Source organism: Ursus americanus, chromosome 3 (assembly GCF_024610735.1).
Source record: "Ursus americanus isolate L20-20 chromosome 3, mUrsAme1.1.p, whole genome shotgun sequence".
Taxonomy (NCBI): Eukaryota; Metazoa; Chordata; class Mammalia; order Carnivora; family Ursidae; genus Ursus; species Ursus americanus.
Window position 1 is genome coordinate 79,742,331 of NC_142129.1, and position 144,179 is coordinate 79,886,509.

The 144,179-nt window shown below is 37.2% G+C and overlaps 1 protein-coding gene across 1 annotated transcript; it reads left to right on the forward strand.

The window, feature by feature from the left end:
- Positions 1-15,008: 15,008 nt before the first annotated feature.
- On the forward strand, positions 15,009-70,745 carry GNAT3 (G protein subunit alpha transducin 3). Its single transcript, XM_045793385.2, has 8 exons — positions 15,009-15,229; positions 37,580-37,622; positions 43,074-43,215; positions 49,370-49,527; positions 54,487-54,615; positions 65,117-65,246; positions 65,443-65,596; positions 68,600-70,745. Exons 1-8 carry the CDS (start codon positions 15,112-15,114, stop codon positions 68,788-68,790), a joined length of 1,065 nt encoding a protein of 354 aa, XP_045649341.1. The 5' UTR covers positions 15,009-15,111; the 3' UTR covers positions 68,791-70,745.
- The last annotated feature ends 73,434 nt before the right edge of the window (positions 70,746-144,179 follow it).

Below are 144,179 nucleotides of genomic sequence, written 5' to 3' on the forward strand. Positions count from 1 at the left end.
ACTTCTTCATACAAGATTCCTTATATGTAAAGTATATAAAATAGGTCTCTCCTCTGAATGCCTTGAATTTTTGTGTGTTTGTGTGTGCACAATCTTTTGTTTTTTTTTTTTTAAGATTTACTTGTTTTAGAGAGAAAGAGACAGAGGGAGCAGGGGGAGAGGCAAAGGGAGAGGGAGAGAATCTCAAGCAGACACCCCGCTAAGCATGGAGCCCAATGCAGGGCTCAATCTCACGACCCTGAGATCATGACCTGAGCTGAAATCAAGAGTCAGACACTTAACTGACTGAGCCACCCCGGTGCCCCTTACAATTCCTTTGACATTAACCATAAACCTCCTGTACCAGAGTTCTTTTCTTGTGCACTTGTATTAATGACTTAGCCATTTTTTTTATATTCTTTAGGAATATCATTCTGTGGTATGGCTACAATTCAAAACTTCAGTAGAAATATAAAAAGGGTTGAATAGGTAGAGAAATCATTTGAGGATTTTCTAGGGAAAAATAATTCAATGAAGACATGAAATTATTCTTTTGCTAGCACAGTGAAGGAAGAGAAAAAAATGCATAGTCATTGAAACAGATTAACTTTTCTTCTTGCTACCATCAAGCACCCAGTAATGTCTCTCTGACCCCTAAGTGCATAGGAAATAGAAACCACAATAAATAGGAATGAAAATACTGGATCATGCGCTACTGTTTGGTGAGTAATGGCTTTGTGACAGTTTTTAGGCTTTCATGTGTTTTGGGTAGCGTGGGGGAAAGGGCAAAACACTCAGAATAGGGTTAGTTAGCATGAGTCATAGAAAGAAGGCCAAAGTTGGTATGTAGTGCAGTTTTGCAATGGCTGGGTGAGATGTGAATCTTATACCAGCATCACCTCAGGAGTTTGCATGTGGTGAGATGAATGGATTGTGGCGACAGTTACACAGGAAATCTCAGTGTACACATGCCAGCCAAACGCGTAGTAACTGAAAGCCATTAGCTGCTTGTACCTATTTAAATTTAAACCCAAAATAATTAAAATTGAATCAAATTTAAAATTTAGTTTTTATTTTCACACACTTCAAGTGCTCAGTAGCCACATGCAGCTAGCGGCTAGTGTATTGGACTGAGCAAATACAGAATATTTCCGCCATTGCAGAAGATTCTATTGCAGAGTTCTGACTAAAGTACAAGTAACAAAGTATTTTTTTCAGATTTTTTTGTCTCTAGGGCCTACAGTTCATCAACTGGTGTAAATAATTGTTGGGAGAAGTCATCAAGAAGATGTGACTGCTGGCTGACTTGTGAGCTGGACCCAGCAACTGGAGATTCCTCGCCTTCTCCCCTGTCCTTGGATTATGGGGTCCAGTTGCCTTCCCTGATCCCAGAGGTTGCTCCAAGGACATAGCCTTGAGATAGTGATGTGCAGTTGAGACCATCTAGGTGGAATATGTGACCAAACCCAGGTAAGGCCTCTACATAAACTTTAAGATTTCATGGGCAGACACAGAAAACTACCCATCTTGCAGTCACCCGGGACAAGCCTCGTATGTAAGTTCCTTTCCTTCTTAAAACCACCACCAACCAATCTGGAGTGACCTCTTTCTTCAGTCTTTCTTTGCCCTCTGCGTTGGGGGACCAGTTTCAGATTATTCCTGGGAAGCCCCAAGCTACTTGCAAACCAACAAGAGATAATAAACCAGATATATCAATAATTTAAATGAGTTGTATTAAGTGCAACAACTATTATAAAAGTGATCCTGGTAAAATTTTATATTTTCAGAAAATATATAAATAGCTCCAGTTTGGGTGGAGTTGAGAGTAGCAGATGCAGTGACATTGAATTGGGCATTAATTTTTTTTTTGAGATGAGAAAGGGCACTGAGGCAACAAGAAAAACACAAGGTCAATGATGAAAGGCATGAAGGGCTAACAAAAAAAGTTATGAAAAATAGTAAGTGATTAATTTTGACCAGGATTTAGAATAAATGTAGGAGAGAAATGTAAAACTCAGGAGAAAGGTAGACTGAGATCAACTAGTAGAGGCTTAAAAGTTGTTTTTGTTGTTGTTTTTACAAGGCATTTTATTTTCTATTGTCTTCCTTCGAGCTGGAAACACGAAGTAAATATTTACAGAGGTATCTGGAAGTGGAAGGTCTTCTATAATGGGTACGTTCAACAGGCTTGCAGTTCTTTGGTTTTAGTGTACGTTTTGGTGAAGGGTGGACTTCAGTTTTATTTGAACTCATAATTCAACAATTCTTCTGGGAAAAGTATGGTCAGAAGTGGGGGGTGGAAATTGTGTTATTTCCATAAACAGCAATTACTGAGCATTTCAAGTCTTTAGGACAATGATTTCTCAAATCCTACTGTTTGTATTACTAAAAACTTAAAAACTAAAAAAACAAAACGAAACAAGGAACAAAACAAAAAAAAACCCTAGTTTCTGTTCTTTGGGCCTTCTAAAAGTTTTTAATTTGAACAATGGACATGTTATAAGGGACATTGCCATTTGTTCCTTGTGAAGATAAATCTTCTAATCCCTATGATGTCAGATCCAATAAGAGTTTAGTTAAAAGAAAAGAGGAAATAAGAATCTTTAGGGTTCTGCCCCAATAATCAGGGAGAGAGGGTGAAGTATGTACCCGGATAAGAAACAGCAAGGGAACAAAAGATTTTAAAGAACTTATGAGTGCTACAGACCTATATTAAATGCAGGAAAACGGAATGCGAAATGATTCAGACGTCAGTTTGAGGGATGAAGAGAATCATGATGTTGCACAAGGGAACAGAGGCTTACAGAGAAACATGGTGAGTTCAGTTCCAAACATGTCCATTTGGAAGTGCTATAGGACTAGCCACTAACTGGGGAGGGTCTAGGTGGAAGTAGTAAACGTTTGGGGCTTCATCTTGTAACAGCTGGATCCTAAAGAGGAAATGAGATTGCCTGAAGAAGGAGCATGGGATTTAAAGACAGAAACCGGAAAGAATCCGGCTTTAGAAAAAGCAATAGGAAAAGAATTCAGTGAAGACAGAAAACCGGGTGTGAAGCATGAAAGGTTATTAGCCAGACATGAACCCTGTGTGACAGAGGTTTCAGAAGAATGAGTTGTTAGCGATCTCCAAATTCCCGAGGAATTCAAGGACAACCCCTAAAGGAAAAAGGATTTGGTGATTTGTACAACACAATGACTGATGAGGCAACTTTGGTACATTGGATGGATGGGGTTATCTGACTGACATAAAGGACTGTTTAGACAGAACTGGTAACAAACTGGATGACTACTTCACCCTTTCTCCTTTGATATCTCCAATACATGGTCCCACTCTTGCTTTCTATTTCAATGAGAAAATAGAAGAAATCAGAAGAGAAATATCTTTTTGTTATCTTTTTACTGAAGTATGACATACGCTGTTATGTTAATTTTAGGTGTATAATATAAAGATTCAACAGTTCTATACATTTCTCATTGCTCATCAAGGTAAGTGTACTCTTAATCCCCTTTATCTATTTCACCCATACGTCCCACCCACATCCTCACCTGGCAACCACCAGTTTGTTCCCTGTGTTTAAGAGTCTGTCTTTTTGGGTGGGGGGATGAGGGGAGAGGGGGATGGGGATTAAGGAGTGCACCTGTGATGAGCCCTGGGTGTTGTACGGAAGTACTGAGTCATGATACTGTACACCTGAAACTAATATAACAATGTAGGTTAGCTGATTAAAAAACTTGTTAAAGAAAAAGAGTCTGTCTTTTGTTTTGTTTTCTTAAATTCCACATGAGTGAAATTGTATGGGATTTGTTCTTCTCTGACTTATTTCACTTAGCATTATACTCTCTAGCTCCATCCATGTTGTTGCAAAAGGCAAGATTTCATTCTTTTTTTATGGCTGAGTAATATTCCATTGTGTATATATACCACATCTTCTTTATCCATTCATCTACGGAGGAACACTTGGGTTGCTTCCATATCTTGGCATGGAATGTAAATAATGCAAATAATAATCTTACAAAGAGTAATCTTGTAAATAATGCTGCAGCAAACATAGGGGAGTACATGTATCTTTTCAAATTAGTGTTTTTTGTTTTCTTTGGATAAATACCCAATAGCGCAATTACTGGATCATATGGTTAATTCTGTTTTTACTTTTCTGAAGAACCTCCATACTGTTTTCTACTGCGACTGCAGTAATTTGCATTTCTACCAACAGTGCACTAGAGTTCCCTCTTCTCTACTTCCTCTCCAACACTTCTTATTTCTGGTGTTTTTTATTTTAACCACTCTGACAGATATAAAGTCGTATCTCATTGTGGTTTTAATGTGCATTTCCCTGATGAATAGTGATAGTTTTATGTATGTCTGTTGGCCATCTATAAGTCTCTTTTGGAAAAATGTTTATCCAGTTTCCCTGACCATTTTAATCAGATTATTTGGGGGGTTTTTGCTGTGGAATTGTTCAAGTTTTTTTATATATTTTGGATATTAACCCTTTATCAGATATATCATTTGAAAATATCTTCTCCCATTCGTTAGGTTGCCTTTTTGTTTTGTTGATGCTTTCCTACCCTGTGCAAAAGTTTTTTTTTTTAATGTAGTCCTAGTAGTTTAATTTTGTTTTTATTTCCCTTGCCTGAGTAGACATATCTAGAAAAATGCTTCTACAGCCATTGTTAAAGAAATTACTTCTATGTTTTCTTCTAGGAGTTTTATGGTTTCAGGTCTCACTGTTAGGTCTTTAATCCATTTTGACTTTATTTTTGTGTTTGGTATAAGAAGGTGGTCCAGTTTTCCCAGCCCTGTTTATTGAAAAGATCGTCTTTTACCCATTGTATATTCTTGCCTCATTTGTCATAGATTAATCAGCCATATAAGCATGGGTTTGTATATGGTACCCTGTCCTGTTCCTTTGATCTATGTGCCTGTTTTTGTGCCAGTACCATACTGTTTTGGTCACTACAGCTTTGGTAGCATATCTTGAAATTTGGGATGATACTACCACCTTTGTTCTTTTTCAAGGTGGCTTTGGCTAGTTAGGGTCTTTTGTAGCTCCATGCAAATTTTAGGATTATTCGTTCTGGTTCTATGAAAAATGTTATTGATATTTTGATAGATGTTGCATTAAACTTATAGATTGCTTTACGTAGTATGGGCATTTTAACAATACTGGTTCTTCCAATCTATGAGCATGGAATATCTTTCCATTTGTTTGTGTCATCTTTAATTTCTTTCATCAGTGTTTTACAGTTTTCAGAGCTCATGCCTTTTACCTCTTTGGTTAAGTGTGTTCCTCAATGTATCATTTTATTGGGTTCAACTGTATATGGGAACCCTTCCAGCATCATACCTAACACTTATCTGTTGCAGTATCAATTTACTTTTCCTTCTTTCTTGTTACTATAGATGAACTGTCTGGTCTTCCAGTAGAAAACTACCATCCTCTCATTCTTTCTCACCTACTCAAGAAGTTCACTTCAACAACACAGTCCCTTCTCTATTACACATTATCAAATCTTACAATTTTCCCTCTGTACTGTATCTTTCTCAGCAATATATATAAAAACATCCCCCCTGACTACCATCCCCTACCAGTTACCATGCCAGCCCTCTCCTTTCCTTTACACAAGAAAACCTGGAAAACAATGTCCTTTGCAGTCTCTAATTTCTCTTCCCATTTTTTCACTCTTAACACTGCTTTAAAACCACTGTTATCAAGGTCAACACTTAGAATTCTGTACCATCTCTATATTCAGGGAAGAGGAGACCCCTTTTGAAGCCCCACAACTTAGAAATCCCTGCTCTGGCCCTTCACTGGCTGAGCTCTTCCCTCATAAAGCAAGGAGTTCATGAGGCCGAGGGGGCATGACCACCATATGCTCTTCCTCTAGACCACACTTCAGGAAACCAGAATCCCATAATTTCCTGCCAAAGTCACTTAAATCCACTTCAGGATCTGCATGGGCTTTTTCTTGAGTCTGACCCCTCAAGAGTTGATCACAACAACTGTATACTTACTTATCCCTAGTCCAGAGAGACTGCCAATAAGCACCTGTTTGTATGGTGTTAAGAGAGCTTGGCCAGAGCTTGCCTGTGCAAGAATTCTGTAATGGCAGAGCATAGAGTTGATGGTGGGAAGAGAAGAGGGGCAGGATCCTCATTCTTTCATATTTTGGTATTGAAAAGCACTCCGTGTGCTAAATTTGAACGTCTTTTCATAGCACTATGAAGCTATTTTTTTTAAGAGGAAAGAATGCTTTTTTTTAGTTGTTAGCTTGATTTATAATAAATATTGAGATGTGTAATATATGTGCTTTGAATGATAGTCTTCCTTGAAAATGTTAGCGGTAGACCTGATTGGAATCAATGATTAATTCTCAATATATTTTACTTACCAGTAGCATTTGACAGAGTGAATCACTGCCTTCACTTTAGAACTCTACCTTTCCTTGGCTTCTAGGAGGACAGTATGTTTTCCTGAATCTTCTCTTTTCACATCAGCAACAACTTCTCAGACTTCTTTAAAGTCTTGAACACAACCTCTGAACTTTTCTATCTTTACATATTCCCTTGATCAGATCATCTACTTTTGAATGCTTTGAATACCATCATCTGCTGATGACTCCCAAATTATATTCTATCCAGAATTACACCCTAGCTAGAGTTTTATTCAAACCAGTCCTACACCCATAGACTCATGAATGAATGGCCTGCTTAAACACTTAATGTGGTTGTCTAATAATTACTCCAAATATATGGTATTCAAAATTGAGCTCCTGATCTTTCTCCTACAAATTTGTTTCATAGTATTTCCCATCTCAATACATATCAACTACACTCTTACAATTACTCAGGCTTCTCTCTTTCTCTCAAAGGCTGCATCTCTCATACCATGTCAGTTCTACCTGTAACCTGTATCCAAAATCTGACCATTTGCTACCATGGTGATAATCTAGCTTAAATCATGTTGCCTTTCACTTTCATTATTGTGAAATTTTCCTAATGAATTTTCAACATGCTATCCAGAATTCTGCTAACTCTGCAATGTTTTCCAATATTTCAGAGAAAAAGTCAAAGTTGTGAGCTAACCTAGGAGTCTCTCAACAATCTGAACCGACCATCCCCACACCGATAACTCTGCTTTACTCTTCTACTGCCATCCCTATATTCCTTCTACTCCAGCCACTCCGGTTCTCTTACAATTCTTCAACCACACTAGGCAAGTGTCTGCTTCCTGGCTTTTGCATTACCATTCCCTTTGCTCAGATCTGTCTTTCTCCAGATGACTTTGTTTTTATTCCTCAGCTCTTTGATGTCCTTGCCTAAATGTTAGTGAACATTCTGCTTCACCTCTCCGAACTCCTTTCATGACTGAGACACTCGTTCTTTCAGCTGATAGGAGTGTTGGCGGCTGAGTCCCTCTTCAGGAACTGGGCTTGACCAAAAGGAGCTGTCTTTCCCAAGGCTTTAACTCCTACCTGAGGGAATCTCCCACCCAATGATCGGACGACTTGGAGCATAGGCTTCATCTCCCTTCTCAGTTATGACTTTGAAGACTCGTTCTAGTTAAAGACCCCTTGTAAATGCATTGTAGTTCAGCCTTTGCTCCTGTCAAGCTTTGAGTCTAATTCCATAGAGGCATACCTGCCAAGGGTATTCCCCACTCCACCCTGTCATGTAAATCTGTCTCAGATTCTGTCTCCAGGAAACAATCTGAGAGAGTTGGTATGAGGAGTGTTGCTAAGAAGCACACTCTAAAATGGGATATTGGAAAAAGATTACCCACCCCTTACCTCAACCTCTAGCCAGCTGAACAACTGGACTCCATTTACTGGTGGTAGGTTTATCAGTGATAGCCCCTGGCTTCAGTAGCAGTTTAGTTTTGTAAGCTTTTCACCTGAGATGGCATACCAGGGAAAGTCAATATATAGGTGAGCAAAATCTTAGTGTTTGAGTTAAGGGAAATAGAAATTATAAGGACTGTAGTGGTGGACTACTGGTTCACTGGAGAAAGACAATGAAATGCCAAAAGTGATTAATCAACAACCAAATGCAAAGTACAAAAGCCAACAGATCTCTCGTACTTCATAGAAAGAGACTCGAATCTCTTAGTAGATATGAGAGTGGAAAAAGTGATGATCAGGCGTGGGACTTAATTATAAGGGTAGGAGAGTCCCAAAGATGATTGAATTTTCAACCTTGGCAAGACTACCACACCAAAATCAAAGTCCTCATTGGAAAGGAGTGTCTAGTCTGATGCATCAAAAAATCTTGAACCCTTAGATTTGGACCATGTGGACTAGCAAAAGTAGGATACTCTTCCTTTTTAAAGGCAAGTGCTTCCCCTTGCATGAAGACAATGCAGAGGCCTTTGTCTTATAACATTTAACCTAGTGAAGATCTATATCCACTGCTCCTAGAGATCAGGTAAATAACTATAATCTACTTTTGACATAACCTGGCCAGGGAAGCTCTGGACCTTCCATCAGAAGAAAGAGACCACATACCAAAAGAGCTACAGAAATTAACCAACATGTACAGGAGCTGGAATGCATATACATATACATGTACTTATACATATATGTATACAACTGGATCCTAAGGATGCTAGATCAAAGGAAGCTGGGACATAAACTTAGATAAAGGAGAGGTACCATACAGAAGCTTGTTCCTATGATACAGGATGCCAACACCCTGGGAGATGATATTAACATATTTTATAGGGTGGCTCTTAGAAGACTGGATATAGTGTTTTCCTATGGAAAATGGCAGAGAATGGCAACAAGAGGCTTAAAGAAGTTGGCATTCTAGATTGTAAAACCATCAGAATTTAGGAAATGACCAAATCGTTTTCTATGTATTAAAATAATAATAAATACACTAGTGAAGAAAGTTTCAGCATTCTTGAGATAGCTCTTTATAAGCAAGGGTTAATAAAAAATTCAATTACAGACCCAGGCTTCTTCAAAGCAATAAGAATAATAAGATCCCAAAGTAAGACAGACCAGTTTTCAGCACTTAATTATGAGAACAAAACTAGTGTAATATTGTAATGAGAGTCAAAATCAGAGTGGCAGCTAAGAGACCCTTATATGCAGAGATCTACAAAAAATAAGTTAATAGGACAAAATGTTCTTAAAGCCCAAATGAATGAGTAGGGAATATGACTCTTGCTCAAATTAAACAACCAAAAAGAGTGAGGCTAATCATTAGGAGGATAAGACTGGTCACTCTAAAAAAATGTTATGAACTCTTGTTCTATTTCTATACCTGAGCTATTTCTCAAAGCCAACACCCAATCACTGAAAGATCTTCATGAATGACAAAACTTCAACACCACGATATACGTTTAGGGTGAAGATTCATGTAAGATATCTTATGGGGTCTGTGATAGTTGGGGACCAGCAATAGCATCATGGCCCTCATGTTAGAATGGAGACATATGGGAAGCAGGTAATAAATGGTATCTGGGACCATATCGAGGTTACAGTGGAACCACTGGATTCACAGCTTCAGCTACTACTCATTTCTCGAGTCCCTAAATGCATAATTGGAATAAATGTACATGGCAGTTGGCAAAATCCTTGTATCCCTTTTTTGGTTTATACAGTAAGAGTTAACACAGTGAATATCAAACGTATGCCTGTGATACTGCCCCATCCAATCCCTGGCTGTTACGGTCCTTAAAAGAGGTGTACTGGTCCAGTCTTTGCGCTTCATTTCAATATAAATCTGAAGGACTATCTCAGCTTTTGATCTCGCCATAGGAATGGCTGAGTTTTCTGTTGCAACTGCACTGCAATCTAATTTCTCCTTCTGCCAATATTGCTTCCTTTACTCACTTACACGGATTGTCCCAAAAAACACTTTCTGGTAAACTTTCTGCATGTATTTTTCATATTAAAGTCAGATTTTAAACAACTTGATCCAAAATAATTACTTTTTCAGGGGCGCCTGGGTGGCACAGCGGTTAAGCGTCTGCCTTCGGCTCAGGGCGTGATCCCGGCAATCCGGGATCGAGCCCCACATCAGGCTCTTCCACTATGAGCCTGCTTCTTCCTCTCCCACTCCCCGTGCTTGTGTTCCCTCTCTCACTGGCTGTCTCTATCTCTGTCGAATAAATAAATAAAATCTTTAAAAAAAAAAAAATTACTTTTTCAGTTAGGTCTTCCCTGGACAAGTTACATAAAATTTTAATCTCTCATCCTCACCACAACTCTCACACTCCTTATTTCATTCTGTTTTATTTAACACTTCCCACCATCTATAATTCTGCACACTTTAAATATTTATGTTTATTGTCTGTGTGAACCCCAGTATATACTCACACCCTGGAATTTAAACTCTGTAAGAGGTGGTATCTAATTTGTTTACTGCTGAATCTCCCATGCCGGGTACCTAACAGTTGCTGAATGTATCAATTGTTCAATAAATTCCTGCAGTTCTAGAAGTAATATTTCACACCTGCAATCACATGGGAAGGAGAATTATTCCTAAGACAGAGCGAAGAGGGGTCAAATACCATATTTCCATCAATTATTTACTATTCACCAATTATTTTAATAAGGAAGATTCTATGTACTCTTAGTTTGGAGCTTGTAAAAAGAGAAACAGAGGGCGTGGTCACTGGAAAGTATTCTGCCTCATTCATAAGGAAGAACAAACTAACCAGTAACAAATTTCTAAATTTGGGAAGTAAAGGATCACCAGTGGGTGGTAGCAGTTGTGGGGCATAATGGAGCATATACGTACTAGGTTCTTAAAGAATGGGTACTTTGGAAGAAGTCAGCTATAGAAAGACAAGATATTCCTACCGAGGCAAGAAAGCATGTGTGAAAGCTGAGTTGGGACATCTAGTTAGGAAAAGGATCAAAGCCCAGCTGTAACGGAGAATGTGTTATGAGAAGTAACGAGAGACGTACTGGGATAGTTGGAGAGCGCTAACTAGATTACTGAGTATATGGCGACAGGAAGCAGTAACAGTGAAGGGGTTCTCTGGTTTTTCAACAAGAAAAGTATAATCATGAAACTTGGGTTTGAGGGAATTTAACGTGGCGCAATCAGACAGGTCAGAGTGAAATAGAGCAGAGACTAGAATCCGCAAACTGAAGTAAGAGGTGGCTGCAATAATCAGAACTGAAGTGACTGGGGAGTAAGATTAAGGGAGTAAGTGTAGAAATAGTGTGTTAAAGAGACATAGTAAAAAGAAAAAAAAAATCTTAAATAAGATCAGAATTTGGAACAGGAAGTGGCCCCTTGGGAGATAATTATGATTCTCTCCTTTGTCGATTAAGCTTATAGCATTGTTTTAATTTCAAATAATCATTATATATAAGCATATTCTAATCTAAAAAGAAGAACATGTAGAATAAGTAAATGTGGAAATCTGCTCCAATGAATAAAAATACATATTTGTGTTACCTCTTAAGACCTAAGAGCTGCTTAATGCTGGTATTGTAAATTTACTGCACCGCATGAATGTACTAACTTGAAACAGCAAGTTTTGCCTTATTCCCTCAAGATCAAAAGACTGCTCTCAGGAAGTCCCCAAAGATGTGAACTCTCTGGAGGAAATACCATGCACAGAGCTCCCAGAAGTGCACATTTGAGTACCATTAGCAAAGGAGAGATGGTTTGCCTCAAATCTCATGGGAATATGTAAGGATAAAGGTCATTGCTAAGGCGAACAGGACGCAAATCACCCAGGGACCCAATGTCTGAAGTCAACACCTCCTATAATATGTGGAAACAAAATAAAGAATAATACAGATGGTAGCCCATATTTATAATTTCCAGAAGGAGCTGAGCCACTGAAGCCACTTATTAAAGTCAGCCACATACCACATCCTTGGAGGAAATCCAGCTTGAAGCCCAGGTCATACTGGCAAAAGAGACATCTACAAAAACATGGTTTGAAATCTCATTCTGAAAAGCAGGTAGGGAACAATTGCATGTCATCTCAAGCTAGATGTTGAATTATAGATGTAAAATAGTGATTACTCAAACATTTTTAAAGGCTAATGTCCCCTTCTGAAGATTACACTGAAACACTGACCAAAAATACCAAGAGGAAAAATTATTCACACCATACAAAGCTTGTGGTATTTCAGTGACTTTTAGAGCTGAAGACTCTCTCTGTACTTTACCTCAAGTCAATTTCCTTTTGCACAGCCTGGTGCCAAAAAAAGATATTCTTGGTCAGGCTGATGCTGTGAAACAAGAAACAATTAAAAAGCAACAAGATTCTTAGAAGTCATTCTCAATGATTATTCTAAAAGACCACGGCATTCCAATACAACGTCTCTTGCTTTCAGGGTGTGTGTGTACGTACATAGAGCAACCTATCCCTGCAGCTGGCTAATACAGAGAACTCCAGTATTACAGTGTCTTCATAGCTTTATATTTGCTTTCGAGAACGAAATTTATGGCCACATTGTCCCCCTGAATAAAAAGCATCTAATTTAGTTGCATTTTCCCATTGTCAATTTTTATCAATTTTCTCTCATAATGAAATGAGGTTTACTCATAGAAAGGACGTATGCTAATGTTATTTTTAAGGCTGACGGGAAAAAAAGGTAAATGTTGGGCTAACAGTTGTAATTGTATATACTGACATTATTTTAGACCAAAATTGGGCTTTTTCACTGGTTTTTGGAGACACTCTAAAATTTCTAGGTTGTAGAGATAGACGCACTATGAAAATGAAACTTGGAAAGGAACCCTAACTATACTGTCACCTCAGCAGAGCATAAGAAATAAAAAGCACTCCAGGCCTCAATTTATTAGCAAGAAATAATTTTTGAACATTTCCTATGGCTAACACTGCCAAATACCATAGTACACATCCAAGCTAGGAAGATACTGTCCCCACTCTAGTGGAGTTTATTATTTTATTTTCATCATTTTCTTAGGTCCAGAAAACTATAATCCTAATTGAAGCCACAGGACTAATAGCTGTATTAACAACCCCAGCTCATTAGTGAGGCTGTAGTCCGGGTACTCAGGAGAGAGAGCTGAAAAAGGAGCCTTTCTCTTTTCCCTGGTTCTCCCCAGCCTGCCTCTCCTCTATGTAGAAACATCTTGAATTTTATATCACTCTTATTTTAATTACTGATGAAAAAAAAATCACATAATCTCCAAGTTGATGACTAAAACTTCTGGGTCACACAGAAACGTAGAAGTTTATAATTTTATACAGTGCAGAAAATTGTATACAGCCCTGAAGGAGTGGGTCATTTTAAGTTAATAACCTACTTAGGAAGGCTGAGTAAAATGCCTACCTTTTCAAAGCCCAGGTATGTCCCCACCAAAAAAACTACGGGGTATATTTACTTGAATGCAAATTATATGAAGTATCTTAGTTTATGACTGTTATGAAACATACACGAATCTTGTATATTCAAGGTCCTAAGTATATTTGATTTTGATATAAAAACAATACACGAAAACAGATTTATTTTAATGTTTGCTATTTTGCATTGCCGTCAGAGCGAACTCTGTGTTCAGGGATGGGTACAAATAAACGAAGCAGTGCAAATCTTGTTCCTCTGGGGCAGGCCTTTTGCATTGTAAAAACAATACCACACGATTTGCACGAAGCCTTGCATACCTACCTTTCCACATCTTTACGCTATCATAACATGGCTTTGGAGAGGTGAAATCCAGGAGTTTTGACTATGCTTATCTATTTGCAGCCTAATATTGTGTGTGAAAAGGTAAACAAATCAGGAATATGTATTTAATTTGGAAGCCTAAAATTTCCTTGTTTTATGAATATGCAAAACCCCACCTGTTCAAACTTTGCTAAGATCTCAAAAGAAGAACAGCACTGACATGTGGATGGACTGACTGTATTCTATCATTTCCTAACTAGGGCACATTCACAAATCTCAAAATACTCATTCAAAGAGTTGCCTGCTACGACAGGTAGCCAACCCTGTTTATAAAATTATATATATTATATATTATATATCTCAGTTATATAATTATATATTATCTCCATTGAGATATATATCTTAATTATGTAATTATTATATATAATATATAACTATATCTCAACTACCTAACAAGTGCTTTTCTATGCCTCCTATAAACAAATATTTGTACAACCTAATCTTTGTCCCCAACCTTGCAGGTCTTCAAGTTCATGATATCTATTGGGATAGTTGAAAGGCAGGGAACATATTTAAACATATTTACTGTTCTTACTTTTCAGGAAGAACCAAATTACCTACCATTTCCAAGAACACTGTTTTTTATTTCCTTGGTACCAAATCAATAAAAGTCCTTCCAGCACAGCAGCTGTTGCGTAATGGCCCCAAAGAGTGAATGCACTGCCTAAATTGAACACAGTTCAGTGTCTACACCAAGTGGGCCCTCAAGTAATGTTGATGGACTGGCTTTCTCACAAGCAGTAAAAGCTCAATTTTTAGTCTCCTATGAGACTAGAATCAATAATTTAAAAGCAGTTTGTGTTGAATTCTAGGCTTGTGGCAATACAACAATATGTATAAATATAAGAACTACATTTATATGTTTCCGTTTTAAAAACCAAAACAAAACATGTTTTTTAGTTAATACTAAGAGATTCCCAATAATTTTGAGTGATAATCTGAATATACAGGACTATCAATTTGGATGGTTCAATATAAATATTCTGATAGTGATACTGGAATGATCATGAAGAATTTGAAGACTCAAATATCTGAGATACAAGCTCGTTGATTAGTAATCAGTTTAAATCGCAGTAATTAACAGTATGTTCCAATTGAACTGTTCTCGCAGATTATCTTTAGTGTACAGATTTGGACTACATTCTACATTATTATACACTATTCTTCAAGAAAGATGGGCAAGTTTCTGAAGATGTGCCATAAGTGGTCATTTAATTTGAAAGCATAACTAACTGCCTCTTTTGCTTCCAGCCATACAACCATGGGGTTGTGTGGTTTTACCCTTTGATCAGGTGACAGCTCAGAAAGCATCCCCTTAGTCAAAGCAGAATCTCAGAGAGTGAGGGATGGGCTGTGAGGAAGCTCAGCAGAGCACTGCTTCTGCGCCCCACGGCCACGCCAGAGCTGTGCTCGACGTCTGAAAAGGTTTGGGCAAATAAACTAAGTACCTAACACCACAAGATGGGGAGCAGAATTAGTTCAGAGAGCAAGGAGTCGGCCAAAAGATCAAAAGAACTGGAGAAAAAGCTTCAGGAAGACGCCGAGCGAGATGCAAGAACTGTAAAGTTGCTGTTATTAGGTAATATTTTTTCCCCTTTTGCTTTCAAAACCCCCATTTTTTTCCAATTATGATATATTTCCTTTTCCCAAATTTTAATTTCAGGTATATTATCTTACGGGGGATTTATTATGAATATGTGCTTGGAAACTTAAGAGTTTATGTGTCCTCTATAAATGTTTACTTTTCTTGTTTAGTATTTAACTTTTTTTTTTTTTTGGTTAAGCAGAGAGACAAATATTTATGAGATGATTCCTATTTGACAATAATACAATTTACTATTATTAAAATAAAACTCATATCCATTTATTATTTTATCCCACCCTAATCATTTTCTGAATATCAGTTATTTAATACCAAAAATAATCCTTTAATTACAAGCTATAAAGTGTTACGTTATTTTGTTTGAACAGAAATATGTTGAGTTGTTTGATACCAAATTTAATATGTTATTTAATTACTTGTGCTGTGAAAACCAATTAGTCTCAAGTTATTTAGAGAGTAATGAATGATAAGTTACTTTATATTAATAACATTGTACCAGCTTTATGAGTACTGCCTGTGAAACTGTTTGTACACTTGTAAAATATTCCATTTAAGGTCTTTTAGGATATTTATATATTGATTCAGGTCAGGAATTATGTACCTTCTATCTTCTTATCCTTTCAAAACTCAGCACAATGTTTTACCACAACTCTAAATTCAACAAATGTTTAAGGAATTGAAGGAAAATCTATATGCTGCACATTTTTCTAAACATTAAAAAAATCGAACATGTAGTGGTCACAGCAAGATAAATATATTTCTGAAATAAAAATCAAGACCTATATAAAGAGATCAGAACAAGAACTTTATCGGTTGTGGGTTCCTCCTGCTTAGTTACACACAAAAGGACTTCACTTTATTTCACAATTGTGTATTGTTCACATGAAATACCCTCAATTTTTTAAGAGCCCCCTTTCCTGTGTCTAGTTCACTCCCCGTGGCAGGAGTGTCTCAGAAACCAACTGTGGGACTCCCAGCACCTGCTCCTCAGATAGAAGAAAATGCTCTCTCCCTTTTATACCCAAGTTCTGTGGCTCCCACCTGCCCACAGCACTAGCAAGTAACCAGCTAGGGGTGCGTAATTCAGAAAGACATTGGGGCCAGCTCTTATGAAAGCACTGAATATATTTTCCCTCATACTTCAGAGCATTCTGTGAGGCCTTGATCAAGAGTAAAAGTAATGTGGACATAGAAAAAGCAAATAAAAGCTGAGAGGAAAGCCAAGCACTCCTACAAATGCATTCAGTGTCCCTCTTGTACTAAGAAAACAGTGGTGTAAGAGTAATGAGAAAATAGATTTTAAAATCCCTATGTTTGAATAACATTTCAAAAGACTAGACCTATTCTCAATACACCAGTTACTTTTAGATTAGAGTGGTTGGGTTAGATCAAGAAGAGAGGGTAACTTAAAGTACCAGAAATATAAAAAGAATCATCAGTAGCACTATTTTATCTTTTACTTTTCCTGGACAGTCACGGTTTCACAAATTCAGTTCCAAAGTTACCATACAATATGCTTGGATTTATCTGGTTCTGACATTATATGCACTGAACTTATTTATAAAAGTAAATCAAATTCTCAAGTCTTCCTCTTCCAGTGTATTCCAAATATTTGTCTAAGCTTTCCCGTCTGGACTCTGAGTTCTACGTATGATTGTTCAATTGTCAAGTTTGAAACAACAAAGTCTTGTAAAAACTCTGTTTCAATCCTCATTTTTTACTTGAACTCATTCTCCAAACGGTAATTTTTTATATGCAATGTGGCCTCATGAAGACATCACGCGTTCAGTGGAACTAACCTAAACTTTCCCATCCTCCTACCCTCAAATCCCCTCACGAATGAAATCTATTTAACCTCTCCCATCATTGAAACAACGATTCCTATTCACGAGAGCAGTCTAAACAACAGTTTTTATGTTTATCAATGCGTGTATGTCATGTGGGACTGACCAGTTAGGCCTTGGCTAGTGATCAGATCTTCATTCTAACTCAATTTTTTGAAAAGATCCAAATGGAAAAATATTATTGAGAGAACTCATGCTTTATGCGGATCCTCTTATCTAATAAATTCTAGGTGCTTAAACTCATAACATAGCTTACCAAATTTAACATGTGCTGTATAGTAGATGTCCCATTTGGTATTCTTATGGGACACAAGACTTCGCTGAAGTTAAAGAGCTAGCTAATTGCTGTTTTACAAATAAGGGTCACCTTGCAGACAGGTTCCCTCTTTATTATGCCTTTCAGACATGTACAGAAGAGAGACCACATCTTTTTCGTTAGCAAAAAGCAGGCTTCTGGGAAACACTGGCGATGACTCAGACATTCCTGGCACATTTGAAAATTGCTATCAGAACAATGTCATGTGCTTTAAAAAAAAAAAAAAAACAAAACCCTGTAAAGATGCCGCAGAACGAGTACATTTTAATAAGAAGAACAAATTCTAATGAATAACATGTTCTCTTTTGGAGAATTCCTAAGTTAGTTATTTTTTAAAGACTTGATTTATAAATGTTTGATTAAACTTTATTTCTCTTCAGAAGAAATGCCTGTCATTTAATTGCAGAATCAGTGTGGATCGTTTCCATTCTTTCTATGTCTCTGCTTCTTTCTATTTTACACTAATTTCTTTTGTACTTTTGTAGATTCAGCGCTTAATGGCAAGTATAAGGAAAAATTAGCTTGTTTTCTCCATATTTGAAACACTGTCACATTCATTCTACAATTTTCAGTTATGATATTATAATTGGCTTTTAGCCAGTGATTTCCAGCACTACCCAGGACTGGTCTTCATTAATTTTTCTTTAGATCTAAACCCCCTATTCTTTATTTTTCTGTGTGCTATACTATAAATGTCACATAACTTTTTAATGGTGCCATTTGAGCTTTCTTGTTTTCAAATATTATTGCAATTATCTGACTCTTAGAAATGTGAACTTGAACATCCGAAGATACAAAACATCTACTTTAAATATGCTTATATTTTCTTAGGTAATCAACATTTTCAAATTTTTCAAATGGTCCCACTTATTCAACAAATGGATATTTTGGAAAGTGTATCATTTTTCCAGTATGACAGTGGGGGAATTATAATAATTCTGACACTGTCTAAAAGCTTATTACAGGGACGCCTGGTAGCGCAGTCATTAAGCGGTCTGCCTTTGGCTCAGGGTGTGATCCCGGTGTTCTGGGATCGAGCCCCACATCGGGCTCCTCTGCTGGGAGCCTGCTTCTTCCTCTCCCACTCTCCCTGCTTGTGTTCTCTCTCTCGCTGGCTGTCTCTCTCTGTCAAATAAATAAATAAATAATCTTTAAAAAATAAAAATAAAAATAATAAAAGCTTATTACAAAATAATTGTTAAAATCTGCACAGAATTGACTAAATAGGTTTATCAACTTGGCAGAGTGGAGAGAATATAATTCAAAACAAGTAGAGTACAATGTGTTTTTAAGTCATCTGAGATTTTTAAAAAATTGATTTAATGCTTTCATTATGTTATGCTTTTTTCACATCTCTGAGTTACCTCGGGCTAGCCACATAACCTCAGAGAAATGGTACGTGTCAAAGTATTTTATAAACTGTAAAAATCCAGACAAATGTGACTTCTTTTTGCAAAAACTGAAATAAATTGAATGTCATTAAATGTATACAATTTTTCTTCCTTTGGTTTTCCTGTTATGCATACCTAAGAGAAAAGAGGACAGAAACTCAGGTCAAATCGAAGTTCTTATTTTTATTCTTTTTTTTTTCTTAAGTAGGTCTTTATTTTTATTTTTTAAAAGTATCTCTAAATGAGTGGGAAAGTATGCGGGAGACTGGAGGTGTTCCTGAGTCACTGGCTAGATTATAAGTTCAAGTGTAAGAAACTCTATTCTGAATTTGCATTACACCAAGAGTTAATGCCTGACCATGGATGTGATCAAACAAAGAGATCCCCTAGAATAATTATTTTAGGATTAACCAATGAATTTCTTTCTGATCACTAGTGATAAGTGAACAACATGTAGGACATATTCCTAAATAATGTTTTCAATTTTTTGTTTTATGTATTCAAATTAAAGCCATCCCTCCCTTGCTCTAATAACGTACTTTTAAAATATTATAAAATAATTTCATGTTACTAAAGATATCCAATCTTATGAATACACAAATGTATTTAATGCAAAAGTTTAAAATTGCTTTTCAGTAAAGAGAAAACAGGTGGAAGAAGTCTACTTGGCGAATTTCAAATTTTCTCCAAAATACAAGGAACTATTTGCACCATAACAATTTGAAAGTTCCAAAAGCAAAGCCAAATATTTATAATGTTGTATTTATTTACCAAGAATGGCAGATGGAAGTATCAAATAGCTCTGTATAATGTCCCCTTTTCCAACAGGCAAAAAGCACTTAGACAAATGTTTTGCATATATTTGGTTGGTTGTTTTAAGTTAATCTATCTAAAATAAGCAGCACACCTCATACACAGACTCAAGCCTCTCATAGAAAAGATGCAAACTGTCTTTTAAGACATTCCATATTTAGCAAAATGACAGTATTTGCTAATGAGATTAAATACTCTAGAAAAGACTCTTGTTAACTCTAATTTAACAGAATCTCTCTAGTAGTATCACAGAACTTTTTTGTATTCACGTTTTTTCATGGAAACTCAGAACTATCGATTCAAGAGCAAGCGATACTGTCTACCTTTATATAAACACCATGAGCAGCCAACGAAGTTACTCACCCCTCCAAATCCTTCAAACCATTAGAGAGGTAGGAGGGTAGTGAACCGTTGAGAGCATAATGATCTGATAGATTTCACATAAAATATACCTCCAGATAAGATTTTAGACTCAAACTCAGAAACCACCTGCTTATCTAAGTTTTCTCCAAGTACTGATGTGTAAATACGCCAGTGTAGACTTGAACCTACAGAAGGATTGATTCAAGTGAAACTGAGGAGGAGACCCACCAAGATGTGGAAAAACGCCCATCCTGATGCTTTAAAGCAGGTGTCACAGCCCTCACTCCTGCCTCAGTATTTTATATCCAAATAGAATGAATGTGCGACTTAGAATTGTTCCTTTTTTAAGATACCTGAAAGTTTCAGTCTCTGACCAGCATTTTATACTCTCTCGTTCTTTTCGAAACTTGCTGAGTTAATTCTTCGATTTCATATACCTTCCTGACCCCTCCAATTGCAATCAGCTATTTTCACTGTATTCCTCTGACAATTCCGAAATACCCTGTCCCTTTAATCTGCTGCCTTGAGATTCATAACCTCAACCCAAGCTAATTCCTCAAAACTCTCCACTCACCATTGTTCTAATACACTAGAGCCAAACAATATCCACCAAAATGATGCTATTCAACATCTTTTCAGCCCTTAGGGATGATCCAACCCTGACCCCCAGGCATACTCCAATTTCCTTCATTTCCAGGTGTTGTAGAATGAAATGGTCTCATTTTCTGTTTCCTGGCTGGCAAATTTCTCCTTTTAACTTTAGCTGGGCCAATAATTATTTTACTGAGTCCTAGTTTTCTACTAAAATCATCCAAAGGGCAGCTGTTTCTGTATTCCCAATATCACTTTCATCTAGAACTCCTCCCCTCTGCCTCGCCCAAGATGAGCACCATGTACCAGATAGGGATCAACCACCATCTCCAAATCTCACTGAAATATTCCATTTTCAGTTTAAAGCTAATTTCCGCTGCTGTGTTATAAATTTTATCCTCTTCCATATCTTAAGCATTTTGCTTAATGAATTATTTTTTTCCTTTTTTTTTTAAAACCAATAGAAGTTTATTAAGTGAATTTTCAGATTTTTTCTCTACTGGCTCCTTCCTCTTGGTACATAGAGATATTTCTCTCCATTAGCCTAAAAACCATTCGTTGGGGGCGCCTGGGTGGCACAGCGGTTAAGCGTCTGCCTTCGGCTCAGGGCATGATCCCAGCGTTCTGGGATCGAGTCCCACATCAGGCTCCTCCGTTATGAGCCTGCTTCTTCCTCTCCCACTCCCCCTGCTTGTGTTCCCTCTCTCACTGGCTGTCTCTATCTCTGTCAAATAAATAAATAAAAAATAATAATAATAAATAAATAAATAAATAAATAAATAAAAAAAAAACCATTCGTTGACTTCATAATCTCCTTGAATTGACCTTACATAGGTATCTTTTTTTTTTTACGTTTTTGTATTCAAATACTTTTTTTTTTTTTAAGATTTTATTATTTATTCAACAGAGATAGAGACAGCCAGCGAGAGAGGGAACACAAGCAGGGGGAGTGGGAGAGGAAGAAGCAGGCTCATAGCAGAAGAGCCTGATGTGGGGCTCGATCCCATAACGCCGGGATCACGCCCTGAGCCGAAGGCAGATGCTCAACCGCTGTGCCACCCAGGCGACCCTCAAATACTTCTCACGGTGTTTGCTCACCACTTGCTTTCTTATCCTCCACATTCTCTTTGGTTAATTGCAATCTACCTGTGTATCTTCCTCTCTACTAAAACATTCTCTCTCATAGAGCCCTGATAAGCCCCAATTCACAGACCTCAGTAACTTTGCCTCTCTTGTCCTTCTTCATCCTGTAACACCGCAGTAGCCTCTGGTGTTTTATACCCCCTCACTGCTCCCTTTATTGAAACGTGCTGCTTCTCGTTGTTCTTAAGTGGCTTCACCAATCAAGATTTGTCCTTGGATCCTGTGTTTTGCAATCTGTCCTGTCTCTTGGGGACCTCACACCAGAACTTAATCTCTTCTGGAAGAACGACACTAATATCCTTCCTTTTGCCCCTGTCTTGATCCATATTTGTAAAATTCCTGTTATTTATCAGTGAATTGATTGCCCCTTAGGAGACCTCAAAATTATTTTTCAGGTTTATCTTGCTGCCTATTTATCCTTAAGCTTTGTATTTTATGAGGGTCCCCATTATATTAACTCTGTATTTCAACCTTCTTTAACTCCTTTGTGATCATTCTTTGCCCACTGCCCAAGGGCAACCTTGTGGCAAAGTTGAGTTTTATCTCTCTCTCTGATAAAATGGATCTCATTTCTCCACTGCTTGCTATTGTTTTCAATCTATGAAAACATCCCTATGAAATAAATATTATTTTCATTATACAGATAAGAATCTTAAATAAGAAATTAAGAAGATAATTCAGTTTCTAAGATTACAAATTTGTTTACAAGAAAACAAAGCCTTTTGTTTTTATCTGTCCGTTCTAAATTTTTATCTGCCTTCTAAGGTGTATGGAAACAAACATGTCAGGCTTTGTTCTTCATTGAATTCCCATGGCTTAGCACGGAATGCATGCATGCATGATGTATGTATGGAAGAATGACAGAATCGGAACCTAAAATATTTCTGTAAGCTGTTCATAGTGTCTACAGTATACACATACATTTGGTATGTGGAAACAGAGCTCGAAAAAAGCCGTATGTCTTCCCATAAAGAGCTTGTTTAATTCAGTTGGAAGATATTGATAGGTTTTCAGAATGTGAGAATGATAATATTTGGATTTGGGGGGAGGGGGTGTCAAAAATCATCCTGGCTATACTAGGAGACAAAGATTTTATAAGAATGGTTGAGGTAGGTGGGCCAACTAGGAAACTGTCAGTACTATGCAAATACTTGATGAGATTGTAAAGTAAGGTAGAAATTACAAGGTTGGAAGTAAGATTTGAGGGACATCCAGAGACAAGGTCAACAGAACTTGGTAGCTGACTGATATGGGTTTTAAGTGAGAGGAATGATTACAGGTGGAGTTGAATACGGTGATTATTTTATTCATCGGTATGCGAAAGGCAAGACAAAGTTTAGGTTGGGGAAAATATGAAAGGAGAAATGATTTAGGACATTCAAATGGGTGATGTTTATAGCACAACCAAGTGGAGATATCTATTAAATAGATGAGTATATGAGTCTGGAAATTAAGAGGGACAACTCCAGTGAGCACTAGAGATTTGATATACTCAATCCTCTGTTTTTCTTTGTCCAATTATCCAATGTCTATAAAATAACCATGTAATTAACCAAGGCCTTTTTTTTGGAAAATTATTTTAAAAAAGATGCATAGATGCCTGTTCCACAATTGATGAACACTTAGACAAATCTATCTATCATCTATGTTTCTAATGAAAATGGGCTTCTTTGGGGAAAACCACATAATTCTGTATTCTAGTTTCTTCCTTTTTCAGCCTAAAATGCATAGTAATAAGATAAGAAAGATGACATATTTTTAAAATACTTCTCAAAATCTAAAATGGCTCATAAACAAGTATAAAATCTGGAAGAGTGTTTAAATAAAATCTCATTAGAAAAGATAGTATGTAGCCCCAATATTTCTGACAACTGAAACATGCTTGGTTTGCCTGATAAGGTATTTTACGGATTTGTGATGCTTATTAGTATTCTATCACAGAAATAGGTACTCAGAGATACTAATAGTCATAGAAATATATTTGACACCATAAGTGTACTGATGTGATGTACAAAAAAAAAACAGTATTATTTACATTATATTTACGCTAAAATATTTATGTCGAATCTAACCAGATAACTATGGAATACTGGACATTATATAAAAAGTTACCTTAGACTTTATAAAACTGCTAATGTCATGAAAACAAAATAAAAACAATATGAAAATGGAAATACTCTAAGTTAAACAAATTTAAATAGAATAATAACCAGAGGGAATATATAAACCTTAACTGGATCTTGGATCCAAGAAATATAAAAGGTATGAAAAACATTTTTGGAACAATCAGATAAACTTGAATATAGAATATATCTTAGATCACATTTTGGAGTCATATAAATTTTCTCAAGTATGAAATTAGTATTGCGATTTTTATAGAAAAAAAAGACCTTATTCTTATGCATTCTGAAGTATTTATGGGTAAAGTGCTGTTTTCAAAGGTTCAGCAAAACAAAGCATATTTTATATATATATGTAAATACGTATATATTACTATATATGAAAGGAAGGAAACATGACAAAATAATAATTGGTAAAGGTTATAAAATATAGGTTTTGGGGGAGTGGAGGGAAGATGGCAGAGTAGTAGGAGGACGCTCAGCTTGCCTCGTTTCTTGGACACACAGAGATAATGGCTACATACATGCAACTAACGCTGACAATGAATGACCTGAAGCCTGGCTGAACAGACCTTTCACAGTTAATTGCTGAGAGGAGTCCACGTAGAAAAGAGCAGGAGGGGGTGGAGAGGCAGTTGTGAACCAAACCCCCGGTGAGACTAACCACAAACAGGAGGTTTGCACCACAAGTGCAGCAAAGCAAGCGGATTAAATTCCACCCCGGGCACCCCAGGAACTGGGGACGCACACTGGGAGGACAAATTTCCATAAGGTCTGGCTTTGAAAACCAGTGGGGCTTAAATCTGAGAGGTTTTACAATCAGTGGGTTTTAACTCGACTACTTTAAAAATCAGCTGGCTGAACTCTAGGAGAGTCACAAGGCAATAGGAAACAGAGTCCCTGCCCTTAAAGAGAGGCCCTCCAACCACACTGTGCAAGCAGCCCCAGCAGGGACTGGCACCGTTCCAAAATGATTCCTGTCTTGGGAAGAAGGGAAGATAACCCCCTACACCAGCACACCCACAAATTCTGCATCCCAGCTTCACAGCTGCCGCACAGGGAGCAAGCCCTGCTGCTGGGTGCGTCTGCACCCAAGGCATTGCAGCTGGCTAGGCAGGAAACAAGTGCAACTCAGTGATGACAGTAGGCACATGCAGCCACACAGGAGACACCTCTGGATCATCTGTTTCTGGTGACCGGGGGGCGGAGGGGGCACTGTGCTACAGGGCACCACAAGACCTCTGCTACACAGGGCCACTATTTCATAGACCAGGAAATGTAGCAGATCACCTTATTGCACAGAAGCAAACATAGAGTTAGACAAAATGAGACAGAGGAATATGTCTCAAATGAAAGAATAAGACAAAATCACAGCAAAAAAAGCTAACTGAAACAAAGATAAAGAGTATGTCTGGTAGAGAACTCAAAGTAATTGTCCTAAGGATACTCAATGGACTTGAGAAGAGTGGATAAACTCAGTGAGAGCTTTCACAAAGATACAAAATTTTATAAAAAAGAATCAGTCAGAGATGAAGCACTCAATAATGAAAATTTAGAAAATACTCCAGAGGGAATCAATAGCAGATTAGAGGATGCAGAATAAATCAGCAATGTGGAAGAGAGTAATGAACAGCAAAAAGAATCAAAAATGGGAATTGGTTAAGGGAACTCAGTGACATCATCAAGAGTAATCATGTCTGGGGGAGGAAACAAACATTCAGAACCAGGAATCACAGAAAGTCCTTAACAAGATTAACCCAAGGAGGTCCATGTCAAGACACATAATAATTAAAATAGCAAAAAGTAATGATAAAGAGAGAATTTTAAAAGCAGCTAGAAAAAAAGAAAACCATCATATACAGGGCAACCCCTTAAGGCTCTTGGCAGATTTTTCAGCAGAAACATTGGAGACCAGAAGAGAGAGGCATGATATATTCCAAGAAAGGTAAAAACCTGCCACCAAGAATACTATACCCAGCAAGGTTATCATTTGGAACAGAAGGAGAGATACAAAGCTTCCCAGATGAACAAAGTTGAGGAGTTCATCGCCACTAAATCAGCTTTACACGTAATGTTAAAGGAAATTCTTTGAGTGGAAAGAAAAGATCAAACTAGATGAAAATTATGAAAGAAAAAGATTTCACAGGTAAAAGTAAATACAGAGTAAAGGTAATGAATTACTTATAAAGCCAGTGTGAAGGTTAAAACATAAAAGCAGTAAAATCAATTATATCTACAAAAAATAAGTCAAGGGATAAAGAAAAGATATAAAGTATAACTTTATATACATAAAACATCAACGGGGGAGGGAAAATTTCATGTTTTTAGAATGCGTTTGGACTTAATGACTATTAGCTTAATACAGGCTGCTCTACATGTGAGATCTTATATATGAACCTAAAGGTAATCATAAATCAAAAACCTGTAACAGATACACAAAAAATAAAGAAAAAGGAATTCAAACATAACATTTAAAGAAAGCCATCAAATCACAAGGGAAGAGGGCAAGAGAAGAAAGGAACAGAGAACTACAAAAACAACCAGAAAACAATTAACAAAATGGCAATAAGTACATACCTACCAATAATTACTTTAAATGTAAATGGACTAAATGCTCCAGTCAAAAGATAGGGTGACCAAATGGATTAAAAAAACAAACAAAAGTCTGGGACCTGATGCCTTCAAAAGTAAATTCTACCGAACACTGACTGAATACCTATTCTTCTCAAGCTAGTCCAAACAATAGAAGAGGAAGGAAAACTTCCAAATGCCTTCTATGAGACCAGCATACTGTAATACCAAAACCAGACAAAGACACCACAAGAAAGAAAGAGAGAAAGAAAGAGAGAAAGAGAGAGAGAAAGAAAGAAAGAGAGAAAGAGAGAGAGAAAGAGAGAAAGAGAGAAAGAAAGAAAGAAAGAAAGAGAGAAAGAAAGAAAGAGAGCAAGAAAGAGAGAGAGAGAGAGAGAAGAAAGAAAGAAAGAAAGAAAGAAAGAAAGAAAGAAAGAAAGAAAGAAAGAAAGAAAGAAAGAAAGAAAGAAAAAAACTACAGGCCACTATCTCTGATGAACCATACCTACAAAAATCCTTAAATTGAATTCAACGATACATTAAAAGAATCATTCACCACAATCAAGTGGAATTTATTCCAGGGAGGCAAAGGTGGTTCAATATTCACAAAATCATTGTGATATATCACATTAATAAGGGAAAGGATAAAAAACATATGATCATCTGAAAAAGCTTTTGACAAAATATAATACCCATTCATGGTAAGAACTTTTAACAAAGTGGGTCTACATGAAACATACTCAATGGTGAATAACTAAAAACTTTTCCTCTAAGATCAAGAACAAGATGAAGATATCCACTTTACAACTTTTATTCAACACAGTACTGGAAGTTCTGGGCACAGCAATCAGACAAGAAAAAGAAATAAAATTGGTAAGGAAGAAGTAAAACTCACTATTTGCAGATGACATGTTACGATATGTAGAAACACCCAAAGATTCCACCAAAAATATTACTAGAATTGGTAAATGAATTCAGTAAATTTGCAGGATAAAAAATAAATATACATAATCAGTTTCATTTCTATACACTAACAATCAAGTAGCAGAGAAATTAAAAAAAAAAAAAAGCCCCATTTATAACTGCCCCCAAAAGAATAAAATAGCTAGGAATAAGTTTCACCAAGGCAGTGAAAGACCTGTACTCTGAAAACTATATGATATTGGGGAAAGAAACTGAAGACAGCACAAAGCTATGGAAAGCCATACCATGCTCATGCATTGAAAGAATTAATGCCATTAAAATGCCTATACTACCCAAAGCAATCTACAGATTCAATACAATTTCTAGCAGAATACCAGTAGTATTTTTCACAGAACTAGAATAAATTATCCTAAAATTTATATTAAATCAGACTCTGAATAATGAAAGCTATTTTGAGAAAGAACAAAGCTGGAAGCATCACAATCACAGATTTCATCATATACTATTGAGCTTTAGTATTCAAAATAGTATGGTACTGGCACAAAATAGACAAATAGATCAATGGAACAGGATAGAGAGCCAAGAAATAAATGCACACCTACATGATCAATTAATCTATGACTAAGGAGGTGAGAATATACAATGGGGAAAAGACAGCTTTTTCAATAAATGGTGCTGGGGAAAGTAGAGAGTTACATACAAAAGAATGAAACTAGACCACTTTCTTATTACACCATATACAAAAATAAACTCAAAATGGATTAAAGACTAAATGGGAGACCTGAAACCATAAAACTCCTCGAAAAAACATAGGCAATGATCTCTTGGATATTGCTCTTGGCAATTTATTTATGGAAATGTCTCCTCAGGTAAGGGGAAAAAAAGCAAAACTAAGCAACCGGGACTACAACAAAATAAAACACACACACATACATACACATACACACACACACACACACACACACACACACACACACACACACACTTGCACAGCAAAGGAAACCAACAAAAAAAGGCAACCTAGTGAATGAGAGAAGATATTTGCAGATGTTATTTCTGATAAGGGGTTAATATCCAAAATATATAAAGACCTTATATAACTCAATACCAATTCATCATCATCATCCAATTAAAAAATGGACAGAGAACCTGAATAGATGTTTTTCCCAAGACCTACAGATGGCCAACAGACACATTAAAAGATGCTCAACATCACTAATCATCATTAGCGATGCAAATCAAGACCATGGGACGTAGGGAAATGCAAACCAAAAGCATGGTGACCTATCACCTCGCACCAGTCAGAAACGCTAGTATCAAAAAAGACAAGAAATAACCAGTGTTGGCAAGAATGTGAAGAAGGGAACCTTCACGCACTATTGGTGAGAATGGAAATTGGTGCAGCCACTATGGAAGACAGCTTGGAGTTTCCTCAAAAAATTAAAAATAGAAATGTTGTATGATCCAGTAATTTCACTGCTGGATATTTACCCAAAGAAAATGAAAACACTAATTTGAAAAGACATATGCACCCGTCTATTTATTGCAACATTATTTACAATAGGCAATATATAAAAGCCATCCAAGTTGTCTATCAATTGGTAAATGGACCAAGAAGATGCGATAAATACAATGGACTCTTACTTGACCATAAAAAAGAGTGAAATCTTGCCGCCTGCAACATGAATGGACCTAGAGGTGTCATGCTAAGTGAAACAATACAGAGAAAGATGCATACCATATGATTTCACTATGTGGAATCTAAAAAACAAAACAAACGAACAAAAACCAAACAGACTCTTAAATACAGAGAAATGGTTGTTGCCAGAGAAGCAGTGGATTGGGAGGATGGACAAAACAATGAAGAGGATTACAAACTTCCAGTTACAAAATAAATAAGTCACAGAGATGAAAAGTACAGCATAGGGCATATAGGGAATATAGTCAATACTACTGTAATAACATTGTATGGTGACAGATGGTGATTACACCTATTTTGATGAGCATTTATTATATACTCAATATATGCCATTGAATAATGTACAGAATTGTTGAATCAATAGGTTGTATACCTCAAATTAATATAACATTGTGTGTTAATTATACTTCAATTTAAAAAATAAAATAGAGGTTTCCAATGTACTCTTTTCTCAAACAACTGCAATTCCCAGATTATTAGAATTAAATATCTGGGAAAAACAAGTGTACACTGAGATACTGTTTATTATCTGGCAAAAGAAAATATACAAATTTATCTACAAATTCAGTCTGACTTTACAAGTAAATCCTACCAGATATCTCATGAACAAATCATTTAAAAATTACATAAAGAAAGAAATACTTCTTAACATGTGTTATTTGATAACCTTGAAAACAAAATTTAACAGACAGTGACAGGTCAATTTCCCTCCTCAGAAACATAAAAACAAAGACCAAAGCCAGTATTAGCAAGCTGATTCTAGCAATGTATAAAATGTAAAAAAAAAAAAAAAAAAAAAAAAAAAAGTGTGTTGTGGGGGTGGTGGAGGGAGTTATCCCAAGAATACATGGTTAAAATAGTATTAGAACATTAATCTCATTCACTACATTATCGCATAAAAGAGAAAAATTATAGTTTTGTTAGAACCTGAACCCAAAACAAACAATAAACTTCTTTCATCTATTCCTGATAAAAACTCTTATCAAACAAGCTGTAAAGGCAAATCCATTAACCAGGTATGTACAAAACCCTCAGTGGATGTCATCGCTAACTACTGTTAGCCCTGTTTACTACACCGCTAGCACTGTTGACTACAAATAGTGAACAAGGGGGGCGCCTGGGTGGCACAGCGGTTAAGCGTCTGCCTTCGGCTCAGGGCGTGATCCCGGCGTTATGGGATCGAGCCCCACATCAGGCTCCTCTGCTATGATCCTGCTTCTTCCTCTCCCACTCCCCCTGCTCGTGTTCCCTCTCTCGCTGGCTGTCTCTATCTCTGTCAAATAAATAAATAAAATCTTTAAAAAAAAAAAACAAAAAACAAATAGTGAACAAGGGCTAATGATGATTCAGGGCCTTGACGCAGTTTCCTGCCCCTCACCCTTTCCTATTCAATGCTCTTATCAGGGATTTGGGTGAAGGTGGATAGGCAGCATTTCACACTCAAATAAGATCCAGAGTTTAGCAACATTTACTGACAGACGGTCAAAATTCTAACTTCAACTACCAAAAATGACTGGTCCAAATAAAAATGGAATTTAACAGAGATCTTCACCTGAGGTTTAAAAAAGATGATACATGCACAGTATGTATGTGGAAGAATCTGTTTGCTAAGAGGCAGTGTGGAATAAAAGCATAAAAATTTTAAATACTCCAAACTCAATATAGGTAAAGAATATGATAAAGCTACAGAAAAAAGAAAGAAAAGAAAGAAAGGAAAGAAAAGAGAGGAAAGAAAGGAGGAAGGAAAGGAAAGGAAAGGAAAGAAAGAAAAGAAAAGGAAAGAAAAGAAAAAAGAAAAGAGGAATGAATCATGGTCCGAATTAAGTGTTCTATTTAAAAACAAGTACCAAGAGCAAGGGCAGCCTAGGTTACATTCCTATCCTACTACATCAGAATATCAGTGCTGTTGATAACCTCCTGAAATCTACGGCACAATTTTCAGTACCAGTATTGCAGACACTGGCTTTCACACGGAGCTCAGTTCCGAGTGGAAAGGGGTCTAAATATCATGTTCCACATGAAAGGATTAAAGGAACAGAACATATTCAACTTGCAGTCTCTTTGAAAAGAGACAGAGCATGCTTCAATTAGGAGAAAATGTTGAGGACTCGCCATAAGTTAAAGTATGTCCTGGGTATTTCATATCTCTAATTTAACCTGCCCGGGCCCTAAGAGGTAGATATTAATAGCCCCATTTTATAAAAGAGAAAACGGACTCTCTGATTAAATTTGATCGAGATATCCAAAGTCAGAAATAACTGCGAGCCCACATTTGTTCAATTCTAAAATGCTTACCACATTTCCTACCCAGATTTGAAGGGCTGTCACGTGGGAAGAGTCCGGTAATTTTGTTGTTGCTCCGTAAGAAAGAGGAAGAGTCAGTGCAATAAAATTAAGTTGGTTCAAAAGAGCTACCCTAAGAACCTTCCATGCCTGCCATCTATAAATGAATGACAAGCATACCAGTATCTATGAAAAGTACACTGCTTTCATATTATTTAAAATGAAGGAATTTAAAATAATTTGTGTTGAAATCGTATTGATATTGACATTGCCAGTACTTATTTAAAAGCAACATTACAGCATTAATATGGGAGTCAGAAGACACAGTTTCTCCATTTTAAGGTAGATGTGGGACTTTGGGTGAGTATCACAATTTCTACTAGACCCATTTTTCTCACGCATAAAGAGATATGCATAGTTGGTTGATTTCTGAGGGTTTATGCTACTGCACAATTGTGTGATTTTTAAAACCACCTACAAGAGATCTTATGCAGGATAACAAGTTGAAATGCTTATTCTCATTTTGCCTCTTTTAGCAAATGAACAATCAAGCCTGGTGTTCAGCTGAAGTTCAGTTACAAGTATAGATACCATGTAGCTTTAAAATTGTTTTTAATATTTGCAAGTGAAAATGTGGAATAAAATCTCTAATTCTTAGGAATAATTTATGAGTATTACAATATGAGGCATAAACCTAAATATTTAATTATTTGAAACATTATCCACTTCCAAGAAATAAAATTCCCTTAGTACCCCTTGACCCAGAAAATATTTTAGTGATGACCAGCTTGGAAGGAAGAGATTATTTCAGGACGCCCTCAGCCTATGTGAACACGCTGTTTTGATGTCTATATTTGACTCTGTAACATGATCTCATCGTACAAGAATGGAATGGCTGCTGTGAACTATGACCCAGAATCATTGTGAGAATGGGACTTGATAATTTATTTCGGAAATAACTTTATAATAAAGTTTCAGATAATAAGTAAGATTTTAGAGTGACTTTTCTTTAGGAATTTTCCTGTTAATGCTGTAGCTGACTATACTGGACCTTCATATAGAAGACTGGAGTCACTACATAGAGCAAGAAATGTCCCAGATACTTTTTGTAAAGTCTTCCAAAGAAAATACTCTTATTTCATATGTAGTTTCATTAAAAAAAAAAAAAACCTACATACTATTTTTTAAACATGGCTGGTTATTCTGCTTACCCAAGGAAGGTCATGAAGGATAAACAAAACTAGAAAGAATCATTTTATAGTAAGATACCCTCTAGACTCAAAATAATTTTGGAAACATGCCAGATCTTAGTGTTGTATGATTACCAATATAAGTAATAGTCAGAGATGAGTTCCTTTTCTCAGTCTGATTTTCTCCAAAGTTCTTTCTCCCCAATATTTCCATTCTGATTAAACAAAATATAACACAAAATACACTTGCATAAAAAAGCAAGGGAGTTCCTACTGGGCCCACTGGCTTTCCTCCCACATCCCTATGACTCTGTCATTTTCCATATAGCAAAATCAATATAAATCAATATAAGTATAAATATGGAGAAGTGAGATAGTCTCCAAATCTGTCACCTCTAGAGGATGATGCTATAATTTCTAATGTCCACCGCATCTACTGTTAGAGAATTTAAAACAAAACTACCAGGAACAGTTTTATAATCTTGCCAGGAAACTTTTTTATTTTTCCAAAGTGATGCACAGCCTGGAGCGAAATAGCAAATTTTTGAATCCAGCAAACCAAGATATTGTACAAAGCTCATTGATTTGCTCTTACCACGGCTGCAAACAAGCAATGCTCAGCCATGCAAAATAATATAGCCGGTTGTCTTCTGATGATAGGTGAGGTGGTATTTTAATGTGATTTTTATTTGATCCCCAAAAGTTTTACTCTTGGACATAGCAGTCTCTATTAAATGAGATGGTTTTGCCCCATCGGTCAGTTCATGTTTGATTACATTTTTAAAAGTCTACAAAGAAAGATTAGCAAAGAGTTGTGGTCGATTTTGCATTTGTCAATTTTTACGCTGTGTGGTGTAGACCACACTAGTATAAAGCCGTAAGGAGAATTATGCTGGAGGCTTACCCAAGAGGAAGAATCCATTTAATCCCACCAGGCAATAAAATTTCATTTCTCACAGCTTTACCACTCTGATTATCCTTGCTATATATATGGGTGGGCAGCTGTTTCAGATAACTGCAGAACTAGACACAGTTAGGCCGAGACAATACAAATTTGCTGTGAAGTAGAATTAAATTTGGGGGTCGTATCTGTTTATCACGGCTTAAGAAAAGTGCCTATCAGGCAAAATGTTGCAATGTGAAAAATATAATACACAAGACAGGGGGCAAAATTTTATTTTTGAAGCATGAATTTAAAGAATTCATTTATTTCATTGAAATTCTACAATTAGGCACTCCTCTAGGTGCATTTAGATATATCCGGGAACAAAACAAAGACCCCCGCCCTGTGCAGTGGACCTCACAGCATTGGAAGACGAACAAGAAAAATTAAAAACAGCATGTGAGTGATTTGTAAGTTTGTAGAATAAGATAAGCGCTAGGAAAAAGTGGACCAGGGAAAATAGAATAAAGTGGGTGACAGTGGAGTTAAAAATTGAAACAGGGTAGTCAGGGTCCTCCAATTCAATATATATTTTGATACACATTTAAATAAAATTCTGAGATTCGGGGTTACCAAAAGTCGTATTACTTTTGCTTAGGTAAAAACAGAGGTAAAACAAGGCAGTTGACTGCCATGCTAGTAAGGGATGTGTATTTATTAGTTTTCCTGAATTCGGATTTTTCCTGGGAAATTTTCAAACTGCCTTAGCTGTGGTACTTTGAAATCGGTCCAAAATTAACAGGCACGCTGAGACTTCGAAGATGTCCTGTGACCCAGTTTTTGGAGCTGCCAGTAATATCAAGGCCCTTGCTTCTCTTCAAGATACAGAAATCAGGATAACAAAGCCCAAAAATCTACTCATTGGTATTTAATTTAGGTCTCTGGTCAATACTTTATTTTAATGTCCTATTTGCATGCATAAGGGTTAGTTGTAACCTGAGGATACATTCTAAAAACTATGATTTCATATCAATTACAAAATACTGACTGTCCCCCCAATACTTTCGATATTTATTGGTGATCGTATCTAAAAATTTTATGAACAAACTTGTATTATCAGGGTTTGCCCACTTTGGTGACTCTCTGCTTTTCTCCCATCTGTAAAATCAGAACATTCAAAGTTCAAGTGGTTGCCCGAATTTGCTCCTTCCTTACCTCCTCCTTCACGTGTCTGGGACTCACAGATAAATACACTAAAAAGTCTTTCTTTCTATCCCATTTTATACTCTATACAATAGGCCCTACATATTGCAGTAATTTCAACCAAATTTCCCCATCATTTTCACTCACGAGTCATACCCATTTGTAGACTCTTCATAGGGCAGCCGTCCTCACATTAGCTATTTTAATCAACAGCCTTCCATGAACATTCCTGAGTCCCACTGCATTTATCCTGTTTAAAATGTAACTATAAATATGTAATGTCCAACTTTATGTAACACACATTAATGATACTATGGTACTATTAGACCTTTAAAATCGTTGGTGTTTTATGTTCTGTCTTCTTCTGGATAATGACCTACAATGTTGTTGCTCTGAGTTGGTGACCGTGTGTTTTTTAAACAAGATTATTGAGATAAAATCTACATATAATAAACTACAAATACTGAAAGGTACGACTTGATGAGTTTTGACAGATGTACACATCCACGAAATCATTATTACCATGATTAAAGATGCTGAACATTTTCATCACCCCCAAATTTTCCTCATGTGCCTTTACAATCCTTGCCTTTCTCCTCTCCCACGAGTAGGAAGCACTGGTCTGCATTCTGTCAGTATGCTTTGGTTTGTACTTTCTAGAGTTTTATATAAATGAAACAAGTATACTACAGAATATACGGGATAAATATACTTTTGTGTGTCTTCTCTCACTCAGCATAACTAAGTTTATTAATGTTGCGTGAGTCAATAGTATGTTCCTTTTTACTGCTTGCGCATTTCATTATAAAGATATGCTACATTTTATTATCCTTATTAATGGCCCTTTGGGTATTAACTGCTCTGGACCTGTCAGAGCTTTTATGAACATTCATGTACAAATCCTTGTGAGGATGTACATTTTCATTTATTTGGAGTAAAGCCCTAAGAGTGTAATGACTGGATCGTAATAGGTTTATGTTTAACATATTAGGAGCTGCCAGCTGTTTTGGAAGTGGCTATACTATGTACTTTTCTACCAGCAATGGTAGAGCCTTCCAGCTGCTCCACATCCTTGTCAATACTTGGTATTGTGACTCTTGAATTTTAGCCAATTTTACTGCATATGTAATGCCATCTCTCTATGGAGCCATTTGCACTTCCTGGATTACTAGTGATATTGAGCCTCTTTTCATAAGATTACTGGTCATATATCTTTTTTTGAGAAGTATCAGTTCAATTTTTTTTTGCCTAATTTTTACTGGATTTTTAGGTCTTCTCATTATGAACTCTCAACCATAGTTTTTGTAAATTTGGGTACCTGTCCTTTGCCTGACATACATGCTGTGAATGTTTCCTCCTAGTCAGTGGCTTGTCATTTCATTTTCTTGATAGTGTTTGGGGAGCAAATATTTTTAACAATGAACAAGTCCAATTTATCAATTTTCAACTTTTTGTTGTTTGGGGTTTTTTTTAATGTCTTATTTAAGAATATTTTGGCTACTTCAAGTTTGGAACGATTTTTCATCTCTACATTGCTCTAGCACTTTTAGAGTCTCATTATACACACAAACACATACATGTTTATGAATCAATTCAAATTAATTTTGGCCTTGTTGTCATATAAAAGTCAGTGTTGTTGGTCCACATGAACACCCAGTTGCTTCATCACCATTCATCTAGTACATGTAGGGTATTCTTGACACTGTTCTCTTTACAAAACACTGCAGAATTTCTTTCATCCTTGGATTCTTAAGTACATTGCTTTATGTTTTATTTCGCATGGTAGTTAGAAGGTAAGTTCATGCTTATTATGTCATTATGGTCTTCTAATAATCTTTAAGGTAAATATTCTCAGTTTATAGATAAGGAAATTAAGGGGCTAACAAATTTACCAAAGATACCGCAGCTGCACCCAAACGCACATGTGTGCACACATGGGGACAGAGCCAAACCCTCAAACCTAGGTCACTTCATTTCAGTACTTCTTGGGTTTCATTTCCCAAGTCAACACTCATTAATGGCAAAGGACACTCAAGAAATATTCTCAAAAGGCCTTGAGACATAGCCAGAAACGATTAGATATTTTCATCAAAGTTTCATCTATTTTAAAAATCATGTGAATTTTGGGGCGCCTGGGTAGTTCAGTTCGTTAAGCATCTGCCTTTGGCTCAGGTCATGATCCGAGGGTCCTAGGATCAAGCCCCGCATCAGACTCCCTGCTCAACAGGGAGTCTGCTTCTCCCTTTCCCTCTGCCCTTCCTTCCTGCTCATTCTCTAATAAATAAAATCTTTAAAAAAAAAAATCATGTGAATTTTGCATCTCTTTATACAATCTTTGCCAAACATACCAAAATAAAGTTGCATATTTTGTATCATCAACTAAAATAAACATTCCAGGTAAATGCAATTGGTTTTCTATGGTATTACTGCCACCCCTTGTTCCTCCCCCTGGAGTGTATAATCCATTTTCAGATACTCCCACATCATTGTCACCTGCAGGCTCTTCAGATTTGCTTAGTGTTGTTATTGTTATTAACTTTCCTTTATTTAAGCAGAGGAAAAAACATCTATGTACTAATGTAAACACAATGATAAAGACTAGAGTCCATTCTTCAATTAGAATAGGCTTCAAACAGTTCTGGAAATAAAAAGACAATTGTCTAATGTTCTTTTTTTATTGCTATTTAATCTAATAGGATATATGAGGAGACATTCTGGGAGAGTATACATTCCTTGTTTTTGAAGATAGCCTTTACCTTGAAGCCAGACCTGTATCTGAATTTAACATCAATATAGAGGGGTTTTATTTTCTTCTGTTCTCCTAGAAAGTAGGCAGCTAATACCTTTCAAGACGTGACAGAGATTATTTTCCTTCTTTATATAGGAGAGTTGTCTGGTCAAGATTTACCCACAAGAAAGTGACAATCCCAGGTGTTATTATCTCAATGAACTTAGTGTAGTAATTGATGACACTCCCCTCTTTCTGTTGCAGGTGCAGGAGAATCCGGAAAAAGTACAATCGTTAAACAAATGAAGTACGTATTCACTCTTCTAAATGTTTGCTATTTAAAGTCTGTGTACTTGACCAGTCCGAAAAGAAATACTTTGGGAGAATCGATGTATATGCAGGTAGTAGCAAACCTGTCATATTTCCTGTGCAAGCCTCCCTCCTATCCTTTAGCAGGGAGCATAACTCATGGGTGGTATTTTAATTTCCATTTTTCTTCCAAATTTTGCCTCTCAACAAGATGAATACTCAAAGCAGGCATGTTTTAAATATATGAATCTGGGCGTAATCTAGGCTTCAGCATTGCGGGTATAAGCCATAAACATTTCAAAGTATGTCCATTGATTTCCCATTGAATTTAAAAAGAAATGGTATTTTTAACCTAATTGGCATTTTGCCTACCTGGGAATAAAGTGCTTAAAGTTATTACTATCATGGATTCCAATTTATTTTTGCACTCTTTTCTCTGCTTTTTAAAAATCTTTTTATAATGAAATAACTAGACGTGGATTTCTTAATGAGACAACAAATACAAAAGCTTTAAAATTCAAGAATATAATGTCTAAACGAATAAAATTTCAATTGGTAAGTGGAGATGATTATGTAAAACCTCATATCTCTGTCACTGCTGGAGAATTTAAAGGACAACTATTGTTATAGGAAAAGAAGATAATCATTTTTTTGGCTTATTTTTCATTCTGTGTTGGAGGATCTTGTTCTTTGGAATATGTCACATGAGGGCATCATCCCGGTCAATAATGTGATTGTCTATTTAGAATCTAAATCCCTGGTCTTTTCTTTATTTTCAGGTAATAATGTCATTCAAGTTCCATACTAACAATTATTTAAAGTCCCACTTTTGGAATTTCCTGACATATGTACTTGCAACCAAATTTTTTACTTTTCTTCTGTCTTTGAAGAACAAGACCCTCCTTTCTCTTGATCATTGCTCAGACTGCTTTTGGGTTCTCAGCTTCATCCGTGTACCCAAATCATCTCACACCGCCCCATTACACTCCCCATCACACTCCCACTGTGTTCACCTGTTCTTTTCTTTCTGGTTCTAATCATGCTCAAATCCCTCCTGTCCTTTCTACCTGTCCAGTCTCTATGAACTTAAGTGCAGTAAAACAAGACATAACCAATTATGTGGCTATCTCACAATTAAAACTTTTAAATATATTAAGCCATAAATAAAATTTAAAAAGAAAACTAGAAAAAATATCTATAATAAATATGATAAATAATTGAGTATCATAAAAAGTCATATAGATTGGTAAGAAAAATAAGCTGCCCAATATATATAAATGGGAAGAGACTATGAACAGACAATTCACACAAGACAAAATTGAAATATCTCTTTAAAGCAATAAGGAGCTATTCTTCATCTTAGTAAACTAAAAAACAAGAATTTTAAATAATATTACCCAATAAGGGTGAGGTTTTGAGACGTTAATATTTCTCTTTACTACCAGGAAAATAATTTGTTATAACAAATTTATAGAAGTAATTTTTTTGCAATCTACATAGGAAACTGGGAAAATAATACTGATCTAAATATATTTCTGAGAATTTTAGTAAAATAATTTATATTTGAAAAAGCACAAAAATAAAATAATTTAAACATGAAAATATGAACATTTATGCACCAAGAGATTTAGATTAGTCTTACTTAAAATAATGAAACATGAGATAGAATAAAGTACCCTAAATGAAAATAAAACGTAAGGAAGCAGATTGCAAAAGTATGGACAATTCACCTTTCAATTGCAGTGTTTTGCACCCATTACAAGTTGTATGTATATGAGCAAGTTTTAATAGCAGAAAATACTTCGCCAGGGCGCCTGGGTGGCACAGCGGTTAAGCGTCTGCCTTCAGCTCAGGGTGTGATCCCGGCGTTATGGGATCGAGCCCCACATCAGGCTCCTCTGCTATGAGCCTGCTTCTTCCTCTCCCACTCCCCCTGCTTGTGTTCCCTCTCCCGCTGGCTGTCTCTGTCTCTGTCGAATAAATAAATAAAATCTTTAAAAAAAAAAAAAGAAAAGAAAAGAAAAGAAAAGAAAAGAAAAGAAAAGAAAAGAAAAGAAAAGAAAAGAAAAGAAAAGAAAATACTTCGCCAGCTGAATAACTAAGATTCAAAATTGCATAAACATCTTTACCTCAATTATGACAAAATACAGGTTTTTTTTTAAATGGAAGAATATAGGCCAATGTCCAGTGATATTTATTTCTCAATACTGGGATTTGAAGTTACATTGCACCTTCATTTTGAATAGTGCTGGGCTTTTCACATTTCTCACAACGAAGAAGTATTGCTTCTGTTATTAACAAAGAGTCTCCTCGGTCTATCTCCTTCCTTCCTTTTCTCAGTAGACTCCATGAAGAATAGTCTGCACCAGCGTTCTTCACTCTTCCACCTGCCGTTTACTCTTAAATCATTTCCACTGCTCCTGCCTCGGGCCTGCCCCATCAATTGCCCTTATAAACATCAATATTATCTCCTAACTGCCATTGTGTCTGCAATGCTCATGAGTTCCTATTTTAATTCCATTCGACTCCACTGGGCTTTTCTCTTCTAAAACTTCACCCTGGCTTTTAGAATAACTCTCCGAGTTTTCTTCCTAATTGCCTGCTTTACTCTGATTCTTTGACCACATCCCAACTGCTGGTGTATCTCATGCACTTGGCCCCCTTCTCTGCTTTCTCTATACCCTCAAATGAAAACTACTAAGGTACAGTGGTTTTCATTCTCATCTTCAAGCAGACTGTCCCAGAATATTTCTTTCAAATTCACTTTATCTAAACTAGGGAAGCAGGTACAACTACCTCCACAGTCTATGGATAGGTCCAAAACAGAATGAACAACACTAAGTTGTCTCCCCATCTGGCCTCCATGTCCCTACAATGAATTACAGCAGCGGCCTCTAGAGCAATTAATCTGGGTGTAGATATGCTGACATGCATTTTCTAAGTTTTGCCACATCTACAACTTTTGTCTTCAAGGGTGTCATTTGTCCCTATTTTCACTGCCTTAGCTTAAAAACCCTGCATTTCTGAACTGGATTAATACAATACCCTGCAAAGCGCTTTTTCCCTCCCTCCTCTTTCTTCCACTGCAGTATCCACACCAACACCAACTGATTTCTTTAAAAAGAAAACTATCTCTTTCCTGAATTGTACTCGGCATGAACTATCAAGAACAGACTCCTTGAAGGATACATAAGACACTTTAGAATCCAGCTCTCATCTGTCTCTTCTTTCTAATGTCCCATGACTTTCCCCTCCCTGCTTTCTACACTGGAAATGCTGAATGCAGAGTTCCGTGGACGACCGTGGGCATACAGATTAGCGGCTAAGATCACAGGCTCCCAAATGGGACTGCGTTCCTTGCCCAACCACACCGCGTACTGAATAAGTTAGGGGTAGTTCCTTCATTTATCCGTGCCTACATTTCTTTCCTGTAAAATGTAGGTAATCATTTTACCTACTCTAAAGGACTTATTGCAAGAAATGAGAAGACGTCTATCTAAAGCACTTCACACGGCGGTTGGCACATCCTGAAAGCTTGATAATTAACCATCTATTTGGTCACACTGATCCTTCTGCCTAGAATGCTCTTCCTGTGCACTATCTGGAAGTAACTTCTTGAAAACTCAACTGATCATCACTGCTCCCAGGCAGTCTCCCGTGATCTCCTACACCTACTCCCAATAAAGTTTATCACTTTTTCTTTTCTAGTTTACTGTACCACTTGGAGATATTGTTACTATATCCTATCACACTGCACAAAAATGGATTTTATGCTCTACCTTTCTATAATCTAGTACTGTCCAACAGAACATGCTGTGATGACAGAAGATTCTCTACCTGGGCTCTCCAATATGGCAGCTCCCAGTGATATTAAGCATTTGAAATGTGGCTGTTAAGCATTTGAAATGTGGCTAGTGGGAATGAGGAATCAATTTAATTTTAATTAATATCTAGTGGCTACTATATTGGACAATGGAACTCTAGTCTATAGGTTTTTGGGGAGGAGAGAAAGTATAATTCATTCTTTTCAGCACATAATGCAGCATGTTACAGAAAATCCCCAGTGGAAGCTCATTAATTGGAACCAATTTAGGAATCAACTTGTAAAAAGCAAGTAAAAAGCAAGTAAAAAGCTCCATCTCACAGAGATGTAATTATGCAGTCCCTAGAAAAACAATGCTGCTTAAAGTCCCACTACAACTGGATTTTTTAAAGTATGCTTTTGCCACTTTGCCTTATCCTATGATGAAAAGATAGGAATCAGAACTTGTTCCAGAAAGCAACCCTAAATGCCCCCATGTTCACTGGTAACTTTCCAATTTGTTTTTGAAAAAGAACTGAGATCTCTTTAATGAATTTATTCTTGATCTATCCACAGACATTTACTGCATTTTTCTACACCTTTAGTTGTCTACTTTATTTACTTAATAATTTGTTTAATACAGCTAGACATGGCCATGGTTAATAGAAATACAGCAATAATTGGCAAGCAAATATCAAAAAACAATCAATAATGCCACAGGGGCTACCTCTACTCTTTTCACTACAGAAATTCTAGTATTTGAAAGTTTTAATATCTTGGGGAGCATCTGTATTCTTTTCCCCCTATGCTAAAGCCTCTCTGTGTGTAGATAAAACACAAATCCTTCAGAATATGACCTCCAAAATGATGCCTAATGTACACATAGCACTTCAAAAACAACAGCAAGAAACAGAAAGGAGCAAGAATATATTATACAATAAAGACGCAATCAAGTAATTAGCATATACAGAGATTTTAGCTTTTGAAGGTAAATCTATTTTAATCTATTATCGCAAAACTAGAAAACTTTGAGGTCTGAGTGAGTTGAAGGAAAAGAAGAGTTCAGCCAAATAAAGTGAGCCTTTCAACATTGAGAACTCATGGCACATACACAGATGGAAAAGTAACAAGGGATTTAACAACAGGTTAATTACCTACATTTAAAAAAAGGATGCCTTTGTTACTGCTATAAATAGAAAGCAGGCACTCCTATTTTCCAGTGTGTCTTAAGTGGTAGGAAAAGAAATGTTCTGCTAAATTACTTTGCTTCCTCTAGACATCACATTATAAAGACTAGCTTCAGAACTCTGTATGTATCTTTGTCCTGGGAATCTGGAAAATTTTCTTTTGAAAATAAATAAGATTTCTAAGTAAAATTCTCATGATTTACTCATTTTAAATGCTGGTTTACCTAGGTCCTCTTTATATTTAGCACGAGGAACTCAGAAAGAAATTATTGTATTAAGTCCCAATGATGATGATAAAAGTCCAAAGCCATAAAATTGCTCAGATTTAACCCATCCATATGGACAATATTTTTTGTAACAAATATATACTGTAATTTTCTTCAAGCAAAGTATTGTTGATGTATTTTGATATTAAAAAAAATTGCTCAACTCACAAAAGCTTTTCATGTTTAAATTATAGGATCATCCATAAGAATGGTTACAGTGAGCAAGAATGCATGGAGTTCAAAGCAGTAGTTTACAGTAACACATTGCAATCCATCCTAGCTATTGTGAAAGCCATGACTACCCTTGGGATTGATTATATAAATCCCACAAGTGCGGTAAGTATGCAAATAATGACAGTTGTAGTCCTACAATGGAGTTTGACCCATAAAACAGAACTAAATTTGTAGTACTAATCTACACCAAAAATTTAGGAATATAAAATATGAATTTGGGGAACTTTAATTCTGTTTAGTGTAAGATATCCTTTTTTTTCTTTAAATGAAATTTTCTGTGTGCCATAATCTTATTCAGCATTAACTGTTCCTTGGAATCAAACCTTTGATTACTTTACAGTGTTAATTTTTTTAAAAAGAATTCAAAATTGTGAGACTAAGTAAGATGTTTGTATAATAAATAAGCTCAAGTAGTTAAGAGTTATGTTCATAAGGTAGCATCTGAACAGTTCCATTTCATTCTATTCTATATTTTGTACTATAAGTATTTTATGTTAAAATACATTAAAAACCCACTTAGTTTCAAACAGTTTACTTGCCAACAGATTGAACAATTTTAGCTGACAAATGGAACATATAGCATTCTCCAAAGAACAATAGTTAACCACACGCAAAAAAGGAGCAATAGTGTACAATCAACAGGAAAACGCTCATTTCCATTTGTCCTGTCCTGGAGCAGCTGGTTGCCCCCGGATGATATCAACTGAACTGCTCCCAGTGTAACTTGGATGCCTTGTACACTAACAATAAGAAAGAGAGGAACAGCATGTTAAGTATGGAGAAGAGTATGACCCTTGTACTTTCCTCTTCCTACCTCTCCAGGAGTTTAGGGTTAGACCATGTAAATTACCATTTGGATGCTATTAGGATGAAAAGAAAAATACCTCTTTCATGCTGTTAATTTAAAAGGAAATGGTAAACCCTCAACTTGTTCTGCCATTTTCCAACAAAGAGCACAGAAATTCTAAGTATGTCCTTAGGGCAGATGCTTTGTAAAGCAGAGTCAGGAGTTTAGCTAGGCTCTTCCATTTTTACCTTTCCTCAAACTTGGCTCCAGTAAGTCACCTTCTTCGTTAGGTTCCAGTTTCCCTCTCACATGTAGGAGGAGAACCTGAAGAGCTCAACTCCAATATCCTTGCATTCTTTATCATTCCAGGACTTGCTGATCCCCTTTTTATTTAAGGGTACTTTGGTTATCCCTCTGACCTTGGCTGTTCCTAAGGATCTGAGACTTTAAATTGGCCCTTCAAAACAACCTGGTATAAGCCCCATATTTAAAGATGTGAAAAACAAGGGCCAAAGAGGATTAGCAAGGTGGCCTGCATTGCATAGCTAGTGTTTTGAACGAAACCCCTTTCTTCTGGTTTCCATTAGAGTGCTTTTCCTGATGCAAGGATTTTTATAAAAATACTTTTAATGATCAGAAATGATTGCTAATCCTCCACTGGTTAGTATCTTCATGATCTGGCATGCAGGTGGAGTGAAAATAATATAGACTCTGTAGATTGCTGCCACTATGCTGACTGAAAATTAAAATAAACGCAATTTATTCAAACTATACAACAAACAGTAAAAACAGAGTAATTTATGCAGCACTGAAGGACTGATATGACTTTTCAGGAGGACCTACACCCTCAAGTGTCAAACATCAGTTGGCAGGTACTACATAACTCAAATTTTGATTTCAGTTGTTGAAAACGATAGTAGTTTCAGTGACCTTCTTTAGTATTTGATTTTAAGATGAATATACTCTACGCCTGGCTTAAACTTTTTATTTAACAGACTAATTGCTAAACATCTGTGTGTGTGTGGCTTTCAGAGTTCTACTCTTCTAGAGCTTTTAATTTAGCTATTTATACAATTAATATATTTTTACATTGAAGTCCTAAAGGAAATGATAAGCTTTATTGGTTACTGGTTCTGTAATTGGACGAGTTACTTAATCTCTCTACATTTGGGTTTCTTTATCCACAAAACATTAGTGTTTTTTTCACTGAGTTTCAAGGACTATTACAGAAGCAAACAGAAATATAGCAAATCCACTTAAAAAACAAAATACTGTAAGTTTCTGGTAAATACTGAGTATTTATTTTCCAATTTTCACTCCAAATGCAAGTTCATTAAAATGTATTATGTATTAAAGTCTACACATCTAACATCATTTAAAAAATTATATTTCATTAAACTATTCATTAAACTGTAACACATTAAACTATTATTTACATGGCAGACACTTGACACTGGCGATACACTGAGGAATCAGCAGTAAATAAAATAGAAACATTATCTGCCCTCAAGAGAGGGAAGTCTGACACTGAACAAGTAATTACAAAGCATCAGCTATTTCAAAAGTGCAGCACAGCTGGATAAGGAGCTAAATCCTCATTTACCAGACGAATTACTGAAAAAGGAAGTACTATCACCTGTGGGCATGGGACAGAGCTAGTACGTTTAAGAAATGTTCTGGTTGTAAAGTCTGTAACATGTCCACACGTGTAAGTGGTTGAAAATGTGCATTTCAAGTTCAAACGAGATAATCTGATGAGGGACCAAAATCTCAGTACTACTGGCATTGCACTATGGTGTGCAATGTATATTAGGAAATGGATGGGATCAAAGACGTCAAATGCTTAGAAAGAGTAGATAAGGGCAAAAAGGAGAGTGGCGAGTTAGGTGCCCGTGTTCAAAAAGTGACATTTTTGGGGCACCTGGGTGGCTCAGTTGGTTAAGCATCTGCCTTCAGCTCAGGTCATGATCCTGGAGTCCTGGGAATCAAGCCCTGGCAGACTCCCTGCTCAGAGGGGAGTCTGCTTCTCCCTCTCCCTCTGCCCCTCCCCCTGCCCCTTCTCTCTCTTGCTCACTCACTCTCTCAAGTTAGTCAGTAAAATCTTTAAAAAAGTAACATTTTCTGGTCATTTGGGAGGAATAGGGAAGTTTGGAGGAGATGATGGGATAGTAAGAGGAAAGCCAAGTTTGTATCAAATCACGGACTTCAATACAAGGGTTCCAAAGGGAAGTTATCTAAGCCGAAAGATCTTGAGGGGTCAAGAAAGAAGTATACTTAATTTATATTTATATTTAATAATATAGATATCACTGGGGATTTTATGAGATGGGTTTTAGAAGAGTTGTGGATGCAGAATCCAATGATGTATATTGAGAAATGAGGGAAAAATATGGGAACAGAGTTTAAACATTTTGGGCAACTATAGCCGAGGAGTAGGAGAGAGAGAGGATCTGTAGCTGAAGGAGGAAAGCAGCTAACAGAGGCCTGTTCTTATTTTGGGTCAATACTTAGCAGACTAATTTCATAAATACAGAATTTGTAAAGGATAAAGTTGAAGAAACTTGAGGGGGGCATAATATAGGCATTTAGTAAATTTCAATTTATCCTCTCTGAATATTATATTTTATCTTAGAGCATCTAAAACATCCACTAGACCAACATGAAAAACTGTTGAAAGCTTTAACACTTTATCGCATGATGTGGGTGTTGTTGTGACCGTCCTTGAGACAGTGTTCTACAAAGTGAGCCCTGTACTATGAACCAATGAGCACTGATTCCACAAGATATTCTAGGATAAAAGTTCTGTGATCAAGTTTGAAAACATATATTATAACAACTTCTTGGAAATTGGCAAATGGCAGGACTCAAAGGCTCCAAAAGTCTCGTAGTAACAAAATCGGGCATTTCTTAACCTGAACATTTCCCAAGATTACAAGGTTCTGTTATCTCTTCCTTCCTTGATATATTGTTCTGTAATCTTTGGAAATATGACTCAAGGGCTAAAAATGAGTTCCACAAGTTTCTAGGATCACCGCCTAATACTGACGAGGAAAGTATGGGTAACTTGCGGAGAATGTATTTTGCCTTCTATGCAACATTGTTCCAGAGGAACATAACCTTGGAAGAATGAACTATTCCAGGACCACCGTAATTCCCAAGCTTTTCCAAATATATCACAAGGAAACAAAATTTCTTCACAATGCCACTCAGACTTCCTTGGAGCTATTTGAAAAATGTGAGAAATTACTGGAGAACCATGTAATTTAGAAACTGAGGTCTGAGCTAATCGGCATATTCATTTTATTGATTCAATGTTCTACAATATTTCTGGGACATATACCCTGTGTTAAGACTGAGAGCAGAACCTAAGGATCTAGAAATGAACAGAACAACAACAGCAAAAAAGATCGCCACCTTTGTGTGCTTGTAGTCTAACATAAAAGATACAAAATAAAGACATATGCACTATATAGGTAGTAATAAGCGCTATGAAGAAAAATCAAGGAGGGCAGGGGCTGGAAAGTAAGGGAAGAATGGGAGAAAGGGTGGCCCTGGAAGGCATTCTTGAAGGGGTGATATTTTGGAAGAAACCTAAATGAAGTAGGAGATGAGCCACGGGGAGGACATGGAAGAAGAGCCATTCAAATGCTCTCAGATGGGGGTTTGGTGAGTTGAAGGAACAGTAAGAAATCTAGCGCATCTTGAGAAAAGAGAGACAAATTGTAGGGGGAGGGAGAGATTGAGAGAAAGAAAGTTGAAAAGGAACACATGGGTAGAACCCTGTGAGCCATGGCATGGGATTTGGGTTTTGAGTGTGATGGAAAATTGCCAGAGTTTTTAAAGTATGGGAGTAAGATTATCAGTAGGAGTTCAGTTTTCCATCACTTTGACTATTTATGTAGAAGACATCTTTTCCTAATACTGGTTAATTTTGGTATTATATTTTTAAAAATTCAAATGTAATTGGGGGGCCCAATTCCTTAAACACATGAATTTTGATTCTTTAAATTACCATGTCAGACCTTTAAGAACTGTAGAAGAACTTCACAAATTAAAATACTGTATAAGATATTATTTATAGTTAAAGAAAACTGTATACTGCCAGGGATTCTCAACTCAGCTGCACATTTGAGTCACCCGCAAGATTTTTAAAAATACCTTTGTAGAACCTGACACCCCGAAGTTCTGCCTCATTTTGTTTGGGTTGAGGTCCTGGTATCAGCATTTTTAAAAATGCCCCCACGTGCTTATAATGCACAGCCTGGTTTGAAAATCCCCACCACTGGCTTTACCTATGCAAGTGATAAGCTAAAAAAAAAAAAAAAAAAAAAAAAAAAAGGCCTTGCAGGACAAAAACCAAGCTGATAGGATGTCCTGCCCCTGAGGCAAGTACTAGGACAGAAGTGGTGGTCAAAGAATACTTTATGACATTTACACATTCAAGACAAGACTATTTTCATGGTATTTACTCAAATAAACTATAAACTGAAATTGGAAAAAAAATTTTAGTGAAAGAGTGTATTGGAAATTAGCTTGGTTTGTAAAGATATGCTAATACGGAATGTCATTTTGTCCCTTTAGGGGCAAACTAGTTTGAGCAGATGTTTCATTATATCCTTTGTCCTAAATGGCACCTTAACGGTGAAAGGAGGCAAATCGGAAGATGCCAGCTAAGCTGGCGGGGTTATACGTCGCTGGATTTGCAGCCCTCTCTCACATCCACCTTATCAGGAGGAAGGACTTAAAAATTTACTCCATACCAATATATGAAAATGGGGTCAATCCTTAGATTTTGGCCATTTATAATTTTTGGTTTAATTGTCATCTGATCAATTTGGGTTAGAATAAAATCTGAATACGAAGACAGATTTAATGAGATTTTTAGCCCCTCTTTAACAATAAGACACATACCTTTCGTTTTTAATGCAAAGAACAGATTTTTAATAAAATGGTGAAATAAACCATTATTACTATTTTAAAATAATAAATTGATATCGTATCAGAAAAGCAGCAAGTTCTCATTGGCCATTCTTCACTGGGAGTCACATGACACTGCACAAAGTAGTTTGAGTTTGACTCTTCTGATGCTCATTGTCTTTCTTGGTTTGGCCAATTAACCTCCTAGTTTTAGATTCATTTGTAAAAGACACTGTATTTTCTCCTTGCATTTTGACTGAGATCTCAATGGATTTACATTAAAGTATTAATATTCAGAAGTTAATGATTTATATCAAAATATCCTATTTTCACCCTATAACACTATATATTTTTTGCAATACCGAACTCTTCACTCAGCCATTATAAGGAAATTTAAGATTCCATTGACCTTAAGATACATTGAATAGATGCTCAACAAAATTATTACCTAATAAGATAAAAATAATAAAATTGAAATACTCTATTAGAAAAAAGATATGTGATTCCAAATAACAACACATCTATATCATTGCCACAAAAACATTGCTCTAGGAAGACCAACAACAACTTTGTGCGATGGCAACCACTCTGCAAGATGGTGGCATGACACCGGAACTGGCCGAGGTAATAAAACGACTCTGGAGGGACCCTGGAGTTCAGGCCTGCTTTGAAAGAGCATCTGAGTATCACCTCAACGACTCAGCAGCTTAGTAAGTGAATGCGTTTGACGGCAGCTATAGTTGCAACATTTTATATTAAGAATTCTAATTCTTCAAACTCCGCATTTGTAATCACCAATGAGGAAAGCAAACAGCTTTACATTTTGTTAGACTAAAATAAAATGTAGTTGAAGAGAAATAAAGATCAAGGTGACATTGTGAAACTTAAAAATCTAAGCAAAAGAGCATTTAAAATAACTAACTTTGTGAAACTATCTGCCTGAGACCCCTATTTCACAAATATTTTTTCCCAGTTGAAAAGAATTCATCACTCTGCACTGTCCTCAACACCAGCACGGATCGCTGGCGTGCATACTGTGGTTTCGGGCTGTTCATGTCATTTCTAGTCCCGTTACTGAAATCATTGTCTAAAATAATTTTATTAATGATACATTCTTTGGCTTCTTCGGTTCGATGATTAGGATACAGAATTCTAGAAGAAAATAATGATTTCCAAAATATTTGTGTGTTATGGGATTCTGTTTGAGTCTCAAGAAAGATTATATAATATTCACAGCTAATATCATCCAGTAGGCAATTATCAGCCACAAAGAAATTAGGAGGTTATGACAATAGGTATAATTTCATTATCAAAATTATTTTAAATTTCTAGTTTAGTAAGCGATTTTTAACGTACACTGTGGTTTTATGCCTGCAAGCATGCGTGCACGTTTGCAAATATAATCACTTACACTATATGTCCATGCACACCAATGTCTAAAAAGGTATAAATACAGCCCTTTTGATGAACTCCCAAACAGAACGTGTTAGTAGTACTTTTAAAAAAAAGATACGGTAAAGATGAACCAAATGAAAGGCTATAGGAGGACAGAACAATGAAACTTGCTTGATACATCAGATTTCTGATCATGATGGTCAGGATTATGGAGAGGAAACAAACCATATAAATTTTAGGAAAAGCTAACAGTCTTCTGTGATTACTCACTCATGTTCATTTTAAATTCCAAAGCCCTTGGAGGAAAGTCCTGCTCTTGCCTCTTTGGTGGAGTAGAGAATGCGTATCATATGATTACGTAAACTCAAAGAATTGTTTTATGTGTCCCAGTACCTAGCCACGTTGTAATACGAACGAACAGAACTCTGTGTAGTACAGAAAACACCGCTTTTCTATATAAATCATTGATACGGGCAGTCACAATAAGCAACTGAACTGTGGGATTCGTAAGTTCTAGGGAAGAAGGGAGAGGTTAATGGTGCTGGTATACGTGCTGCCGGAGCGAGCACAAAATAGTGTTGGAGACCATGAATCCCTGTCCCCTCCAAGGTCCTTCTCGCTGGTCTAAAAATCATATTGATGTGAGACTGATTAACAGGGGAAAATCAAATCTCGTAGGTGTACATACAGGGAATCTACATGGGCATGGAAAATTCAGTCAGGTGAAATGAGGTATGCATGGTATTCCGAACTAAACAGAAGGGGGTAGTGGTCTGGGACTTGAGAGGAAAGGAATGTGTTTCACAGAGCTATAAGAGGAGCAGATGTTTGGTAATTAGATATTTGTCCTGCCATGCAGATGGGCCACTGAGATAAAACGTATCTCTGCTACATCGAGGGCAAAGACTCTCAGTTTAGATTCTTCTAGGTAGTGGAGGGAGGGGCAAGAGTTCTCTTGAGCCTGCAGAGTCTCGGCGCCTTCAGCTCAAAATAATCCACATGCCAAAGTGGCACATTCCAGGATACAGGGGGTGTGCTGTCCTGAACCCCTTCAATAGCTGTACTTAATAGATTTAGTTTGGGGTATACATTAGCAATTAAGCATTATTTTTCCACTCAAATATTCTAAGTATGTTTGCAATTGTACTATCATTATGTTTACCAGATACTTTGCTCTTCAATAGCAAAAAAAAAAAAAAAGTATTGTTAAAATGGGAAGAGGAAATAACCTTTTATTGTATTTTCTTTTCTTTCTAACCTTCAGTTTTAGTTTTCCTGTTTTGACACACAGAATATATAATTTACAATGGAACTATCACATTATAGATTCAGATTAAAAACATTTATCTGTTCAAATTAAACACAATTACACATTTGTACCCATTTTGTGAATGTTGCTCGTAATGGTTTTAAATACCCTGGTTGATTTACAGACCAGTAGAACAAGAAATCTGATCCACCCCTCCACCTTCACTCGCACCTCTGTGTCTACGAAAATGTTTATTAAAACACCCCCAAATTTAAAGATGAACATTTTCTGCCCTTAAAGGCCCTTAAAAGAAGGATTAAATAAAACACAAAGGAAAACAGCTGAATGGCCATTGCTTTCTTCCAAAAATTCACAGATTTTTTTCAAATACTGCATTACCTTCACATTTTACAACTAAATATAGTATCAGATAGGTACCACACCCATATTTATTTCATATGTATTATATGGGGCAATGGCCACTTCCCCTCTCTCCCTCCCTCCCTTTCTCTTCTCCCTCTCTCCCCCTTTTCCCCTTTTGCCTTTTTTCTTTTTTTGGTCAAAATAGGATATTTATTATTTTTTCAAACCTAGAGCCTCTTCAGGGAGCCTGGGTGGTGCAGTCGGTTGACCTTCTGCCTCTTGGTTTCGGCGCAGGTCCTGATCTCAGGGTCAGGTCAAGATCTCAGGATTGTGAGACCAGCCCAGGTCAGGCTCTGTGCTCATGAGGAGTCTGCTTAAGACTCTCTCCCCCTCTGCCTCTGCCCCTGCCCCTCCCCACGACTCCCCACCCCCATCCACCCTACCCCCACTCACGTGTGCATGCATACCTGCACTCTGTCTCTCAAATAAATCTTAAAAAAAACAAACAAACAAACCTATAGCCCCTTCAAGTTTAGGCTAACAAAGAAGTAAGTCCTAATCGGAGCAGGGAAGGCAATGTCCTTGACAACACAACACCAACCTGCCCTCAGCGGTATTAGCAAACTGATAGGAAAAGGGCATGACAGTGACAAACGGGAAAGATTTTCATTAATACTTCATGGTTTACTGATTGAGTGCTATTTAAATCTAGTGTGCTATTTAAATTCTATAAGCCATAAGATTTAACAAAGACTTTACCAGGAAAAAAAAAATACTATTTTTACATGATTAGAAAAAGAATCAGGGTTTTGTTTGATCGGGTTTTTTGTTTGTTTAACGATTTGAGCTATATGTACGTTGGGCTTCTGGCTTAAGTTCTAGACCACAAGCCTGAGCACTCCAATCTTATATTTATTAAAAGCAGGCATCTTAAATGCAAATTTGTCACTCTGCTAAAGCTTCTGCTTTGCTTGCAATCATTTGTACATGCAAATGAAAGTACATTAAATGTGTCTTTACCAAAGTATTCATTTAGCTATCATTAAAATGAATTTAATCACTATGTTGACAGGTTTGCTTTTGTTGTTGTTGTTCCTTCGTGAACCAACTGACCAACGGTAGACCAGTAGACCGTACCCATACGCAGAATTAGTCAATAGGAAATTCACAAAGGACCTGGCTTCACAAAATAGAAAACAGATAAAACGGAAAAATCTTGCAGTATTTTCTTCTGACATATCTGTATCTTGATTTGTCTTTTGCTTTTAAAAAAAATTCAGCTTTATTAGAATAAAGCATGGTGATAAATTTTCACATCGCATATACACGTGTTTCTGAACTGTGATTCCCTATTTGTCATTTGGCCAAAATCCCTTTGGGGCATTCACTCAGTTTTTTTCAGCTCAAAAGCAGAAAGATCCTGTGAGAATAAATTATCCGTATTGCTCTTAATTTTTTTTTAAAGTGATAACATAGTTTTGCTGTTTAAGGCATTGTGTGAGGTACTAACACATAATAACTCTTCAACTTAGCCCCGAAAAATTCAACTTTTGAATGGTAAGTAATATTTAGCTAGATCCTAGCCCTCGAATTCTGTCTGGATGGATGGGTGCCCACCGAGATCTTCCTATTTAGCTACGTATGTGAACTTAGTAAAAGTCTGTAAGGTTTTTATGACAAAAGTTCGCCATTATATTAAACTATCTCTATTTAGTATTTTCGCAGAAGTAGCCATTTTGCTAAGCTATTAAGTGTTAGTAATGAAAGTCTAGAATAGTGGTTGTCAACTGTTTTGAAAGCAATGAAATACTTCTAAGTTTAAAGACATGATCTGGTTTCAAAAAGGAGGCCAGGAGCAGCTTCTGTCCTCTCATCTAACAGACTCTTAGAGAGCAGTTTACTCAGACCTATTCCTCCTCCTTACGATCCCTACATCCTGTGGGCAAAGAGAGGGCGGTATTCACCTTGGTAATGGTAGGGCTTTTAAAGAAGCCCTCCAGGAAAGAGTTAAGGACACTGATACACGGGGGGAAGAGAAGAGCAGTAGGAGTGAATGCAGTGTCTAAGTCCAGCCTTCTGTCCCTTGGCTGGGTCACCAATGTCATGAGTTAGTTCCATTGTGAACCAGCAAGAAAGTCAAAAGTTTTTTTATTTTAATTGCACTAACTGTATATAATCTTGGCACTTGACACAAATGGTTTAGAGTCCTAAACTAGATAATCTGTGGAGAACAACATTATTGCAACCAATTACTCTCTTAAAATTCAAGGTGCCTAAATTCAAACTACAGCATTTTTAGGATAGTCTAGTGCCTAGTATAATAAGATAGCATTTTGGTTTTGGATGATCAAAACCTGAAAATAGAGCTTTTCTCTGAAATATGTCCATACGCCATCAATTCTGTTACATACACCTCCTAAAACACAGGCTAAGGCAGCAGCGACCTAGCAACCGTTGTAAGAGGCCTCCACGGGTTAGCTGTGGGCCACACTTAGCACTCGGCCGCATCGGGCCACCGAGCTCCGATGAGCAGAATTTAGAAAGCACCGGTCTAGAGCTCACTGATTTTAATGGGCCCTGAAGTAAAAATTCATTTGTACCGAATCCTGGTCTCTTCGAACATAAATTTGAAAACTGTACACTATTTTTGTTGTTTTATTAGCTACCTTAATGATGTCGACAGAATCACAGCTCCTGGATATGTCCCAAACGAGCAAGACGTGCTACATTCTCGAGTGAAAACAACTGGAATCATTGAAACTCAATTCTCCTTTAAAGATTTGCATTTCAGGTATGCACCCTTGTCTTTTCTAATCATCAACAGAAATATTCAATATTTTTTCACAGAAAAAGGTCTAATCCATATTCTAGTTCAGGGAGTGCTTGGGCATCCTTCCCAGACCTCGTTCGCTTTCAGTACCACCTGCTCTTACTGCCTTCCTGCGGCCCTACACCCACCCCTCATCCTGAGCCCCACCCCTTCCTTAGAAACATGCCTCATCTTGACCAGGTGGGAGCTAGATTTCAATTTCCTCTTGAAACTGATATCCTACTTTGGAAAAAAAAAAAGAGAGAGAGAGAGAGGGAGAAAATATTTAAATAAAATTTAGGTAACAGGTGGCACAGATACTATGTCCTTTGCCCTCCAGTCTCCCGTTTGCCTGAAATATTCTTATTCATTCCCTTAATTTAAAAAATGCAAATAATTGAGAGAACTATTTGAATGTGATGCTATTTACTGAAATAACAAGACCTATTTTATAAGAATGTTTTGGGTATGAAAATGAGTCCACTATTTTTATTGCTGTCACATTATCAAGACCTTTCTAGAAATGCTACTGTAAAACCACTCATTTACTATACCAAGAAATGGAAATCCAAACCGTAGTGTTATAAAATGTCACGACACTTAAGTGCCTCTCCCTGTGGATTGTGCATAAGATGGATTGTTAAACATTAAAACCAGGTTCCAGATGTACCACTTAATAAAATGAAAAAAATAATTAAAAATGCAATTAATAAATTCATTCGTGGATGCAAACTGGGAATATTTTTTCAAAGTAGAAAAACCAAACAAAAGTGACATGAATTATCTGTATCCATTTGTGAAGCAAAACTGACTTTAGTGGGATAAAAGCTTTAAAAATGTTTTTATTATTAAAATTGGCGAGACAGAATATCTAATTAGAATACATGTTATATAGATAGCCAGGATATTTTCAAGTTAATATCAAAGAAAGCTCTTCAAAATTTACACCTGAATTTCAGGTCCACAAACAGTTAATTTTCTGACAGATGAGTCAAAGATCAAACCAGGACAAAGGGACTGCCAAGACTTGGATCAACATCTACTCTTGGCAAATGTGAGCAGTTTGTCTTCAGTCCTGTCATGGCTGTCGTGCGGTTCCTCTTTGGCAACTACTTTCTCCAGATTCCTGGTTTTTGATCCAGTCTCTAAGGCTTTCCGATGGGAATCCAAGTCCAATTGCTAGGACCCTCGCCCCTCCTAAGCCTGGCAAAGCATTACACAAGCTAATGGAATTTTCTGGAGTTTAGACTGGATCACAAACCAGCTATGAAAATTATTATCACATATTGAATACTGAGAAGCTTACAACTCCAGTCAGTCTATGCAACACCAATTTAGTATCTTCTCAGAAATGGTCACTGTCATAAATTATCTGTTTTAAGTATCTGTTCTTTGAACATTCCAAACCTTAGGGCCTTTGCACTTGCTGTTCTGTTTGCCTAAAATGCTCTGACCCTGGATCTCTGCAAGGACTGACTCCTTATCATTAAGTTCCCAAACGAGCTGCTGTCTCCTCACAGAGCCTTGATAGTTCTGTCTACCATCCCTGCGTATACTTGTCACTACTATACCCAATAATGTGCTGGTAAACGTATCAATAGCTCTCTGGGACAGGGGAAGAGGAAAGCCTGATGTGTGGTGCTTGAAGATTCCCTTGGTATAAAAATACCGTAACAATGGCTAATTGCCACTTAGCAATGCGAGGTCACTAAACACAGTATTGGGAAGAAATGCAAACAGCTCTCACTTGCCCTACCAATGTGAGCCAATGCCTTTTACAACATTGAAATATCACACTATTTTGTTCTTTAAAAAAAAAAAAAAACACCTTACTAATATATGAAATCGCCTTCTTTATTTGTTTGGTCTTTTGTTTCTGTTTCTGTCTCATATGCTCTGAGCTCCGGGAGGGTAGGAGCCGTGTCTTTACAGTACCACCTCTGTGATTATCCCAGTGGCTAGCGCAGAGTAGGCCTACGGTCAGCTCTTGCCGGATGAATAAATGTGCCACACCAATCACTGTATGGACCCTATTCATACACACTCCTTGAAACATGTTGAACTGAGCATTCCTGCCCTTATGTTAGACAAAGAGTCAAAAAAAAAAAAAAAACGTAGGCTAAAATGAAATAAAAGGTTTCCCCCAGATCATACATAGAAGTGCTAGAAATGTGATTACAGAACACATCTTTCTAACTTCCAAGACCACCCTTCTTACACTACATACCTCTGTGGCTATGAAGTAAATCGGAGCAGAAATCATTCTTTCTCCCATAGATTAAGTGCTCCTTCCAATGTAGCTGATCCTTCATAACTCCCTTCAGAGACAAGAGGGAACAGGGGATAAAGTGATAGCCCCGGGGAGCTCTCTCTCAGTTGGCAGGGCTCTGGTACCTTCGCACATCTGTGCTTTTGAAACCAGGAGATACGACGACTGCCAAAGAGCACCCCAAACCTCAGAAACTCACGTTCATTTCCTGGAACATCTATTTCTCTCAGTACCAAATAATACCCATAAAATTTTTAAAATTATATTGAGTAGAATACAGCATTTGCATTAATTTTTAAAAAAATAAAACCTTATTTTAAAGATATGTGACCTCATAATAGGCCTCTTCAGATTATACCTCTAAACCCCCATCGGTGCATCATCATTTTCCCGTCCTTTCGCAGCGCCGTGGTTTGTGAGGCACTGTCTGAGCCCCACAGGTAGGTGATTGCCTCTGCTACTTTCCTATCTTGCCTAGGAAAGGGCTTGCTAACGCTCTCTGATAGCATTACTGCTGAAATGGAAGGTGTCTGGGGACTGGCTTGTAAAGCCAAGTTAGGACTTCTTTTTGACGTAACATTTTCTGCACTACACAACTACTACCTCTTTGCCATTCATGAGAACAGGTTTTTAACTCTTTTAATAGGTTTTGCTTTTCCTCCCACTAAAGAGGGTTTGTTATTAGAAGGCATCTTCAATAAGGAAATGGAGAATATTAATTACTCATTCAAATGCAGGGAATTTCTCTAAACACAAGTGTTTAAACAATGAAATTTTGGGGGCACCTGGGTGGCACAGCGGTTAAGCGCTTGCCTTCGGCTCAGGGCGTGCCCGGTGTTCTGGGATCGAGCCCCACATCGGGCTCCTCTGCTATGAGCCTGCTTCTTCCTCTCCCACTCCCCCTGCTTGTGTTCCCTCTCTCACTGGCTGTCTCTACCTCTGTCAAATAAATAAATAAAATCTTTAAAAAAAAAAAAAGAATGAAATTTTGAAAATATTTAAATTTTACTACAAAATATAAAAAAGGCAACTCTACTTTCTTAAGGAACTATTTAAAATCACTTAATCACATTTTTAAGTTTGATCACAGCAACTGAGACATACTAATCCCTTAATAAATTCCCACAGTTAAATCACTTTTCTTTTTTTTCTGAAAGGGCTGAATAGGATTATCTAAAGGTGCACAGACTTTTGTAGTGTAAAATTTGGTAGTATTTCAAAATAGAAAGTATAAAAATAAGATACCTTCCAACTTCATTTCAGTAAGTGCCCAGGTATTAAAATACATTGCGTTAGCATTGATTTGTATTCACATAGCAGGCATCATCCTATGATTATTCAAAACTAAAGATTAAATTTGCATATTAAATTAGAGAACTGTAGAATTTTAAACAGGAGCATCAAAATGAAAAATTCTCTCTGCCAATACACTGCATCATCTTCCTGTATCACCTAATTTGATGGGAATTACCTTAGAGTTCTTATCAAACCAGAACTCCAACAGTCAAACATAAAAGAAATTATCTTTACAGAATTATCTTTACAGATGTTAAAGTACTATGTAAATGGAAAATACAAGTGTGAGCTCTTTTATCGTTATAAAATAATTCCTCAGGACAAAGAACTTAAAGATTTACAAGGCTTATCAAACAATTATAGAGAAGTCACTTCCCAATTGTTCCACAAGTAAAGAAGAGGATTGAAAGGACATAAAACTATGTCAAAGAGAAGTCAGCAACTATTACAATGTAGAGCTTCAGGTTTTGTTAAGTTCAACATAACTATTTTCAATAATGTTCGAGTGGATCTGTGATAGGACATAAATTATAATTTTCTTGAATTTTAAATTGTTCATGTGCACTGTGTTCCTCTTTGTGGGGGTGTGAGTCGGCTTAAGAGTGAGTCTGCTGCTAGATCCCAAGTTAGCTTTATCGTTGTCTCCTAAATCTCACAGAGCAATAACTCATAGATAACTATTTATTTGTTTCAGGTATGTGCACGGTCAATATTATCCAAACAGTAAGCTCTATAACATGTCTAATTTATTCTAGTGATATATTTTAATGACTTTATAAATTATGTTATTCAATAATTAAGAGAATTATCTACTGGGCATTTTAATTTCCGAACAGACACCACACATTGAGTAGAAAGTACATCATGTTATTAACAACTATGAGCATTTAGAGACCTGACTTTTTTATGGTTATAAGTCCTTTTGATTCTGTTTTTCTATCGCTAGCAATTAAGGGATTTAGAATGATCTCTGTGCATAACTCTTTTGTCCACAAATATTTACCCTGATCTATTTTCAGAACTTGGCACAGTAGGGGAAGACTTGGTCAGGCCGCTTTGCTATGTCTGTATAGTGATGACACAGATGTATGTGGTTCTTTCATATGTGGCCATCTTAAGAAGTTATACCAATTCCGATACAACCAAGTATCTTAGAACGACTCCACTCAACAAAATAATTTAAAATAAATTCCAACCCAGATTAGGTCTGCTTTATCTGTGGTCAAATATATAGATGTCAGAAATGCCCTTTTTTCCAAGAGAAGTCACATACTTTATAGGAAGAGCAAAGACTTCTAACAAATTAGCTGCAGTACCACTAGCAATCTTTGGCTATCCTACATTATGTAATAATTTTGTAAGCACTACAAAGTACAGATTACTTCATTATAATCTATTCTAATATGAAGAGTGAATAATCTGGTATGGTTAAATATTTAGGCAACTGTTTGACATAAAGCCATAAAACTCAACAGTTTTCCCAATTGTTTAAAATAGTCTACACAACTCAATTGCTGAATATAAAGCCATAAAGCCCTGATGACTTGCCCTACATTAATGCCGTGGTTAGTTAAATAATCAATGTTCAGCTGTCACTTAAAAGCCTTGCCGGTGGATTTTTAGCTGTATCATACAACTCGGGCATTTAAAAGCTTTTTTTTAATTTAAGAATTCCAACTGAGCTATCAGAGTTAATAAGGAAATATGTATTACCAAACAAATAAATAAGTAAAATAAAACTTCTTCACCCAAATGAGAATTGCACATTCCATTCAATATCATTAATGCTCTGGTTACTTTCACTACTCAGGGAATCAAGGCTACTCAGTCTGTATCACATGGACATTACCTCATTGATTGTCCCTGCAGATTTGACCAATCCAAATATTCAGTCAGCGAGAATGCATGTTTTTCTCATATTTCTCCTTTTGTTTTTCACAAAATGGTCATGATAGAATATACATGTGTTCATATTCATGTATATTCTGATATATTTATATATTCACATATATTCTTACATATATTTTTAGATACGAGATATTTCTTATTCAATGAAATATTTAAGTAAAAGCTTCTACTTTGGGAATCTCTAAGCTGTTTCAATAGGTTTCAATACTTCACAACTCTAAAATAAGCACCAAATTAAAACTTAGACGAAGAGCTAAAAGTGAAGAGAGATGTATGAAAAGAAATTACTACAATAGCAGCAAAGAACACATCACTTCTTAGAGCTAACATATTATCCAATAGACTCAGTATGAAAACAAAACTCCAGCTTTTGGTCTGATTTGCTAATGAACATTTCAATTCTGTAATGGCAGGTGGCATCAGAGCAATGTCCTGTGCTCCCTGGACCTTTGTCTCTAACGTCAACCTGAGCACATGCGCATACATGTGAGTCATAAAATGAGAAGGTAATTAGCATGCAGTCTAAGACTTTCAAAAGCCATTTTTAATCAATCTGACAAAACCCTCACAGGACAAATCTTTGTCTTCCCTTCCTCAGGAGAAAGCTAAGCCTATTAAAACATGTTTAGTGAAGACTGCATGATACATTAAAAGAACAGTGGGCTAAGGGTCATATTACACATTATACCCCTCGCTAATTGTATATATTTACCCGAAGAGGAGAATAGCTACCCTTACACAAAGATGTTAATGTCAACAGTAGGCTGTGAAGAAGCTGAATGATCAGAGAAAGCCAGGAGAGCCAGCGAGATTGCTGGGCTTGCTCTGAATTTCATCTCAAAGATTTTTCCAAACATTCTATTTCTTGGGAAAGCCATTTGAGAGCATTACATTGTAGAAAAGAAAAACAGAGAAAGTACGTGAAGTTTCTGTTTCTCCCTTTTCCTGGGGAGTTTAAATTCCCTCCAGAGTTCATAAATTGGTAATACCCATATCTTGATAATTCTTATTACTGTTCTCATTGCAAGGGATTCCCTGCAAATTTTTTTCTGATTTTAAAACTATTAACATGAGAGAAATAAGGTTATCTCAAGGAGGATAACCTCCTTGAGATAAAATATTTGATCACTGTGCCAGGAATCTGAGCAGTTCCACTAATAGAATATCCTCAGATTTATAAGTTTTGAATATAATCGAATTGAAAATATAAACGTAATTTAAAAAAGAAATAATCAGATAGATGGAGATAGCTTACTTAGTTGGCCATAAAAGCAGAGAAAAAGAGGCTCAAAAAGAAACGATAGTTAGACAAACCCAAGTCCTGTTGGGTGCGGAAAACTTAACCAAGGTGTCCTGGAATCTGGTTCCTACGGCAGTATCATTTCTACTGTGGAGACTGAATATTGGACTATGTTAGCACAGACATCTATCCATCGAGCAACTTTTCTCCTCATTCCACGATTAGTTAGCTCTCCATTGTGAGATGCCCACAATGGAAGCAAACCCTGAAAAGAGGACTAGAACGAAAGAGGAAACAAGGATTATGGAGATGCTTCCATGTTCAAATCTAGTGGGTGGAGATACAATGGGTGGTTTTAGTTTGAAAAGCTTACCAGGAGTTTAAACCTACTGATGCATATTCAATCTTCAGCACACCAAAATCCACAAGTCCACGTATCTTTGTTCAACCACAGTATTACATTTCTTTGCCAACAAATGATCCACCACATATTCGTCTATGACCACAACACCTAGAATCCCGACAGTCTATACTATTACCATTAAAATCATAGAACAAAACATCTGGGAAGGGGAGTTTTACCTTTTTGTCCAGTTTGACAACACACAGAACTACTGTCTGTCCTAGGGGAAGAAGGACAGAACACAGTGAAGGCAATTCCAACCTACTGGTGGTAGTTTAAGAGTTTAAAAGCTAACCGTGGACACTAGGTATGAACCGATAAGTTTATAGTTTAAAATTTGAGTCAGTTGTTGTGGACTGCTCACACCCTGGCAAATAAACTCTCATTAGGTGTGTTACATTAATTTTAAGACATTATAATTGGTGGGAACTTATGGAGGAACTATAAGTTATGATCTAAACTATTTCCATTTGTCCTACATTTTATAATATCAATAAAGCTATAGATGAAATGTTTTCAAAGTCTGAAAAAAAGACTAAGAATAGATCAACAAAATATTTGACTAAAATTTAAAGGTCTGACTGCATATTAATTATCTTTGCTTCTATAAGAGTGTTGACTCGTTTTTAAAAATTAAATGTGTTGGTTGGTTTACACATAATATAACCTTAAAGTCAAAATTCTGTCCTCTTCCTCCATTTATATTACAAGTCTGACACTACAGACGGTTTGGTATTAGCAGCACCTACAAGTGTTTATTGACCCTGGATTTACGTTTCCAAAGCACCTAACTACTGATTTCTTCAACATTATCTTGAATATTGTGAGCATCTCCTCTTTCCATCTACTACTCAAGTCTTTTTGCTTTGGGGTGTGTGTGTGTGTGTGTGTGTGTGTGTGTGTGTGTGTGTACACACATACAGATTTGAGGAATTCAGTTCTATATGTCTATTCCCTGCCTGAAGCATAAAGTAATAGGATGTACTCTACAATGTATTCTACTTTTGGTTATCTTCAACAAGTCAGCTGATTGGCATTTATTACCGTACAGGTATTGCCTTTGAAATCTCTGTACAGCTTGCATGTTTCTCGGTAATTAACATGTTGTGGGTAAACTATTACAAAATCCGCATAATTTTTCTGCCTCTGGTCTCTTCCTTACCAAATCTATCTTCTGGACTCAGATCAAAGTGACCTAACATAACAAACAAGCAAACAATGTTAATTCTCTGCCCCCAAATCTCCCATAGCTCCCCCACCGATTGCAATATAAATGTCATCTTCTCGTGTAATACAAAAGACCCAGTTCATCTATTTCAGGACTAACATGTCAATTTACTTCCACCTGCTCAGATCCTGTGCTCTTGCTCTTTCCTCCGCTGCCTCTGCCTGGAACGTTGTCCCTGACATTCACTTGGCTCAATCCCTCATCTCCTTAAGTGTTTAAGTAGCAGTTTCCAGGTAGTTTAGTTCAAATTGTGACCCACCCCTGCACTCCCTATATTTATATCCTGTCTGTTCACACGCACATACGCACACACACACAGGCCTCACCACCACTGCCACCACCACCACCTCCACATAGATTAGAATCTTCTTTAGATTCTAATGCCTGGCATGATAAGTATTCATTGAATAAATAATTATCAGGCCGTTTATCTCAGTGGTTTTACCTAAGTTTTCACGTTCCCGAAAATATAAATTATGTGCTTTCCCCAGACATGCCGTGTTCTCTCATTCCTTGATGACTGACATATGCACTTGATATCAACCCCCCCATCCCCTTAACACCATCCTATAAAGCAATCCTTTATAGGAAAGAAAGTGATGTGAGAGAAAGTAAATGGAGATGGGGCAAGACATAATTCACATGGAGGCTCAAGGAGGCTTCCTTGTGGAGGAGACAATGACTGTAAGACCTGCGAGGTGAGAAAGAGGCAGGATCATGTCATGAAGAAAGGAGTCAAGTCACCTGGGAAGGAGACGGGCTGTACCAAAGTCCTGAAGCAGCAAAAGGTTAGGTTTATACTAAAGGACCTTCAAGAGTAGCCTTGTGATCGGACTGTATTAAAGAAGAAAGTGGTATGAACTAAGCTGGGCAAATTAAGCAGGAACCCACATCGCCGGAGCCCTAAGATCAGCCTGTGTGTGGTTCTGTGGCTGAGAAGCCTGTAGGAAGTTGCAGAACTCTGGCTGTGGCCCTACTGAGAACGGTCAGTGGCTTGTACAAGAGAAGGGGCCTTGGGAAGAAGTGGATGAATTGGGAAACGCATTTTGCACGTGTATTATATGGGGGGTAAAAGCAAAAGGAAGTTCTTAAAAATAACTCCTAGTGCCTTTACTGAGCTACAGGGTCGAGCCGCATTTTCAAACAGCTCCTCTGAGTAAGCTCCAAGATGGCTCAGGCTGACTCAGCTTTCCCTCTGGGCTCACACTTTACCTTGTGTATCCGTATACTATTATATAGTGCGGGCACCTGGGCGGCTCAGTCAGTTAAGTGTCCGACGGTTGATTTCGGCTGGGGTCAAGTTCTCAGGGTCCTGGGATTGAGCTCTCTGTCAGGTTCATGCTCAGCAAGAGTCTGCTTGAGATTCCTCCTCCCACTCCCTCTGCCCCTGCCCCTTCCCTTGCTTTCTCTCTCTCTCAAGTAAATATAATCTTTAAAATAAAATATCATTTATCGTATAATCCTATAATAACATATTGTTTTTCTCTCTCCAAGACAGCAAGCTCTTTGAAGATAGTAACAGTATCTTTTCATCTTTGTGTTGGAAGGCCTAACACAGTGTCTCGCACAAAAAATGCGAACAATAATGAATGAATGAATGAATGAATGTAGGAAGAACTAAGAGAAGGAGCAAGAATCATAGTATCAGAACTATGTTAGCCTCCAATCTTTTTGTACATTCTGTTCAAGACTATGCATAGACGTGTTTTTTTTTTTTAATTTTAGTTCCGGTGCAGTTACACGCAGTGTTCTATTAGTTTCAGGTGTACTATACAGAGATGCAACACTTCTACCCTATGCACAGACTTCCATCAAAAATCTCTCAAGTCTACTAAATTTCTTACTAAAACTGCAAACTGCTAAAAATTACCCAATCCCTCAAAGTCAGTATGCAATTTTATCTAGCTTGCATGAATTAAAAAAAAGAACAGAACAAGAAAAAAAGCTGAACTTCCTCTTTTTCTGTAGTCCTTGGGCTGCAAATTGGGCAAATAAAATATTTTATAGTCAATGAAAATCAAAAGATTATCTTTTAAAGATATGAGAGCGTTCATTTATACTTCTAAATGTTAATACTAATGTAACATTTGGTGGGTAGTTCTAAGTAAGACTTGTTATTCTGTTTTATTTTTTTTAAAGAATGTTTGACGTAGGAGGACAGAGATCGGAGAGAAAGAAATGGATTCACTGCTTTGAAGGTGTTACATGCATTATATTTTGTGCCGCACTCAGCGCCTATGACATGGTCCTAGTGGAAGATGAGGAAGTGGTGAGTCTCAACGGAAAATAAAGCCAGGGTAAAACAAAACACCAAGCATTTGTGCTTTCCAACATTACTACCACATTCCCCAAGTCAGGGAAGATCTTCCAAACATAGATGTTACTTCTCGAGCCTGGTGTATAATGCCCAATGTTAATGTTTTGCAAATAATAATCCTACGCACGCTCACCTTTATACCTAACAGAACAGAATGCACGAGAGCCTGCACCTGTTCAACAGTATCTGCAATCACAAGTACTTTGCAACCACCTCCATTGTGCTGTTTCTCAATAAAAAAGATCTCTTTCAAGAAAAAGTAACCAAAGTGCATCTTAGTATCTGCTTTCCAGAATACACTGGTAAGATACTTTTTTCTTTAATTCTCTACAAAATTCTTATGTAGACCTATATTTTCCTATCTTCATCTTGAAAGGTAACACTTATGAAGTTAGGGCTTCTGGTATGATCCAGACTGGAAGAACTCTTGCAGAGAAATAGGATGCCCTCTCTACACTGTCGGCATTAAAGCAAAGCTCTGATGAATACATGGGAGATGAGGTGGACCAGCGTTGCTACCCTGTGTATTACACAACACTGAACTATATCATCGTAAACATTATAAATGATATAATACACTCCAAATTGACATTTTTTAAAGATTAATTTTATTCAAGAGAGAGAGAGAAAGAGAGGAGAGAACAAGAAGGAAGGGCAGAGAGTCTGAAGCAGACGGTGCTGAGTGTGGAGCGTGACGCGGGGCCCAATCTCAAGACCCCGAGTTCATGACCTGAGCAGAAACCGAGAGTCAGACACGCAGCTGACTGCGTCCCCCCAGGCACCCCCCCAAATTGGCACTTTTTATGTATTTCCTAATGCAACTTTATAATGCAGTTTTTTCTTAAAGTCTGAATTAAGTTTCCTGAGGGACAGCTTGAATGATTTTGAGAATAGTGACGTTTTCTCTTTCCAGTTTTCCTAGGTCCTAGAATTCTTGTGCTGATCCTGTTAATGACTGCAAAGGTCAGGCTCTATAAGCGGGTTTTTTTTTCCTTCAGAGACACTTTTTTTTGTATATAGTTACACGCTCCATTAATGAACTTGTATGTAAGATGGAAATACTTATGATTTAAACGACAAACGGGGGCGCTTGGGTGGCTCAGTTGGTTAAGCATCTGCCTTTGGCTCAGGTCATGATCTCAGGGTCCTGGGATTGAGCCCCACATGGGGCTCCCTGCTCAGAGTAGAGTCTGCTTCTCCCTCTGCCTCTGCCCCTCCCCCGCACTCATGTGCACATTTGCTCTGTCAAATAAAATCTTTTTGAAAAAACAAAAAAAACACAAGTAGAAGTCCAATTCCACCACTTCATTTCATGGGTAGCCAGATGTTATTAGAAGCATGGCATTCTGTCATAGTAGCTATTCATGCTAATCTAAAACTGGTGCTTCTATCTTTCTTCTAGCTTTGTAAATATTAATTATATGTTAACACATCTATCATGTGATTAAATAGAATCACGATTCCATGTTAAATATTACAAACTAAATATAGACTCAATAAGGCTCTGCATGTTTTCTTCTAACTAATAAACTGCTTTATTTCTTAGAGCAGGTTTTAGTTTACAGGACAAATGAATGGAAAACGCAGAGTTCTCATCTACTCCCTCTCTGGTCAGCTTCCCATTTCTCCTACTATTAACATTTGTTATAATTGACTAACAGGTATTGATACGTTATAACTAAAGTCCATAGTTTAGTAGGGGCACTCTGTGTTCTACAGTTCTGTGTGCTTTGCCAAATTCATGTCATGTCCCCACCATTGCAGTAACATACAGAATAGTTTCACTGCCATCAGAATCATCTGTGTTCCACTATAAACCTATGCTTAACCCCTTCCCTCCAACTTGTGGCAATCTCTGATCTTTTAACTCTATCTATAGTTGTGCCCTTTCCAGAATGGCATAGAGCTATGATCATACAATATATGGCATTTTCTGACAGACTTTCACTTTTCATTATAAAATGCAATATGCATTTAAATGTCCTCCATGTCTTTTCATGGGTTGGTAGTCCATTTCCTTTTACCGTTGAATAATATTTCATCCCATAAGCCAGTATCTTTGATCTTTCACCTATCGAAAGACATCTTAGTGACTTCCAATTTTGGCCAATTACGAATAAAGCTACTATAAACATCTATTTCAGGATTTTGTGTGCATGTAAGTTTTTGTGTATGTATCTAGAAGCCCACCTGCTGGACTGTATGGTAAGACTGTTTAGCTTTGTAAGAAACTGCCCAAGTGCCTTCCAAAGTGGCTGTACCATTTTGAGTTCCTGTGGCTGCACATCTTTGCCAGCATTTGGTGTTGTTAGTGTTTTGGATTTTAGCCACATTACATGGTTTTAAAGATGGTCCCCCGTGGAATTTTTCTCCTAGTTACAATAGAGTGAGGAACAAAAATCATATCTCCTTGGAAAATCTTCATGCTGCTGCCCTATCCTATGTTAGGTTCCCTCAAAGTATATTCTGTTATAAAGCCCATCAACACAGGTCACTTCTAGCTGCCTTGTGTTTCTTAGCATTTGTATTTTACTGCTGCCTTTCCCAATTGATCCACTGTGTGTCCTGCTATGAGGCTAACCATTCCCGAGCCCACCCTTCATCAATGCTCCAGTTAGCTCTATTAAAGCATCAGTCAAGAACAGCTCTTCCTAGTTCTGCAGATGTCACCTCAGCTCCTTTGTTCGGTTAGCAACACAGCCCATAATCTGGCCCATACCATCCATTCTACTTGATTTGCTACAGTCCCTCTGCAAAACTCTGTCCCTTCCATCCAGCTAGACTCTCCAAAGAGCACATCTGACTTTCAACCCTATCCTCAAGTCTAGTGACACAGGCCTTTCTCACTGCCACTTTTTGGCCTTCACCCAAACTACTCCCTTCTCTCTTCTAGCTACCCCTCCAGATCCAAATCGAACTCCACCTCATTCCACATCCGCTCATTTGCAATTTCTAGTCTTTTTAGTTCATATGAAAACTCACCCCCCCCACATACACAGATATATTCACAGCCTTTATCACATATATAGACTTCATTGCTCATTTATGTATGTATTTTAGTATTTTTACTATATTGTGAGTATTTTAGGCCAAGTGAAGCCCCCGGTCAGTGGGGTAAGCATGGTTCCCAACACAAATTTAATATCGCGTAAATCCCAGATAATTCACCATTGCCATCTTGATTTTTCAACACTGAGTATATCGAACAACACACGAAGTAAAATCCTAAAACTTAACTGATATTCCTCATTTTATTCCTTTTAAAATGCAATTAATGTGTCTTTTTTTTTTTTTTTTTAAACAAGGACCAAATACATTCGAAGATGCAGGGAACTACATCAAAAACCAATTTCTAGACCTGAATTTAAAGAAAGAAGATAAGGAAATTTATTCCCACATGACCTGTGCTACAGATACCCAAAATGTCAAGTTCGTGTTTGATGCAGTTACAGATATAATAATCAAAGAGAATCTAAAAGACTGTGGGCTTTTCTAATCAATCCTCTTCTTCTTCCACTTTTGCTCACGTACACTTTTCAAGATACAAAAGGAAGGTGCTGTGTGATGTGTTTAGCTTTAACAGATTAGTGTTCTAAAGCAAAAAGTTTTCACACAAAAATTTTAATACATTGTCAGCTGCATCTGGGTAAGTTTCAATTTCTCTGGGACATTGAGGATGGGGAGGTGTCTGTCTTTCACATCTTCAAGTCTGAAAATGTACATTTTGGTAATGCTCTATCGGTACATATCAATGACAGTGAATTTGCTTGGTAGTAAATTTCTGTATTGTGATCTATTTCTAATCATAGAACAACGAAAAATGCAAGGTATTCCGTATTATTTCATTGGCCACATTTTTGAGAGGCATTTGTCTTCACTGTGTAACTGTGTATGTAACTGTGCCTATGGTGTAAAGACCATTCATAATTGGTCAATTCCTCCTAATCAGTAAGTTGCTAATGAAATGTTCACTAGACATGTACTTGTTGATAGGAAATTCGATATGCGAAAGAAACGCATGCAATTTTATCTGCTACATTTTTCTTAGGGAAAAAATCATTCATGCCGAATTTACCCTTAGAATTGGAGCTTTTAACAATCTATCTTTTTGTACCAGCCTAATTGAAAATGGGACTGTGTGCAGTCAATACACAGCGTAATGCTGTTCAGGCTGAACAACAGTCCTTAATGGAGTACTCGTTTACCACAGTTTGCTCCAGAGTGACATGGAGCATTATGACAACTGATGGTGGAGGGACAACAATTTTAGACCACAAGAGAGAAAAATAATTCACTTTCTTGGCATTAAGTATGTTTTGGTTTTGTAAATAAGAAGTAGGAAGTAAGAGTGAGTAATTAGGAGATTTTGTAGAAGAGAAACATTGAGCTTCTCAGCGTTGTATTCTGAGTGTTCGACTGCATGCTAATGGTCAAGCCTACTTTTTAATAGCTAATTTGGTGCCTTACAAACCAAACTCTGCCATTTGCAAACAGAAAAGATGACCTTTCTTTTTTAAAGTATATGTACCACTTACAACATATCCTTTTCAAGCAGGTCTCGATATTGTTTACTCTCTATCCTAGTAGAAGGTGATACATAGGTCAGAATAGTAGGTCAGTACATGAGATTTATAACTAACTACCCTGAAAAAGGAGCTAATTAGTGCTTTGCCAGCTAAATTAGGAAAACAGAAATTAAGCCATTTGCCAATCTGTAGCTCAGATGGATTTAGGTAGCTCTGCCTCAGGGTCGCTTCTTCCGGGTTCTGTAACATTTCCATTCTAAACACTTGGGAATGACCACTGTTCAATAAACGGCCTTGACTGGAGTGTTTCTGGCTTTACTTTCAAAAACACAAAGGAGTTATCAACAAATACAATCCAATAAAAATGTCATAGTAAGAAAAAATTGGAAATTTCTTTGCAGAATATAAATTATTAAGGAGCCCAAGATAGCAAGGACAAAAAAAAGAGAGAACATTTAGTTCAAGAATTCAATAAAGTTTTCTGGCTAAGAACGAATACCTATCTGATAAAAACCCAACATTTTGCTAGGAGATATTCAATGCTAAGAGATTCTAAATTAAGATCATGAACACTATCATTTCATCTTTTGCCGTGTCTTTTTTTTCCCCATTCTACTTCAACCTGCTTTTCTCTAACAGTGTGAAGAGAATTTTACAGAAAGTAGTAAGATAGTTTGTGAAATATTACTATTATTTGGATTTCGACTTTGTCTAACCCTTAGGATTTCTCTTTTTGGTGTAAATGGTGGTGTCAGAAATGTTTCGATTTTTCTTTTAAAAATATGTAACTCATTTCAATATGTGCAAAAAACTGACAAGTATCAATATTTATAAAATACTGTTCTCTGAGAAATTTAAAAAAATATGTTAAATGATCCAACTGAAATTAGAGGTCACTTTGGATTACAGGAAAACAAAACAAAACCTATTCCTTCCAACCCAATGATTGGAATTTTTTAAATTCCTTCACAATCACAAATCATTGTTATGCTAAACAATTCATCTTAATTAAAAAGAGAAATTTTTAGTGGAGAAAATAAATGTTTGCATTATTTCTTTAATGATCACCCTCCTTAAAATTGAGTCTATTTCTGATTTCACTTCTTAAATTTTTAATAAAAAAGGTCAGCCTCGACGCACAGTATTTTGAACTAAAGAAAATAAAAAATGGAAAATCTGGAAAACCATGCTTTAGCCGGAAGAAACTTGCACTGAGACCTGCAATATTCAAGTTGGTTAGAATTCAAACACCTGTTTCAATGAAAAATTCAACCTTCCAACCGTAGTTAGTGTTCTGGCTTTGACGTGTCTCAAAGAAGCAGTCTTCACCTTGGTCAAAGTTCAAATGTTATTATACTATTTTGCTTTTCTGTTATTTGAGGTTTCTCTTTCTCACTCAGAATGCCCTTAAATCCTCTTGCTGCAGATTAACACTCCCAACTCATTCATTTCGAAAATGTGTCCAATTGTAGATATGCCACACTACTTCAGAGCTCTGGTGCAGGCTTACAGCTAACAGAGTCACGAACAACTGGTCCTTGCAGTTTTTCCAGAAGCATGAACTGGTCAACAGATAAGTCTTTGCATTTTGGGACTAGTGACTAAAGAGCTCAATGAAGAAGAGTATTCATTGGTATTAATACCCTGTAGTCAAAATATTAAAGCTGGTGACTCTAAAAAGAAGCTCTATAGAAAAAGGGGCTTCAAAATCTGGGAAATCTGGGGCGCCTGGGTGACTCAGTCAGTTAAGCATCTGCCTTATCAGGTTATGATCCCAGGGTCCTGGGATTGAGCCCTGCATGGGGCTCCTTGCTCAGCAGGGAGCCTGCCTCTCCCTCTGCCTCTGCATCCCCCCCCCCCCCCAGTTTGTGCTCCCTCTAATAAATAAATAAAATCTTTTAAAAAAAATTCCGTGAAATCTACAACGTACATTATAGATATCCCATGTTCTACTGGTTCACAAAACTTATAAACAAATACCAGTCTTCATGTACATCGTACAAATCGGCAAACCAGTTTTTTTCAGGCCATGGGCCTGTCCTAAGACAAGTTTTCTTACTTGATCCACTACCCTGTTGAATCACGAACTACATTTGCAAATGCTTGCACAGAATCATTCAGGCTTGACTTCCTCACACGCCAGTACACGAGGAAAAGAAAACTTGCGTGTGGAGATACGTGTTTTTCCTAAGCGACGCTACTTCACAATCACAGGCGGATACGCCAGGTAGCAGGAGTAGCTACTGAAAGTAAAAGATTCGTAACAACTATAGAAGCAGGACGCCGGGGTCGTTCAGTGGTTAAGCATCTGCCGTCTGCTCAGGTCATGATCCCAAGGTCCTGGGATCCAGCCCTGCACTGGGCTCCCCGCTCAGCGGGGAGCCTGCTTCTCCCTCTCTCACTCCCCTTGCTTGTGCTGTCAGATAAATATATAAAATCTTTTAAAAAAATAAAAATTAAATTAAAAAGAACTAGAAAAGCACTTGTGAACTCTCTCAGAGTCATAGTAAAAGTAGGAGCCACCTGGACGCAGCAGGTATTCCATTGATCGTCTAACCAGTTCGGCCTCCTTCCTTTGTCGGCCTTTTCTGACATTCTTCCCGACAGTCTGCAGCCACACGGGGGCACACTAACATCATGTGTTTTTCTACCCAAATGTTGGAAACAGAATAAATTAGATTACCAATAGCCTGAATGAGACAGATGAATCCTATGAAGCAGCCTAGCTCGTCTTGTGCTGCGGGCTGAGCAGCCTACGATAATCTTCTGATCATCATAATTTGCGCTCCTGCAGTCAAATCTGTGAATGACAAAGCTATTGAAACGGCTCCAGATTTGTTCAGTGTTACACAGATACTGTCCTTGCTCACGCTCTTAAATTTGTTTGCCATTTCCGAACTCTTGTTTAAATCTAAGTCACCATTAATTCTGTACAGGGTGTTTTCCATTCATCTACATTGCTTCTAAAATCTTGATTAGCTTACAGTGAAATGTAGGGGGAAAATAATTTGATGTTTAACAACTACGTTTCATGAATAGTAATTAAATGGCTGCTTATCGATGTGTTCCTTTTCAGTAAATCAAAGTAAAATTCCACTCCGCTAGAGCATTAACCATCCCATGATTATGTTGATTACACCTTTTTCCTTAACCACCAGTCTACCAAATCGACAGGAAAATAAGTGTTCTGTGACATTTTGCGATTCCCAGCTCTGCGGCTGCCAACACGTTTTTCATTAGTAATAGCACATTTACTTTAAACCACATTTGTCACACCAGTTAAGTAAATAGAGTCACACGAAAGAAAGAGGAAATAAAAAGGCCCTAATTTACTTCAGATGGACGGTAATGGTCCTCTGATTTTAATACCCTTCAGAAAGCAAATAATATATGAGACACACAAGCAAAGTGATTATTTGAAAGACATTCATGTTTTCTAAATTCATCAGATTGGAACCAAACCCAGCACATATATGTGACTGAGAAGTGTAGACTGTGGTGCTTTCTTTTTTGAAAAAGAAAAATGGCCAAATAAGACATGCTCTTACAGTTTATCAAAAACAGTGGTGACTTTTTCTGCTTTAACATATTAAAAGCCTTGCGTTGGAGAAAACAATAGATGATGGTGCTCAGAATTAGCTTAAGAAAGTTTGGCATAGGGGCGCCTGGGTGGCACAGCGGTTAAGCGTCTGCCTTCGGCTCAGGGCGTGATCCCGGCGATCTGGGATCGAGCCCCACATCAGGCTCTTCTGGTATGAGCCTGCTTCTTCCTCTCCCACTCCCCCTGCTTGTGTTCCCTCTCTCGCTGGCTGTCTCTATCTCTGTCAAATAAATAAAAAAAAAAATCTTTAAAAAAAAAAAAAAGAAAGTTTGGCATAAAAAGCCCCACGTGCAGAATGCCAAAGAAAAAGGTGCTGTATGCTAAGATTATTTATCCTAACCAATTAAAATCTGAATATTGACTTACATTTAAAAAGTACTGTTGTGGAAGTGTAGGTCACATGCGGGCGCATCTTGTTTCACTGCACTTTGCTTCATTGTGCTTCGCAGTATATTTTGCTTACAGTTTGTAGGTTTCTCGAGGTTTGACCCTGCCTCCAGCAAGTGTGTCAGGGCCACCTTTCTGACAGCATCGCTCACTTCATGTCTCTGTTACATTTTGGTAATTCTGGCAATATTTCAAACTTTTTCATTATTTTATTTGTTGCGATGATCTGTGATCAGTGATCTTTGATGTTATCCTATTGTAGTCATTTTGGGTGCCATGAATTCTAACCATATAACACAGCAAGCTGAATTAATAAATGCTGTGTATGTTCTGACTGCTCTGCCCACCTGCCATTCCCCCATCGCTTTCCTTCTCCTTGGACACACTCCCTATTCTCTGAGATGCAGTAAGATTGAAATTAGGAAACTAATCCACCCTACAACTGATGTAGGAAAGACATTAGGGTTTGCAGTCCACAGCCAAGAAAGCATTCTTGAGAGGTCTTCGGTCCAAAAAAAAAAAAAAAAGTGGTTTTATTAAAGCATGGGGACAGGACCCCTGGGCAGAAAGATCTGCACTGGGGTCAGGAGGAGGGGCTGATGATAGACTTTCAAGTTGGGAGGGGATTAGGGATAAATCTCTAAGGAATTTTGAAAGCAAGGATTCCAGGACCTTGAGGAGGCTAGCTATCATTAAGGTCATTTATTACCATCTACTAGACCCTTAGTCAGGAGACCCTTCAGATGCTTATGGGTGGGTCATACGCTCGGGGGGATGATTGCTAACATGTACCTTGGGGGGGTAGAGATAAAATTTCCAAAGGACTTTTTATATGTTAAGCAGACTTACAGGATCCTGGAGGGTTGGGCTAAGATTTTTTTTTGCCCTTAGCACAGTCTTAGCATCTAGGCAGCTGAGTCCCTAGAGGAATGTCACTCTGCCTGTTTCAAGGACGTGTCAATGGGCTGTAAGTAGTAAGGAAATTTAATCATTTTTCTTCTGCCTTTGTTGCCCACATCCTGATGACCTCCAAATGTTCAAGTTAAAGAAAAAGCTGCACATCTCTCACTTTAAAATCAAAAGCTAGCAATGATTAAGCTTAGTGAGGAAGGCATGTCCAAAGTGGAGACAGGCCAAAAGCCAGGCCTCTTGCACCAAATGGTTAGCCAAGTTGTGAGCTCAAAAGATAAGTTCTTGAAGGAAATCAGAAATACTACTCCAGTGAACATGTGAATGACAAGAAAGCGAAACAGCCTTATTGCTAATATGAAGAAAATTTTAGTGGTCTGAATAGGAGGTCAAACCAGCCACAACATTCTCTTAAACCAAAGCCTAATCCAGAGCAAGGCCCTGACTCTCTTTAATTTTATGTGGGCTGAGTGAGGGAAGGAAGCTGCATAGCAAAACTTCGAAGCTTACAGAAGTTGGTAATTAAGACTTAGAGAAAGAAGCCGTATCCATAACATAAAAGTACAAAACAAAGCACCAAGAGCTGTTGTAGCAAGTTCACCAGAAGACCCAACTAATTCAGGAAAGTGGTTACACTAACAACAGATTTTTGATGTAGAGAAAACAGCTTTATATTGGAAGAAGACGTCATCTAGGACTTTCATAGCTAGAGAGAAGTCAATGCCTGGCTGACTCTCTTATTAGGGACTGAAGCAGCTGATGACTTTAATTTGAAGCCAGTGCTCCTTGTCCATTCTGAAAATCCTAGGGCCCTTAAGAATGATGCTAAATCTACTCTGCTTGCGCTCGATCGGTGGAACAACAAAGCCTGGATGACAGCACAACTGTTTACAATGCGGTTTACTGTATTTGAAGCCCACTGTTGAGAACCACTGCTCAGGAAAGGAAAAGAAAAAGTTCCTTTCAAAATAACATTGCTCATTAACAATGCACCTGGTCATCTAAGAGCTCTGATGGAGACGTATGGCAACGTTAACGTTTTCATGCCTGCTAACATAACATCCGGAATTTCTACAGCCCATGCATCCAGGAGTGACTTCTACTTCCAAGTCTTATTATTGAAGAGACACGTTTCGTAAGGCTGCAGCTGCCACAGATAGTGATTCCTCTGATGGACTTGGGCAAAGTCAAGGGAAAACCTTCTGGAAAGGATTCACCTTTCTAGATGCCATAAAGAACATTTGTGATTCATGGAAAGAGGTCAAATATCAACCGGAATGGGGGTTTGAAAGAAGTTAATTCCAACTGTCATGGGGGAATTTGAGGGGTTCAAGACTTCAGCGGAGAAGGTAACTACAGATGCGGTAGAAACATGAGAACTAGAATTAGAAGTGGAGCCTAGAGACATGACTGAATGGCTGTAATCTCATGAGGAGTCTTGAATGAATGAGGAGTTGCTTCTTATGTATGGGAAAGAAAGTAGTGTCTTGAGATGGACCTTAATCCTGGTGAAGATGCTGTGAAAACTGTTGAAATGATTACAAAGGAGTTAGAATATTCCAGGAACTTTGTTAAAAAGCAGCAGCAGGGTTTTTGAAAAGACTGAACCCAAATTTGAAATAAGTTCTACTGTGGGTCAAATGCTATCAGACAGCACTGCATGCTACAGAAAAATTATTTGTGAAAGGAAGAATCAATAGATGAGGAAAAATTTACTATTGTCTTATTTTAAGAAATTACCACAGCCGCCCCACCCTTTAGCAACCACCACCCTGATCAGTCAGCAGCCATCAACATCAAGTCAAAACTCTCTACCAGTAAAAAAGATTGCAACTTACTGCAAGCTCAGATGATGGCTAGCATTTTTAAGCAATGAAGTATTTTTTAATTAAGGTTTGTACATCGTTTCTAGACATAATGCTATTGCACATTTAATAGACTGCAGAATAGTGCAAACCTAACTTATATGCCCTGGGAAACCGAAAAGTTCATTGGACTCACTGTATTATGATAGTCACTTTATTGCGGTGGTCTGTAACCAAACCTGCAATATCTCTGAGAGAGGCCTGCAACAGCACAAATGATGTGAGATAGTTTTCCAACAAAGAAACAATTTTATTTCCCTTGTAAAGTCAAGTTAATTCATCATAGTGAGTCTACAAATCTTTAGTTGGTCTCTATTACATTCAAGAAATAATCACTTCACATTTTTATTCACATATATGGTGCGCTCCCCAATGATAGCTGTAGCGGTGATGTATAATCATCCCCGCCTCTTGAAACAAAAGGCAGAAAATTTCATTATAGAAAATATGTAATCCAGGGCACCTGGGTGACTGAATCAGTTGAGCATCCGACTCGATCTCAGTTCAGGTCTCTCTCTCTATTTATGTCTATCATATACATTACTGCAAAACAGACACATTTATTCCTTTTTCATAATTTTGCTTTTTTTCTAAATATAAAAAGAGGTACTGCTTTGCTATAAAACACTAACGCAAATATCTGGGCAGTTGTATTCTGGACCACCGTGCTTAGAAGCGTCCATGAAACTCAGATTCCAACAGCCAATTATTCATCGGGGATTTCATTGTAAATCTGTGCCAAGAAGTTCTCCTGAACTACATCTTGTCTCTGGAGCAGGTGATATGGTAATTTTAGGGAACCCTACACTATGCATGAGAACTTGAATTTAAGTATCAGTTCTAGGACGAACTCTTTCCCTGTGGGACTTTGAACAGTTCTTAATTTTATAAGGTGGCTATTTTTCTTTCTTGTTTGAATTAAGTAATTTAAAGAAAATAGAAATAGGAAGACAAATGGATTTTTAATTAACGTTTAAAATGCAACTGGATGTTTAAAATTTGTGATTTCCTTTACTTTTCAGTTTGAAGTTGAGGGCTTAGAAATGTTATTTATTGCCGGGTAGAAGAACCAAGCATCTAACACTGCCGCTAGTAAAGGCTTCACAAGGCAATATTTCATTGATAAGCCTGGTAGAGTCCTTTTGCCATCCAAGGGAGGAAAATCAACTAAGGTATAAAAATTTTCTTAAAGAAAATGTGACAACTTAGTAAAATTACCAAATATTTTAATTATGCACTTAAAATGGGTGAATGTATGAATTGTTCCTCAAATTATAATAAAGTTGGTTTTAAAAAATATGGAACTCATTTTTCCCCATAGTATTGCACACGTATTACATGTAATGGAATATTTAATAAGTTATTAAATTCGTATTTCCCATAATTAATCACCTGTCACCCTAAAATGGAAATGTACCAAACCCTTATATCCCTGATGATCTAGGACCACCCTCCCTGCATGGTTGGTTGTCTAAAAGTAATAATTTATTTTTTTTAAACTGCTGGAAGCTGAGATCATTGTCATGCTAAAAGTTTCAGGTTAACTCATAGAGTTCAGGGTACATGGCCAAATCGCTCACATAGTAGGAGAATATTTGCTATTTCATTGCCAGAACTACCCCCTCCCACTTCATGCCTTGTTAGCTCCTACTTCTTCCTTAAATCTTAAATCAGAGTTTACCTCTTCAGACAAGGGTTCCCAAAACTCACAGAAGTTCAACTGCTTTGTATTTTTGTAGTTCTTTATGATAATTTTACTTTTTTTGACTAATTGAAATTTACAATGAAACGTTTGTGACTATTTAATTTACATTTGTTTTCCCACCTTTCTGTAAGTTGCCTGAGGACATAGCCCTTTCTTGAGTATTTATGAAATTAATGGATCAATTAATGGTTGTTGACCATTTCCTCATGGAAAGCTTCTATTCTCTTTGCCTTTGGAATACAATACTTTTCCAATTTTCCTCCTATCCAGTTTCTTCTCCAACTCCTCTGACCATCCTATAAATATTAGTATTATTAAAAATATGTATCTAGACCATCTTTTACTACTCTACTCATTCTCTACTAGGAGTCTTAAGTACTTTTATGACTTCATTCTTTTGTAGGTACGATCAGTCTTCTGCTCTCTAGATGTATTATCTCAACTGCCTCCTGAGACATATACAAATAAAACTCAACACTCAAAATTAAACTCATGATTTAATATGTTTAATTAAATTTAAACTCACTGAATCTATCCCTTCTCTTATGGTGTCTCTCAGTTGTTCAATGTCAACTTTAGGTTTTTGCCCCTTTTCCCCCCTCATCACAAGTTCTAGTGATTCTGCATGCTAAAGATTTCTTTAATTGCCTACATTTTCCATCATCATTATTTCTTGTTGAATTCAAGTCTCTCTCTTGCAGAGATTTCTGGGACAGCTCCTTAAACTGTCTACACTGCATCTGTTCTCACACGTCCCATCTATTTTCCATCCAACTGACAAAATGATGGTACTCATTTTAAATTGCAAACCAACTTCATATAGGGCTTCAAGTGCTTCCTGGGTCTTCACTCTTACAGAATCAAGTCCAACTGCCATGAGGTTTAAATGTCCTCTATGCCCTGATACTTTTTCACCTCTCAAGCTCAATCTTTTACCATTCTTCAATCTAAATCCACCGGCAAGTGTGCTCCTTCCTAGAATATCCCTCCTTCTCCTCATTTGTTGACTGATTAACTCTACCTTTAAGTTTTTACTTTTTTCAGACGTTCTCTCCTTATCTGCCAGGTCTTGGCTACCGGAATGTCCTTTGTGCTCCCTGACCACCTTGCGTCTCCTTCTTTGTAAGCCTTATCATGTTAATGAAGTCAAGTAAATCTGTGTCGTTCCCTGTGAAGAGTACATAATCCACTTTAAGATAAGCATAGTTGCCTGTAAGCTCTATTTACACTGTGTGATGTGTGGCCATGTGTTTTAAAGCTCACAGCTCCGTCAATGTTCTTGTTGCGGCAGCGAAGATAATAGAAGTCTAAAGAAAGTCATGTATCATGACTAAGAAAACACCCTATTTTCTACTCAATTCAAACTTAAAGAAAAAATCTTGAATGAATGCATTTGGTAAAGTTCCCAATCAGTCATTCTTTACCTATTTCTGTTCTATTCCAAAGGAGGCTACATGAATGTTAGCAATCTCTGTTTTTCAAAGCTATTTACCGTGTCTCATTAGTATCAATACGAATTACACAAGCTTCTAGAAAGGAAGTCAAACCCATCACTATTCTAAGAAATAACAGTATCATCCTAAAGACATTGGAAAAGAAAGCAACACCACTCTTGCCTTTGGGCCACACTGATGCCTTCCTAAAAAGAAACTGCTCTAGACTACCTCAGAAGGCTTGTTTGGATAATGAATAGCAGCATATCACAAAAGCCGTAACAATTAGTCCATGACATGAAAAACAAACCCTAAAATGTGAGCATTTCTCTTGTCTACCAGCTTATAAAGATAGAATTGTTGTATGAAGCACTGTCCTCAGAACAGCAAAACACAATAACAAAGGAACCAACCTTTAGAATCTTTAGATGTTTTTTTCGTAGCTTTTTATGCTAACTTTATAATAGAGAATAACCTGTTTAGATTTACTAATATTTTTATGTTCTTAAAAAAAACAAAAACTGTCTTTAAGGCTTGCAAAAGCAATTCTGTCCCCTTAAAAACAGGGCAGACTTTGAACTGCATACATATGTACACAACTACTTTACAAACATAAATCAGATTTTTACCCAAGTATCACTTTTGAAGTTAATACCAACTGTAGTAGAAATGACCCTTAACTGTAACATTCCAAAAGAGTAGAAATCATTTGCCCAATCCAAGTTCTATCACAGAGCTTTGGAAAATGCTTACATCTCAAAATTGACAATATAATTTGTAAAGTTAATGAATAAATTACCCTTTAATGCCTATAAACACGAGGAGGTAATAGTGAAATACTTATTTCTATATATTCTATAACCTGAATATAATTTTTCTTTTAAGTTTCTCACATTTTAACGTATCTTTGTGTAAAAAAAAATTCCTTCACTGAGATGTATGTGAATATATTTAGTTGTTTGAGATAGATTTCAGTTGAAAATCAATACTTATTCTCAATGAAGTTTAACGATCATGATCTATTTAATATAGATCTAGGAATTCCGTCATTTCCATTGATCGTGTGTGTAGGGGGTGTATAATCATGAGATTATTAGAGTTCTTTTATTGTCTTCCCCTAAATTTATAAACTCATCAAATCCAGCAAGTTTCAGTAATTTTATCTTCTTGATATTGAAGTATGCAGGCAAGTTGCTAAACATAACTGCCTACATCATCTCATGCTTCAGGAAAACCTAAAACACCTTTGCTAAACACAGTTTAAAAAGTATCTTTTAAACTAATGAAACCTGCCAGTTACTTAGTCCTTCTTTAAATCGGAAGCTGAAGTCCAACCAGTTAGGGGTTGTAAATTTTTTTATTCAATTCACAGGGCTTTTTTTAAAAAATTCAATAAAATTGAATTTTAAAAAAGTCAAAAATTGAATCTAAAAAAAATTCAAGAAAAACCTTTTAAGAAAGATTCAATGAATTTACTGTGTATGTACTCTGTGCTATCTCAGTTGTATTTCAAATATATAACCAGCATTAAGTTTCGATTTCTAAAGACGTTTGAAGGGGCAGATTTTCTCTCATGCATAATGACCAAACTACAACAGCTTTGCAATCTATTAAACTCCCACACTGTGAATGGTGAATGTACACAATTTGACTTTCTGATGATTATTAACTGTCCATAAAAGGTGTTGTGTGATAATTGCCTTCTGAAAAAAAGTATTTTTACTTTGGAAGTCTTTTTTCCCTTGTAAGTCAAATCAAGTCTTACGTCAGGAGAGGCCCATCTTGAAACCCCATCTCAGCAGAGGCCCAGAAGTTGTCTGTTTATATTACCTTTGTGAGCAATGACCACACAACGCCCAGCTGAGCCCATGGCATTTTACAAGGGCTCCAAACCCAGGAGACTGGCATATCAAACATCCACATACTAATCGTGACATTAATCTGCAGCCATCAGCTGACTAAGGGGTTAGAACTGTATTGGAAACAGGTCGCAGTTTTAAATCGCTTCATCAAGTCACTCATCGAGAGCCATACTTTATTACTATTCCAACAAGGAGAGCAAGAATAGTATAGCTGAGTATGAATTTTAAACAAAAAAAGCTCTGTTTTGATACACAAGTTGTATAAGCAGAATATGATAAAACGGTGCCATCTGGAACTCAAAGGACATTATCATCTGTCTATATGGGAGATTTCTTCCTAAATAGGGTGTTTTCAAACTACTAGAGTATTTGCTCCTTTCAAACCCTGGTATCTTAAACCATAATGAATTATTCAACTGTAATATAGACTATTCTGTCTTCTGAGATAGAATATATTCAACATATTTTATTCTTTCTTTAATGTCCCATCATCATTATGATGAACAATAATTACTATATTGTAACGCAACAATAGCCTTAGTTTCGTTTTAGGCATGTGGGTTTTATTTTATTCATTGTCATAAGAACTCATACATGTGAGGAGCTAATATGATTGATCTGGCAAAAGTGCCCTTGGCTTTAAAGACAAAGAAGGAAGAGAAGCCCTCCTCTTTAGTGTGGAGAGAATACAAATAGAAAAGAGCAGTGCCAAGTAAGGGTCCTGCAGTTAGACATCTGGGTTGGTAACTCAACTCTATCTCACCTATTAGCTGCATAGCCTGGGGCAAGGTCCTTAACTCCTCAGGGTCCCCATCCATAAAATTAGAATAACAACAACTACAGGTCAGAGTCCAGGACTAAATGAGGTAATGTGTGTGGAGTGTTCAGAAGAATGCCTGATCCACATTAGAGATTATTGGTTATTAATCGAGGAAGCAGAAAAATTAACGTGCAATTGTAATATTGCATACAGAAACAGGAAGAGGGTTCAGAGAACCTGCGTGGGAGGAGGAAGGGATTGAAGGAAAGTAGAGGTAAAAAGGGAAAAGATTTGGAAGAAATGTCCTCTACAAGGTTAATACATTGATTAAAAAGGATATTAAAGGATATATACATACATTTATTGCAAATACTGGTACCATCTGAGTTTAGCAAACTTTTTTTCATCTTTACTATACCTATGTTACATTCATTGTATTAGGCTTTCAAGTTTTTATTAATTTATTTACTTGCTTATCCTTCCATCTGTCCATCCATCCACTAACCCATTCGTTTATTAAATTTTTCAACAAAGAAGTACTGCAAATTGGCACTTTGAAGGTTCCTGTGAAATCATTCAAGTTTAATACAAGATCTCTGTTACCAAGATACTTTCAAACTAACAGAACAGCTTCCCACATAGGACAACATCAGTAAAAGTAAGGATTGAGAGGTGAGCTTTGTCAGACAAATTTTTAACAGAGTAGGTTAAATAAAGTTCAACATTTCTTTAATGCTGTGTATTTTTGAGGAGACACTGTAAAGATTCCTTTCTGGAACTCCTATCGTTGCAGGTAGTTCTGAGAAATACAGTCTGGGTAATATTATATAATAAGTTCACAGCAATAACATTATTGCATGGATTTTGTGACAGGTTTTTTGGTCAAAGGCCTTTTCTACTTCCTGGTTTTCAGTTTTGGTCAGCGTAAGGTGACATGGCTACAGACTAAATTTCAATGAAATAAGGGCACTGTTTGTATTCCTTTAGACCACACACATGGGAAACAGACTTCAGCACAGTAAAAAGCAGTTCTGATAACTGAACAAGTCCAGGTAGCAAGATAGGGAGCCATGTCCTGGGTATGGTGTGGCCATCTTGTAAGTATGCCTTTGTGCTGGGAGTCAGCATTGCCTCCCCCCCACCCCCACTTTTCCCCAGAATGGATCATAGATACCATTTTGTGTGGCAATTTTCTTAATAAAAAACAAAAAGCTGTGACTAAAGGGAGGCCCTTGGGGTTCTCCAGGGCTTTGACTTTCATCCTGACTCTTTGAACTACATTGAACAGCCATCTTTAAGTTTCGAAATCCTAATTCAGAAACCCAGATCCAACTCTAGCAGAAATCTTAACTGTTCTAAGACTGAAACCATTAGAATGACATTAATCTGATTTATTATCATTTTAAAATGCTGAGCCAGAGACAAGATCCTTTCTCTTTCCCTAGGAAACCACTTGCCCCTTTGTATAAAATCAATGTGAGGTCATTCATCTGAGTACAACTCTTCCTTGACACTCTAATTTTTCACTAAAATGCTGTTGTAATAATCTTAACATGGCATTCTCAGCTTAGCTATTTTCCAGACAATTTAACCCACACAGTTGAACCTAGAAAAATGTTAGCACTTAGGTTGAGTGTTCCCAAAAGAATATACAGTAAGATGTATGAGACATAATTGCACCACTGCGGATTACAATAAATTACACACTAAGTACAACCACACTATCAGCATCCAATCTTAAGTAGCATATCCCCAACCTGAAGACGTAAGTAACTATTCCTTTATCACTCAGGAAGATAAACATATTTCTGCCTTTAGCAAAAAATTGATATGGGAAATCCCAAATGTACTTATGATTCAGGGAAAAGAAGACACAATTTGCAAGTCTATTGTAAATAAACTTGATTTTGAAATACATCAGTATGAATGTATGGATGGAAAAAAAGAAGGTAGGAAAGATAGAAGAGTGTATTTTTTTTCTTAAGACGTGTGAATGATGTCATTGTTTTTTGCTCATTACTATGTCTATTATAAATATAAATACATTAACGATATTAAATGGTATTCCTCAAACTTGCCTTGCTAACACCAGAGAGGACTGTTTAAAAATGTATTGGAGGTTACACTCTGATTCTGTTGAAGAACATCCATGAATTTGTGATTATGATTAGGTTGTAGGTGAAACATTGCTTAAAACATCAAAAAGGAAACACTGATTTAAATTTTTATTTCCACTTAAATATTTTCTTTTAGTTTAAATGTTAAGGAAACACTTAACTATGTTCCAATTTAAACATTTGAGGGAAATGTGAGTGGATTAGATTAGTGTCTACTTTCAAAACCAACTGTTCTAGTAAGGGGGATAAGCCAGGTATCTCAAGAGGAAGTCTATAACAAAGGTATTATCTCCAACCTTGCACTTATTAAATCATTTACTTATTCATTTATTTATGCAGTAATTATGTATCACTCACTTGCTACAGCACAGGCATTATGTCAAATTAGGGGTCCATAATAGTGAGCAAAAACAAGCACTTGTTCTGCCTTCATCAAATTCCTACTCTAGGCGGGAGAGAGCCATTACACAAATTAATAACACAGTATAAAATGCAATGTATGTTGTGAAAGCAGTGAATGTGATCTCATTAGCACATAACATGCAAACAGTGATCTACTCAGATGGGGCCAGCAAGTTTTTTCTAAGTAAATAAACTTGATCCAGGAATGAGGATGCATTAATGAGATGAAAGGAGGAAGGGAACTATTCTGGGCCAAGGAAATGCATGTGCCAATGCCCTGAGGTCAGAGAAATCAAGGGGCAGGTAAATTACTATGGTTACTAGAGCTCAAAGAGGAAGAGAGAGAATACAATGAATTAAGGCTGAAAAGATTAGACTAGTCAGCGTCTTTTAATATACATTAAGGATTTTTGCCTTTATTTTTAAGATGAGTGTTCAGAAATAAGAAGTGTGATAAGATTAACGATTAGAAAAGTTCACCTTGGCCGTGCTGTGGAAAAATGACTAAACGAAGACTGGATTTGCACAGATCTGTGGGAAGCTGTTCAAAATGCTCCAAAAGGAGATAAAAACTAACCTAGGACTACAGAGATTGAGAATAAAATGGCAGACTGACTTATAATGTATTCTGAAGGCCAATGCAACAGATCTTTTAATTCATCACTATGAGATAGGGTAAGGCTAGTGGACAGTTAGGGAGAGAAAATATTAGGGTTGGTGGTGAGTTAACAAGGTAGGGAATGGTCAAGAGCACCAAGTGTAGGGAAGGCAGAGGGAGTACATGAAAATGGTGTTGAACATGATGAATTTGAGGAGCAGTCTGGACCAGAGATCGGTATTTTCTGAAGCATCAAGAAACAGAGTAATAGAAAACGTGGATGCAAATGAGATTGTCTGAGGATACAGAGTAGAAATCAAAAAGAGCTTGGGACACTGTTAACAGTTACTTGGCCAAGAGGAGGAGATTGCAGAAGAGAGTCAGAAGTCAAGAAAAATACAGGTAGGGTCAGGCCAGGGAGAATGCAGGGACAAGACAACATGGAAGAATTTTTCAAAACCAGAGAAGAACTATCAGCAGTTCTACACAGGAGGGATGCCTGAATGGTTCAGTAGATTTAGCATCTGCCTTTGGCTCAGGTTCGTGATCCCTGGGTGCTGGGATCGAGTCCCATGTCGGGCTCCCTGCTCAGCCAGGAAATCTGCTTCTTCCTCTCCCTCTCTGCCTCTGCTCCACTCCTGGCCCATGCTCACTCGCTCTCTCTCTCTAAAATAAATAAAATCTTTCAAAAAAAATAGTTCTATACATGAAAAAAGGTCAACAAAGATGAAGCCTAGAAAATATCTACTAGATTTAGAGACAGTGATGTTACTGATGACGGTTGGTAAAGTGGCGTGGCTGGAAGTCAGATAACCCAGAAATAGTAAGAGGATAATGGTGATGATAAACATTGACTTTTTTTTTTTTAATCTGACTATAAAGAAGAGAGAAGAGGTGGTGCTGATTTCAAAGGCCAGTCAACATCTCAAATACATTATTTCCCAAAACATCATCTTTACTCTGTTATTCATCCTTTTAATTTCCTTTTATGTTTCTTTTCTATTAAACATACCATGCGCCTCTCTGTCACAGAAGCTAGTAGTCTTGCTGTAACTCATCCTCTCTACCAGGACTTCAGTGGCCCCATGGTTCCCCAAGGCAGGTACCCTGAGCTCTCTTTCCCCTCTACCCAAATGAACATGTGACTTAACTTCCGTAGAAGTTCCACCCTAGTTCTACCATTTAGTTAACAACTTAACCTCACCACGTCACTTCTCTTGAACGGTTTGCTCAACTACAACCGAAGCATTGTGCTTACTTCATAGATTGCTATGAAATTTGAACGAAATAATGAATCCTAAGGGCTCATTTTATTTCCTGATCACTGTAGAGCTCAATGATCATCAGCTGAATTTGAATTTGACTCATCTATGCCTGATGTCTTTCATCCAGTGTTAGAAATGAGGCAATAGGCCCAAAATGGACTATGGTAAGCTCTGTGTCACCAAACAGACTTAATTACAGTATCGGCCTCTCCAAGAAATGGAATCTTAAACCAATCAACCAGGAATCACCTGATTGAAACTAATTAGGTAATCTACCTGATAGATCCGCACCATCCCCTAAAGGAAAACAGCTTTACAAAAACCAACTTGTTTTTTTGCCTAGTGGGACTTCCTTGTTCCTATTCCTTTCTGCCTATAGAAGTTTTTCATCTTGTACTGCTCCTTGGAGCGCCCTTCCATCTGTTAGATTGGATCTTGTCTGATTCATAAGTCACTGAACATAGCTAGTAAAATATTTAAAATTAACTCAGTTGAATTTCTTTAAAAAATTTTTTTTTAGTTTAAATGTTAACAGAGCACTTAAACTACGCTCCAATTCAGACCTCCGAGGAAAATGAGTGGATTAGTGTCTACTTTCAAAACCAACTACTGTAGTAAAGAAATAAGCCAGGTATCTTAAGAGAAATTCTGTAATAAAGGTATTATCTCCAATCTTGCATTTATTAAATCATTTATTCATTTATTTACTCAGTAACTCAATAACTACATGTATAAGTGAGTAGGAATGATCTAAAATGCAGGTGAGAAAATTAATCTTTAAATAGCAATTCAAATTGAGTTGAATCACAAAATATTCCTCTAAATTTTATAATAATCACATTACCTTAAAATAGCTATATAGTATGCTCTTTCAATCTAAGTGTTTTTTTGGAGAATAAATATTTTATTCATTTGGTATGTAGATCTCATGTCTATTTTCAGGAATATTTTAATGCTACCATTGCAGTATGAGGTTATTTCTGTCTTTTCAACTCCCATTTCATCACATTAATCTGTAAGAACTGTAAATCCTTAGGATAAGAAGTAAAGCAAGGTCAATTTCCTAGACTCAACTAACTGAATCCAGTACAAAAAAACACAAACTGAGGGTAGATTAGTTCAAGTCACGTACGTTATCCCTATCATTTGCTGAAAGATTAAGAGGTTAACTTTAACATAATTTGATGATTTATAATTTTTTTCACTTGAGAATTTAAAAATAAATTTGCAAACAATGATGTGACAAAAATTAAAGTTGAGAGTTTATCACTTTTATTTTTAATATTAGGGATGGGCAAAAGTATTCCATTCAGAGGAGTGGAGACATAATTTCCACTCACTCACCTGGATTTGCAAACTAAACAGGAAAAACAAGCCTATATATGGAAAAATAAAAGAACAGAAGAGAAAAATCAAGAGCCTTTTTACCAAAGAATGATGGAAAATCACATATTAATTTTTTTAAATGTATACATTTTTCTTTGTGTGAATGATGGGTCTTTGAGATCTCAAACAGAACTAAACCAGGTATGTGTTATGGTAAGCACTGTGATTTGTGTTAAGACTGATCAATCACAGACCTGCTCCCCTGAAACAAATAATACATAAAATACATTACATGTTAATAAAAAAAATAAATAGCTAAACTAGAAACAGACGATCTAATAAAGTTAAAAAGAATAAAAAGAGTGTCCCTTTATGTTCTCATTAAATTTTGGTATAAAGTTGGAAAATTTCCAAGATAAGAACATGATTCTAGGAAAAAAAAAATTGAGGTAGCAGTAATAGAGGTAGGTGATTTTTATACACCTGATTAACTGAGCAGGACATAAATAAGAAGAAAACATTTATGAGACTGTAGCTTAGAGAATAAATCATAACTTTCCGTAGGAGAGGCACCTACATTCAGTGGAACCCTGGCAGGGAATCATAGACTATTAAGTGAGAGAAATCCTAGTATCCACTCTTTCCTTGCTCTCCTGGACTCCAGTCTTTGAAGAAAATGATACCGTGTGCTCAGAGTAACTCAGCCCACTGCCAAGCATGTCAGATCTAGAATGCCAATGCAGACGCAGTCTCCTTGAGTTCAAACCCCAGCCCTACCACTTGCTGAGTGTGCGACCTCACCTCTGAGCTTCACTTTCTTCATCCTTAATGTGTCTGTCTTCGTCTGTTGGAGCTGCTATCACAGAATACAAAAGACTGGGTGGTTTACAAACAACAGGATTCTGCTGCTTAATTCTGGAGGCCAGGATGGGGGCAGATTCAGGGTCTGGTGACAGCTTACTTCCTGGTTCACTCTTCACCGCATCCTCACTTGCTGAAAGGGGGTGGGGCACAAGTCCATTCATGAGGGTCACACCCTAGTCACCTCACACCCTAGTCACCTACCAAATACCTCACCAATTTAAAATCCTAACTCCCAGTGTGATGGTATTAAGTATGGATTTTAGGGGGACACAAACAATCTATAGCAGTGGTTTTCTCATTTCCTGAGCTGGTACAAGTAGTGGCGTATATAAAGCACATTGTGCAATGCTGGAGACATATTAAACACCAGATAAATGCTGTATTGGTGAGTTCAGCCTTCCGAGAAATACAGAAATGACAATATGGAAACCTGACCTTGCTGACCAACAGAAAATCTCCAAGGTGTACCAGGCACTACCAAGACCTGTGTCTACTTCAGCTAATTCTCAAGGGGAAAGTGACGTGCAGTTTTTTTCAGCGTCAGTGTGGAAGCTCAGTGGACGTGACCTAGAGGTGTTCACACATCACGCCATACAGGAAATCCTGTGAAATGGCGCGTGGTAGTGGGAAGAATTCAGGTGGGACTCCGTGCGCGCTCAGCAGGATGGCAGAGGGCAGGACCAGATATGGATGATGAGCGGGAGTCAAAGGGGTGCAATTAGAGAAAAAGCAAGTGAATGTTCTGTCTGGAGCGTGACGGAGGACAGAGGAGGAAGGAGGGGAAGAGGGTAAGGAGGCACACCACAAGCAAGCCCTTCAGGCAAGAATTAGGGAGGTCAGCAGGATATGGTGGAGAGGCCTGGGTTTGACGTCGTCTTTTTCTTTTCTCATTTCTCTCCAGTTTTTATCACGTTGCTATTATGCCTATGGTTTAAATTGTATTTTAAAGTAATCACCTGGACTGAGAGGTCTATAATCAAAATGGTTTTCCATGACATGAAAATGGATAGTTCTTTGGCAACTTTTAACATTAGGACATTTCAAATCCATGTGAAAAAATAAGGCAATTATCCTAACCATCATGAAACTGAGGTTAAAATGTTTACTTCCTTATTTCTTATATGATTATGTTTGTCTTCCATTTCATCTTAATCTCCTGACCTGCTCAATACATAATGTTCTACCTGTTCAATACAGAATCTTCTAAGTTTAGCTCAATGTATGAGGCAGAAATCTAAAATGGCCCCAAGATTTCCACCCTCTGGTGTAAACAGGTTGTAGAATACCCCCTCTTTGAGTGTGGGCAGGACTGTGAATATGATGAGATATCACTCCGGTGATTGGCTGGTTATCAGTTGATTTTGAGGTAATCAAAAGGAATAATACACTGGGTGGGCCTGATCTAATCAGACGAGCTCTTTAAAAAATGCAGTGTCAGAGAGATGCTCTTTTGTTGGTCTGAAAGATGAAGTACTTTGTCATGTTCTACGAGTGGGTGGGGGATCTGTGGTCTCTAGGAGCTGATAACAAGAAAACAGGGACCTCAGACACGTAGCAATTAGGGACTGATTTCTGCCAAAAACTGAGCTTAGAAGAGAACACTCCAAGCCTCAGATGAAACTGCAACCTTGCTTCAGAGTTTGATTTCTGCCTGGCGAGACATGAGGTCGAAAAATCCATCTAACCAATACCCAGACTCCTGATGGAGAGAATTTGTAAGATAATAAAACTATAATGTTTCAAGTCACTCAGTTTGTTATTTGTAGCATTAAAAAATTAACACCCAGAAAAAAGTCAAAAGAAAAAATTCTAGTAATAACAAAGAGTAAAGTGTAAAAGCACGAAGTATGTCAAGAATTCTTTTCAACTATTAATTCGACGATAACTTTAAAATAATTCCTAATGCTAATGAGTATAATGATGTAACTCCTAACGCTCGTGAGAATGTGCTAATAACAATTTATACAGGCCTTTTCGACAATATAGCCTAAGAATAAATATGCCCACTTTTTAAATGCAGTTGTCTAAAATCCAGACATTTATCCACAGAAGTAATACAAAATAAGGAAAAGATTATGGCTATGAAAATGTTCAATACAACATATTGCGGGCCTAAATATGGATATTTTGAAACATACTAGGGGCACAATGGTAAAAGAATAGCCAGATAAATTATAGTTCAATTTGATATAATAAAATGTTCAGATTAGAAATCATAATGAACACTGCAGAACCAGAAAACATTAAAACAGAATATAAAATGAATACTCAGTCTGACTGCAATTTTGTCCACATTACAAGCATAGGATTAGATGCTAAAAAGATATATATAACCATTTAGGTGATAGGTTACTGCAGTTCAATTTCTGAACCATCTGAAACCTCACTGATGTCATCACAGTATTACCTGTATAATAAATGTTTAAGGGAATAAAAATTTTTTTGAACCATCGGACATTTGATTCACATTTTGAGAAAGCACAAAATGGCCGAGACAGTCTGGTAGTCTTGCGTTTGTTGGGATTTGACTAACCAAACTTTGTTTCTAAGCTAGCTTATATTGTAATCACTATTTTTGTTATCACTATATTCACTCACGTATGTATACTCTCAACGTTGAGATCACTATAGTTCTACATCTCTACCCAGACATGGAAATACACTTTTATCTTGTAACATTTGCATTTTAGGCAAGTGGCTCATAAGCTCTCCTATCTGCCGCCACTGGTACTGACCTTTACATCAATGGCTATGGATCAGAGCCTCCTCACACCCTCTTGACCTTCTCTCTTACTTCAGCCAGTGCTTCACCAGCTTTATTCCCGTGAAACTGTACAGTGCTATGTCTGGGCCCTGCAGCATCTCTGTGCTTCCTGACTGGGGACAACTCTAATCCCATGGTAGGGGACACCCTCCCAAGCCCACTGGACGTTCAGAGAAGTGCAACTGGGAAGGAAGGGTGGTTAAGGCTGATGAGGCCAGCCCTCATCAAAGGAGATGAGAAGCTTATCCATAACGCTCTCCTCTTTTATCCTCTCTGGATAGACAGTCTGGGAGGCAGTTGCTAGGCTCCTCAGAAGCCCCTAAGGATGGGGCACCAGGCAGAGTAATAGCCAACTCAACAGTACCTCCTTACCTTGCGTTTCTCTGGTGCACATTCTCACTTCTCCTAGCCCTCATCCCTACTGCCCAGGATCACTTCCCAAACAAGTGATTCCTACGGAATTTTTCTCTTCAGGTTTGCTCTCTGGAAAACTCCAGTTAGGACAAAATATATGTAAAACAGAAGCAGCTGGGTGGCTTTATTGGTTAAGCATCCGACTCTTGATTTCAGCTCTAGTCATGATCTCAGGGTTGTGGGATTGGGCCCCACATTGGGCTCCATGCTCAGTGGGAGTCTGCTAAAGATTCTTTCTCCCTCTCCCTCTCACCCCCACTCTCTAACCCTAAAATACAAATCTTTGTGTGTGTGTGTGTGTGTGTGTGTGTGTGTGTATATATACACACACACACATATATATAAATCTATATATATATACATACATGTAAGACATATTTACATTTCTCAATTTTTAGTGTATTTAATTTGATTTGCTTAAAGATCTTTAAAAACCAAATAATCACGTTTTTGAACTCTAAATTACAACCTTGCGATAGCGTGTTTAAACAGAAGTGAATAGCTCAGGGTGCCTGGGTGGCTCAGTCGGTTAAGCATCTGACTTAAGCTCAGGTCATGATCTCAGGGTTCCGGATCAAGCCCTGTGTCTGACTCCCACGCAGTGGGGAGTCTGTTTGTTCTCCACCCTCTGCCCCTCCCTCCTCTCATGCTCTGTCTCTCTCTCAAATAACATCTTTAAAAAACTAAAAATATAAGCAGAAGTGAATAATCTCAATCAGATTCAAATGTTTATTGTATTAAAAAGAATGAAAATGTATTGCTCTTCCTATTTGCTGTAAAATGTATGGAGCTGTTTATTCTCCCTCTACTTTTACCGAAATCTTTACAATCACAAGCACGCCTTCAAGTCTGTGTTGAGTGCATGCTGATCAGCCTTTCCAAATCGTCTGCCTTCTCCAAACTTGGATGAAGATTCTAGTCCTGTTCTCATCAGGAGGTGTTGCCTCTCATAAGCTGGCCTAACTGATCTTAGCAGAAGATTGCTTTTTATTAATATTATGGGGCCTTCTTTTGTAGGACAGAGAATGAGAGCAATTACAAAACATCTGTATAAAACAAAAATGAAGAAACATCTAGGCTGCATGCAGATGTGGAGGACTGGCTTGAGAAGTGACCCTGGCCCGGGTCACGTAGCGAGACGTGGGAGTCACTGCATACGTGCCGTTCGACCAGCCTGAGAGCTAAGCATTTGGTTTATTGCAACACAGTGAGATGAAATTTAACAGGAAAAAGTGAAAGGGTAAAGAAAAGCTTCTGTTGTTTTTCTTATAATTGCTCCAATTAAAAACTTTAGAGAAGAGCGGGGTTTGCTCTTAATGAGAAAAATAAAGGACACAGGACTCATGAAGCAACTGGAAGCCTGTAGAGAAACAGACCACATCCAAATGGATCATCAAGAATTTTTCATAATAGGAAGATCCTTTGATTCGGTATGAATAACGCAAAAAGAGATGATGGCTGAATATATAGCAAGAGGTTATCTAATTAGAAGAGCTTTACGAAAAAGATGAAAAATTATAGAAAAAAATTAGGCTATGGGAGAGACTCTTAATTAAAGGACTAGAGTGATTTAGCTTAACCTTGAAATAGTTCCTATTTTGCTTTAACTCAAGATGGACTTCTTCAAAGTAGAACAAGTATCGGATGTAATGTTACCCAAATAAAATGCACCCTGGCCTCAGGATGTTGCTGGATCTTCACTTGGGCCTTGGGAACTCAAGTAGAAGTTTACGCTCCTGAGTTTCCTTAGCTGTCTGTCACTCCTCACAGACCGATGCTTTTTTGGGCAAAGACTTTAAAATGATACTTTCATGTTCTTACTGTCTAGAGTTAGCTGTGCCTGAGAAGATCTGAGGCTGCGCAGTTTGACTCAAGACATGCCAAGAAGGTTCAATACTCCTTTCCTGTTTGAAATTGCTCAGGAGGAAAGGAGACAGGAAAGACAGAAAGGGTGGCTGACATTTCAAATCATCTCTGCATACCACCCCCTACACCTGATATACACCAGGGAAGCTATCCAGTGTGTATGTATATTTGGGGGAAAATCCTCAAATGATTACCATAAAGCCAGATCTCCCTTCTCCCTTTCTTCCCCTCCTCCCCCTCACTGAAAGTCTCTTAAAGGCAGACAGTAGCTTTAATTTGTTTATCCATTTACATATGGATGGACTTCTGTTTTTCAAGTTTGGGGCTGTGACATAAAGCTGCTATGAATACCCATGTACAAGTCTTGGTGTGGACATATGTTTTCATTCCTTTCAGATGAATTCCTGAAAGCAGAATGGCTGGATCATATGGTAGGTGTCATTTCACTTTTTAAGAAATTGTCCAACTGTTTTTTCCAAGCAGTTGTACCATTTGACATCCCAAAGTAGTGTACGTACCTGAGAGCTTGGTTTGCTTTACATCATTGCCAACGCCTGAAAAAGTCCAGCTTTGTACTTTTAGCTAATTAAATAAGTATGTATCAGTATCTCATTACAGTTTTAATTTATTTTTTGCTGATGACTAAAAATATTGAACATCTTTGCATGTGTTTTTTGACCATATGATGACCAAAAACAGACCAGTGGTTGCCTGTGGACAGGAATGGAGTAATAACTGGGTTGCAAGTGTACAAAGAAACACTCCTGTTTTCTGTCTACTCATTACTCCATTATTTCTCTCAGTATTTTACTTTTGACACCAGATATAGGAGTTTGGGGTTTTGTTGTTTTTTTTTTTTTTCCTTGTTTTTGTTGTTTTGCCGTACCAAGCAATTCTCAGATTCTCCTGACACCAGCTGGGTGTCCTTTAGCTGAGTTCTGACAGTATCTCTCAGGATATAGCATCAGATCCCACAGGTTAAGGGCTCAGTCCCACAGGCCTTCCTCCAACTTCAGATTACAATAAAAAGTCTAGGGTGTCATCCATGCTTCTGACCAACCCATGATAAATGAAAAGTTCCGCATCCCCTCCTTCAGCTCCATCATCTGCTAGAACGGCTCACAGAACTCATTAAACAGTTTACTCATTAGAATACCAACTTATTACAGAAGGATCCAACTCAGAAACAGCCACACTGAGGAGATGCATCTGCAAAGTAGGTGGGAAAGGGCACAGAGCTTCCAGACCCTCTCCCAGCATGGCGCTCTGACAGCACGTCCTCACTCTCACCACCCCAAAGTTCTCGGAACCTATCCTTTTGGTTTTTTTTTTTTTTTTTTTTTAAGATCCTATCTATTTGAGATAGAATGCACACAAACACAGGCACGTAGGGAGGCGGAGAAAGGGGAGAGGGAGAAGCAGGTTTCCTGCTAAGCAGGGAGCCCAATGTGGGACTGGAACTCAGGACCCCAGGATCATGACCTGAGCCGAAGGCAGATGCTTAACCGACAGAGCCACCCAAGCACCCATCCTTTTGGTTTTTATGAAGGCTTCATTACATAGGAATAACTGATTACATCACTGACCACTGATGTTTAATTCAACCTTCAGTGCCTCCCTGCAACCCAAAACCATGCAATAGGGCTGAAAGTTTCCACCCTCTACTTACACTGTTGGTTCCTTTGGCAACCGAACCCTCATCCTGTGGTTATCTAGGGGCTTTCCAAAAGTCACCTCATTGACCTGAACTCAGGTGGTTGAAAGGGCTTGTTATGAATAACAAAAGACACCTTTGCTGATCTTATCACTTTGAAAATTCCAAGGGTTTTAGGAGCTCTGTACTGAGATGGGGACAAAAGCCAAATATTTATCATAAATTACAATATCATGAAGGGGCACAAAGAAACTTTTGGAGTTATGGAAACATGTGTTACCCTCATTAAGGTGTTGGTGTTCAAGATATATGCAAATGTCAAAAATAACCCAATAGCATACTTTAAATATGTACAGTTGACTATATTTCAATTATGCCTCAGTAAATTTATAAAATATGCAGTAACTTTATTACAAGATGCAGCCATAGTTAAATGTACCTCACAGATTGGTTATTAATCTGTGTGGCAAAGCCTGGAATTTTTTTGGTATGGAGTTTGTCTAAAACGTCGGAAGGGACAAGTCAGAGAAGGAAGTCCAGCACAGCCCGTGAAAGGGAATGACCAAAAGAAGAAGATGGAAGGAAACTGGCTTCCTGAGTAGGAGAGTGATCCAGGGAAGAGAGGCATAGGAACCAAAGGAGGAGGGTGTTCTTTGAAGACACGGCTCCTTCACTGCTTTTGTGGATGATACACAGTCTGTATCTCGAGTCCTCCTCCTACCCTACCCTAGCTTTTAGACTTAGGGAATGGCTTCTGAAGTATCTGGACAGAAGGGTGGAAAAGGAAACTTTGGGAAGGCAATCTACTTTGTTACTGGCTCTTCTGAGCCATCTTGGCCTCGATCTTTAGGATTCTTACCTCATGAGAAAGCATTCTATATGGTAGACTCAAATACTTACAGTAGGATCGTGGGAATGATGTGGTGTGGTTTTCAGAAAGATCATGGGATCTGGAGTTAGGCCTGTGTTTGAATCCTAGCTTTACCAGCTATGTGACACTGGGGAAAGTACATAATCCATGTAAACCCCTTTTTTTTTCAGCTATAAAATATTGTCTATTAAATAATACACAATTCGGTCACTCAGCAAATCTAAACTTATTTTCTATGGGTAATGGAACACTCTAGAACTAAAATTAATATATTTTTAAATTTTGTGTTAAGGAAAATATCCAAAGTTGCTCTGAAACCTGAAGTTTAAGCAAAAGCTATCACAAGTTAGGTTCTATTTTCCTTTCATTTCTAAAATTCCTAGTCTGTCTTCTCTGCAACCAATTATATATATTTTTTTTCTTTGGTCTGTTCATTAATGACACCAAACTAAAATAATTTTTTAAAACAAAGTATTTGACGAAATAATGGTGATTTGAACCCAAGTAATAAAATAGACAACATAAGATGTGCTGTATTAACGAAAACCTAAAATAGTTGAGTGGCCTTCGAAACACAAAAATAAATTTCATCTTGTAGTATTATGTTGTCTTTCATATAGCCAGTAACTATTATCATCTCCTCACACACAACCCAAAGTTTTAGATTCTGGAAGATCTTAAATGGATCAATTTTCAAGCACTGATGTTATGAAATTCCTTATTCTGAGTTCTAAGAATTATGTTTTTATATTCAATTTATTTGATGGAGATTAATTTATTATCAGTTCAATTTCTTAGTATCTCTATGATGACTCTCAAGCAGAATCGACAACATAGTTCTAACCAACGAATGAAATCATATCGGAAGAATCTAAACTAACCGACGTACTTTACAAAATGCTTCCTCAAGTCAGGACCCTATTACTATAGGCTCCGGGTTTTTTTACTACCTTTATACAGTGGGCTCTTCAAAGATCTTTCTTGATATTACCGGTACTGGTTGCAGGCACAGGGAACGGCGGTGTATGTTGGTGTGTGCTGCCCCCTACTGGAGAAGGGCCGACCTAGGTTTTCATGAGTAGGACGCTGCTTCAACAAGACTCCACATCATTGTCTTCACATTGTTGAAGATAGACATTTAGAAAGCGGAAATCTCTTCTGCTCTCATATTCCAATCTACTCTAGATTTATATGCCTACACGTTAAAACAGTCAGAGATCCAGTCAGCCATATATCACACTCCAAATGTCAGCAACTGGAATCCTCGAAGGCCGACATAATAAGACAAATAGAGCGTTAAAAGCAAAGTTACACAAGCCTGGGTTTTAAATCATATCCTCATTTTTCTGTGATCTTTTAAATTGCCTGAACATTAAACCTCAGTTTTATCAACGGTAAATTGCGATTAACAATGTTATTCCATAAAAATCGCTGTGAGAATTAGATTTCATGCATAAAGCACTTAACATAGTTTCTAGAACAAAATGCATGTTTAACAAATGTCAAATGATCATTCAATGAGCTACTTAGTATTTTCTGGAACTAAAATAAAAATTCCTCAGAGAATAACTTCCCTTCCTCCCCAAATACAAATGTGTACTTGTTAGAATGGTATTTCCTTCTTTCAAAGGCTCCACCGGGCACTTTACTTGTGTTCTTTGCCTTACGCTCTATCACCTCATTTGGCGTTTTTCTCAATGAACAATTCCCTTTCTTTCAGAGTTCCTTTCTTTGTACTGACTTTTCTTCTCTGATTACAAACATGCTTTCCTACTTTGAATGGTAGGCCTGTCACAGTCTTTCCTTTCAAAAATCAAAATTGCTAACTACTACCCCACACTGGCCACCTCCCTGCCTCTTAACTCCTTAAACCTTTGTTATGTAGGACTACTTTTTTCAATCTACGAAAACTTTTCTTCCCAAGGTCACCAATGCTTGATCTCCTTTGTGCCCCATTTAGTATCCACGTTCTTGCTCTTTGTGATCTATCTGCAGCATGGACACCGGCTTTCTTCTTCAGTTTCCCAGCAGCTCTGTTTTACTCCCTTCTTCAATGTCACCTTTCTGTCGTCTGCTTAAATATGGACATACCCTTGAGGCATTTTTCCCCTTTCTTTCTTGCTCTGTACTGTTAGTGATCTTATTTCCATATTATCTTATCACTCATCATCCTTCCAAAAATGAGTCTCAAATCGGCCATCCCCAGCAGTATCCCATGACAGCCACCATTTTAACCCAGCAATTCCATTCTTATGTATACACCCAAGAGAAAAAAATGCAGCCACGCAAAAAAACAAAGACGAATATTCAGAGCAGCACTATTCACAATAGCCAAAAAGTGGAAACAAGCCAAATGTCCAAATGATGAACAAATAAAATACAATGTATCTATAAAACAGTATTACTTCACAATAAAAATATATGAAGTATTGGCACGCATGACAACAGACAAACCTTGAAAGCATTCTGCTAAGTCAAAGAAGCCAATCACAAAAGGCCACATGTTATGGAGACAGAATTTAGATGAACCATTCATCAGAGTTAGAGGGTGGGAGAGGGTGGGACTGAGTGCTAATGCCGGGCAGAGTTTCTTTTAGGAGAGAAGAAAATGTGCTACAATTTCACTGTGGTAATGGTTGTACAATCATGTGAATATACTAAAATACTGAATTGGATGCTTTATACGGGTAAATTGTAGGATATGTGAATTAGGTCTCAAGGCTATTGAAATTAAAGTAAGTACATACACAAATAAAACACTAGTAAGCATCAAGTAGCCTTTTACAAAATCACTTTCCCTTAAGGCATTTTCATTTTGAAAGGGTTTCTGAATGAACCCCATTTTCATTTCTAAACCTCAACTTATGGCTTTCACATCTTCCTGTGTTTTATATCAATACCTATTCCTTCTCTAGCTTGTCAGGCAGTCTTTGAACCCAGAGAACCTGGAGAGAGAATTCTACCTTTATTTACATTTTTCTTATAAAGCATAGATTTAAGAAACTAATAATAGAACACCAGATTCATTCCATACTTAATGTGAAAACACTACATACTACACTTTTGATCTGTAGTGACAAGTCAAAGCCTGTACCCCTGAGTTTTCTTTATTGCAAATTTTCTATTCTTCTAATTTTCCAATGGAAAATATGACGTTTTGTATGGCCCTGACTATATACATATGACGGGGTGGCCATGTCTTCTAACAAGGTGACGTATCTATTTATTGAGGAAGAGAAGGCACCAAGGACAGACTTATCTTCAGCCACAAATGCCAGTTATTCCATAGAAAACTTGTCCTCTACGGAAGCAATGTCAGGGTTTTTGTTTTGCTTTTTTAATTAATGCCATATATGACCTTTGTTTCACCAGGAGTTTTACTCCTATATTAAAAAGTGCCAGGAAAATGGCACTGTATTTTTCAGAGTAAACGATCTGTCACATACACAGCAAAGCTGCTCACCGTCAACCCTAGCTTGTTTTTAATTTCTTCCTGTACACGGTGCTGAATTAAGCATCAATTAAGATATAAAAGACGAGTTTGGGTTTTTTTTAATGGCACATATTATTTTTTCTTAAGAAAATCCAGAGTATTGTTTTCTGTCAATAGGTCCTATTGAACTGTTGAAATCTAGTCTGATCAGAACTAAGAATATGAACTATTTTCTGAAATACACAAAGACTGAAATGCAGAGAAATTGGAAAGAATTGCAGATAAGATTAGCAGACAGAGAAGACCTGAATAATGCTTTAAACAAGGTAACAGCATGCCACTGGAGATCCGTGACATCTCAGAATAATAGGAAAGTGTTCTTCGTTACCAGATAGGATTGGTGAAGTTAACAGCTTCAATCTTCACTCCTTTCCATGCAGTTGAGTAACTTTTTAACAACATCTTTGTGTGTTGCTGACTCTTAAAGTTCTCGTGTCTAAGTAACGTTTCCTCCTACCTTCTTATCCAGAAATAGGTTTTCTTAACGTATGTAGTAACAAAGTTATTTATGATATACTGTACATAGAAAAATACTCTATGATTTCTAAAAATTTCCTTACGTTTTATCTCCGTTTTCCCCCTACAAAATTCCAGGATTTGGGGTAGGGCTAATATCATAATATGTAATTTACAAATGAAGGGGCTGAGGCTTAGAAAGCTTGACAAAGTTGCCTAAGGTATCCATGCGGTTAACACGATCAAGAATTGTATCACTTCTTTTAACCTTAAGCTCAAGCATTCCTTCTAAAATTTTAACTGTGATTTACTTTTTACATCAATGTATCTTTTTCTCTTTTGAAGTCAGAAGGATAATGCACACACATTAGACAATATTTCTATCTTGTGCAAATTTAGAGAGTAAAAAGTCAGAAGCCCTGAATGTTAAATCCACTGCTAACCGCTGTTAAGTGTATGGTGTCTCTTCTTCCACTTTATTGCCCTAAAACACACATACTAGGGTTCTTCCCAAAGTAAACTTTTGTGACTGTCTTGGCTCAAGCTGCCGTAACAAACACCGTGGACTGTGTGGCTTAAGCAATGTAATATGGCTCTCACAGGTCTGGAGGATGAAAGGTCCAAGATCAGTCCAAGATACAAGCAAGGCAAGTTTCTTTCTAAGGCCTCTTTTGGCTTCAGGGAGCCACCATCTGGCTACGTGCTCACATGACCTCTCTGAAGGCCCACAGGGAGAGAGCGCAAGCTCCCTAGTATCTTTTCTGGTAAGGGCACTAATGCCATCATGAGGGTCTTGCCCTCAAGACCCCATCTAACCTTTATCACCTCCCAAAGGTTCTATCTCCAAATAGCATCACACTGGGAATTTAGGGCTTCGACTTATGAATTTGGGAGGGATACAAACATTCAACCTGTAACAGTAAGATATGTTTTCCTGCAAACTGTTTTTATAAACTGTATTTGTAAAATACTCCCTATTAGTACAAACACGTTACATCAACAATTGAATGGACATATAGTCATCTACCACATGGATCCAGTAAAACATTATCAAATTACTGCCAAAATGAATATTCTTTATGAATCATTGTATGCTTGACTTAGTGGTTCCTGCAGATATCAATAACTGTATTGGTACGAACACTTATCAATTTAAGTAGTAGCGCTATTAACATTTGTTTCTTGCGAGAAATTCTCTGAAGGAATGATACTTTTGTGCTTAAAGAAGTTAATAGCAGGAGTGCCTGGGTGGCTCAGTTGGTTGAGAGTTTGCCTTCCACTCAGGTCATAATCCCAGGGTCCTGGGATTCATCTCTGAGTCCGGCACTTTGCTCAGCAGGGAGTCTGCTTCTCCCTCTCCCTGCCCACCCCCACCCCGCTCATTCTCTCTCTCCCTCTCTCTCTCCCCCTCCCTCAAATAAATAAAATCTTTAAAAGAAAAAGTTAATAGCCTACAGAAGTTTCACATCAATATCCTATTTGGTTCTTCCAAGGATTAAGTAAGAAAAAAACAAAGTAAACACATTTAACCATATTTTCATACATTAGGAAATCAAGCCATTGATTGACTCCAAATTCACATTCGAGTAAGGACTATAATTGAAATTCAGGACCAGGTCTGTAGGAGTCCATGGTTAATATTTTCCATTTTCATGGATGTACTCAGAAATAAGAAGGGGCCCTGTAGGAAGTGTACACTGTTCACTTTATTTTTATTTTTTTTAATAATTTTTAATTTGTTATATTAGTCACCATACAGTACATCCCCAGGTAAACTGTTCACTTTAGAACTGGAGCTCTCTTGCTTCTGGGATTGTCTTCAGACTATGTATGTACCTGTTTGTTTGCTCAGTCTCACTTTTTTCCACATTATACTTCCCCCCAAATTCATTCCAAATTCAGATATGACAATTTCCAAATTGTGTGTCCCTTTCCTTGGAACTGACAAAAGTCTGGACTGTGCATTTATACCCAGCGAAAGAAGAGAAACTCAGAGAACAAGAAATACCAGCAGAAAACACACAAGGCTCCTGTCACAGTTCTGCTGCACACACATAGTTTTTCCAGAATGGGAAATGTTCATTATGGAAAAGACTAGGGAGAAATGTGCGTGTATAATATCTGTACATAACCTTCAGTCAATGAAATCTATGAACATGTCTCTAATTATACTAATAGTTACGTTGGTTTTTCTTCCGTTCTTATCTGTAAGAGATATTTTCCCCTGTATTTACAGCTGTCCTTTTAACAAAATAGAACTTATTCTACCAAAAACAAAAATTCACTCATCTAATGAGCAGAAATTAAATTACTGTGGCCTGGAAAGAAACTGGCACGTGACAAGGATTACACTCCTAATTTGCACTGCCAATAAAGACCAAGCGTTTCATCAAAGAAGTAGCCAAGAGGAATCTTGTACCTACAATATTACTAAATAAAGTATGCAAAATTGGGCAAAAAAATCACAGGAAATACGTGACCAGGCACTAATGGGCAAATATCAGCATTTCAAGAATGGGATGTGGACATACATTATACAGTCACTTCTATCACCTACCTTAGAAAGTATTAATTATGCCCTTCCTCCTCCGAGTCCTCTCACAAGCCCTGCTGTCTTTCCTTTTCTCATTTGCTCATAGTTACTGAATTACCATGAAATGAGTATTTATTGAGGTTAAAGTGTCTTATTTTAAAATGTTAATTTTTCTCAAAAGGTGTGTGAGTGGGTGTCGGTTGTTATCAGCTATTCATACTTTTGGTATCAATTCACATAATCTAGTTGCTTTCGTTTTAGATCCAGCAGACATCAGACTGAGTGGAAGGCCGTGCGTGAGTCTGAGTGGAAATAAAGGGTTTAGCACAGAGTGCTTCCAAGGGAGTAAAGAAGACGGCCGTGTGTGGATTCTTGGTGCCTCAGGTGGTTTTGGACAGAAGAGGACACTGAGCCCAAGAGCGGGGAGAGGAGAGTGCTCCGAGCCGGCCTGGGCCAATGAAAGGGATGAAGCCAAAGCCAAACTGTGACCTGAGTCTCTCTAGGGGACTGGTCTGTAAGGGGACAAGGAAGGTAGGAAACAAACATCTTCGTCTATGACCTTTGGACTTCTATAGAGCATTAGTTAAGTTCCCCAGTGACCAGCTCATCAGTCCACGCATCTCATCTTCCCGACGTTTTGTCAAGTGCCCTTCACTACAGCCCAGAGCTTCCTCCTGTTTCCCTTGCTGTCTCTCTGGTTTCAATTCCTTTTTGTATGGACAAGCTAATGTAGGCATTAGAACCTCACACACACTCATGATCCCACCCACCCAAGGCTGTTGGCCGTATCATTCTCCTCCACTGAACTCCTAACAAAGGAAAGGCTACATACACAATTCAAAAATTACAGAGCAGATTTCTTCTTTATCCAGAAAAGGACACCGCACCAGGATCAAGACCAAAGAAACTTTGAAAGGCCTTATCTTACTAAATTGCTCAGCTGTTTGATTCACAGAGTTCATTTTTCTGATGCTTGAAGATCATTCTTGGGTGCCAAGACAGATTCACAAAGAAATATGCCCAAGTTGAGACCGTTTATCTCAATATGGATAATCATACATTAAACACTTCAGTTTGTACTAAAATGGAAATGTTTTTCCTTTTCCCATCTAGCAGAAACAAAGTTTTTTTCTGTGCAGTCTGAAATGCTAATCTCTTAAATACAAACAGATAAGTGTATTTAGACAGATGTAGATTAGTTTCTTCTTCTGTGGATTACTAATATCTGCTATGTAGAAGTTTTTGATCGCCGTACTAAGCTCATGGACTGTCACTGTTGATCCATAGCATACCATCAAGGTCCAGAATGAACTTTAATGTCTTGATATGTTTTTAGTTCTTTTATTGACTTCAGTTCTATTACTTTTCATGTAACTTTTTAATTGTTACCTAGTTGTTTAATCATTAACTTTTTAAAATTTTTCTTGTGTTTATTGTCAGTTTTTTTTACCGTAATTTATGCTTGACCTCTTTAGTTCTAAATTATTACTCTCATTCTACAATCTCACCTACCTACAATATAAACATTGAGATATTTTATTTCTATTTTTACATATTATGCACTTTTCCTTTTAATGTTCTTTTATATTGTAATTCTTTTTTTTTTTTTAAAGATTTTATTTATTTATTTATTTGACAGAGATAGAGACAGCCAACGAGAGAGGGAACACAGGCAGGGGGAGTGGGAGAGGAAGAAGCAGGCTCATAGCGGAGGAGCCTGATGTGGGCCTCGATCCCGAAACGCCGGGATCACGCCCTGAGCCGAAGGCAGACGCTCAACCGCTGAGCCACCCAGGCACCCCTATATTGTAATTCTTATGATTAAATTATTTTTCTGATTTCCAATTTTTTTAAATCACAGATTACTCTTTAAATACTCTCATCCATTTGTACCTATTTAATTTCTTTCTCTTTTTATGTGTACCTTAGCTGCCTGCTTTCTACTCTTTAATTTTCCCTATTTTTTTTTTAATTTCCTTAAGATGGCCACCATAATTATGGTCATGGGTTAAGCATATGGATCAAGTCTACAGCGGAAGTCAGGGATCTGGGAGACCCGCTCTGACTCAGCTGTCCGTACAGCTCCTGCTCTCTCCCACGGATAGCCTATCCTCTCAAGGAACGCTTTCCACAAGTCCTTATCATAACCAGCCCCAGGAATAATACATTTCACCTCCGAGGAAAAGCTATTCCCTCTGTGTAGCTGTTATACTTAAAGTATTGTTATTGGACGACAGACATCTGATTGCATGATGAGTTTGTGTTTGTATTTACTTGTTTAATACATGTTTTGTGACATCTATAAACCTAGACTTGGAGAAAATATGGCAACAGCCTGTTTGGGCTAAGAAGCTGATGTTTGAAATAATGAGGGACTAGGTAGTACTGATCTTCCCAGTAGACATTCGTGGCAGAAAGCACTGGAAAGGGCTATCATGTTAACATTTGCTTCCTGCTCATTTTTTCTTAGCAGTTTGGCCCTCTTCCCTTTCCTAAGGGCCGTGGGAGAATTTGCTGAGCGCACGACTCTCACTACCCCCTTCCATTTTGATGGTCTAGAAGAAGCTGAATAGACAGGAGGTTATCCTGAAAAGGGTTTCTGTGGGTCACTTGTCTGCCTACTGGTGTCTCCCACAAATTTTCAGAAACTCTCCATTGCCTGAATTCACTGAGACAGGCGATCTAAGAAAAAGGGAGACATACTTGATCCATTTTGGATATCTAAAACGAATCTCTACAGAGACAGATGGTTCTCTCCCACCTTTTTTTTTTTTTTAACTTTTTCTCTATAGGTAAAGAGTAAAGCATTTTCAAAACTGAAATTATGGTACTCAGAATAATTTTTTTTTTAAAGATTTATGTGTTTGGGGGGGTGCAGAAGGAGAGGGAGAGGATCTTCAAGCAGACTTCCTGCTGAGCACAGAGCCCATTGCAGGGCTTGACCCCAGGACCCAGAGATCATGACCTGAGCTGAAATCAAGAGTTGGACGCCTAACCAACTGAGCCACCCAGGCACCCCTGTAGGTTGAAACTTTCTAAGGACTAAGTTTAGCCCTTTGCAAACAATGACCTAAGTATTCAATCAAACCCTGAATATAAACTCAAGGATGAAAGACTGTAAATTGATTACAAGTGAGAAAGCTCTTATCTTGGTGAATTCTTTTTCTCTGTTTGAAGTGGAAAAAAAATACATTCATGGAAGGAAAATGGTCTAAACATCATCTATAAAAAGAGAACAAACAACAAACTGGCATGGTATCTTCAGCATTATTCCATAAACACATGTTTTAGGTGGCAGGTATGTGTATCTATGATAAAAGTGTAGCATTGGTTACCATGGTCTTAAATGAATTAAGTGTAATCTCCTTATTCTCATTTGCATGCCCATGGTCAAATTCATCATTTGAGCAAAGGGAAAAATAGTATCTACTTTATAAGAGGAGATTTAAACAATGTGACTGTCTCCTAGGAGGGATGTGCTCAAGAAGTAGGAGGTATCTTAATTATTCTATAGTTATCACACTTAAAGGTTTGCAACTGCTGTTATAGGTGCTATGGACATACACCTAGTAAGCACAGTATTTTAAAACCTTTGTTAAATATAGCAGTGACATTTTAAAAAGGACTTTTCATCCTATAATTGTAAGAAAGTGTTGATTTTTGTCTGTAGCTATTGCCTAATTAAGTACAATTCATAATTAGTTTAAAATTTGTGATGCAGCTCGTGCAATGTGCCAGCAGATCTTCTATCAAAACACGCTAATTATAAATTGCTGTATTAGTCAGTGAAATACCATAGACTGAGTGGTTTAAACAGCAGAAATTTATTTTCTCCCATCTCTAGAGGCTACAAAGTCCAAGTTCAAAGTTTGGCAGGATTCAGTTTCTGGTGAGAGCTCTCTCCCTGGCTTGCAAAGAGCCACCTACACCTTCCTGTTGAGTCCTTACGTGACTTGGGGGTGTGGTGAGGAGGGAGGGGAACAGAGAGAAAGGAGAAGGGGAGAGGAGGACAGGAAGAGATTTCTTCCTCTTCTTATAAGGCCATAGTCCTATCAAATTAGGGTTCCACCCTCATGCCCTCATATAAACTTAATTACTTCCTAAAGATCCTATCTCCAGATACAGTCACGTTAGGGCTTCAACATATGAATTTCGCAGAAACACAATTTAGTCCGTAGCATCTGCACAATTAGAGAGAACTGTCATCATATTTTTATAGGCAGCCCGCTTTCAGAGTACTCAAGCGAGCCAAAGTCTAGTAGTAATACATACAAGTTATTTTCTTTAATGAGAATAGATTCTTGAGTTAGCATGAGAAAACACAGACTTACATTGGCCAAGATATTTGTCTTCAAACTATGACAACAGATGGGAGGGTGCTATAGGTTACGATGGAATATTTACCGTTAGGGATCTATTTAAAACATTTATAGGTAAAGTTTCTTCACCCTTTAAAAATAATTGAAATAAGCTCCGTGTGTTTAAAGACAGGCCACCAGAAAGATGAGTTAAATAGATTTTATCATAGAATGAGGATGCTAATCCTTTTTGTCTGTTTGTTTGTGGAAAGATTTTATTTATATGAGAGAGAGAGAGAGAGAGAGAGAGAGCGCGCGCGAGCACACAAGCAGGGGGAGAGGATAGGCAGAGGGAGAAGCAGGCTCCCCCCTGAGCAGGGAGCGCAACCCAGCGGGCTTGATCCCAGGACCCTGAGATCATGACCTGAGCCAGGGGCATACTCTTAACTGACTGAGCCACCCAGGTGCCCCAATGCTAATCTTTTATAAAATAATTCTATCTCCATTTTAGTTGGGCTCTTTATGCTAAAATGAGATATGCTCACTGTAGTTAGGTTTTCACTTTTGCACCTGCAAAAGGTATGCTCCATTTTATAGTTTCTGTGCTGATCAATATTAATCAACACAGGTCACTGCTAGTGTGGTAATTCCCATCTATCAACAAAGAAGCCAATATCAATAGTCAACTCACCTATAATCTAGTCATTTCACATGCATGGTTAATCTATCAACTCATAAAACCCTATACTCAGTATCAGATGTTATGTTAAAAAAAGTACATAACATACATAAAATGTACATAAATTCTGTAGAAAAAATAAACAGAAATCTCTTTATAAGAAAGGTAGGCCTTTCTAGTATTAGTGTTTCTATGAGAACATTTTGTATCAACACATGATAGGAAGAATTTGATGATGATACAGGATTTACATAGAAGTAGAGGATAATGAAGTTCCTGTTACCTGTAAAGTCTGAGGTTTCTGAGACAAAGGGTAAATGTTCCAGCTGGTGAAGATCAGCATCTCACAGGACGGGGGGGGGGGGGGGGGGGGGGGGGTGTTACCACAAAGAAGCAATGATGTCTTCAAGTTGGCGAAATACATTACCAAAATGGAGTAGTAATCACCTAGGAAACACCTCCTTTGGGAATGGGAAATGGTCCTGAGTTTTTTATCTTTTATCTGCTATTCTCTAGAGTTTTATAAAGATTAATTCCAAGGCTGATTTTGTTTCTTAGTTTCACTTTTACAGATACTAAAAATTGCAACTTATACAAGAGCCATCCTATGTTTTCCTGGGACTACTGTTCACATTGTTACTGCATGGTTCATGTCTTTCTTTTATATATTCTTATTTCACTCATACTGTATTGTGCTTTGCCCTTTTTTTTTTTGTTCAAGCATTTGGAATACAATTTTTAAAATAATAATTTCTCTTAAATAATTTACTTAAATAATGACCTGGGTCATCATCATTTGGAATTTTATAGATTGATCTGCATCTTATCAAACCATGCATCAAAGGATATCTAGCTACCAATAACACAATAACCTAATTTTCACTCGGTGTTACTTTTGGTTATAGAAAAATAGTTATTTTGAAAATATCTCTAAAACTCCATTTCTTTTTAGAACACAGTAGTTATGTTTACAAGTTGAAAATGGGCAAAACTGATGTATCACTTAGATCTCTTGATTTAGCAGTTTTGATGATTTGAAAATTTGCTAAGCTGCAGATATCTAGTACAATTGGATGTTTAGTAAAAAGATATAAAGCTATATATCCCACCAGTTTTTCTGGAATTGAGTAGAACACCCAGGAGTCAGTCATGGCACAGCTTGAACTAATAATGGACACTTAGGATTATCTGACTAAGAAGCTCATTTGGGACTGAGACAAGCAGTTCCTAATTCTAGTCTCCTGGGCCATCATTCAAATATATTATTATTCAAATAGCTAATGAGACAGGAAGAGCTCGAACCATAATTGACTTGCATTCTCTTGGGAAGTCAGCCCTGAGAGTAGATCTAAATAAATTCCCCAAGTGTACTGTCAACAGAAAGTACTGTAATTAATTTACTAGTCAGGCCCAAAGCATTGTGAGTAAAAGAATTGCCCAGTGCCTCCTTCGCCTCCTTGAACTCCTAGATTCCAACCTCCCTAGGAAAAAATATAAACCTATGTTCACAGATTCTGAAATACAGATGTGACTTAAAATGTGAAATATGTGATATTATATAGTTCCTATAGAAAGTACAAAGAAAATAAAAGTTCTTAAATACAAAGAAAATAAATTTCTAAATACAGCACAAAGAAAATAAGAGCACCCATCAATGACAAAGTATAGTACCAGATATCACAAAAGTTATGGTAAATATATTATTTATATTAATAGAAACAATCATTATTACTGCTATACCCTAGAATTTAGCTGCTTTAAATAATCCTTTAATCATGCTCACAGTTTCAGGGTTTAAAATTTGGACAGGTAAATACCTAGTACTGCAATAGCTGAATCATAGGGTAGTTTGTTTGTTTAACTTTTCGAGAAACGGCCATACTCAACCAGAGTGGCTACAGCAGTTTGCATTCCCAAAAAACAGCGCGAGAGGGTTCCCCTTTCTCCGCAGCCTCACCAACACCTGTTTCTTGTGTTGATTTTAGTCATTCTGACAGATGTGAAGTGATACATCGTTGTACTTTTGATTTTTATTTCCCCGATGATCGCATTGAGCATCTTTTCATGTGTCTGTTGGCCAACTGTAGGTCTTCTTTGGAAAAATGTCTATGCATGTCTTCTGCCCATTTTTGAATGGGATTGTTTTTTGGGTGTTGAGTTTGGTAGGTACTTTACGTATTTTGGATACTAACCCTTTATCAGATATATCATTTGCAAGTATGCTCTCCCATTCTGTAGGTTGCCTTTCAGTTTTTTTGGTTGTTTTCTGTGCTGTGTGGAAGCTTTTTATTTTGATGACATCCCAATAGTTTATTTTTCCTTTTGTTTGCCTTGCTTCAAGGGACATATCTATAAAGAAGTTTCTATTTGAAGGGTTACATGCCCAATGTTTACAGCATTATGTACAATAGCTACATTATGGAGAGAGCCCAAATGTTTGTTGACTGATGAATGGATAAAATAGATATGATATATATAATCAGTATTACTCAGCCATAAAAAAGAATGAAATCTTGCCATTTACAATGATGTGGATGGAGCTAGAGACTATTATGCTAAGTGAAATCAGTCAGAGAAAGACAAATACCATATGATTTCACTCACATGTGGAATTTAAAAGACAAAACAAGCAAAGGAGGGGAAAAGAAGCAAACCAACAAACAGACTCTTAACTATAAAGAATAAACTGATGGTTACCAGAGGGGAGGTGCGTAGTGGGGATGGGATAAACAGGTGATGGGGATTCAGGAGTACACTTATGGTGTTGTATGGAAGTGCTGAATCACTGTATCATAGACCTAAAACTATTACACTAGATGTTAACTGAAATTTCAATTAAAACTAAAAAAATATTAAAATTTGGACAGGGAACAGTGAGAATGCCTGGTCTCTGCAGTTTCCGGGCCCTCAGCCGGGAATAGTCAATGGGTACGGGTGACTGAATGACGGTGAGTCATTTGAAGCCATCTTCACTTCTATGTCTCACAATCGATGCTATCTTGTAGCGGTGACCTCAGCTGAATTCATACAAACTACATCTGGTCTCTACGTGGCTGGCCTTCCCCATAGATTAGAAGTTACAGGGGCGCCTGGGTGGCACAGCGGTTAAGCGTCTGCCTTCGGCTCAGGGCGTGATCCCGGCGTTGTGGGATCGAGCCCCACATCAGGCTCCTCTGCTGGGAGCCTGCTTCTTCCTCTCCCACTCCCCCTGCTTGTGTTCCCTCTCTCACTGGCTGTCTCTGTCTCTGTCGAATAAATAAATAAAATCTTTAAAAAAAAAAAAAAAAAGAAGTTACAAGGTAGTCAAGTTGTTTACATTGTGGCTCAAGCCACCAGTGTGAGTGCTTCAAAAGGCCATGTGGAAGATGCATCACTTTTACAACCTACTCTTGGGAGGTCCCATAACATCATTTAAAATGTATCTATCAGTTATGAACAAGTCATTAAATAAGGCCAGATTCAAGCAGATAGGACACAGACCCCACCTCTGTGTTGAAGTAGTGTCAAAGATTTGCAGATGTTTTAAAACTGCCACCACTTGAATGTCAGAATAAAGGCCTAGCGTAGGAGTATAAAAATTCCTACACCAAAGGACTGATATTAAATTGTTTTGAATTTTACTAATGTGTTTTTCTACAAGTTTCCAGAAAGATGAAATAACCAAATAAATGTAAAATTTATTCTAAAGTTATACACCAGAACCTAAAATACTATATTAATGTTTCCAAATTACAATGATTTTTTAAAAGATTTTATTTATTTATTTGAGGGGGGTGATGCAAGACACCAGGAATGGTGTCTTGGAGGAATGGGGGGGGGGAATAGAGGGAGAAGCAGACTCCCCGCTGAGCAGGGAGCCTTATGACTTCACAGAGCTCTATCCCAGGACCCTGGGATCATGACCTGAGCTGAAGGCAGACACTTAGCCAACTAAGCCACCCAGACACTCCCAAATTACAACAATTTTTGACAAAGAACCCAAGAAAATTAAATGAGGGAGCATAATATTTTCAACAAATGGTGCTAAGACAAGACAGCCACAAGCAAAGAATAAAGTCTGTTGTATCCCTGCCTCACACCATATGGTAAAATTAACTCAAAATGGATCAAATACTTTTAACTCTTATTTAACCTTTCAACTATAAAGCATTCATTAAAGAAATTGAAGATGACACAAATTAAAGATGTTCATGCTCATGGATTAGAAGGATTCAAATTGGGTAAAATGTCCTTACTACCCAAAGCAATCTACAGATTTAATGCAATCTCTATCAAAATACAAACAGCATTATTTCACAAAACTAGAACAATTGATGTTCAAATTTATATGGAGTCACAAAGACTTTGAATAGCCAAAGCAATCTTGATAAAGGAAACAGGGCAATGTTATCACCAAATCTCAAGATACACTACAAAGTGATAATCACAACAGTATGGTACTGGCACAAAAATAGGCATACAGATCAAAGGAACAGGGTAGGGTACCCATACATAAACCCATGCTTATATGGTCAGTTCATCTATGACAACGGAGGCAAGAATATACAATGGGCCAAGAGTCTCTGCAATAAATAGTACTGGGAAAATGGGACAGCTACATGCAAAAGAATGAAACTGGACCACTTTCATATGCCATATACAAATACAAACTCAAAATGGATTAAAGATCTAAATACAAGGCCGGAAACCATAAAAATCCTAAAAGAAAATGTAGGCAGTAATCTCTTAGACATTAGTCATAGCTGTATTTTTCTGAACCTGTCTCTCCAGACATGAGAAACAAAAGCAAAAACCAACAATTAGGACATCAAACTGAAAATCTCTGCACAGTGAAGGAAACTATGGACAAAACAAAAATGGCCACCAAGTGAATAGGATAAGATATTTGCAAATGCTTTATTGGTTAAGGGGTTAATATCCAAAATGTGTAAAGCACTCCTGTAACTCAATCCCAAAAAAGCCACACAATCCTACTGAAAAATGGGCAGAGGCCCCAGACAGACATTTCTTCAAAGAAGACAAACAAGTGGCCAAAAGATACATGAAAAGATGTTCAACATCACTAATCACCAGGGAAATGCATATAAAAACCACAATGAGATATTACCTCACACCTATCAGAATGACTATGCATCAAAAGACAAGAAAAAACAAGTGTTGGCAAGGAGGTGATGAAAAAGGAACACTTGTGTTCTATTTTTAGGAATGTAAATTAGTGCAGCCACTACAGAAAACTGTATGGACATTCCCTAAATAAAAAATAGACCATAGAATCCAGTAATTACGTTTCTAAGCATTTACTTGAACAAACCAAAAACAGTGATTCAGAAAGATACGTGCACTACTATGTTTATTGCAGCATTATTTACAACAGCCAACATATGGCAGCAACCTAAGTGTCCATCAATAGATGAATAGATAAAAATTATGTGGTATAGATACACAATGGAATATTCAGTCATTAAAAAGAATGCAATCTTGCCATTCACAACAACATGGATGGACCTAGAGCAAATTATGTTACATGAAATAAGTCCTCCAGAGCCCAAGAAATGCCATGTATTTCACTTGTATCTGACATCTGGAAAACAAAGTCAGACTCATAAATACGGAGAACAAACTGATAGGTGAAACAGATCAGGGGATTAAGAGGTTCCAACTTCCGATTATAAAATAAATAGATCACAGGGAGAAAAAATACAGCATGGGAATTATTGTCAATAATATTGCAATAATTTTGTATTACAGCAAATGGTAACTGTACTTATCGTGGTATTTTCCATGTATATAATTGTCAAATGACTATGTTGTACACCTGAAACTTACACTGTATGTCAACTCTACTTTTATTTAAAGAAAAATTTAAGCATATATTTCCATATGACCCAGTCACTCTATTTTTGGGTATATGCCCAAGAGAATTGAAAGTATATGCCTACACAGCAACTTGTACATCCATGTTCATAGCAGCAGTATTCACAGTAGCCAAAAAATGGTAACAACCCAAGTTCTATCAACTGCTTAATAGGTAAATAAAATATGGCATATCCATATAATAGAATACTTGTCAGCAATAAAAAGGAATGAAGCATTGATAAAGCATGGATGAACTTTGAAAACATTATGCTAAGTGAAAGAAGCCAGGCAGTAAAGGTTAAATATGTCAGGATTCTATTTATATGCAATGTCTAGTATAGGTAAGTGCACAGAAAATAGATTAGTGGCTGCCTGGGGTTGGTTGAGGTGGGGGGACATGACTGCTTAATGGGCATGGGATTTTCAGGGTGGCTGGGAGGTGATGAAAATCCACAGGCTTTCAATAATGGTGATGTTTTCATCTTGTGATAGAGTTGTGAATAGGTAAAAACCCCAAATTTTGTACTTTAAATTGGTGAATTTTGTGGTGTGTGAGTTATATCTTATTAAAAATAGGAACATATGTGTTTTAAGACAAAAAGAAAAGTTTAATATACATCTCTATCATCTCATAAATTTCCTCAAGATAATGATATTGGGTGGTGGGGACCAAGGCAGTGCTACTGTTAAAAATAAAGTATTATGAATTTTAGAACTAGATGCATACTTGTTATTTTAGAACTCACTCAACTTGTTCATTATAATTGTGTTCTGATTTTAAAACTACAGTTTTTTCAAATAAACCTTCCACATATAGTCCTAAATATTGCTCATTTTACAAAATACATTTTATTTTATCTGAATCCTTAGAAAATCGCCCTATTTGTTAAAGCATTTCAATGAGTCTGAAATTTAATTATAAACCATTTTCTAAACTATAACTTTTATGGTTTTGTAGTCCCAATCATATATCCATATACATATTGATTTATCATTCAGAGAACCAAATCATTAGCTGTTGGTACCCATAGTGCCTGAATGTACCATCTAATGTCCATTCAAACCAGTAATGATTAGCATAATTTTGAGTTAATCTAAGGATTAACTTAGATCTTAACTTAATCTAAGGATTTCTCCTAACACTAAGAAATTCATCTTCTAAAATGTAGAACAACCCTAATTCTGATTATTGTGCTTTGGTCTGTCTGATACGGGATTATCAAGGAAATATTTGTAGCTTCTAAGTGTATCCAAGCAATTGTTGGTACGGCAGGGGAGGAAGTAAATGCAATAATCACAGAAACTGAACCCAAAGTAATTGCTTTCCGGGGATGGAGATGATCTGTACGATTCTCACAGCGTTTATATCCCCACAGCGGAGATTGCTCAGCCTATTTGTTGGCTTTTTTCACTCATACTTAGCTGTTAAACAGTCAAATTACACTGTTAGCTAAAAATCAGTAATTTTATATTTGTTTTCATCCCATTTACTGCCCATTTGGGTTTGTTGTTGTTCATTTGTTTGGATGATATTTGGTTTAAGACTAAGATAACATGGATCTGGCTTCTCATTTCAGCTCCATCCTCACGAAGCTCTCTCACAAAGAAGCTCAGAATTCATCTTCTTAGCTATCGAGGTGAGACCTTGACCCTAGTGCCTCCCTTGAACTCAAGTGCCTGTGTTTACATCCAGAACATCCAGGTAACACACAGTGATAGGGCAGGAATAAAAATGATACGCATCCACAATACAGCATCCGGGAAGGAAACTCAGATTAGAGTTTAAACAAAGACACAAAAGACAGACGTCAGAGGGAAGGGTGTTAGCCGATGAAGCAGAGAGGAGGAAACCTCTACCTAAGATACTTTAAGTGGGAAGTGAAACCACAGAGTCTTCACAAAGTGAAGGGAAGCTCAAAAGGAAATCAGAGACTGAGTTGAAGAAGGGCCTGAGTGAGGCTGGCGCATTAAAAAGTTGAACTGGAAGTCTACAAGGAAGTTCCTTTCCTCCAATAATAACTCAATACATTACCTAAGGTCACATGTTTAAGTCTAAAAAAAAACCACCCAGAGTCTCAAAAAAAAAAAAAAAAAAAAAAAAGTCTGGAAAAAAATCAGGGAAAATTATGTGGAAGTTAGCCCTGTAGAGCTGAGATTTAAGTCTAAAAAAAAACCACCCAGAGTCTCAAAAAAAAAAAAAAAAAAAAAAAAAAGTCTGGAAAAAAATCAGGGAAAATTATGTGGAAGTTAGCCCTGTAGAGCTGAGATTCCCTTCTCCTAGCATTTAGTGATACACTGTCTGTACCATTCACTCCAAAGTGAAATGGTCTCTTAGAGCCTCCAGTCACTTTTCATTGTTAAATGGAGACAGAAAACCAAGGGTCATATAAGATAAGAAAAAAGAAAAAAAAAAAAAGGATATGAATGAGTAGACAAATGAGAAACCTGGAAAAAAAATCATCTTGGATGAAACCTAAATTAAAAAAAAAATTAAATATTCTGATTAATATCCTCATATGTGTGAAGATCTCACTCACAAAATACAAATAAAAAGCTATGACCAGTACACTAATAGTGAGTTTTTGTAATATATATTTGTAAAGTTTTTTTTTTTAAAGGTTGTAACAATCATCAAGGAAATCTTCCAGAACATAGAATGCAAAAATAGAGAAAATACAAGAGGAAGGAGAGGACAAACCCAACAAATCTAGTATTAATCTGATGGGGAAACTTCTTTTTTTTAAATGCAAATGGGAAATATAGAGGGAAAGAAATTATCAAAGAAATAACACAAGAAAATTTTTTTAGAAGAGAGCCATGAATTTTCAGTAAGGGTCCACAAGTGTTCCAAGAATGAATACCCACATCTAGGTATATAATTTAGAAATTTTATAATAAGGAACTAAGTCTTTATCCCACATCTATTTCTTATTTTTTTGGTAGTACTTTCTTCAACTTTGTATATTTTCTTAAAAATTGCTTTCTGTACCATGACTCAAAGTTTCTGTTATGAGTTTCTATACCAGACTCTGACATCTTTCATGTCAGAATTTTATGATCTGACATCCAAACATGGCAAGTACTCACTACAGCCTACCTCCTGGCTAAATAAACACCCACATCTGCATATTGTGTATTACTTGATTATCCTTCTTGCTCCACTTATGGATTACCAATATCTTCATCCTATGACCTCTTTCCAAGAAAACCCTAGATCATCTATTGCGAAGAAATAAAAGATTTTTTGTTTCTAGAGAGTTGGAGCTTTTTGAATGAATTTTGCTGGAACAGGGGATTGTCAGCTTGGAACAAAACTTGGGAAGTTAGTTGGCATTTGTATAGATGGTCTAGAGAACTCTGGAGATACTGACCTAACTCTAGAGGTATGAATTTACATTTCAAGGGAAAATGCGGCATAGGACCTCATCTTTAGTCATAAAATCCACAGACAGTGTATTTTATCTGGCCTTTAGAGAGATATATTTACATTCCAAAAGCTTAGAGTGAGAACACAGGATACTTCTCATTCATCTCCAAGGAGCAAAAAATATTTTTCTACTTTTGGGAGTGTAGGGGAAGCAGTTGCCGCTTTCTCCTGTATGAAAGCAGAGAAAATCTATTTTACTGTTTTTCTCCTATAACACAGATTTTGATATTTGCATTGATAGGACATTACACCTAGCTTTCTTTTTCTTTCTTTTTTTTTTTTTTTTAAGATTTTATTTATTTATTTATTTGACAGAGAGAGAGAGAGACAGCCAGGGAGATAGGTCGCACAAGCAGGGGGAGTGGGAGAGCAAGAAGGCTCCCAGCAGAGGAGCCTGATGCAGGGCTCAATCCCAGAATGCCGGGATCACGCCCTGGGCCAAAGGCAGACGCTTAACCGCTGTGCCACCCAGGAGCCCCACACCTAGCTTTCATTTCATTATTCAGACCTAAATATCCAAGTATAGGGAATTACACGATCATTGCTTAACTTTTAGGTGAAAAATGATTATCTTCAATCCATAAGGCTTCAGGTGCACATTTAGGATTAAATGAATAAAGATAAGTATTTAAAAACCCAATGCCTGTCATACCCTAACTCAAGACTGAATGTCAGTCCTCACAAGAATTCAAGTCAAAAATCAGAGCTCTCAAAGGCTAGATTTGGAAGGAGAGAAAAAATATCCCCTTCCTTTTTGTAACCTATGATTATAGCATAATACATCTCATAGTAATTTAAGAAAAATCAAGAAGTAAATAAGTGAATTTCTTTTATTCAACAAAAGATGCATTAGATTAATCTATTTGGCGTAATTGTAACTAGCATTGAGCAAAACAAAAGAAATGACTAAAGATGGAAAATAACATTTCCAGCTAGATTTAGGCCACATTTAAAGCTAAAATAAGCTAAATATTTTAAAGGTTATCTATCTCACATTTTTTATTTAGAGAAGCAGAGAAGTATCTACTGTAGAAAAACAAAATACATCAAATACCATTTTGTATCTTGAACCAAGACTAATTTTAACTTTTCTATTGGGTCAGGGAGAGGTGATTAGGATTTAGACTCTGTACTTTCTAATAAAGTTTCATTGTAGAGATGTAAGATGGGGAAGTAGGACAACCGTAAGCTTGCCTCCTCCCTTAAACACAGCTAGTTAATATCAAATCACTCTCAACACCCAAGAAATCAACCAGGAGTCTTAAGAGAAAGCTGCAACCGGAAAAGTGACCCGTGGAAGGTAGGAACTGTGGAGTTGATTGTTGGGAGAAAAGAGCCCTGGGTCCTGTCCAGAGGAGGGAGCCCTGATTGCAGAGGGGAATAGCAAGAGAGAAAGAAGAGAGAGTGAGAAAGCACTGGGGGGATGGGGGAGGTAAAAACTCGCGCAGGGGACTGCGCAAGAAAATGATTCCCTAAAACCATTGACAAGGAAAAAGAAAAGGGTTACAATACTACCAGTTTTCTATAAACAGCAGAGCACAGAGTCTGAAATTTCAGACATCTGTGACATTGCCAGTTTCGCACCTGGGGAACTGAACTGTGCTCGCGTGGTAGAGCGGGGTGGAACCCCAGTAGCAGGCAGCAAGGATCCTCACGATCACAAGGGGAGAAGCAGTTCCCCGGCTTGGAGGGCAGTTGGAAGAGGTGATACACATCTCCGCAAGCAAAGGACCCTGAAGGCTCCATAGAGCTAGCCCACTTACCAGTATGGGAACAAAGATGACCGCTGAGGGCTGCAAACCCCGGTGCTGGCCGTGTATTGCAATTTACCATAAACTATAAACCACTGTGTGGTTGTGCAACTGTCTTCTGGGACAAGCTGGCACTGGCCACAGCACAGGGAGACCCTCCCCCAGAGGATCAATGCAGGTCCCTGCTATGGGAGTCTCTGCAGTGTCGGGTTTTGGAACACAGCCTCTCCTGAGGTGAAACACCAGAAGGCTGCACCATTTGGCAAGTGGACAGCCTGGACACAAGGTGAAGGTGGGGATCTGACGAAACCAGGGACACAGAGGGATCATTATTTGGGCATTTGAGAAGGTTTACCTAAGAGGGGTGGCGTGTATCTCCCATTCAGGAAAGGAGAGAACAGGGTGAAACCATTTTCTCCAGGAACCCTAAGCTTGATCCACGCCAGTGAGCTAAACAGCACCACCAAGTAGAGAAAGGAGCAGCTACACCCAGCCCTGCCTTCCTGTCCCCTACAGGCACCTATCCGCTCCAGCAATTCCACCTGCGAATCAGCGCAACAGACCCCTCCCCCAGAAGACTAGCACGAACCCCTCAACCACACCAAGTCTACCAATCCTAGAGTATTACAAAGCTTCAGCTTTAGGGGAAACAGGATATTGTGTTCTTTGGGGGTTTTTTGGTTGTTTCTTTTTGTTTTGTTTTGTCTTGTCTTTCCTTTTTGTTTTGTTTTGTATTTTTGGATACAGAAAGAATTTTTTAAATTTTTTTAAATTTTATTTTGTGTATTTAACTTTTAATTTTTTTTCTCACTTTGTTCTATCAAGCTTCTTTTAAGAAGGAGACCAAGACACACCTAGGATCTAGCTTCCTATATGTATTTTATTTTTAAATTATTTTATAATCTTTAGGGTTTTGGGGGTTTTTCCCCCCTCCAACATGACAAGATGGAAGATTTCATTGCAAAACGAAGAAAAAGAAATGACAGCCAGAGATTTAATCAGTACAGATATAAATAAGATGTCTGAGCTAGAATTTAAAACAATTATATGGATACTAGCTGGATTTGAAAAAAGCGTAGAAGACACTAGAGAATCCCTTACTGCAGAGACAAAAAAACTAAAATCAAGTCAGGCCTAAATTAAAAACGCTAAAACCAAGATGCAAACCCAAATGGATGCCATAAAAACAAGGATGGATGAAGCAGAGGAACAAATCAGTGATAGAGAAGATAAAATTATGGAAAATAATGAAGCTCAAAAAAGAGGGCAACAAAGGTAATGGATCATAAAGGTAGACGTACAGAACTTAGTGACTTAATAAAATGAAATAACATTCATATCATAGGAGTCCCAGAACAAGAAGGGAGAGAAAAAGGGACAGAAGGTTTACTCAAGCAAATTATAGCATAAAACTTCCCTAATATGGGGAAGGATACAGACATCAAAATCCAAGAAGCACAGAGAACTCCCATTAAATTCAACAAAAGCTGACCGTCACCAAGGCATATCATAGTCAAATTCACAGAATAGATGACAAAGCAAGAATCCTGAAAGCAGCAAGGGGGAAAAAGTCATTAACCTACAAGGGAAGACAGATCAGGTTTGTAGCAGATCTGTCTATAAAAACTTGACAGAAGAGAGTGGCAGGATATATTCAACATGGGAAAAAATTGCAGCCAAGAATTCTTTAACCAGCAAGGCTGTCATTTAGAATAGAAGGAAGATAGAGTTTCCCCAGACAAAAACTAAAGGAGTTCATGACCACTAAATTAGCCCTGCAAGAAATATTGAGGGAGACTCAGTGGGGAAAAATACCAAAAGCGACAAAGACTAGAAAAGACCAGAGAACATCACCAGAAATAACAACTCTACAGGTAACACAGTAACACTAACTTCATATCTTTCAGTAGTCACTCTGAATGTAAATAGACTAAATGCTCCAATCAAAAGATATAGGGTATCAGAATTAAAAAAAAAATCCACTTATATGCTGCCTGCAAGAGACTCATTTTAGAGTCTAAAGACACCTGCAGATTGAAAGTGAGGGGATAAAGAACCACCAATCATGCTAATGGATGTTTTAAGAAAGCTCAAGTGGCCATACTTATATCAGACCAACTAGATTTTAAACCAGACTGTAACAAGAGATAAAAAGGGGGGGGCATTATATCATAATTAAGGGGTTTAACCATCAAAAAGACTTAATGTTTGTAAATATTTATGTATCCAACTTGGGAGCACCCAAATATATAAGTCAATTAATAATAAACATTAAAAAACTTATTGATAGGGGCTCCTGGGTGTCTCAGTCAGTTAAGCATCTGCCTTCAACTCAGATCATAATCCTAGGGTCTTGGGATCCAGCCCCACAATGGGCTCCCTGCTCAGCGGGAAGCCTGCTTCTTCCTCCCTCTGCCTGCCAGTCCCCCTGCTTGTGCTCTCTCTCTCTGTCCAATAAATAAAATCTTTTTTTTTTTAAAGACAAAAGAAATTCATTGATAATAATACAATAATAGCGGGGGACTTTAACACCACACTTAAAGAAATGGACAGATCACCTAAGAAGAAAATCAACAAGGAAACAATGGCTTTGAATGACACACTGGACCAGAGGACTTAACAGATATATTCAGAACATTTCATCCTAAAGCAGAATACACATCCTTTTCGAATGCACATGGGACATTCTCCAGAATAGTCACATGCCGAGTCACAAGTCAGCCCTCAACAAGTACAAAAAGATCAAGATGATGTCATGCATATTTTTGGACCACAATGCTATGAAACTTGAAGTCATCTCAAGAAAAAAAATTGGAAAGACCACAAACGCATGGATGTTAAAGAACATCCTACTAAAGAGTTAATGGGTTAACCAGAAAATTAAGAAATTTAAAAAAATGCATGGAAGCAAATGGAAGTCACAGTCCAGAACCTCTGTGATGCAGCAAAGGCAGCCCTAAGAGGGAAGTATATTTCAAAACAAGCCCTACCTAAAGAAGGAAGAAAAGTCTCCAATACACAACCTAGCCCTACACCTGAAGGAGCTAGAAAAGGAACAGCAAATAAAGCCTAAAGCCAGCAGAAAGGAAATAATAAAGATTAGCTCAGGAATAAACAAAATATAGAAGCAAGCAAACAAACAAAAACCAGTAGGACAGATTAACAAAACTGAGAACCTGGTCTTTGAAAGAATTAATATAACTGATAAACCCCTAGCCAGACTTAACAAAAAGAAACGAGAAAGGACCCAAATAGATAAAATCACAAACAAAAGAGGAGAGATCACAACAAACACCACAGAAATAAGAATAATTATAAGAGAATACTATGAAAATTATATGTCAACAAACTGGGAAATCTGAAAGAAATGGACAAATTCCTAGAAACCTACAAACTACCAAAACTGAAACAGGAAGAAATAGAAAATTTGAACAGACTTATAACCAGCAAAGAAATTGAATCTCCCAATAAGCAAAAGTCCTGGGCCAGATGGCTTCCCAGGGAAATTCTACCAGACATTTAAAGAAGAGTCGACCTATTCTCAAACCGTTTCAAAACATAGAAATGGAAGGAACACTTCCAAACTCTTTCTACAAAGCCAGCATCCCCTTGATTCCACAACCAAAGACCCCACTAAAAAGAAGAATTACAGACCAATATCCCTGATGAACATACACACGAAAGTTCTCAATAAAATACTAGTAAATTGAATTCAACATTACATTAAAGGAATTATTCACTAAGTTCAAGTGGGATTTATTTCTGGGCTGCAGGGGTGTTACAATATCCACAAATCAATCAACATGATACATCAGATTAATAAAATAAAGGATAAGAACAATAGTATTCTGTCAATAGACACGGGAAAAGCATTTGATAAGATACAGGATCCCTTCTTGATAAACAAAGTAGGGATAGATGGAACATATGTCAACATCATAAAAGTCATATACAGAAGACCCACAGATAATATCATCCTCAATGGGGAAAAATTGAGAGCCTTCACCCTACAGTCACGAACAAGACAAGGATGTTCATTTTCACCATTATAATTTAACGTAGTACTGGAAGTCTTAGCCTCAGCAATCAGAACAAAAGGAAATAAAAGGCATACAAAATGGCAAGGATGAAGTCCACTTCCACTATTTGCAGATGATATGATACTCTATGTAGAAAACCTGAAAAAAAAATTGCTTAAATACTGAATTCAGTAAAGTTGCAGAATATAAAATCAGTGTGCTGAAATGTATTTCATTTCTATACACTAATAATGAAGCAGAAGAAAAAGAAATCAAGAAATCAATCCCATTTGCAATTGCAACAAAACCCATGAGATATTTAGGAAAAAACCTAACTAAAGAAGTAAAGGATCTGTACTCTGAAAACTATAGGACACGTGTGAAAGAAATCGAAGAGGGCACAAAGAGATGGAAAGGCATTCCATGCTCATGGATTGGAAGAACAAATATTGTTAAAATATCTATTCTACCCAAAGCAACCTGCACATTTAATGCAACCCTATCAAAATACCACCAGCATTTTTCACAGAGCTAGAACAAACAATCCTAAAACTTGTATGGAACCGCAGAAGACCCTGAATAGCCAAAGCAATCCTGAAAAAGAAAAGCAAAGCAGGAGGCATCACAATTCTGGATTTAAAGCTATATTACAGAGCTATAGTCATCAAGCCAGCATGGTACTGGCATAAAAACAGGCACATAGATCAATGGAACAGAACAGAGAACTCAGAGAACTCATCGACAAAGAAGGAAAGGATATCCAATGGAAGACAGTCTCTTCAACAAATGGTGTTGGGAAAACTGGACAGCAACATGCAAAAGAATGAAGCTAGACCACTTTCTTACATCATATACAAAAACAAATTCAAAATAGATGAAAGACCTAAATGTGAGACAGGAAACCATAAATCTTAGAGGACAACAAAGGCAGCAACCTCTTTGACCTTAGCCATAGCAACTTCTTACTGGACACATCACCACAAGCAAGGGAAACAGAAGCAAAAATGAACTATTGGCACTTCATCAAGATAAAAAGCTCCTGCACAGCAAAGGAAACCATCAACAAAAGTAAAAGGCAACCTATGGATTGGGAGAAGGTATTTGGAAATGATCTGATTAAGGGTTAGTATCCAAAATATATAAAGAACTTATCAAATTCAACATCCAAAAAACAAATAATCCAGTTAAGAAATGGGCAGAGTACATAAATAGACATTTTTCCAAAAAAGACATGCAGATGGCTAACAGACGCATGAAAAGATGTTCAACGTCACTCATCAGGGAAATACTAATCAAAACTACAATGAGATACCACCTCACACCTGTCAGAATGGTTAAAATTAACAACACAAGAAACAGGTATTAGTGAGGATGTGGAGAAAGGGGAACGCTCTTGCACTGTTTTTAGGAATGCAAACTGGTGTAGCCACTCTGGAAAACAGTATGGAGATTTCTCAAAAAGTTAAAAAATAAATAAATAAATAACTACCCTATGATCTAGCAATTGCACTACTATGTATCCACCCAAACGATACAAAATACAGATTTGAAGAGGTACATGCGCCCCCATGTTTATTGCAGCAGCATCAACATCAACAACAGCCAAACTATGGAGAGAGCCCAATGTCCATCACCTGTTGAATGGATAAAGAAGATGTGCTACAAACACACACACACACACACACACACACACACACACACACACTAGAATGTTCTTCAGCCATCAAAAAGAATGAAATCTTGCCATTTGGAATGACATGGATGGAGCTAGAATATATTATGCTAAGTGAAATAAGTGAGAAAAAAATACCATATGATTTCACTCATATTTGGAATTTAAGAAAGAAAATAGATGAACATATGCGCAGGGAGGAGAGGGGAAAAAAACTGTAAGAGACTCTTAGCTATAGAGAACAATGAGGGTTGATGGAGGCAGGTTGGTGGGAGATGGGCTAGATGAGCGATGGGTATTGAAGAGGCACTTGTGATGAGCACTGGATGTTATATCTAAGTGATGAATCACTGAATTCTACTCCAGAACAAATATTGCACTGTACGTTAACTTAAATTTAAATAAAGTAATGTTTCATTGTAATACCATTAAGCCTTACATCCCATGCTGAATATGTATGTAATGAAGTTCCCCCTGCAACACCATTTTATATCAACCACATATATGGAATAGGAACAGTTTCGAACGATTACCTTTCAGCGTGATCCCCCCCCCATTCCCTTTGGCCCATGTTTATAGAAAACAAATAGAGTTTAAGTCTTTGAGATCAAATCATTCAAGTCAGTACTGATGCAAATTTTGACAGAGTTAAACTTATGCCAGAAAATAAGCTGGAAACAACTCCGTAAACCCCAAAGGTTTACTGAGTCCACTTCGGTTTGGCACTCCAATATGTACAGTTTCATTCAAGTTGTCTCAAGAGCCTCCTTTATCCAGTTCAATAATAACTTTTTGGTCTTTTTGTCTTTTCATTACAACTATCCTGATAATCCCATCTCTGGAGAAATCCCCTATTTCGCCCCAGATTTTAGGCTGTCAAGCATCACCAGGCAGAGTCAGATAGTCTTACATCATTACAAATATAGGATCCTCTTTTGAATCAGTCTGTAATTGGTTCAGAATTCTTTTATTGACTCCAATCCTCCCCAAATTCTTTTCTTTCAAGCAATTGTTCACAATCTAGAAATTTTTATTTTATTCTTACTCTAGCTACCTCCATCTAAATAGTTGGTTTTACAAGATCATCTTTCAAAAAACATTCTGCTTTCCTAATTTCCTTTATTTTCAATCATCCTTTTCTACCTTCAAATTTTAGCAGGTGAGGTATGCCGTTCTGTGTTTCCAAAGTTAGTTCTTCTACTTGTAAACTTGACTTCTTCTTACTTTACCTCCCCAGGACTTGCTCCATTAAATAGCTTTTCCACTGTTTCTTACAGCAGAGAACTCTCCCCTTTTAAGACTACAGTTATTTTCTGCTCTTTTGTCTTAAATCTACCCTAGATCCCTAAATTCTCTTTTCCCAGTCAAATGGTTTTTTGTTTTTTTTCTTGAAGACTAGGAACTTTCCTACATCTCAAATAGTGTTAAAAGCACTGCAACCTGTCTTTGTCAAAGACAGGGTCAATAGTAACGTCCTAACTCAGTAATATTTAAAGTTCAGCTTATCCTATTTGGCTCCTCTTTAGCATTTTTTATTTTAAGCCAATCTGTTCTTGAAATACTATTTACTCTTCACTACCAAGGCACAATTTTCTTTTGGTGCTCGTTCTCCCCACATGACTTTGGCTTCCTCTAAGTGGCCTTCACGTACCACTTTTCTGTTTCTCCTACGTTCTCCTTCAATCATCCCATGAACCTCTGCTATAATAGCATCTGTGAATGGATGACCCTCAATTCTTTATCTACATCTCTCTTCTCTACTTGGCTTACCACCTCATAAAGGTAGAATAATTCAGAAAAGTACTCTTGTTAGAGATTAAATTTCCATAAGAAGTCAATCACACATTAGGCAACCATTTTCTGCAACATAGGACTGACTTAACTGGAAATTAGGAAAGCGGTGCTCTAATTAGTAGCTGGGGGTGGTGGTGGGGAATAAAACACACCACTGTTTCTTATTTGTCGATATTAAATATTTGTTCAGTTGAGCAAGACAGTAGTTATGGAGTTTACCTGAAGGATATGTAATATTCCCATAGATGCTTAACAAATGTATCCTTGGATTAAGTCAGACCATTATAGATTCTTTTTTTTTTTTTAAAGATTTTATTTATTTATTTGACAGAGATAGAGACAGCCAGCGAGAGCGGGAACACAAGCAGGGGGAGTGGGAGAGGAAGAAGCAGGCTCATAGCGGGGGAGCCTGATGTGGGGCTTGATCCCACAACGCCGGGATCACGCCCTGAGCCGAAGGCAGACGCTTAACTGCTGTGCCACCCAGGCGCCCCGACCATTATAGATTCTGATAGATTCCTAAAGAGCTTATTGTTCTGTTTTCCCAAATTACTTTTAGTCAACTATCTTTGGCTTGATAGTTTGGTCTACATTGAGAGATAGTTTAAGAAACATTTCCAGAATACTCATCAGTATGTCTCAAGATGTTTTGGATGAGAAATACATGGTTTGAAGAACTGGGACAGAGTGTGGTCAGCATCATGGTGGCATGAGTTCTTTTTGTCTCACCCATTTATAACCTAGCAAACATTCTTAACTTAGAAAAGCATCTCTGCACAGGACACCTGAGAGTCCATCCATCTGTGCACCCCAAAGTGGGTGGATTTGACTTCAGAAGAGGCTGTGGAATGAGGGGAGTGGTGACAGTCACAGGTTCCACCACGGCCAGCACAATCTTTCTGGCAGAGGAGGTGGAAGGTGAAGGTCGTGAGTGGGGGTCTGCCTGCTTCCGCCCTGCAGCTGGAGAGACCTGTTGCTTTCATTGAGAAGTGACCTCAGTGACTGGTGGGTGCTCAAGGAAAGGGAGGGAGGAAGGACAAGAACTGAAGGAAGATGTTTCCTGCTGTCTGCCCTGAGATTCTGGCAGGAGGACTGCCCATGACTCCTGCCCCCACCCCCAAAACCATCCACACTACCAGGTCCTGGGCACACCCAAAACCCCAGTGCTAAGCACACAGCTCACCCCAGTCTGCACCCCACCCCTTTTGTTTCTCCGCCAGTTTTAGTGCGAGTATTCCCAAACTTAGATTTGAGTCAGCTCTGTTCAAAGAGACCAGAAACTTGTGCTCTAGTGCCACTATCTGGAAAAGAAAAGGAAGGTTCTAATTACCAACATGTTGAATTGCTAGAATCAATTAAACAAAACCTAACCTGATAAGAAAGATGTTAGTACTTCAAATGTAGTGGCAGAGGCACTTTCCATCAAACACTGTGAAAAAGTATGGTATTACGGTTCACAAAAAAAAAAAAAAATGACTATTTTCCAGCAACTGAACCGAAAGCATGGAATATTTAATCTAACTGATAAAGAATCCAAAACAGCTATTCTCAATGAGCTACAAGAAAACTCAGGAAGGTAATACAATGTTCTCAGGAATAAAAGTTAGTGAACAGATGGAGTACCAAAGAGATTCGTATTCAAAAGCAAAACAGAAATTCTGGAGCTGAAGAACTCAGTAAATAAGATGAAAACTGTACTAGAAATCATTGGGAATAGAGAAGATCGGGTGGAAGAGAGAATAAGTGAGTCCAAGGATAGGAATATAGAAATAATTCAAGTGGAAGAGTAGATTGAAGTAAGATTTTTAAGAAGTAAAGAAACTCCATGAGAACTATCAGACTCTGTCAGGAAAGTCAACATCAGGTTACTGAATAGGGGCACCTGGCTGACCCAGTCAGTAGAGCGCGAAACTCTTGATCTCAGGGTTGTGAGTTGAGCCCCACACTGGGTATAGAGATTACTTAAAAATAAAATCTTAAAAACATGAAAAAAGATTAATGGATATATCAGAAGAAAAAGAGAGGAAGTAAGGGCAGAAAGTGTATTTAAAGAAGTAACAGCTGAGAACTTCTCAAACCTGGGGAAGGAACTGGATATAGAAATCCACAAAACTAGTAAATAAAACATCTTATTATCTCAATGCAAAAGACCTTCGCCAAGACATATTATATTAAAACAACCAAAAGTCAATGATAAAGAATTTTAAAGGCAAGGGTGGGGGGAGGGGAAGAAGTAGAGTAGCCGGCAAAGTAATCCATTTTAGGCTACCAGCCAATTTTTCAGCAAAAATTCTATAAGCCAGAAGAGAATGAAGTGACATATTCAAAATATTGAAAGATAAAAATTGCAAGCCAAGAATACTCTATTTGGCAAAGTTATCTTTCAGATTTGAAGGAAAAATAGAGGTTTTTCCAGACAGACAAAAGCTGAGGGAGCTTATCACCTTTCGAACGGCCTAAAAATGTTAAAAGGAGGCCTTCAGGCTGAAACAAAAAGGCAAAAGTACAGAAAGCTCCGATCAAAGTGATAAGTATACAGTAATTATTAGAAAACTCTTTTGTAAACAGTCTATTAAACTCTGAAATTATAACATCAAGGCTCAAGAAAAAGAACATGAAAAATAACAATAGTCATTACCACTTGGTAATGAAGTTACAGCATAAAAGGTAATTTGTGACATCAAAAAATAAAAGGGTAAGAATAAGGATGGGATCCTTACAGGCAAATGAAGATAAATGGCTAGCATCAGAAAAAGGACTATTTCATCTAGGAGACGTTTTATGTAAACCTTGGTAACCGCAAAGCAAAAATCTAGAGTGGAGATACAAATCCACAAAAAAGGGGGAGACCGGCAGCGCCAGGGTACCTGTCAGGCCTCATGACTCTTGATTTCAGCTCGGGTCATGATCTCAAGGTCATGAGATCGACCCCTGCATCAGACTCTGTGCTGGGCATAAAACCTGCTTGAGATTTTCTCTCTCTCTCTCTCTCTCTCTCTCTGCCCCTCCCCCACCTGCTCACACTTGCTCTCTCTAGAAAGAAAACAAAGAGAGAAGGGGAGACTGAACAAATCACCATGGAAAACCACCAGCTTACAAAGATAGACAGATATGGAATAACAAAAATGGAGAAACAAAATAACCAGAAAACAAAAGATAAAATGGCACTAGGAAATCCTCACTTATCAATAATCACCCTAAATATCAATGTCAATGTGTAAACTCACTGATCAAAAGACCCAGGTTGGCTGGATGGATAAAAATCCAGACTTAGTGACAGTTGACCCTTGAACAACATGGGTTTGAACTGCACGGGTCCACTTGTATGTGCATTTTTTTTTCAATAAATATACTGGAAAATTCTTTTGGAGATTTTTGACAATTTGGAAAAACTCAGATGAACCACATAGCCTAGAAATATCAAAAAAATTTAGAAAATGTTGGGTAGGACATGAATGCATAATATATGTATTATTGATACTAGTCCGTCTTACAACCATAAAAATAGACGCTAAATAGAAGTTAAAATGTATTAAAATACACACATGGACAATACATGCCATTCACAGTTGAGAGAAAAGTCAACAAATGTCAAGATGCAGTATTAAATCCTAGCCACATAAAATTAGCTATAGTCCACAGTGTACTCTAATAATGTTGTAGTGACCTCCTATCGCTATTACAGCGAGCTCAGGTATTCCAAGGAGCCTCTTAAAATGCTGTGTGATGCTCATCATCTCCTCCTGGGCAGTTTGTCTCTCCAGTAAATTTCCTAGCACAGTAAAAAATGCTCTCTCGCAACTCTCACGTTTTCATTGTGTTTAGCGCAGTACCGTACACCTCAAGTAACACCATGGGACCCATACGAAGCGTCACTAATGATGCTTTAAGTTTCCAAGAAGCAGAGAAAAGTCCTAACATCCCAAGAAAAAATTGAACTAATTGATATGTGCTACAGATTAAGGCAGCAGCTGTGGTTGCCTGCCATTTCAAAGTGTCAGTCCCGTGTAGGGGGCACTGTAAGCACAAAACCTTTATGAAGCTACCACAGCGGCTACACCAGCAGGCGTGAATCCCTTGCCCTTTTTGTAAAATACGTGCCTTTCGATCTTGTATTGAAAATGCAGCTCTTAGGGGGGTGCAGGCTTGCTTTAAGAAAGGCATACCTAGAGATCCTAATGGGATTTGAGAAAAGTTAAGTTATTATATGACAATTTAAACCAAAAGGAAGGTGAAGGATCTAAAGCTGGATAATTTAATGCCAGCAAAAGATGCTTGGGCAATCTTAAAAAGAAGGTTGGTGTTAAAAATGTCAAGATAGGGGCGCCTGGGTGGCTCGGTCAGTTGAGCATCCAACTCTTGATTTTGGCTCAGGTCATGATCTCCGGGTCCTGGGATCGAGCCCCGCCTCAGGCTCCACACTCAGCACAGAGTCTGCTTGTCCCTCTCCCTCTGCACCTCCCCCAGCTCGCATGCGCTCTCGCTCTCTCAAATTTTTTTTAAAAAATCAAGGTAACAGGAAAACAGCTTCTGATGGTCAAGAGGCAGCAGGTAAACTCCTAGATCCATCAAGAAAATCATTGAGAAACAAGAATATCTGCCCAAACCAGCTTTTAATGCAGACAGAAGTGCCCTATTCTGGGGGTGGAGGGGAAATACTACAAAGGACATTTACTGAAAGACAAGTGAGCACCAGGATTTAAGGCAGGAAGCGATAGGATAACATTACTGTTTTAAGCAAATCAAGCCCGGTTTACGAGGACTGCCTCTGTCTATACAACTGCTAACCCACGCCTAGGAGAAAAAAAAAGAAAAATACTAGCTGCTAATCTTTTGGTTGCACAGCAAGAAGGCCTAGACAACAAGATCTCTTTTTCTGGACTGGTTCCATGCATGCTTTTTCCCTGAGGGCAGAAAGTACCTTGCCAATAAGTGACTGCCTTTTGAAGTTCTTTGGAAATTAGAAAATGCCGCTGGCCACCCAGCACCCTATGAGCTCATCGCCGAAGTGTCAAATGGTCTGGTTGCACCCAAACACATCTCTAATTCAACCTCTAGATAAGGTGGTCATAAGGACCTTTAAGGATCGTTACACACAATTTTCTATAGAAAGGACTATCAATGTTATAGAAGAGAACCCTAATAGGAAAAAAAAAAACACATCATATGAAAGTCTGGAAGGGTTACACCACTGCAAATGTCATCATTATTATAGAAAAGGCTATGAAAACCATTACACCTAAACCAATAAATTCCTCTTGGAGGAAACTAGGTCCGGGTATCGTACATGACTTCGTAAAACTTACCAACAGAGCTAATGAAGGAAATAGGTAAAGACATCGGTGATATGTCAGGAAAAGGCGGGTGGTGAAGAGTTTCAAGATATGGATCTTGGGAAAATTTAAGAGCTAACAGACAACATACCAGAAGAATTAACAGAAGATGGCTTGATGGAAATGAGTGCTTCTCAACCCATGACCGATGATGAGGAAGAAATCATAGAAAAAAATAGTGCCAGAAAACAAACTGACATCAGACAATCTTGCAGAAGGGTTCTGATTATTCAAGACTGCTTTGAACTTCTCATACAACATGGACCCTTCTAGGATATAGGCACTGAAACTATAGCAAATGGTGGAAGAAGGATTGGTACTGTGTAGACACATTTTTAGAGAAATTAAAAAAAAAAAGTCAGAAATTATAATGTATTTCCATAAAATTCCACTCTGCCTGCTTCTCCTGCCTCCCCTTCCACCTCTGCCACCCCTGAGACAGCAAGACCATACCCCCTCTTCTTTTTCCTCCTCCTCCTCAGCCATGAAGTTCATAAGAATGAAGACCTTTAGGATGATCCACTTTCACTTAATGAATCGTAGATAATCATCATGCTGCACAGCTTATAAAATTATCTGGTGTATGTGTGTATCTTCCTGTGAACAGCTAATAACCGTACGGCAAGAACTGTATGAGAAGTTTATCATCACCTCCTAAACTTTCATCATGTGGATCATCATAGACAAGACCGAGGAAGTGGATAGCCTGTCTAACGTAGGCGCAAGGTGAGGGACAGGTAATATAAAATTAATATTGTATTACTTTTGTTTTATCATCTTTTTTTTTTCAAAGAATTACATTATCATACAATATGCCTCTTTCTCATAACTGGAGAAACTATATTAGTCTAACATCACAGGTAAATGGGGTTTATGTAACAATGTTCCCAGTACTTTATTATGAATATGACTATGATGCTGTATGCCATAAAAACTTTTGTATCATTCTTTACTGTATAGGCTAGGCTATTATACCAGGCTTACTATAATGCAGTCATACTACTTCTTATCAATGCATAAATCATTGTATCTATAATTTTTCTCATGTTATCTTTTCATTTTCATGTCTATTGTTAGCAATACAGATAACATCTACATACAATTTGTAACCCTATATTGATCAACCGATTTTCAATACCTTCATCTTGTAAACAATGTAAACTTACAGTATTGATATAGTACAGTGCTATCAATGTATTTTCTCTTCCTTATTTTAAGAAAAATATTTCTTAAATATATTCTTTATTTTAAGAATACGTACAATATATTTGTTAATTGGCTGTTTCTCAGTAAGGTTTCCAGTCAATAGTAGGCTATTAGTTATGTTTTAGGGTAGTCAAAAGTTATATGTGGATTTTTTACCGTACAAAGCATTGGTGCCCCAAGTCCCCTGTTGCTCAAGGGTCAACTGTGTATACTGCCTACAGTAGACTCATTTCATCTCTGAAGACACACATCAGCTCAAAGTAAAAAGATGTAAGATGATATTTCAAGCTAACAGAAACCAAAAAAGGTGGACAGGGACATACTTAGGAAAAAAAAAAAAAGACTTCATGGCAGAAAGGGTAAAGAGAGACAAAGGAAGTCATTATATAATAATGAATGGATCAGGTATAATAATTATAAATACACATGCTCATAACACTTAAGCAGTAACACGTATTGAAAAAATACTAACAGATTTTAAGGGAGAAACAGGAGAATAGTAACAGTAGAGGACTTCAATATTCCACTATCAGCAATAGATAGATAATAGACAAAAAAAGCAACGAGGCATCATTGGAATTGAACCATGCTTTAGAACAGAAACTTAATAGACATATATGGAACATTCCATCCAAACGGAATACACCTTCTTCTCAAGTGCACATGGAACTCTCTAGGACAGATCACACATTAAGCCATAAACAAGCCTTAAATTTAAAATGAATAAAATCATATCAACCATCTTTTCTGACTACAATTTGTTATGAAATTAGAAATCAATTACAAGAAAAATGGAAAATTCACAAATATTTGGAAATTAAACAATAGGATACTGAACATTCAATTGGTCACAGAAATCAAAGAGAAAAAAGTCTTGAAACAAATAAAAATGGAAATACAACATACAGAAATCAATTGCATTATTTTACATGAATGAAGCATCTGAAAAGAAATAAAACTATACCATTCACAATAGCATTAAAAGACAATAAACTTAGTAAATTAAACAAAGAAGTAAAAATTCTATGTGACGAAAACTACTGAACTTTGCCGGTAGAAATCAAAGACACAAATAGAAAGACATCTTGTGTTCATAGATCACAAGAGTATTGTTAAAATGGTCCTACCACCCACAACCATCTTCAAGTTTAATGCAATACCCATCAAAATGCAAAAGGCATTTTTTACAGAAATAGAAGAAACATTCTTAAAATTTGTGTAGAATCACAAAGACCTTGAATAACCAAAGCAATCTTAGGCAAAAAGAACAAAGCACTTATGGATTTCCAACTGTATTAGAAAGCCATAATAATAAAAACAGTATGGTACTGACACAAAAATAGGCACATTTACCAATGGAACTCGATAGGGAGCCCAGAATTAAATCCCAGCATATACAGTGAACTAATATTTGAAAAGACAGCCAAGAATACCCACTGAGAAAGGATGGTTTTCTCCACTAACGGGCTGGGGAAACCTGAAGAAACCCCTGCAGAATGATGAAATTGAACCCCTATCTCATTTGCACTCACAAAAATATAGCCAAAATGTATCAAAGACATACGTGTAAGACTCACTACCATAGAAGTCTTAGGAGAAACCAAGAAGTTCCTTGACATTAGTCCGGGCAATTATTCTGGGGCTCCTAAAAGCATAAACCACAAAAGCAAAAATCAAATGGGGCTATATCGAACTCAAAAGCTGCTGCACAGCCAGAGACCAACAAAATGAAGAGATGACCTACAGAATGAATGAAAAATTTTGCAAAACATATGTCACTTAAGGGGTTGATTCCTAAAAATACATAAACAATTCCACCAACTTAGTGACAACAAAAAAAATAATCAATTTAAGAGGGCATAAGGCATTTTCCAAAGAGGACACCAAAATAGTCGACAGATGCAGAATAAGATGTTCATGAATAATCATCAGGGATGGTCAGATCAAACCCATAATGAGCTATCACCTCACACTTGTGAGCAAGGCTATTATCAAAGACAAGAGACAACAGGTACCAGTAAGAATATAGTGAGAGGGAAACCCTTAAAAATTGTGAGTGGTTATGTAAATGGGTCCAACCACTATGAATAACTATATAGAGGTTCCCTGAAATATTAAAAATAAATTACCATATGATCCAGCAATTCTGCTTCTGGGTATATACCCAAAGGAAGTGGAAACAGGAGTTTGACAAGATGTTTATCACAGCATGCATTATTTGCAATAGCCAAGATATGGAAACAACCCATCTGTTCATCAACAGATGAATGGATAAGAAAGATGTAGTACATATACACATGGAATATTATTCAACTATTAGGAAAGAGGATATCCTGCCATTTGTGACATGGCTGGACCTTAAGCACATTATGCTAAGCAAGATAAGTCAAACAGAGAAAACCAAGTACTGTAGAGTATCACTTATATGTGGAATTTTTAAAAGTTATACCTGTATAACACACACACACACACACACACACACACACACACACGAAAATGGTCGTTACCAGGGGATGGGGGGAGGGGGTAAGATCAATGGTGTTTAAAAGTACCAACCTGTAATGAGTAAATAAGCCATAAGATCCAATGCACAGTATAATGAATATAGATAATAGTATTGTACTGTGATTATTTAAGGTGATAAGGTGATAAATATTGCTACATTGCCAATCATATTACAATATATAAGTGTTTCCAGGTAACATGCTGTGTTCCTTAAATTTACACAAGATTATATGTCAAATTTATTCAATTAAAAGAAATAATGTATAAAGTATCTTAATTTTGTGTTGATGACATGTTGAAATTATATTTTTTTAAATGTAGTTTTTTTTAAAAAGAATTGGGACAGATCAAGTCCTACAATCCTCAAAGAAAATTTACGATTTGATTAAAAAGTATAAATGCCCATTTTACATAACTACCAAATTTACATTTTTAACTTCCCATGAAACATATTCTCCATTCAATGTCTCTGGTTAATGTATCTAAGTTGATCTCTAACCAAGGAATTATGAACATAGTTTTATATATTCTATTATACTTCATCAAAATGACCCAAAACAGAACAGTTTTCAGTAGGATTCCTTTTTAATTTAATGAATGAATTTGTATTTGGATTTGTAAAGTCTTGATTAGAGGACTGAAAAATTAATGTTTTCAAGCAAATATAAGAAAATTCAGAATAATTGGAACTGATGCTACAGAGTAGAAAAAATATGGATGGCATCTAGCATTAATTTTGCTACTGATTAGCTGGAAAAGTTGTTTCATATCAGCTTTAGGGTTTTAACTTAATTATCTGTAAAAAGATCATTTAAGTTAGTTTTTCTCTAAGGTACAACTAGCATTTCATAATTTGGCCTAGTTTTATCATTCTCAGTCATTGCTTGGTGATCAACATATACTTTTGCTAATGTTGCAGCCAAATATTCCCAACATAAATGCCTCGTTGAATATTTAACCCCCTTTACTACGTAATGTTGCCACTTGAAATATTCCACCAAGAATAATGGGTACAGTATGCCTCCTTTATAAAATGTACATTGAAAGTAGAAACTAATTATATGATTTACTAAGCAACTAGAGGAGAAACAATGGTTACATTTTTGAGCTGTCAGGATGAAATGAATGAATGAATGAAGTTGAATGAGAGGTTTCTCATCAGCCTTTGTTCAGTACTTGAATAGAAGTAATTAATACTCGTTTATTCCAAGAGTTGCTGATGTAAGGAAGAGAAATTTTCATTTACTCCAGCTGATAAATTCATATTTTTTGTTTATCCAAAAACAGTATGGTTTTATGATAGTGGTTAGTATATGTTAGAAAAATTTCAGCCAACATATGAAAAAAAAAAAACTAAAACCAACCAAAACTGCATATCGAGAGATGACAGCTGTTAATATTTTAGTGACTTGCCAGGGAGACAGTGTTGGGAGGCTAAGAACACCTTTCTGTATTCAAGTTATCCGCTGGATCTCAGCTCTGTAAAACTACTCCTTTAGGCTCTTTCTTTTCTAATTTAGTGTCTGCAAGATTTTATACATATGTGTGATATATTTATTATATGTATTGTAATAAATACTTTTATAATTATCTATAATATACAATACTATAGATGTTATATAAAGTATTATATACAGTATATACTATGTTATATATTATATATAATTTATACTTACACAAATTTCAGAATTGCATCATTCAGTTGTTGTATTTCACATTTACCCCTAAGCATTTACCCAAATATTAAAAATCAGTCACTGAATTTTACAAAACAGACCTCATAAAGTTATATAATCTTCAAATCCTATTAAGGATTTCTCTTAAACAAATGTGTCTTCTACATAGCAATTACATTTTTATTTTGATATGTTATGATACATTCTCCATTCAATTTGTCCAGTTAATGAGCTTAAATATACTGCATAGTATTTGCAACATGTGGATGTACCTTAATTGATTTATATTTCCACTATTACTAAGTATTTAGGTTGGTTTAGTAATTTATTATAATTGATTCTATTAACAAAGTAGGCTTGTTTTTAATCCTTTATCAAATATTTTAAAATCTTATTGCATAATCAGTATAATCCGTAAAACCTTCATCATATTCTCCATGCTTACCTAAATAAAATTCTAAGAAATATACCTCAAAAATTTTGAAACATTACAACATCCGTGTGTTCCCACATCAAAAATATCATTTAGTTTTATAGCAACATAGCTTGAAGAGAGAGTGTAAGACTCGTAAATTCTCATAGGCCTCCTTAGTATTCAAACACATTCTTTCATATGGCTGTATCATTTATCATTTACTGATGCTTTAAAATATTGGATCCAAACAAGACAGGCAAAATGCTTAAAGATTCAATTTTACAATACATTCTTTCTAATTGTAGCTATTACTCTAGTGAGGGAAGTGGGTCATTAGACATATTATGTCATGTTAGTTTTTATTCTTTTGTAATCTATTATTTAAATATTAGTTTATGTCATATATAGTTCTTATGTATGTCAACTCATTGATCCAAAATGCCAGTTCTTACGCACATCTCTACCCACCGTATCTATCTAATTAGTAAAATGTCTATTGTCTTCATTCAAGACTCAGCTCCTTTTTTTGTACTATTCTACACAGCCTTTCTTCATTCTTATTCTCAAGAAGAATCTGTCACTCTTTCTGATTGTACCTTACCTTTCAAATATCTGTCATACTGCTCTTATCATGCTGCATAAAGTCTTATATTTTCCTGAAATATATGAGCTCCTTAAAGTCAGGATCCATGTTGAATTGTAACATATATCATTCTAGGACTTAGCACTAAGCCAATAGTTATGCTGGGTGCTATCAATGAATGAACAAAGCATATTTGTATGGTATTTAATTAAGGATCATATTTTAAGTCTTGTGCCCTTTTAATTTCAAGTTATAAAGATTTTACTACATAGAGAATATCATTTAAGATGTAGTTGTCTCCTTATCTTTTCTATTTTATAGACTTAGTTCTTAAAATATATTAAGGAATATAAAATGATTGGCAATCTTGCAAGAATGATATTTTTATAAATTCATCCTTGGCACAGAGAAAATTGTGATCACAACCTGTCACCATCCTAAACATCATTTTTATGGTTGTGAACAAAATATATTTGGCGGGGAGTAATTTTAGAAAGAAAAAATTCACCCTGATTTCTTAAATGGGAACGGAAAATTCCCTGAGCTATCACCACTATATCAAGGTTATCCACAGACATGTTTTTACATGTATTGTATATGCTAGAGATATTTTTATTTATAAGGTTACCACAGTGATAACTACACACAGTATAAATTCAAAAATACTTTTAAAAAAATTCAAACTCAGGGAAAGCCTAGAAAATAGTGAAGGAAAACAAACTTGAGTATTTATATCCCTGGTGAATACTTATTTTAATTACGTTTTAGTAAAGGCATGTACTTTCTTGATGAAAAAAAAAAAATCAAGCAAATAGGGCTCGGCCTTAGGAAAATCCATTGGGAAGACAAAGGTAGATGTGAAAGAGAAGTTGTCCGTTCCCCTCTTCCTCCCCACATACATTGCTTGGCCTCTGACCTGTAGACCTACCCTTCATTTCTCTCAACATGCTATTGGTAACTGTTAACCTCTGGGAAGTGTTTTCCCTTTAGTAGGGACTTTCTGAAGAGGGGTCATCAAGATCGAAGTGAAATGAATCTTTAATTACAAAATTTCCACCTGAGTTTGATCGTAGATGGTGGTTAGCTATTTGCAGAGGTCCCCATTCTTAGTCTCTTTAACCCACATTCTGTAGCTGCCCATACACTTAGTTCACATCATAAATTCCCGCTTTGTGGAAAGTGGCTCTTGTCACATACAATATTCCTCTACTAAATGCTATTTTGTCCTCTTTTTGAACTGGTTGGGACCAGGGATAGAAAGAAGCAAATAGAATTGGGGCAATGTTGAATATTACAGCTTTTTAGCAGTCTATTTTATAAATTTATATTTATTGATCATGGAAAGGCTTCTGATATAGGCAGGGTATGTATTATCATCCCTTTTCCAGATAAATCTATAGAGACCAAAATTATTGAGTCAAATCAATTAACAGGGGGAAAAAAAAACTAGACTGGGTTTTTGGTTTCTAAGTTTCACGTCCTTGTCCCAACAAAATGGAAAAAACTCAGAGGCTTCAAAGGGAACAGCAAGTAAAACTTCAGTTAATATTGAAAATGTTCTTATCTAACAGGAGGGGAACCACCCCTCTTGCACACATACTGCAAATGCTTAAAGAAATAAGCCACACAAGACCAACTCCATTCTAAGAGGGGGAACTCTCCACAGTGTTGAAAGCCCTCTGACAGCCATAGGATAGTAGAGGTTCCTAATAACCAAGAAGAATGAAATGTTTTAAGGGAAGTCATGAACCGAGAGTCAAGCTCTTAAAGGGAGTAAGCAGTTAAGTTTGACCTTGACCTTTGATGGATTACCTAGCCTGAGATATCTTATATTTATTTCCACTAGAACAATGTTAGGGTCTGCTCTCTCTCACTTTCCATTCTCTTGGTACCCTCACTCCTCTTCATTACATACTTTGCATGATTTGGAAGGCATGCAAAAAACTTGTCTTTGCACAACTGAAGGAAGGTCTAGATGCTCACAAACCAAGCGAATGGTGGTCTTTGACTCAACTCCACTGATAACGGCACTTTGTCATTTTGCATTCAATTTTACTTTCCCATTCTTGAAAAGATGTTAACCAAAACTAATAATATATTCTAAGGCTACCTAAAAATTCCTTGGCATTCTAAAAATGCACTGAGTTGGAGAGTGGAGAAAGATATCTTTAGAGCATGTCGAAATGAAAAAAAATAAGCTTCATTCCAAAACAATACCATTTATAGAATTCAACATAATAAACATTTTGTGTGCAAATAATTTAATAAGTCATCATAAATTTTGATTGAAGAATTCAAAAAGGAAAATACATTCCATTTTTTCTATGTGCAATGTACTGAAATGCATGCCAGTTTCAGTTATGGCAAATTACTTTGTGGGAGGCAATGCATATTAATATGTGTATACAAAGAATATAGCTTCACAGACTGCAAGAACATCAATATTTTCAACCACCAGATGGCAGGAATACAGCTACAGAACTTTAGAATCTAAAAATTCGGTTTATGCTCAAGAAAAATATAACTACAATCCCCATCTTGATTTTATTTTTAGTTGAATAGCCATAAAAATACATTGGTGCAAATTCTGTTGTGTGTTAAGCAGAAAAAATTACTTTTATTAACTACAGCTTTCTATTTGAATGGGCTGCCAACTCATTTTTGCATCAGATTTTGGAATCTTTTAAAAGAATCATTTTAAAAGACAAGCTACAACCAGATCTGGACTATAAAACAACTACCCATTGAATCAGCATCTCGTTCAGGAAGGCATTCTAAATCAGTCCCACCTGTTTCTAACCATGCACCCTCTCCTTGGTTTACTTTCTCCACCTTTCATCCTTTCTCATTTTTCACAAACCCATCAGTTGTCTATGCATCTGCAGTGCTCTATGAACTGAATTGATGGTTGGGCTTGCTATGTCATTCTCGCATATGTGCTTGGGTGTTTTCCGATCTCCAGTATGAATAATATGGGTTTAATTTTGATTTGCTGCACTAATTTTTATGTATTAGGTAGTTGTAAGATAATACCCATAAAAATAATAAAGAGGAAATGTTGATATACATATAAACAAACTTGGATTCTAGGAATCTGGGATTTCTCATTCCAGTGGTAATTCAATATTTTTCTTACCTTCCACAGGAGATACTACGAAAGAGGTACCTTGACCAAATTAAATGATTTCTGAGATTTAGTATTTGATCTTCCTTAGATAACTGAAAATTTTGAGTATCTTCAATGTAACATTTTATTAACATAAATTATCAATAGCAATAATGTTGAATGTTTGCTGAGTGCCAAAAAGTGTTCCAAGAATTGTAAGAAGAATCAAATTTAAGCTTTTTAACAACCCATGAGGTAAGTGCCATGAATTTCCTTGTGTTCCGTTTTAGGGTGCTGAGCCACATAAGGCTATAGAATGCTCCCAAATCTCACAGGTAACACACAGCTGAGCCCTGACTTGTACTCAGTCAGATTCTCCTGTTTCTGCTCTTAACCATTGCACCATTCATCTGAACTGCACTATTGAGATAAAAACAATACCTAAAAAAAAAAAAATAAAAAAAAAAAAATAAAAATAAATCAGTATTTATTTTGTGCCTTTATTCAGCAATTATTGAATGCTTACTTGCTACCAAAGATGGAATATTCATAGAAAAAAATTTTGTAAGTGGACCCATTCTGGAATGTGCCCAGTCTGATGGAGGACACAGATATGTGCTATTTAAGGACAAGAAGGCTTCATGGGTGCCATGACAGCTATGCAGAAGGTCTAAGAGGGCAGAGAGAGAGGAAGCAGACACCCTCTGAGCAGGGAGTCAGACACAAGGCTCGATCCAAGGACCCTGGGACCATGACCCAAGCAGAAGGCAGATGCTCAACTGACTGAGCCACTCAGGTTCCCTGAGCTTGAAGGGATTTGGATATGCAATTCACTGACCTGCTGGAGGGATGTGAACTAGAGAAAAGGAGGCAGACCTAGATTGTACCAGGCGTGAGCAAGCTTGTCTACTGAGACTAGAAGGAAAGTGGTAAAGGCGGTAACAAAGAGGTTGTATTAGTTACCATAGCTGACCACTTTGATTTTTGGTATATGGTCATGTGTTAAGTCATGAGTCATCTCTAGAGAAAGGCCATGACCGGGGCGCCTGGGTGGCACAGCGGTTGAGTGTCTGCCTTCGGCTCAGGGCGTGATCCCGGCATTATGGGATCGAGCCCCACATCAGGCTCCTCTGCTATGAGCCTGCTTCTTCCTCTCCCACTCCCCCTGCTTGTGTTCCCTCTCTCACTGGCTGTCTCTGTCCTGTCGAATAAATAAATAAAATCTTTAAAAAAAAAAAAAAAAAAAAAGAAAGGCCATGACCCTGCAGGGAGACAACTTGAGGCAACAGTGAGGCTTTAGAATAATAGCTCTGAAGAATAAAAAAGGGAAGATCAAAGAAGCATAAAATGAAATCCACTTCTGCTACAGAGTTTAAGGATGACATAGTAATAAGTACAGAGAAAACAGAGAGAGAATATCAGTAACTCTAAGGGAAGAAATACTAGAGAAAAGTTTAGTATATCGCGTGATTCAGCAGTGAATAATCAACACATGGTCATGATACTAAATCTTGATCTAAAGAATAGCTTAATAACTATATTTGGAGGTGGGAAGGGAGGGAGAGTATGAGTGGGAAAATGGGGCAAGCTAATAATAAAGGTAAGACCTCCTCCTACTCTGTAGGAATAGCTAATATCTAAAACTGGGGGGGGGGGGTCAAGAAAAAAATGATCTATACATGTTGTTTATAAATCTGAGGGCAAATTCCAAAAGAAACAACTCAGAATTTTAAGTATTACTTGGAGGGCCTAGGATGGGGCTTGGTGTCTTGGGAACTACTGGATTTTTGTAATTAACTTTGTAGAACTATTTACATTTTTAAAGTACATCCATGTGTCACTTCAATAAAAATGCAAATTAAATTTAAAATATTTTTAAAATACGTTAAGGAAAGTAGTGGTTTGCAAGCCATCTTAAGGAATCAGGAGATGCCACCTTTGTTTTGAAGCCCTGTTGCACATGCCATGTGGGAAGAGTGTTCCCCCAAGATGGGTGTCTGAGGAGGGTGGTGTAATCCAGAGGAGGACGCGCTTTGATCAATGAGAGAGGTGTGCAGCGCTTGAAGATGTAGTGAATTTGGTTCAAAGGAATTTTAAGATTCCAGAGTGTAATATAAAAGAAAAATCTAGAAGGAAGACTTTTTTTTTTTTTTTAAGATTTATTTATGTGACAGAGAGAGACAGCCAGCGAGAGAGGGAACACAAGCAGGGAGAGTGGGAGAGGAAGAAGCAGGCTCCCAGCGAAGGAGCCCGATGTAGGGCTAGATCCCAGAACACTGGGATCACACCCTGAGCCGAAGGCAGACGCTTAACGACTGCGCCACCCAGGCGTCCCTGGAAGGAAGACTTCTAATAGTATGGGGATTAAAAAGTTATTAAAAAAATAACATGTCAATAAAAATCAACAGGCAAATGGAATTTTTACATAGATTAATGATCCCCACACCACCCATTGATCAATATCTTGGTATAGTTTAAGGATTATATCTGATATCAACCTCAGAGATATTTTTAATCCAAAAGTCTTAACAAGAACATCTTGAATGTCTTATGACTCTGGTGACCATCATGCTATGATTAGAAAGACACTTAGTGAAAACAAAGGAAGAGGAGGGCAAATTATTTTAAGGAAAAAAAAAAAAACAAACTGGATTTCTTTTCTCCTTAGAAGGTGAGATTGTTAACAGAAGAGGTCAGAGGGCAGCTGAACCCTTCTGTCCGAACACATCCATACAAGCTGACAATTTACGTAACAGAATTCATGCCTTGAAGCCACAATATTATATTCAAACATTTCTAGGATCACGTTTTCCTAGCTCTAAAATGCTCATAGCAACAAGGCAGACCATACAGCAGAGGGTCAGGAATGAAATAGACTTGTTTTGCCTCGGGGC

Excerpts from the sequence above, each read along its gene's own strand:
- GNAT3 (XM_045793385.2), top strand. The coding sequence starts at position 15,112 with ATGGGGAGCAGAATTAGTTCAGAGAGCAAGGAGTCGGCCAAAAGATCA. Across the intron at positions 49,528-54,486 it reads CTCAACGACTCAGCAGCTTA|CTACCTTAATGATGTCGACA; the intron begins GTAAGTGAATGC and ends TTGTTTTATTAG. Across the intron at positions 65,597-68,599 it reads CTGCTTTCCAGAATACACTG|GACCAAATACATTCGAAGAT; the intron begins GTAAGATACTTT and ends TTTTTAAACAAG.